Here is a 144,179-nt window from a genome sequence, read left to right as displayed (position 1 = left end):
TCATCTCTGAACTCTTTGATCGTCTCCAAGGTGCCCACATCTTTACCAAATTGGACTTAAGAGGTGCCTATAATCTCATCCGCATCAGAGAGGGGGATGAATGGAAAACGGCATTTAACACTAGAGATGGACACTTTGAGTATCTGGTCATGCCCTTTGGCCTGTGCAACGCCCCTGCTGTCTTCCAAGACTTTGTTAATGAAATTTTTCGTGATCTCTTATATTCCTGTGTTGTTGTATATCTGGACGATATCCTGATTTTTTCTGCCAACTTAGAAGAACACCGCCAGCATGTCCGCATGGTTCTTCAGAGACTTCGTGACAATCAACTTTATGCCAAAATGGAGAAATGTCAGTTTGAATGTCAATCTCTTCCTTTCCTAGGATACTTGGTCTCTGGCCAGGGACTACAAATGGATCCAGACAAACTCTCTGCCGTCTTAGATTGGCCACGCCCCTCCGGACTCCGTGCTATCCAACGTTTTTTGGGGTTCGCCAATTATTACAGACAATTTATTCCACATTTTTCCACCATTGTGGCTCCTATTGTGGCTTTAACCAAAAAGAATGCCAAACCTAAATCATGGCCTCCTCAAGCGGAAGACGCCTTTAAACAGCTCAAGTCTGCCTTTTCTTCGGCTCCCGTGCTCTCCAGACCTGACCCATCTAAACCCTTCCTATTGGAGGTTGATGCCTCCTCTGTAGGAGCTGGAGCGGTCCTTCTACAAAAAAATTCTTCCGGGCATGCTGTTACTTGTGGTTTTTTTTCTAGGACCTTCTCTCCGGCTGAGAGGAACTACTCCATCGGGGACCGAGAGCTTCTAGCCATTAAACTAGCACTTGAGGAATGGAGGCATCTGTTGGAGGGATCAAGATTTCCCGTTATTATTTACACCGATCACAAGAACCTCTCCTATCTCCAGTCTGCCCAACGGCTGAATCCTCGCCAGGCCAGGTGGTCTCTGTTCTTTGCCCGATTTAATTTTGAAATTCACTTTCGGCCTGCCGATAAGAACATTAGGGCCGATGCTCTCTCTCGTTCCTCGGATGCCTCGGAAGTAGAGCTCTCTCCGCAACACATCATTCCCCCTGACTGCCTGATCTCCACTTCTCCAGCCTCCATCAGGCAAACTCCTCCAGGGAAGACCTTCGTTTCTCCACGCCAACGCCTCGGAATCCTCAAATGGGGTCACTCCTCCCATCTCGCAGGTCATGCGGGCATCAAAAAATCCTTGCAACTCATCTCTCGTTTCTATTGGTGGCCGACTCTGGAGACGGATGTTGTGGATTTTGTACGTGCCTGCACTGTCTGTGCCTGGGATAAGACTCCTCGCCAGAAGCCCGCTGGTCTTCTTCATCCTCTGCCTGTCCCCGAACAGCCTTGGTCTCTGATTGGTATGGACTTTATTACAGACTTACCCCCATCCCGTGGCAACACTGTTGTTTGGGTGGTCGTTGATCGATTCTCCAAGATGGCACATTTCATCCCTCTTCCTGGTCTTCCTTCGGCGCCTCAGTTGGCAAAACAATTTTTTGTACACATTTTTCGTCTTCACGGGTTGCCCACGCAGATCGTCTCGGATAGAGGCGTCCAATTCGTGTCAAAATTCTGGAGGGCTCTCTGTTAACAACTCAAGATTAAATTAAACTTTTCCTCTGCATATCACCCTCAATCCAATGGGCAAGTGTAAAGAATTAACCAGGTCCTGGGTGATTATTTATGCCATTTTGTTTCCTCCCGCCAGGATGACTGGGCAGATCTTCTACCATGGGCCGAATTCTCGTATAACTTCAGAGTCTCTGAATCTTCCTCCAAATCCCCATTTTTTGTGGTGTACGGCCGTCACCCTCTTCCCCCCCTCCCTACTCCCTTGCCTTCTGGTTTGCCCGCTGTAGATGAAGTGACTCGTGATCTTTCCACCATATGGAAAGAGACCCAAAATTCTCTTTTACAGGCTTCATCTCGCATGAAAAAGTTTGCCGATAAGAAAAGAAGAGCTTCCCCCATTTTTGCTCCCGGAGACAAGGTATGGCTCTCCGCTAAATATGTCCGCTTTCGTGTCCCCAGTTACAAACTGGGTCCACGCTATCTTGGTCCTTTCAAAGTCTTGTGCCAAATTAATCCTGTCTCTTACAAACTTCTTCTTCCTCCTTCTCTCCGTATTCCTAATGCCTTTCATGTCTCTCTTCTTAAACCACTCATCATCAACCGTTTCTCTCCCAAGTTAGTTTCTCCCACTCCTGTCTCCGGTTCTTCTGACGTCTTCTCAGTGAAAGAGATACTGGCCTCCAAGACGGTCAGAGGAAAAAGGTTCTTTTTGGTGGATTGGGAGGGCTGTGGACCTGAAGAGAGATCCTGGGAACCTGAGGACAACATCCTAGACAAAAGTCTGCTCCTCAGGTTCCCAGGCTCTAAGAAGAGGGGGAGACCCAAGGGGGGGGGGGGGTACTGTTACGCTGAGCGCTCCGGGTCCCCGCTCCTCCCCGGAGCGCTCGCTTCACTCTCGCTACCGCAGCGCTCCGGGCAGCTCCACTGACCCGGTGCGCTGCGATACCGTCTCCAGCCGGGATGCGATTCGCGATGCGGGTGGCGCCCGCTCGCGATGCGCATCCCGGCTCCCGTACCTGACTCGCTCTCCGTCTGTCCTGTCCCGGCGCGCGCGGCCCCGCTCCCTAGGGCGCGCGCGCGCCGGGTCTCTGCGATTTAAAGGGCCACTGCGCCGCTGATTGGCGCAGTGGTTCCAATTAGTGTGTTCACCTGTGCACTCCCTATTTATACCTCACTTCCCCTTCACTCCCTCGCCGGATCTTGTTGCCATTGTGCCAGTGAAAGCGTTTCTTTGTGTGTTCCTAGCCTGTGTTCCAGACCTCCTGCCGTTGCCCCTGACTACGATCCTTGCTGCCTGCCCCGACCTTCAGCTACGTCCGACCTTGCTTCTGTCTACTCCCTTGTACCGCGCCTATCTTCAGCAGCCAGAGAGGTTGAGCCGTTGCTAGTGGATACGACCTGGTCACTACCGCCGCAGCAAGACCATCCCGCTTTGCGGCGGGCTCTGGTGAAAACCAGTAGTGACTTAGAACCGGTCCACTAGCACGGTCCACGCCAATCCCTCTCTGGCACAGAGGATCCACCTCCTGCCAGCCGGCATCGTGACAGCTACAAGCCTACACATGCCTCTCATATAACAGCCAGTCACCTCCCCCTCCCCCCTGCTCTGTGTTCTCCCTGCCCCTCACCACACGTTATCTTATACATTGTATCATCTCACTGCACTCCCTGCTCTGTGCCCCCCCTGACATTCATCTTAATCACTGCCTCTGTAATTGCTCCCTCAGCCCCTGGTTCTCAGCATTGACTTTTTAGTGCAGAGAGACACAGGAGAGAGAGAGAGAGAGACAGGCTGCCGTCCCTTCCCTGTACTTAGTCTGTATGCACATTGCAGAGCAGTGTTTCCCAACCAGGGTGCCTCCAGCTGTTGCAAAACTACAACTCCCAGCATGTCTGGACAGCTGTTGGCTGTCTGGGCATGCTGGGAGTTGTAGTTTTGCAACAGCTGGAGGTGCCCTGGTTGGGAAACACTGCTGCAGAGGGAGAGCAGCATACAGGAAGACTGGCAGAAGCAGAGTCCCAGCCAAGCTTCATGTGACATCATACCTGCTGGGACCCGCCTCCTTCCACCCCTCAGAAAGACAGTGTTCGTGAGCTAATGAAGAGGGATAAAAAAAGGTATTTCCACAGCGTTTTAAACCTCAATAAACACAGGGATAGGCTTAGTTAGAGAAGGGGACAGATGGGAAGGGGGATCAGGGAAAGTTTAGATGATGACAGGTACTCTTTAAGACTTTAACAGGAACAAAATAGTACACCATTTAGATGTGCGTATGTGGTATGTGTTACGCCGAGCGCTCCGGGACCCCGCTCCTCCCCGGAGCGCTCGCCACATCCTCGCTACTGCAGCGCCCCGGTCAGATCCACTGACCGGGTGCGCTGCGATACCGCCTCCAGCCGGGATGCGATTCGCGATGCGGGTGGTGCCCGCTCGCGATGCGCACCCCGGCTCCCGTACCTGACTCGCTCTCCGTCGGTCCTGTCCCGGCGCGCGCGGCCCCGCTCCCTAGGGCGCGCGCGCCGGGTCTCTGCGATTTAAAGGGCCACTGCGCCACTTATTGGCGCAGTTGTTCTAATTAGTGTGTTCACCTGTGCTCTCCCTATGTATACCTCACTTCCCCTGCACTCCCTGGCCGGATCTTGTTGCCATTGTGCCAGTGAAAGCGTTTCCTTGTGTGTTCCTAGCCTGTGTTCCAGACCTCCTGCCGTTGCCCCTGACTACGATCCTTGCTGCCTGCCCCGACCTTCTGCTACGTCCGACCTTGCTCTTGTCTACTCCCTTGTACCGCGCCTATCTTCAGCAGTCAGAGAGGTTGAGCCGTTGCTAGTGGATACGACCTGGTTACTACCGCCGCTGCAAGACCATCCCGCTTTGCGGCGGGCTCTGGTGAATACCAGTAGTAACTTAGAACCGGTCCACTAGCACGGTCCACGCCAATCCCTCTCTGGCACAGAGGATCCACCTCCTGCCAGCCGAATCGTGACAGTAGATCCGGCCATGGATCCCGCTGAAGTTCCACTGCCAGTTGTCGCCGACCTCACCACGGTGGTCGCCCAGCAGTCGCAACAGATAGCGCAACAAGGCCACCAGCTGTCTCAACTGACCGTGATGCTACAGCAGCTACTACCACAGCTTCAACAATCATCTCCTCCACCTGCTCCTGCACCTCCTCCGCAGCGAGTGGCCGCTTCCGGCCTACGACTATCCTTGCCGGATAAATTTGATGGGGACTCTAAGTTTTGCCGTGGCTTTCTTTCACAATGTTCCCTGCACTTGGAGATGATGTCGGACCAGTTTCCTACTGAAAGGTCTAAGGTGGCTTTCGTAGTCAGCCTTCTGTCTGGGAAAGCTCTGTCATGGGCCACACCGCTCTGGGACCGCAATGACCCCGTCACTGCCTCTGTACACTCCTTCTTCTCGGAAATTCGAAGTGTCTTTGAGGAACCTGCCTGAGCCTCTTCTGCTGAGACTGCCCTGCTGAACCTGGTCCAGGGTAATTCTTCCGTTGGCGAGTACGCCATACAATTCCGTACTCTTGCTTCCGAATTATCCTGGAATAATGAGGCCCTCTGCGCGACCTTTAAAAAAGGCCTATCCAGCAACATTAAAGATGTTCTGGCCGCACGAGAAATTCCTGCTAACCTGCATGAACTCATTCATCTAGCCACTCGCATTGACATGCGTTTTTCCGAAAGGCGTCAGGAGCTCCGCCAGGATATGGACTTTGTTCGCACGAGGCGTTTTTTCTCCCCGGCTCCTCTCTCCTCTGGTCCTCTGCAATCCGTTCCTGTGCCTTCCGCCGTGGAGGCTATGCAAGTTGACCGGTCTCGCTTGACACCTCAAGAGAGGACACAACGCCGCATGGAGAATCTTTGCCTGTACTGTGCCGGTACCGAACACTTCCTGAAGGATTGTCCTATCCGTCCTCCCCGCCTGGAAAGACGTACGCTGACTCCGCACAAAGGTGAGACAGTTCTTGATGTCAACTCTGCTTCTCCACGCCTTACTGTGCCTGTGCGGATATCTGCCTCTACCTTCTCCTTCTCTACCATGGCCTTCTTGGATTCCGGATCTGCAGGAAATTTTATTTTGGCCTCTCTCATCAACAGGTTCAACATCCCGGTGACCAGTCTCGCCAGACCCCTCTACATCAATTGTGTTAACAATGAAAGATTGGACTGTACCGTACGTTACCGCACGGAGCCCCTCCTAATGTGCATCGGACCTCATCACTAAAAAATTGAGTTTTTGGTCCTCTCCAATTGCACTTCCGAAATTCTCCTTGGAATACCGTGGCTTCAACGCCATTCCCCAACCCTTGATTGGTCCACAGGAGAGATCAAGAGCTGGGGTACTTCTTGTTTCAAGGACTGTCTTAAACCGGTTCCCAGTACTCCCTGCCGTGACCCTGTGGTTCCCCCTGTAACCGGTCTCCCTAAGGCTTATATGGACTATGCTGACGTATTTTGCAAAAAACAAGCTGAGACTTTACCTCCTCACAGGCCTTATGACTGTCCTATTGACCTCCTCCCGGGTCTACTCCACCCCGGGGCAGAATTTATCCTCTGTCCGCCCCAGAGACTCTTGCTATGTCTGAATACATCCAGGAAAATTTAAAAAAGGGGTTTATCCGCAAATCCTCCTCTCCTGCCGGAGCTGGATTTTTCTTTGTGTCCAAAAAAGATCGCTCCCTACGTCCTTGCATTGATTACCGCGGACTTAATAAAATCACGGTAAAGAACCGCTACCCCCTACCTCTTATCTCAGAACTCTTTGATCGCCTTCAAGGTGCCCACATCTTTACCAAACTGGACTTAAGAGGTGCTTATAATCTCATCCGCATCAGGGAGGGGGACGAATGGAAAACTGCATTTAACACTAGAGATGGACACTTTGAGTATCTGGTCATGCCCTTTGGCCTGTGCAACGCCCCTGCCGTCTTCCAAGACTTTGTTAATGAAATTTTTCGTGATCTCTTATATTCCTGTGTTGTTGTGTATCTGGACGATATTCTGATTTTTTCTGCCAACTTAGAGGAACACCGCCAGCATGTCCGCATGGTTCTTCAGAGACTTCGAGACAATCAACTTTATGCCAAAATGGAGAAATGTCTGTTTGAATGTCAATCTCTTCCTTTCCTAGGATACTTGGTTTCTGGCCAGGGACTACAAATGGACCCAGATAAACTCTCTGCCGTCTTAGATTGGCCACGCCCCTCCGGACTCCGTGCTATCCAACGTTTTTTGGGGTTCGCCAATTATTACAGACAATTTATTCCTAATTTTTCCACTATTGTGGCTCCTATCGTGGCTTTAACCAAGAAGAATGCCAATCCTAAGTCCTGGTCTCCTCAAGCGGAAGACGCATTTAAACGGCTCAAGTCTGCCTTTTCTTCTGCTCCCGTGCTCTCCAGACCTGACCCATCTAAACCCTTCCTATTGGAGGTTGATGCCTCCTCAGTGGGAGCTGGAGCGGTCCATCTACAAAAAAATTCTTCCGGGCATGCTGTTACTTGTGGTTTTTTTCTAGGACCTTCTCTCCGGCGGAGAGGAACTACTCCATCGGGGATCGAGAACTACTGGCCATTAAATTGGCACTTGAGGAATGGAGGCATCTGCTGGAGGGATCAAAATTTGCAGTTATCATTTACACCGACCACAAGAATCTCTCCTATCTCCAGTCTGCCCAACGGCTGAATCCTCGCCAGGCCAGGTGGTCTTTGTTCTTTGCCCGTTTTAACTTTGAAATTCATTTTCGCCCTGCCGACAAGAACATTAGGGCCGATGCTCTCTCTCGTTCCTCGGATGCTTTGGAAGTAGAGGTCTCTCCGCAACACATCATTCCTCCTGACTGTCTGATCTCCACTTCTCCAGCCTCCATCAGGCAAACTCCTCCAGGGAAGACCTTCGTTTCTCCACGCCAACGTCTCGGGATTCTCAAATGGGGTCACTCCTCCCACCTCGCTGGCCATGCGGGCATCAAAAAGTCTTTGCAACTCATCTCTCGCTTCTATTGGTGGCCGACTCTGGAGACGGATGTTGTTGATTTTGTGCGGGCCTGTACTGTCTGTGCCCGGGATAAGACTCCTCGCCAGAAGCCTGCTGGTCTCCTTCATCCTCTGCCTGTCCCCGAACAGCCTTGGTCTCTGATTGGTATGGACTTTATTACAGACTTACCCCCATCCCGTGGCAACACTGTTGTTTTTTTTTTTTGCAATATATTTTTATTCAACATTTTCAGAATAACACAAAAACATATCAGAAATATCACGATCCCCATCTGGGAAAATAACGGACCGCGATCCAACATACAATACAATAACTGTCTTAAAAATGACAAATACTGAGGTGCTGTAGTGAAGTGATGCAGGATTCCCTCTCTCCCCAAGGATTCAATAAGCTTAATCCTTACAGTCTAAACTGAATCAGGAAGCTGTAATGCCCCCAGCGTCCCTTTCAATGATTCCGTAAGGTACCATGTGGTGTGTCTAAAAGGATATACAATGTCGGCTACCTCCCGGGGATTATAGTGTGTAACAATGAACGGTGTCCACTTTTCGAAGAAACGTGCCGTGCCAGAGTTGCAATGGCGTTCAGCATCCAATCTGTCTACCCCTAAAAAGAACTTCAATTGAGTTATCAATAATTGCAGGTCCGGTACCCGGTCCTCCAACCACCGGAGAAACAAGCATCGGAGAGCAACCAGCAAGACCACATGTATTATTTTAGGGATCCTCTGGATCCCCGTCCGATCCTCCTCCGGAGGACGAAGCTGGTGAAATATAAGGGTCTGAACCTTAAAAGGAAGACTTACCCGCCAGTGGTCTCTGATGTAGGAGCAGATCGAGCGCCAGTAGCCAGCCGAGTGAGCACAGTCCCAGATCCCGTGAAAAAGATTTGTCATAGGTGTAAGACATTTGGGGCAGTGTGTTATACGCTCAGGGAAACAAGGCGACGGTGGGATATTAAAGCCGTACAAGGCTGCGTGGGAAACTTTAAAATAGGTCTCCCTCCATCGTTCATTGATAACCTGTTTACAAACCGCTTCCCATCCCGTAAGTATAGTCTCATGAATGTCTGGGTCCCCAGTCCATCTCTCCCATGTGGTAAACAGGCGTTTTGGGTCGAATTTTAAAAGTCTCCCCCGTAAAGCTAGGTATAATTGGGAAATGGAAGTCTTCCTCGGACCATCCCCTACTATGTCATCAAAAGAGTGGACAGGGGCTTCCACTGTCAGGTTCCTAAGTCGGGTCGAACAAAAGGAGTATAATTGATTTGCATAGATCAATTGAGTTTGGGGTAAAGAGAATTTTGTTACCATCTCTGCAGGTGAAAGCCATGACCTTCGATCCTCGTCCCACAAATCACTAGCCCTCAAAACCCCCTCCCTCTCCCAAAGAGCAAGCCAGGTAGATGAAGTCCCTTGAGAGAATTCAGGGTGTCCTCTGAGTGGCATTCGCTTGGACAACAAGTGCGATAGGCCAAAAGTCTTACGGAGTTCCTTCCATGTAATAATGGTATCCCTAAGGACCTGCGAGCTCTTGACCTGCGGGGGTAGCTTAGTGTAGGAAGTATGTAGTAGGGCTGTCAATGACCACGGTGCCGCCAGCTCTCGCTCAATCAATAGGTTAGAGAAGTATGATGAATCATGCAACCAATCCATCACATTGCGGAACAAGCATACCAAGTTGTAACCCCTCACATTGGGAAGGTTGACCCCCCCTTCCATCCTACACAGCATCAACTTTTTAAGCGCAATTCTGGGTCTCTTCCCATGCCATATGAATTTAGTGAATGCTGCGTTGAGTGTCCTGACATCTACGTGCTTCAGCAATATTGGGAGTGTCTGCAGAGGGTAAAGTAGCCTGGGAAAACTTATCATCTTCACCAGATGACAACGTCCCATAAAGGACAGCGGAAGGTCTTTCCACCGTGCCAACTCGTCCACTATCTTCTTAATCACCGTTGGGGTACTGGTGTTGTGTAGGTAGGTACACTGTCTATGTCTTCCAGCCTGTGCTCTGTGAGTGGGGAAGTTCTCTGGGAATGCTTATCCACTGTGCTTTAATTGCACATCTTTACTTTCCTTTCCCCTTTCTCCTGACCACTCGCTGGAGGCTATATATGCAGTGACCTTCTTTTCTAGGTTAGGTTTGCTTTGTGGTGCAATTCTTTATAGGACTGTGATGTATAACTTATAATTATTGTTATACTGGTGGCTCTACTGTATAGTTAAGAATAACTATGTCATATTTTGCACCTCTGTAGCCATACTAACCAATAATATATTACCTGCCTTATCAACTCCTTTTTTGTCTGGCTATACTGTCCCTTTTAATTGCTTTTACTAAATGATGTTCTCAATAAAGTTTTCTATTTGTGTATAAAATTGGTGTTCCAGTGTGTATATAGGATTTATTTTTAGTCATCAACACACTCGACTTTAAATATACTGGTATTATTTTGCCCTTTCTTTGGATTTACTATTGATTTCCTGTATCTTTACAGAAGGTTTGTCCATCATGGACTTTCGGGCTAAGGAAGCTTCTTGGTTGGAGCAGGCTAATCTTTTATTCTCTGGGACAGCGATAGCCAGTAATGATCCGGATCAGTGCAATATTAGAGAACTGAAACAATCTCTAAGGAATCTATCACACCGACAGATGAAGACCTGGTGGAACCGGGCCTCTTTGGAGAACTATCTACATAAACATCTAATACCTCGAGGATTACGAGTACAGATTTTTCCCTCTTTTGGCCTTGACCAAGAAGTCTATGTTAAGAAGTGGGAAGAGGCATGCAATACTTGCTCCAGGACACTCATGATGATCATCATGGAACATAATACACAGGTACTCATGGAGCTAGGTATACAAATTGAGAAGACAGAGACAGATATTGCTGCCATCCTGCCAAATAATGACTACCCATCATTCAAGCAAGACTTGGAGGAATCCCAAACTATCTGGGAAAAACAAATTAAGGCTACAAAATCAAAAAAATTCTTAAGAGACTCTAATGATTTCTCTAATAACAAGGTGTATAAGTGGAAACGGGGCCCAGTGGAGAGACGACAAAGATCACCTTCAGTCTCATCATCCGTTTCCACAGGAGTGGAATCTGTGGCGTCATCCAGGTCCTCTGCGAGAAATGCACAATATGACGGGAGACGACGCAACTACCGCAACAAAGCAAACACAAGAAATGAAAGGCAGGAGAGAGTCAACACCAGGAGCAACGACACTAACCGTAAGGTAATTAACCTGTCTAAACATACCTTAACTCCCGAACAGGAACAGGTCCTAAGCTTAGGTTTAACTTTCTCACCAGCTGCCTCTTTTGATTGCTTCACAGCGGTAAAAGATCTACAATTATTCGCACGGAAATTAATTTTTAAGAAACTGTTTCATCCCTCCCCTATACAAGCACCTTTATCTTCAGCTCAGGCACCAGCATCTCCCAATACGACTGCAGAAACTGAGGCACTACAAGCTCTTCAAGATCTCCTAGAAGAACAGGATACATCAAATACGGGTAAGTTCCCTAAACATGTTCTTACGTCTTCCACTAATTTCCCTCAACTGACAATATGCCCTAGTGTGGATATTTTTGTCAGGCTGGTAACCGCTGAGCTTGAAAAAATTCCCAACAACCGTAAAGGCGACAATCTGACACCCGCACAAAGAAGGGCATTAATGGAGCTGGGTCAAATGGACGACATTGTAATCAAACCCTCGGACAAAGGGGGCAATGTCGTCCTATGGCCTAGATCCATGTATGAACGTGAGGCACAGAGGCAGCTGAGAGATTCTCTTTGTTATAAACGCCTGACATTTAATCCCATGCAAAAATTTACAGAGGAATTGTCGAATATATTGAGTTATGCATTTGAGAGCAACCTCATTACGAAAAAACAACTAGAGAGCTTACTGCCAGAGAACCCTACCACTGCGACATTATATCTTTTACCCAAAATACACAAGCAGTTGGAAAATCCACCTGGGCGTCCAATTGTCTCTGGCAATAATTCTCTTTGTGAACCCATTTGCAGATATGTGGACCACTTTCTAAAACCCCTTGTTGAGTCTCTACCATCTCATGTCAAGGATACCACAGATATCCTAAAAAGAATGGACGATGTTCAATTGGACAACGAAACCCTTCTGGTCACCTGTGATGTGGAAGCTCTGTATACATCAATCAGACACACGGATGGATTGGCGGCAACCCAATTTTACCTAATGATGTCGGATTTAGACCCAGAACTGAGTGAGTTCATTTTACAACTTCTTCAGTTCGCATTAATGCATAACTTCTTTTTGTTCAAGGATGTGGTCTTCCTACAGCTCCAGGGAACGGCGATGGGGGCGGCCTGTGCGCCCTCATACGCCAACCTTTTCCTGGGGCTGTGGGAGAGGACCATATTCATGACTGAACCCGCCCCTCATATTGAAAAAGTTCTACAGTGGGGCCGCTATATAGATGACATTCTCTTTGTCTGGCAGGGCACGGCAGAAGAGTTGTCCACGTTTATGACATATCTGAATACTAATGAACTAAACATAAAATTGACCTATAAATGGGGGAGGTCGAAAATGGAGTTCCTGGATGTATTGTTTGATGTTGACCAAGATGGTTATATCTCAACAGATGTGTATCGCAAAAAAACCTCTACCAATACTCTTCTTCACGCTTCCTCTTCTCACCCCCATGCACTTGTCTCCAATATCCCGACAGGTCAGTTCCTGCGAATCCGACGGATTTGTTCCACGGATGAACACTTTGAAAAACAGGCTAATGATCTATCTCTACGCTTTCAGGAACGGGGATATCAAGAAAGGGATATCACCAGAGGCTATGCACGAGCTAAGGATACACCACGAGGCAATCTGCTTACCCAGTCCAAAAGGAAAAAGGGAAATGACCAGGTAAGATACATATCTACTTACAACACCAGGTGGCGTCAATTACAAAGAGCCCTATGTAAACACTGGTCAATCTTACAAATGGACCCGATACTGTCTCAATATATATCACATAAGCCTTCAATCACTTACCGGAGATCAAGGAGCCTCAGAGATATGCTGGTCCACAGCCATCATAGAGGACAACCAGTGCGGCGATTGTTTGGGTCAAAAGGACCAAAATGGGGCTGCAAACCCTGTGGGGGGTGTGTAGCCTGTCCAAATGTAGAAACCACTAATGAATTTTGGAATTCGAGTACAGACAAGAGATATGTGATTACACACCCTATTACTTGTATTACCACAGGAGTGATCTACTACGCCACCTGTCCTTGTAACATGATTTATGTTGGACTTACCTGCAGAGAATTCCGTCGGAGAATACGGGAACATGTCCTAGGAATTGAAGCAGCCAAGGAGGAAATAGATCTACAGAAGCTAAAAACCATACCCCGCCACTTTCGTCAGTACCATGATTGCAACAGCACCCTCTTCAAGGTGAGAGGCATTGATAGAGTGGTACCTGGACCGAGGGGGGGGAATTGGAGAAAGACTTTGGCACAGAAGGAAACTATGTGGATCTATAAATTGAGAACCACTACTCCTTTTGGCCTCAATGAATATAACAGTTTTGCCCCATATCTGTGATTTTTTGTGATAGTATAATCTTCTACTATCCTTTTTATCAACACTAGTTATTGCTATCTGATCCTCTTTTAGTTTTGTGGTCCTAATTATTTTTAAAAATTTTAAGAATTTTCCCTACCTTTTTTAATTTTTTCTAATTTTTTCTGGTTTCTTTTTCCTTTTCATTATATATACATATACATTTTTTTCACATTTTATAGGGTTTCAAAATTGGTCCCGTATCCAAAAGAGTCTGGAAATTTGAAGAGAGCATTGATGACCATCAGCAGCAAAGCACTTGTCACTTTATTGAGTAGAGCCACCAGTAATCGGGTACTATAGGAATTATTGTTATACATAGTATTGTTGAATAAAATTATTGATATATATTCCTCTGTCTTTGGAGGTGTTGATTAACAGTCGTTTTGTCTGATACACTTCGACATATATACATACAGCCACTAATTATCTAATTTTTATACATAATAAATGTTTATATTGTTCATACACCTTTAGTACACGATAGGCTATGGGGTACATCACTTCTCCCATTTAACACCACTAACACCTAAGTTCGCACATATACTATTTGTATTTACTATATAAACTACTTTTATATATGTCAATCATTCACTATACACCTTAATAAATCACATATCTTCACTTATACACACTTATCACTTAAACCCCCTTTTTTTCGCTTCTATTAGCGAAGAATTCAGTCAGCAACATAGCAACATTAGGTTCATTATCTTGTATGTGTCACCTTTTTTGCACTGTTTTTTTCACTTTTTTCACATTTTCCTTTGCATGTCTCACTTATATTCACTTGCACTTTTGTGGCACTTTTCACTATTTTATTATAATTAATGAAAAACATGAAAAGTATATTTTTTTTTTTTCAAAAAATATTTTTCCCCTGCAATGGGGATTGAACCCCCTATGGGGTTGGTGTGTGTACATGCCTGACCGCTGCACTGCCTCCACTCTATGAGCAGCCTTGATATATCTTGTAGTCTGACACATGCATACATACACGGTGCGCTCCCTCCCGAGCTTTGTCCTCTGTATTTTCTCATTCTCTTTTTCTCTATTTTTTGTTTTTAATGGCGCCTCTCTTCTCCATCTTCCACTACCTGATTATTTCAGGCACGATATGCCTTGATATCCGCTCGTGTCTTTTCGGATCCTAATACCTTTATTCTTGGTGCGCACCGCGCATGCGCGGGTTATTCCCTCTGTCTCGCGGGATGACGATGGTGGACGCACCTTGTCATCGCGCACGCGCGATGCGCACCAAGATGGCGCCAGATACCGGGACCATGTCACCGATCCAGGTGAACTATATTGTAATTATTTACCTATAGATCCCTATTGGCTGGTATGTTGTATATATACCCCCACAAACTAGACTAGGTCATACTCCCTGAGGAAGCCAAACGGCGAAACGACGTTGGGGTACTGGTGTTGTGTAGGTAGGTACACTGTCTATGTCTTCCAGCCTGTGCTCTGTGAGTGGGGAAGTTCTCTGGGAATGCTTATCCACTGTGCTTTAATTGCACATCTTTACTTTCCTTTCCCCTTTCTCCTGACCACTCGCTGGAGGCTATATATGCAGTGACCTTCTTTTCTAGGTTAGGTTTGCTTTGTGGTGCAATTCTTTATAGGACTGTGATGTATAACTTATAATTATTGTTATACTGGTGGCTCTACTGTATAGTTAAGAATAACTATGTCATATTTTGCACCTCTGTAGCCATACTAACCAATAATATATTACCTGCCTTATCAACTCCTTTTTTGTCTGGCTATACGGTCCCTTTTAATTGCTTTTACTAAATGATGTTCTCAATAAAGTTTTCTATTTGTGTATAAAATTGGTGTTCCAGTGTGTATATAGGATTTATTTTTAGTCATCAACACACTCGACTTTAAATATACTGGTATTATTTTGCCCTTTCTTTGGATTTACATCTCTCCCATGTGGTAAACAGGCGTTTTGGGTCGAATTTTAAAAGTCTCCCCCGTAAAGCTAGGTATAATTGGGAAATGGAAGTCTTCCTCGGACCATCCCCTACTATGTCATCAAAAGAGTGGACAGGGGCTTCCACTGTCAGGTTCCTAAGTCGGGTCGAACAAAAGGAGTATAATTGATTTGCATAGATCAATTGAGTTTGGGGTAAAGAGAATTTTGTTACCATCTCTGCAGGTGAAAGCCATGACCTTCGATCCTCGTCCCACAAATCACTAGCCCTCAAAACCCCCTCCCTCTCCCAAAGAGCAAGCCAGGTAGATGAAGTCCCTTGAGAGAATTCAGGGTGTCCTCTGAGTGGCATTCGCTTGGACAACAAGTGCGATAGGCCAAAAGTCTTACGGAGTTCCTTCCATGTAATAATGGTATCCCTAAGGACCTGCGAGCTCTTGACCTGCGGGGGTAGCTTAGTGTAGGAAGTATGTAGTAGGGCTGTCAATGACCACGGTGCCGCCAGCTCTCGCTCAATCAATAGGTTAGAGAAGTATGATGAATCATGCAACCAATCCATCACATTGCGGAACAAGCATACCAAGTTGTAACCCCTCACATTGGGAAGGTTGACCCCCCCTTCCATCCTACACAGCATCAACTTTTTAAGCGCAATTCTGGGTCTCTTCCCATGCCATATGAATTTAGTGAATGCTGCGTTGAGTGTCCTGACATCTACGTGCTTCAGCAATATTGGGAGTGTCTGCAGAGGGTAAAGTAGCCTGGGAAAACTTATCATCTTCACCAGATGACAACGTCCCATAAAGGACAGCGGAAGGTCTTTCCACCGTGCCAACTCGTCCACTATCTTCTTAATCACCGGGGTAAAATTCAACGCATATAGTGTATCCGCGGTTCTCCCTATCCTAATCCCCAGGTAGAGAATGGAAGAAGTGCTATAAGTGATCCCTAAATCCCCAGCCATCCGCTCCCAGTGAGGCGGGCCCTTCCCCAAAGGAAGGAGCACACTTTTGGATGCGTTCACTTTATAGCCCATGAAACCTTCCACCCCGGCTAGAAAAGACAATACCTTGGGAACATCCCGCCCTGGGTCATCCAAGAACATTAGGACATCATCTGCAAACAAGGATATTTTGAGTTCTCTGGAACCCACCGCTATACCCTTGTACGTGTCCGAAGCGAGCAAAAAGCGCGCCAAGGGTTCAATTGCTAAATCAAACAAAAGGGGCGATAGAGGACACCCCTGTCGTGTCCCTCTATGCAGTTGGATATATGGAGACAAAAAGCCCGGGGCATACACCCTGGCTGCCAGGCCAGAATAGAGGTTTTCCAGGAAACCACTGAACCTCCCTGTGATACCAAAGCGTTCTAGAACCAAATGCAACCAATCCCACCGGACATTATCGAACGCTTTTTCCGCATCTAGAGCGAGCAGTGCAGGGTGGGGCATAACCGCAGGCCTTCTGCCTACACTATCCATGACCGCTAGAACCTTCCGTATGTTCGTGACAGCTGAACGCGTTTTTACAAAACCCACTTGATGATCCCCTATCAACTCGGGCAACAGTATCGCTAACCGGTCCGCTAATATTTTGGTAAGTAATTTAACATCCTGATTAATAAGTGATATTGGACGATAGGAGCCAGGATCTAGCGGATCCTTGCCCGGCTTGGGGAGAACCTTAATGAAGGCTAGTTTTGCTCCCGCCGACAAGTTTCCACCAGACAGGACACCATTAAAGTAAGCCGTCAGGGCAGGAGTGACCTGATCAACTAGGGGTTTATAAAATTCCCCCGGATAACCGTCCGGTCCCGGGGCCTTCCCATTGGCTAGAGATCTGATAGCCCCCCTAACCTCTTCTACTGTGATGGCTATGTTCAGCTCTCGTCGTTGGTCCTCAGACAACTTTGGGAGACTCACTTTGTCCAAAAAGTCCCGGCCCTCTGTACCTGCGTCAGGTGGAGCGGAGTACAAGTCCGCATAGTAAGCACCCAATAGAGCACTTACAGCCTTCGGGTCTCTACTAATTTGGCCCTGGGTGTCCTTCAGAGCAAGCACATGCGCAGATGAATGTGGACCCTTCGCTAGTCTAGCCAGCAAGCGACCTGCCTTGTTTCCCTGTTTAAACAGCTGGAGATCGTAATGTGAGCGATAAATTCGCTCCCTCCTGTCTAACCATAGTTCATAGTCGGCACGTGCTGTCTGCCACGCCAGTTTATTGGGGGGGGTCGAGGAAGATACAAACTTGGAATATGCTGCGGCTAAGCGAGAACTGGCGGCCGCATGTCCCTCTTGCGACTTACGCTTTAACGTGGAATGATAGGCCATTATTTTACCTCTCAGGACTACCTTGGCTGTCTCCCAGAAAAGGGCAGGGTCCCCTTCATGTTGGGCATTGTCAGTTTGAAATTCCAGCCACCACCCCCGAAGAAGATCTTGAAAAGACTCATCCTTCGCTAAATAAGAAGGGAAGCGCCACAAAAAGTCAGTCCCCTTCGGGTGTGATTGCTGAAACTCCAACACTACAGGGGAGTGGTCAGAAATGATCAGGTCAGAGATGTCCGTTACAGTCACCCTAGGGCAAAGGGAAGGACTAATCATGAGGTAATCAATTCGGGACCAGGAATTGTGTGTGTGGGAGTAGTGCGTATACTCACGACCATCGGGATGAAAATGTCTCCAGGCATCCACCAAGCCTGTACTGGACAGAAACGGTTGCAGGACCCTGTCACTCTGTCGGATGGCCACTGGCGTCGATGTCGCCCCTCTCCTGTCCACCAGAGGATCCACCACCGAGTTCAGGTCACCTCCAACCACTACCTGCAGACCTGCTGAACTAGTTAACTCATCTGTTAGGGAACGAAAGAAAGAGGCGTTATCTCCATTCGGTGCATATACATTATAAATAGCATAAGATTGCTCGCCATGTATTAAGGAAATATGGGAAAGACGTCCCGCATCATCATGTGTATGGGAGATCAAATGGTGTTGGAATGCCTTGTGTATCAGAATCAATACACCCGCCTTTCGGTCCACCGCCGGGGAACCATACACACTACCCACCCACAACTTCCTCATTCTAGGGAAATCGGTTGCGGTCAGATGTGTCTCCTGCAAAAGAACCACATCCGGCCTCAAGCGCTTGAGATATCGAAGGATGGACATTCTCTTCTGAGGTGATCTTAGACCCTTCACATTCCACGAAACAATTCTACACATCGTGAATACATTGAGGAAGGGTAACAGTAATGCACAGGGAGACGTAGGGACACAACACAAAAACCCACCCAAGGGAAACTCCCAGGACTATGGGCAGACAGGGGAAGAGCAGGGATCGCCAGCGCAAGCTATCGAAGTACCTCAGCACATGACAAGAGCTCGCAGAAGGGGAGCGCCACAGTAATCCTGAACCTTTCAACTTAGAGTGTGCCCCTGCCTGCGCAGCTCGTAAGAAAAAAACATTTAAATTATAAAAAAAAACATGAAAAAACCATATCTGTAACTCCAACAGTGAGGGAAGCCCTGTGTGGAAAAATGGCAACCCCCTGACTGGATGTGGACTTCACTTTTTTCAGACATGAGAGGAGACAGGAACACCCCTCCCCACACCCACCCGTACACATGACCCCGCCCCACTCCCGAGACATACCCATTAACGATATACATAGAGCCGCCATAGTCCAATCTGTAATAATGGAACAGTCCCCTCAAAATATTATGGCCAATAACTCAAAATCTCAAGTCCCAAGAGTCAAGCACGGGGGATAAGGATGAACAATACCCGTTATACAGTGCAGTCCTATATTCTCAGCCGTGGTAGAAATGAGAGTAGCTTCTATGATGTCATCCTGGATCAGCTGCTCTGCAAGACCGCATGTCCGTGTACTTTATCGGAAGCTGGGGGAAAAGAAAGAAAAAAGAGAGGGGGGGTGCGTGGAAACAATAGCTGTAAGACCGGGATTCAGTCCGGTGACGAGGATCTGCTACTACGGCTTCTGCTCCTCCGTTTTGGAGACTTCTTTCTCTTCCTTCCCTCTGCAGGTGATCGGTCCCTCCCCTCCTTACGACGGGCGGGTCTCTGTGCCAGGGGACCTTGATCTCTTGAGGGGTCCTGGTGGGCAGGTGAATGTCTTGGGTGTCTCTGGTGGTCCGCTAGCACATCTCGCAGTTCCGCCTTGGCTGCTGACGGAGTCTGGTAGGAGCGAAAAGATCCATCCGGCATGTGCACTTTTAATGTGGCTGGGTATTGCAGTTGAAAGCGGCGTTTGGCATTGTATAAGGCAGTGCAAACATTGCTGAAAGCTTTCCTTCTCTTCGCTACATCAGCCGAAAAATCTTCAAATATCAGCATCTTCTTGTTACGGAATGTCAGAGGTGTTGTGCGCTTTCGAAACGCTCTCAGGATGCTAACCTTGTCGTTGTAGTCGAGCAGTTTAAATATTACTTGACGCGGACGGCTATCTACACCCGCCTTGGAAGCAACATTACGGTCAGGCAATTTGCCTATACGGTGTGCCCTCTCCACCCTGCATTTGTGTGGCAGACCCAGCGCCTTAGGTAGATCACTCTCGCAAAAATCTTGAAGGTCCGCAGGAAGGAGCAACTCAGTAACGCCTACCAAACGCAGATTGCTGCGCTGTGAACGGTTCTCTAAATCTTCCAGCTTTCCGCTAACATAGCATAAATCTGTGTCCATTTGGCGCAATTTAGTAGCCAGGCCGCTGTTCTCATCCTCAAGCGCAACAATTCTATGCTCCATCTCGCCAATGCGGCCCTCCTGAGCGCCCAAATCCGTGCGTATCTGCGTTAGGGTGTCACGTATGGTATTTTCTAAAGTTCTCTGTATCGTGGGGGTGATGAGAGAAACTAGCGCTGCGGCCAGTGCCTGTAGATCAGGGTGGGCCGGTAAACCCCCCACAGAGGGTCCTGCGGCCATGGCATCTGAGAGCTGGACCCCCAGACCAGGGGACTCTGCAAGTTGAGAGAACAGGAGTTGGCTACCAGTCACTTCCATTGCAGCAGAAATAGAGGCGCCGTTTGTGGTCTCGTGCTGAGGGGTAGGGGGGCGGGGGGGCCCAGAGGGCGCAGGAGATGCGTGCAATCCAGAGACTGCCGGGCCCTGAGGTCCCTTGTGGACAAATTTATCCATGACTTGGCTGTTATGTCCGTTATGTAGTCACTCCCTAAAGCCAGTGTGGTAATGCCCCGTTGCAATAGCAGCTCAGCAGGGGAAAGGGAAGAATAGTCAGTGGTGGCTCAGAGGGGCCAAGATGGCGCTGAGTGGCGCTGTGTAGGTAACCAGCTGAGTGCACCCGATGAGGGCCCCCTCTACCCGCCCCGGGGCTTGTCCTGACTGCGGGCACCAGTTTTTGTGCTCACCGGGTTTTCCGCAGTCTTCTTCAGGCCGCCCAGCTGTAATCCCGGTCCTCTCTCCGGCGCCCACTATCGCATTCAGCTTCCGGAACTCCGAGATCGCTGCGCTGTCCGGTAAAGCACGGGGAGTGAGATCTCCGCTGCTGGCTGGTCTCCGGAGCCCTCACGGGGGAGCAGGTCCGTGCAGGGATCGCGAGCGGGGCAAAGTCGCCCGGTACTGTGCCGTTCTGGGGTGTGGGGTACAGGAGCTCCGTCCCTCCGCTCCTCACATGGCCGCGCCGGAACCGGAAGTCGCAACACTGTTGTTTGGGTGGTCGTTGATCGATTTTCCAAGATGGCACATTTTATTCCTCTTCCTGGTCTTCCTTCAGCGCCTCAGTTGGAAAAACAATTTTTTGTACACATTTTTCGTCTTCACGGTTTGCCCACGCAGATCGTCTCGGATAGAGGCGTCCAATTCGTGTCAAAATTCTGGAGGGCTCTCTGTAAACAACTCAAGATTAAATTAAACTTCTCTTCTGCTTATCATCCTCAATCCAATGGGCAAGTAGAAAGAATTAACCAGGTCCTGGGTGACTATTTACGGCATTTTGTTTCCTCCCGCCAGGATGACTGGGCAGATCTTCTACCATGGGCCGAATTCTCGTACAACTTCAGAGTCTCTGAATCTTCTTCTAAATCCCCATTTTTCGTGGTGTACGGCCGTCACCCTCTTCCCCCTCCCTACTCCCTTGCCCTCTGGTTTGCCCGCTGTGGATGAAGTGACTCGTGATCTCTTTTACAGGCTTCATCTCGCATGAAAAAGTTTGCCGATAAGAAAAGAAGAGCTCCCCCCATTTTTTCTCCCGGAGACAAGGTATGGCTCTCCGCTAAATATGTCCGCTTCCGTGTCCCCAGCTACAAACTGGGACCACGCTATCTTGGTCCTTTCAAAATCTTGTGCCAAATTAATCCTGTCTCTTACAAACTTCTTCTTCCTCCTTCTCTTCGTATTCCTAATGCCTTTCATGTCTCTCTTCTTAAACCACTCATCATCAACCGTTTCTCTCCCAAACTTGTTTCTCCCACTCCTGTTTCCGGTTCCTCTGACATCTTCTCCGTAAAGGAGATACTGGCCTCCAAGACGGTCAGAGGGAAAAAATTTTTTTTGGTTGATTGGGAGGGCTGTGGTCCTGAAGAGAGATCCTGGGAACCTGAGGACAACATCCTAGACAAAAGTCTGGTCCTCAGGTTCTCAGGCTCCAAGAAGAGGGGGAGACCCAAGGGGGGGGGGGTACTGTTACGCCGAGCGCTCCGGGTCACCGCTCCTCCCCGGAGCGCTCGCCACATCCTCGCTACTGCAGCGCCCCGGTCAGATCCACTGACCGGGTGCGCTGCGATACCGCCTCCAGCCGGGATGCGATTCGCGATGCGGGTGGCGCCCGCTCGCGATGCGCACCCCGGCTCCCGTACCTGACTCGCTCTCCGTCGGTCCTGTCCCTGCGCGCGCGGCCCCGCTCCCTACGGCGCGCGCGCGCCGGGTCTCTGCGATTTAAAGGGCCACTGCGCCACTTATTGGCGCAGTTTTTCTAATTAGTGTGTTCACCTGTGCACTCCCTATGTATACCTCACTTCCCCTGCACTCCCTGGCCGGATCTTGTTGCCATTGTGCCAGTGAAAGCGTTTCCTTGTGTGTTTCTAGCCTGTGTTCCAGACCTCCTGCCGTTGCCCCTGACTACGATCCTTGCTGCCTGCCCCGACCTTCTGCTACGTCCGACCTTGCTCTTGTCTACTCCCTTGTACCGCGCCTATCTTCAGCAGTCAGAGAGGTTGAGCCGTTGCTAGTGGATACGACCTGGTTACTACCGCCGCTGCAAGACCATCCCGCTTTGCGGCGGGCTCTGGTGAATACCAGTAGTAACTTAGAACCGGTCCACTAGCACGGTCCACGCCAATCCCTCTCTGGCACAGAGGATCCACCTCCTGCCAGCCGAATCGTGACAGTATGCACTTATGGGGGGAGGACAATGTGCTCCAGTACGCTTAAAAAAGCATTTGTGTACAACACCAGCCAGTGTGTACTTTTGCCTGGCCTTTCACAGTATCTAGGCCCTTTAAAGGGGTACTCCGTAGGAAAACTTTTTTTTTTTTTTTTTAAATCAACTGGTGCCAGAAAGTTAAACAGATTTGTAAATTATGAAGAAAGCAGGTAGATGTCAGCGATTAAGAAACTTCACCTTTATTGGAACCACGTAAAATCCTCGACATGGAGAGAATTCAGTAAGACAAACATTTAAAATTCCAGGAGTCAGCGCCAAGCATGACGCGTTTCAGGTCATGTGACCTTTCATCAGATGCATGGTGGGAAGCAGAAGGGTGGGGGAATAAATCCCAGTCTCCTAATGGAACAGGTGAGTAAGATTTCTATCCTACGACCCAGGGATTAACCCTATCCATTCCAAAAATAGAGACACCCATCTGCTATACATAACAGGTACAAAATCATAAATCATTAAACACCTATAACCATAGTTACAAAATAAGTGCAAACAATATATATGAAACCTGTATATTTTTTAGGGAGAAAAAGGTTTCCAAAACACTAATAATTATAAATAATAATACAATAGATAATAATATATATATATATAGCATCAATGGCAGCCTAAAAATAGTTAGTAGTGAAGAATGACGTCCGATTTTAAATTTAACCCATGTGGTTGAAATGTGCGCAAAGAGTAAATCTAAAAGATTTCCCTATTGCATAATGATCTGATGCGGTTTCCACCTCTGTCATGTGAACAAACTATCTCAATACCTGAGAAAGAAAAATGGGCTACATTACCATCGTGAACATTTTTAAAATGTTTGGAGACATTTGATGCGTTAGTGTAAGAACTGCTGCCAATGGCTCTAAGATGTTCCTGGATGCCTTTTTTTCAAAGTTCTTTTAGTGCTGCCGATATAGGATACATTGCAGCTATTACAATCTATTTTGTATATTACATGAGTAGATTCGCAATTGATAAATTGTTTAATCGGCACAGAATTCAAATCAGGAATTGAAATCGTAGAAGTCTTGGCAGCATGTGCACACACGACGCATCTAGGTAAACCGCATTTGAAAAACCCATTTAGTTTAATCCATGAACGAGAACCGGCAGTGGAGGCAAGTGGCAAGGCACTCGGAGATAAAAGATTACCTAGATTAGGGGCCCGTCTACTCGAAAAATTTATACCATTTTTTAAATATTTATTAAGGATGGTGTCCTGACATAAGATAGGTAAAAATTTATTGATAATAGATTTAATACTATTAAATTCTAGACTGTAAGTAGTAGTAAAGGTAGGCTTCGATACCGTATTCGAAAATGTTTGATTAGGTCTCGGTATAAGGAGGCTATCTTTAGATTTTTGTAAAACTTTCCATTTGGCTCTGTTCAGACACCAGGGCTGGTAACCTCTCTGACCCAAACGATAAAAGATATTATCCGATTCTATTTGAAAAGATTCATCTGTGGAGCAATTTCTGCGAGCACGAGTCAGTTCACCCACCGGGACGGCTAAAACCGTATGTTTTGGGTGACATGACTCTGCGCGCAGAATGGTGTTACCTGCAGTCGATTTTCTGTATGTGGAAGTGTGAACGCGTCCCTGTCTGCTGTCAAGTAAAATGTCCAGAAATGGAGTGACGGATCTGTGCCAGGTTGATGTAAAAAACAAATTATGAGGATTATTATTAACATAATCAACAAAACAGAAAGCACTGTGTTCGGAGGACGACCAAATTATATGCATGGATGTAGATCTTTATTGTATGCTTAATAAGCGTATCTTAAATGATGAGGTCAAATATACACCTATTACATATAATCCCACCACTTTGTTTTCTTCCAAATTGGAATCGTTACTTAGATATGGTTTATCTTTAGGGGTACTATCACAAAAAGAATTTGATTACATATGGGTTTCTAATCCCATTACACCAATATTTCATTCTTTACCGAATGTTTATATGTAATAGGTGTATATTTGACCTCATCATTTAAGATACGCTTATTAAGCATACAATAAAGATCTACATCCATGCATATAATTTGGTCGTCCTCCGAACACAGTGCTTTCTGTTTTGTTGATTATGTTAATAATAATCCTCATAATTTGTTTTTTACATCAACCTGGCACAGATCCGTCACTCCATTTCTGGACATTTTACTTGACAGCAGACAGGGACGCGTTCACACTTCCACATACAGAAAATCGACTGCAGGTAACACCATTCTGCGCGCAGAGTCATGTCACCCAAAACATACGGTTTTAGCCGTCCCGGTGGGTGAACTGACTCGTGCTCGCAGAAATTGCTCCACAGATGAATCTTTTCAAATAGAATCAAATAATATCTTTTATCATTTGGGTCAGAGAGGTTACCAGCCCTGGTGTCTGAACAGAGCCAAACGGAAAGTTTTACAAAAATCTAGAGATAGCCTCCTTATACCGAGACCTAATCAAACATTTTCGAATATGGTATCGAAGCCTACCTTTACTACTACTTACAGTCTAGAATTTAATAGTATTAACCCCTTAAGGACACATGACGTACTGGAACGTCATGTGTCCACTCCCGATCTATAACGCGGGGCCACGGCGTGGCCCCGCGTCATAGCGGGTCGGGCCCGGCCTCTAACAACGGCCGGGACCCGTGGCTAATAGCGCGCGGCATTGATCGCTGTGCCGCGCGCTATTAACCCTTTAGACGCGGCGTTCAAAGTTGAACGCCGCGTCTAAAGTGAAACCGAAAGCATCCCGGCTAGCTCAGTGGGCTGTTCGGGATAGCCGCGGTGAAATCGCGGCATCCCGAACAGCTGACAGGACAGCGGGAGGGCCCCTACCTGCCTCCTCGCTGTCCGATCGCCGAATGACTGCTCAGTGCCTGAGATCCAGGCATGAGCAGTCATGCGGCAGAATCGTTGATCACTGGTTTCTTATGAGAAACCAGTGATCAACATAGAAGATCAGTGTGTGCAGTGTTATAGGTCCCTATGGGACCTATAACACTGCAAAAAAAAAGTGAAAAAAAAAAGTGAATAAACATCATTTAACTCCTCCCCTATTAAAAGTTTGAATCACCCCCCTTTTCCAATAAAAAAAAAAACACAGTGTAAATAAAAATAAAAATAAACATATGTGGTATCACCGCGTGCGGAAATGTCCGAATTATAAAAATATATCATTAATTAAACCGCTCGGTCAATGGCGTGCGCGCAAAAAAATTCCAAAGTCCAAAATAGTGCATTTTTGGTCACTTTTTATATCATTTAAAAATGAATAAAAAGTGATCAATAAGTCCTATCAATGCAAAAATGGTACCGTTAAAAACTTCAGATCACGGCGCAAAAAATGAGCCCTCATACCGCCCCATACACGGAAAAATAAAAAAGTTATAGGGGTCAGAAAATGACAATTTTAAACGTATTAATTTTCCTGCATGTAGTTATGATTTTTTCCAGAAGTCCGACAAAATCAAACCTATATAAGTAGGGTATCATTTTAATCGTATGGACCTACAGAATACATATCAGGTGTCATTTTTACCGAAAAATGTACTACGTAGAAACGGAAGCCCCCAAAAGTTACAAAACAGCGTTTTTTTTTTCAATTTTGTCGCACAATGATTTTTTTTCCCGCTTCACCATAGATTTTTGGGCAAAATGACTGACGTCATTACAAAGTAGAATTGGTGGCGCAAAAAATAAGCCATCATATGGATTTTTAGGTGTAAATTTGAAAGAGTTATGATTTTTTAAAGGCAAGGAGCAAAAAACGAAAATGCAAAAACGGAAAAACCTCCGGTCCTTAAGGGGTTAAATCTATTATCAATACATTTTTACCTATCTTATGTCAGGACACCATCCTTAATAAATATTTAAAAAATGGTATAAATTTTTCGAGTAGACGGGCCCCTAATCTAGGTAATCTTTTATCTCCAAGTGCTTTGCCACTTGCCTCCACTGCCGGTTCTCGTTCATGGATTAAACTAAATGGGTTTTTCAAATGCGGTTTACCTAGATGCGTCGTGTGTGCACATGCTGCCAAGACTTCTACGATTTCAATTCCTGATTCAAATTCTGTGCCGATTAAACAATTTATCAATTGCGAATCTACTTATGTAATATACAAAATAGATTGTAATAGCTGCAATGTATCCTATATCGGCAGCACTAAAAGAACTTTGAAAAAAGGCATCCAGGAACATCTTAGAGCCATTGGCAGCAGTTCTTACACTAACGCATCAAATGTCTCCAAACATTTTAAAAATGTTCACGATGGTAATGTAGCCCATTTTTCTTTCTCAGGTATTGAGATAGTTTGTTCACATGACAGAGGTGGAAACCGCATCAAATCATTACGCAATAGGGAAATCTTTTGGATTTACTCTTTGCACACATTTCAACCACATGGGTTAAATTTAAAATCGGACGTCATTCTTCACTACTAACTATTTTTAGGTTGCCATTGATGCTTTATATATATTATTATCTATTGTATTATTATTTATAATTATTAGTGTTTTGGCAACCTTTTTCCTCTAAATATACACTTTGTTTCTCCCTAAAAAATATACAGGTTTCATATATATTGTTTGCACTTATTTTGTAACTATGGTTATAGGTGTTTAATGATTTATGATTTTGTACCTGTTATGTATAGCAGATGGGTGTCTCTATTTTTGGAACGGATAGGGTTAATCCCTGGGACGTAGGATAGAAATCTTACTTACCTGTTCCATTAGGAGACTGGGATTTATTCCCCCACCCTTCTGCTTCCCACCATGCATCTGATGAAAGGTCACATGACCTGAAACGCGTCATGCTTGGCGCTGACTCCTGGAATTTTAAATGTTTGTCTTACTGAATTCTCTCCATGTCGATGATTTTACGTGGTTCCAATAAAGGTGAAGTTTCTTAATCGCTGGAATCTACCAGCTTTCTTCATATCCTTGGAGGATTATATTGCCGTGCGGTGGCCGGGTGAGCTGACTATCTTTCTACTTTGCTCTACAGATTTGTAAATTACTTCTATTAAAAAATCTTAATCCTTCCAATACTTATTAGCTGCTGAATACTACAGAGGAAATTATTTTATTTTTGGAACACAGAGCTCTCTGCTGACATCTCTGTCCATTTTAGGAACTGTCCAGAGCACCATATGTTTGCTATGGGGATTTTCTCCTACTTTGGACAGTTCTAATAATGGACAGAGATGTCATCAGAGAGCACTGTGCTCGTGATGTCAGCAAAGAGCTCTGTGTTCCAAAAAAAAAAAAAGAATTTCCTCTGTAGTATTCAGCAGCTATTAAGTACTGGAATTAAGTCCTGTGTAACGCCTATGCAGCATATTTCACTCCACTGTGCAACAGGAAATACTCTGCATATTCTCGGCTGAGCATACAAACAGGGATACCCGGTGGCAGCCGTGTGTGTTCAGTGAGGTTCGGAGTCAGGGTCACGTGTCACAGTCACACTGGCACACGGTCCTGCCTCCAAACCTCACTGAACACACAAGGTTGCCGCTGGGTAGCTTTGTGTTTAACGGAGAAAACGCAGTGTATTTCCTGCTGTGTAGCAGATTTTGCACAGCGTGAAATATGCTGCATAAGAGCTACCTGGGACCATACCCTTAAACAGAAAAAAGGGTACTGCCTGGAGTGTCTGGATGGATTCTGTTAGTAGCCAACACTTGTAATAATGCAGTAGCATAATTATCAAATAATTTATCTAACATAGGAAAAGTAGGACACATAGGCAAAGAGTCATTCAAAGATGTCAAAGCATATGTTTATTTAGCTGAAAAATAGCAAAAGGGGCAAAACACATCTTCTAAAAAAAAGTCCATCTACTAACAATATATATATATATTTATATATTTACTGAAATGTTCATATACATTAATGATTAAATATTCTTGACAACAGTTCATGTGCATTGAAAGGATAGGTGAGAATGATAATGAGAATCTTCTGGATTACATATAGCGTATATGTGAGCAGCAGATAGGCATCACCAGTTGTTGGCTTATACGTATGTTTGCTATCTATGTACAGCACTGATAATTCCAACAAACACTAAGGCACTCAAAACATCTTCATTACATATATAGCAGTGATCAACATTTAGGCCCAGATTTACAAGGCAAAAATCCTCTTATATGCTAATGGTTTTGCATTGCTACATGAACTAGTTTTATTCAATTTCCAAATTCTATCAGAGCAAAGTTCCATGCTAAAGTATTTCAACTAAGCTTCCCTTTTAGTGATACGATTACATAAATTGCCACAGAAATCTTGGTAAACGTTGGTATATTTTAATTGTAAAAAGAAAATTTGAAGAGCAAATCCATTCACTTCACAAGTACTGGTTTCCAGTACAGACATTAAAGGGGTACTCCGCCCCTAGACATCTTATCCCCTATCTAAAGGATAAAGGATAAGATGTCTGATCGCGGGGGTCCTGCCACTGGGGACCCCCGCAAACTCAGCTGCGGCACCCCGAAGATCTGGTGCAAGGAGCGAACTTCGCTCCGTGCCGGATGACTGGTGATGCAGGGTGGAGGCTCGTGACATCATGGCCACTCCTCCTCAATGCAAGTCTATGGGAGGGGGCATGACGTCCGTCACGCCAACTCCCTTAGACATGCATTGAGGGGGCTCGGTCATGATGAGCGCTGCACTCGATGCTCTAAATTACCGCCGGGTGCAGCAGGGATCAGACATCTTATCCCCTAACCTTTGGATTGGGGATAATATCTGTCTAGGGGCAGAGTACCCCTTTAATGGCATAGTTGATAGGATATACCATCTATACCATAAGTGTGTGACTGGAAGGAGTTTATGGCTGTGACCTCCACTGATCACTAGAACAAAACCGAAGAAACACATGGAAAGTGACATGTCAGTCTGGAAGCCCCACCTGAATTTTCTGAAAGCAGAATGGTTAACTATTTGCTCCCACTGATCAGACTATTATGGCATATCTTGGATGTATGTACTGAGAAGCCTCCTTTTATATGTGATTTTTTTTTATTTATATTTTTTTATCGCTCCCATCATGGATTACAGATTTAAAAGCCTGGGAAGTTCTGTGCTCAATATCGCCTCTCAGAGTAATGGAATTTATATGATTGGTCAGGAGCATATGGGAAGGGAAGTCACACTGCTCTGAGCATATTTCTGGTTCAAAAAAGGTGACCCATGCATAGGAGCATCTGAACCAACACAGAAAGGAGAATTTCCCCTTTCTAAACAGAGTTGAGTTTAGTCAAAATAATTAATACAAAAGTACTAACATTTGACATAATAATAATGGACTCTTGAATATGAAGGGGTTTTGTCATAATGACAACTTATCATCTATCTATAGTGCTGACCCCACTGATCTCTAGATATAGGTGAAGTACAAGGCTGTGCGTTTTTCTCCCCGGCTTGCCGTTTGATCCAACTAATTCCAGGAGATCGGCTCCATAGACTTTTAATGACTAATAACATGGCGTCCGAAATGCGTCATTCGTGCTTTTAATATCTTCTACTTTTCATCTCTATTTTGTATGCTGAAGAAATAAAGAAATAAACTATTTAAGGACTACTATCTTGAAAGCTGGATCTCCTTTCGTGATTTTGTTTCTGGCGTCCTTCAGCTGTCCGAGCACCGAGGTGGGGCGTACCATTACACATATGTGGTTAGCTGAACATTTCCCTCTCTGCTATAATGGAGCCCTTCTCCTGCAATTAGTCGGATTGATGACTAACATTGAGAATGATGCGCACAGCCGCACACTTTATTACCTGGCTATATCTTTAAAAAAATGTATTTAAAATGTTATTTAAATGACAGTAACGCTTCAAATAACAAATGCAAAAATTACAAATCCTACAACTCAAAAGTTATAACCAATATTTTCTTTTGTTTAAGCACAAATGTTATAAAAGCCAAGAAATGTATGCTTATTTGTGAAGTGAACATAGATATTCTGCATTCTCTTTACAATTACACAAAAAAGCAGCAGTTCATTTGGTTGCAAATATCTATTGTAATGAATTCTTAGAGACCATGTAGTGTGATATGATGGATTCCAGTATTTGCATTAGCAGCACATTGCTTTCAATATATATAATAGGATATGGTCACAATTCAATATCAACCAAATACAGAAACCTGAAATTACAATCAGATCAGTGCACCAATATTATAGCTCTCATATCCTTTTATTGCTATCCAGCATGACAAGGCAAAACAATGGCAAATAGCAACAAGAACATTTGATATATGTTGGATTTAAATTGGTTAAAATAAGTATTTCAGAACTATAATAGGTCAGGTCATATGTATAAATGTGAAACTCATATACCGGGTATACTGCAATATATATGTATACTCATATACAGGGTATACATATATATTGCAGTATAACAATACATGCCTTTTAGAGAATAAATGTGAAATTGCTCATCCAAAAACAGCAAAATCTGTCGGATGCTCAGTGCTTACAAAGTTGAGTAGAGTGCAATGTCAGAATATAGTAAAAGTACTCGGTAAAAATCAGCCTTTCTGAATGAGCATGCTCTTTTATACAACAAACAAATTAGGGAATTATGTTATGTTAGGAGAGTCGATGCACAAATAATCAGAACAGCTTGAGTCTGGCAAAGAGCCCAGACAGATTTATATGTCATTATATCAGACTAAATGTGTGACAGCCAGAATGTCTTCTAAGTCCTTAGAAATATCCGTCTGAATGTTATTGTACCTAGTCATCTCTATTGGCAATTTTCAAGGGCCAGAAATTCTACCTATGAGACAAAACACCACCTGGTATATAGTCTATGAGAACTGTGAGTTCATCTTTATCTCAAACAGCTTTAGATTTTTTTTGTTTTTGTTTTCAGCACTGGACTTTTTCTTTATTTGTTACAAAGATTCCATTTCATATTCACTGGTAAATGAGATATACATGTTAGAAACTTATTGATTGCAATGGATAAGCACTTACAAAATGTAAATTTCCAGATATTGCTGAAGGATACCTCTGTTGTTGGGGTGAATGGTTACTATAACACTTTTAGGTTTCTTTCACACGGTCATTAGTTGCTGTGCTCCGCTAAAGGGACCTCCATCGGTCAGTCCATCGGAAGGATGGGAGTTGAGCAGAAAACAAAAATAGTGCAGGTAAGATTTATTTTCACCATTTAACTCATGTAAAATACTGGCCACCCGACGGATCCCATTGACTTAATTAGGATCTGTGGGGTGGCCAGTATTTTACTGGAGTTAAGCGGAGAAAAAAAAATCATACATGGTGGTGTCAGTTGTGCTCGATCCATTCATGGTCCTTTTGTCACAAAAAAAAACAGACCCCAAATGGGTTGGAGCAGAACAGCCGTGCAAACTCAGCCTAAATGATGACAATTTTTAAATTGTTTTGTTTAAAATATTTTTTTTATTTTTAATAGTATTTAAAGGGGTACTCAGTTGCTCAGTGTTTGGACCAAACTGTTCCGAACGCTGGTGCTGGTGCGGGAGCTCGTGATGTCATAGCACCACCCCCTCATGACATCACACCCCGCCCCCTCAATGCAAGTCTATGGGAGGGGGCATGCCAGCTGTAACGCCCCCTCCCATAGACTTGCATTGAGGAGGCGGGGTGTGACCTCATGAGGGGGTGGGGCTATGACGTCACAAGCTCCCGGCCCAGCTCCAGCGTTCGGAAGAGTTTGTTCCAAACGGTGAGCAGCGGAGTACCCCCTTAACTGATGAGACTAGACCTTAGTGACCTTTCTCAAAAATCAGGTCTACACCTAGAGTTTACACTCAACATTACACTTTCATTAAATAAAAGAATCAGTGAAGATAAGGATTAACTCACAAAAAACACCATATATAATTAATTTTATCATATTATAATATGTATCCAAATATGAATCTTGGGGTACTACTGTTTGATCAGAAATTTAACCTCAATAGATAGCGTCCCCATGCTATTAGCCCCATCTATTTGCCAGCATGGAGGACTTCTCAGAAAAGGGATGTCTCTTACTCTAGAACACCCATCCATGTTCTACTATGGTCATCTATTCAATCTGAATGATTGAGATTTAATGCTATGTTTTAGGGACTGCTACTGGGAAAATGTATAGCCAGCCACAACTTCTGCTGGCAATATCAGCTGTTCTGAACTCGGCTCCATGGCAGTCAGTTGATAGATTGGGGCAGCTACAATATAAAAATGGGTTGTTGAGACAAACCTTTAAAAAAAACAAAAAAACACATTGCTAACAAGCAATTACTAACTAATCTGAAGCATTAGAACAATTTATGAAGGTAAGGTTCTGATTATTATTATGTATAAAATGTAATGGCTTTTCCCTTTCTTACATGGCTTTACCCTTTCTATCAATACATTTATTGCTTTAATAGTTGTGTATCATTCTCTACCACCGAAGGACACATAAAAACATAAAGGTCAACATGTTCCAAGATTCCCTTAACAACCAAAAAATCCTGTCAAATTCTTGCAGAAGTCCTGAGTTTAATTTATGTGTAGGTAGGAGCATTGTGAAAGTAAGTGACCTTTAAAAATGTGTCACGTCAAGGGCTACTACTTAAAAATAAAGTCTATGGAATAGCAGTGCACACAAAGCACAAAAACGGCTGTAATTCCTATTTTGAAATTAAGGCAGTTTTTTTTAAACAATGTTTGCGCTGAATGGCTGGTTTTTCAAAGACCTTAATTGAGCACATTATTACATTAAAATACGACTGTTTTAATAATGTATTTTTATGCTATGTGAACCCAGCCCTAGAGATTTTGTACTACTTGGACTTCTAAATGTACCCAGAATGTATAAGATTCAGTTTCTCCCCTTAAGAGAACAAGATCATTTTTTTTATCTGTCCTGCTAAATAATTGGTCAGACCTCCATTGATCAGATACTTATCAACTCACTTGTGGATAGGTTATAATTTATAATCTTGAGAAAACATTTTTTTTAAATATTTTTATTGAGATTGAAACTTAAATCCCTGGCATAGATTTAAAGGCTGTGGACACCTCTGAAATATTTTTCTGTAAGTCTTTATTAAACATGTTGCTTAGTTTAGCTTCTAAAATTTGCTACCTGGGCCCTATTTTTTCACTACACTTGTACAGACCTTATATGTTTTCCTCTCCTGCAGCTGGCCTTGTATCATTGCTGCCCTTAAAGATTCCCTTCTCTATCCTGAGTCCTCTCCTGTCTTCCTTCCTTCCTGTATCTGAACTGTTGTGTAACTCCTCTCCTCCAACTGCTATCTCTAACATTCAGAGAGCAGAGATTTGGTCTGATATATTTATCTTATGCTTTCTTAGAAGCTAAATGGTAGGACATGTCTAATGAAGTTGCTTCATTTTGTGCCCAGGAAAAAAACAATAATAAAAAAAATTGAGGCAAAGATGTCTCTTTCCTTTAGCAGAAAAATGCTAAAATTCTGGCTGTTCAGGCTTAACAATGGTGAGTTTTGGATCTTATTACATATTGTGGTTATGTATTGTCCAACTGGGCCATAGGTCCAAAGGTTTTATACTGTGAAGTGGTTATCCTATGCCTTGGAAATTTGTATATAGACAGGGTTTTTCTATTCACTAAAACTATAGTTACCTTCTTGAAGGAAGGCGGAGATTAATGCCAGCCTAGCCACTCTTCAGTAGGAAGTCCCAGATAAGTTCTGCAGAGTGAGTTGTAAAGAAAAGTATGTGTCTATGGGAAAGACAGTCTGTAAGGAGAAGCACTACAATGACCTCACAGCCTTGGACTAGCCACAGGCTTCCAGCTTAGCCTAGCATCCCTGCAGCTTACATATTGCAAATTAATATTGTGAAGATCTGAATCCTACACATGAGAATTGCAGTGCGATTTGGAAGCCATGGGGCAAAAAAGTATTTGGTCAGCCACCAATTGTGCGAGTTCTCCCACTTAAAAAGATGAAAGGCGTGTCATTTTCATCATAGGTATACCTCAACTATGAGAGACATAATGAGAAAAAAAAAACATAAAATCACATTGTCTGATTTTTTAAGAATTTATTTGCAAATTATGGTGGAAAATAAGTATTTAGTGAATAACAAAAGTTAATCTCAACACTTTGTTATATAGCCTTTGTTGGCAATGACAGAGGTCAAACGTTTTCTGTAGGTCTTCACAAGGTTTTCACACACTGCTGGTATTTTGGCCCATTCCTCCATGGAGATCTCCTCTAGAGCAGTGGTGTTTTGGGGCTGTCACTGGGCAACACTGACTTTCAACTTCCTCCAAAGGTTTTCTATGGTGTTGAGATCGGAAGACTGGCTAGGCCACTCCAGGACCTTGAAATGCTTCTTACGAAGCCACTCCTTTGTTCCCCGGGCGGTGTGTTTGGAAGCATTGTCATGCTGAAAGACCCAGCCACGTTTCATCTTCAATGCCCTTGCTGATGGAAGGATGTTTTCATTCATAATCTCACGATACATGGCCCCATTCATTCTTTCCTTTTCACGGATCAATCGTCCTGATCCCTTAACAGAAAAACAGCCCCAAAGCATGATATTTCCAACCACATGTTTCACAGGTATGATGTTCTTTGGATGCAACTCAGCATTCTTTCTCCTCCAAACACGATGAGTTGAGTTTTTACCAAAAAGTTCTACTTTGGTTTCATCTGACCATATGACATTCTCCCAATCCTTTTCTGGATCATCCAAATGCTCTCTAGCAAACTTCAGATGGGCCCGGGCATGTACAGGCTTAAAGGAAATCTGTCACCAGTGTCACCTGCACTAACTTGTCAGTACCGACAGGTAGTGCAGATGACACTGATGACAATGGTACTCACCTTGTCCCGGTCTGTGGCGGGGATCTCCTGTAATTTTCTCCGGTATCTTCGCTCCGGGTACCGGCTTGGGGCATGGGTAGAGCTTAATGATGTAACTGCTGCTGCCCGGGACCCTGCAAAAAGCAGCAGCGGCTTGGGGCATGGGCAGAGCTTAGTGACATCACTGTTGCTGCTCTCTGCTGGGTCCTGGGAACAGTAGAGATTACATCATTAAGCTCTGCCCTTCCCCAAGCCGTACTGGAGAAGCCGTACTGAAGAAGATTACAGGAGATCCCCACCACGGACCGGGACAGGGTGAGTACCGTTGTCATCAGTGTCACCTGCACTACCTGTCGGTACTGACAGGTTAGTGCAGGTGACACAGGTGACAGATTTCCTTTAAGCAGGGGGACACGTCCTGGCACTGCATGATTTGAGTCCCTGGCGGCGTAGTGTGTTACTGATGGTAGCCTTCGTTACTTTGGTCCCAGCTCTCTGCAGGTCATTCACTAGGTCCCCCCATGTGGTTCTGGGATTTTTGCTCACTGTACTTGTGATCATTTTGACACCACAAGGAGAGGTCTTGCATGGAGCCCTAGATCGATGGAGATTTTCTGTGGTCTTGTATGTCTTGTATTTTCTAATAATTGCTTCCACAGTTTATTTCTTCACACCAAGCTGCTTGCCTACTGCAGATTCAGTCTTTCCAGCCTGGTGCAGGTCTACAATTTTGTTTCTGGTGTCCTTCAACAGCTCTTTGGTCTTGGCCATAGTGGCGTTTGGAGTGTGACTGTTTGAGTTTGTGGACAGGTGTCTTTTATACTGATAAGTTCAAACAGGTGCCATTAGTACAGGCAACAAGGGGAGGACAGAGGAGACTCTTAAAAGAAGAAGTTACAGGTCTGTGAGAGCCAGAAATCTTGCTTGTTTGTTGGTGACTAAATACTTATTTTCCACCATAATTTGCAAATAAATTCTTTAAAAATCAGACAATGTAATTTTATGTATTTTTTTTCTCATTATGTCTCTCATAGTTGAGGTATACCTATGATGAAAATTTCAGGCCTCTCTCATCTTTTTAAGTGGGAGAACCTGTACAATTGGTGGCTGACTAAATACTTTTTCCCTCCACTGTAAGTTTGTGCACCCCTCATCGTGGAAAAAGCCAAGCAGTTTCCTACCTGCATTTGAGAAAATCTTAATACTGAAGGCTAGAGAAAGAGACATCTAGAAAAAGGAACAGAGTAGGGAAACCTTCTCCAGCCACAGTAAAGCCTCTTAAAGAAGACATGTTTTTCACTTCACCAAATAAGGAGTTGCTCTTTTCTCTGGCTAGTCATTTGCAACCAACATAATCTAGGAAACATACTCACACATGGAGAGTGCCCCTGGGAACAATCACAATTCCAAGTGCAACACTCTCATAACTGTACCAGCCCAATGAGTATGGGAGGTTTGGTGAAACAACCTCAGCCACCAAATGCCTATCCATCCAGACATTGCCAATGGGCCTACACCTGGGTCTCCAAATATATTTTGAATATAATGGGGTACTCCACTGGAAAACATTTTTTTTAAATCCACTGGTGCCAGAAAGTTAAACAGATTTGTAAATTACTTCTATTTAAAGATCTTAATCCTTTTAGAACGTATAAGCTGCTATATGCTCCACAGGAAGTTCTTTTCTTTTTTAATTTACTTTCTGCCTGGCCACAGTGCTCTCTGCTGAGACACTTCTGTCCATTTTAGGAACTGTCCAGAGTAGGAGAAAATCCCCATAGCAAACCTCTCTTGCTCTGGACAGTTCCTGACATGGACAGAGGTGTCAGCAGAGAGCACTGTGGTCAAACAGAAAAAAAAAAAAAAAAAAGAACTTTCTCTGTAGTATACAGCAGCTGACAAGTAGTGGAATGATTAAAGGGGTTATCCAAAATAAGGTGATTTTAGTACGTACCTGGCAGGCAGTGATGGATATGCTTAGGAAGGCTTCCATTTTCCTCTCTCCCACACATCAGCCACCCCACCCATTGAAACATAAATGAGCTGAATCCATTCAAATCAGTGTGGTTTTCAATCAGGGTGCCTACAGATGTTGCAGATTGATCTCACGCCCACCAAGCGATTGCTCCACCCATTGAAGCAGACAGGCTCCCTGTCATTAGCTGACTAGTGAGGTCTGGTCTCGGCCACATTGCAACCTGGAAAAAATCTGAGACAGCAGTCATTTTGTATGCTGTTAAAAATAAATAGTGGAGTGAAAATCACATAAGAATTGTGAGAGAACCGTCACACATGGGTACAGACACTATATTATGAACTACACTAACTTTACAGCCCCTGTAGCATAGTCAAATAAAAAGAAATTCCTGGAATACCCCTTTAAGATTTTTTAATAGAAGTAATTTACAAATCTGTTTAACTTTCTGGCACCAGTTGATTTAAAAGAACATGTTTTCCAGTGGAGTACCCCTTTAATAATAAGCTCTTCATAATAGTGGCAGCATAGAGACCAGACATGTACCCTATAACTCTGTGGCAATGCAGGAGATCTGGAGCTCTGTTTGAGTAAAAATCACATTTTTCACATTATAAAACCAAATTTTGACAGCAGGAGGGAACAGTTTGGATCTTATTCAGAGACCTTAATAACTAGCTGTATTGTTGTAACAGTCAACCTACAAAGTTACAGTTTCTTTTAAATAATGGTCAGAGGGAAGAACGCAGTTTAACAGTGTGAGCTCGATAGAAGTTGTGTATTTAGAAAGATAGAAGAACTTGGTGGCCTAAGCAACATAAAAAAAAAAACATATACCCTATCTGTAATTGTACTAAACTAGGCCCCATGTGTGGATCATGACTGCCTATTTTAAAATATGAACAAAGCATACTCCCAACATTTTCATATCATTAGTTGACATTGAAAGACCCTTGTTGCTTCTGTCCTCCATCCAAATTTGGTAGTCTTCCAATGATGACTCCAATGGAAGGATCATGGTCATGTGTATTACGTGACTAGGTTATCTTTAGTAATACAGATCTGTATTGCAAAACAGGTACATTTTCCATGTCCTGCTTGTGACCGACCACACAATGCTTCTACTTGAGGATAGGGACCTTCTTACAAGCCTTTGCAAAATGAGATTTTAAATTCTTCTTTGATTTATATATATGCAAATTTCAAAGCTATAAAAATCATATATTCACAAAGTAGCTCTGAATATAATAGCTTAATGTTCCCACACTGCCCGGAGATAAACCAGCGAATGAGAACATCTCTTTAAAAACTAGTTAGAGGCTTTGTCTTATCATGTGCATGTTGAGCATTTCCTCTTAGATTTTCATGAGTAAGGTAAAAGGCCTGGAAGAAAATTTAATGAAGATTGAAATGCAAAGATGGAACAAGGAAAATTATCATTTTATAAAGATTAGATGAACGGATATCATTGCATACTGATGAATAAGTAAAGTGTCTTCATGTCTAGCCATCAATGACATCATTGCGTAATTATAAGCCTAGTAATACTGTCTATATGGCATAAAGCTTGGTAGGGAATATTACTTCAGATTGTTGTGATGTAATTCTTACTTTGGTATGTATTACAAAAATTAATCGATGTAAATCAGATGTTGAGAAACCAGCTCATTCTTGTTTCATTGTGCAAACCGGAGTGTTTTAATATACAGTTTTGAGCAATGTAAAAATAAATAGAACATTTTTTTTTCTTGTTGTAGAAAAATCATACTGCAGTTCATTCTCCGGATTCCTGAATTCCTTGAGCACATGTTACGATTTTGTAGTGATCTCTGTTCTAAGAAAAATTTGAAATTTTCACATTAAATCCCTTAAATGGAAAATAACATTCAGTATTTATATTTATGTTCACATTATCCTGAACCAGGGACCAATGAAACCTCTGACTCCTATGGAAGATGGCAAGGCCAAGCAGCAAAGAGACCTACTGAACGTTAGTCCTAAAATTATGCAAATACTGTTTCGGGGAAAGTAGAAACATCTTTCTGGAGCAATGTTTGGTCTTTCTTTTATTTTTAAGAGGTCAATAATTTGTAGGATTCATGAACTCTTCTTTGGAGAATTAATGTTACTGTTTGCGTTATGTGTTATAATTCCCCAATACCTTTAAAACTAAAATTAATTTTATAAAAATAGTTCTAGAATTGTAACAAAAATGTAAAAAAAACTATTAAAAGAAGAACAGAAAGAGAAAAAAGCAGCCAGACACAGAACAATAGCAAAAAGAGAATGTTCCTTTAAATCCAAAATCTCAGTGGACATATATGTCACTAAAAGTACCTGCCTTTTCTCCCTTTCAGACAGCCTATGGCCTACTAGGTTCTGATAAATATCCTTTCATGGGATTTTAAAATATGTGTACTGCTTCATTCTGAATCTGAGTCTTGTCGGGCCAATATTCGCCTTTTTCCTTTCTCACTTTTTGGAAGTTTTGCTTTTACAACAGGAATAGGAGGTGATGTGTCCTCATTATCGGAGGAGAGTTTTTCTGACCATTGAGGACCGACTGACAGACCACCACCCGCAGGGCCTGAAGCACTTTTATCAAAGTGGGATTTTGTGTCCGATCTCTGCCTTGGGGGCTGCAGGAACCTCTTAGGGTATAAAAATAAAGCTGGGTCTGGCATAGCTTCCAAGTCATCATAGTTGGTCATTTGCTCTCTCTGACAATAGTCTCTTGACATAGCTATACCCAAGGAACAGTCAGGCCTCCAGACACTGTGGTTCTTATGTGCTCTCCGTCTCACTCTTACTTCATGTTGAGGTTGCTTGACTCCAACGATGTCCAAAGACCTTGAAGTTGTCTGGCAGTTGTTTTGCAAGCTTTGTGGCTTTTGCTTGGAGGCATGCAACTGGAAAGATAAATAAGCTGCAGCTTCAGTTTGTTTATGGAGCTCTGTGTTTAATATGGTCACTCTGTGACTTCTTCTCTTCAGCTCCTCCAGGAACCGTCTTTCTTTATCCCGTAGCTTAGATCTCAAGGCTGCAACTCGATTCTCTCGGAGATAGAGATCCTTTTTTAACTGGAGATTCAGCTGTTCCTTTTCAGTATACCTAGCTTCCAGAATTCGGCACTTTTCCTCCATTTCAAACTCAAGCTGATCTGTAAAAGGATAGAAATGTGTTAGCAGTGCATGAACTATAATGTTTTGGATACTATTTGATTACATATATGTCAATGGATTTTGGAGAAATTGTGGCATATTGCACGATGATGCAGCAAAAAAAACTAAATGCATGTTTGCACTGTTTCCATCAGGGACTATGAACTACACACCCTACAATGGACTCAGTTGCATTAGACAGTATACATATAATTAGTTAATCACATTGTTTTATCCCAATCTCAAGGGTGAAAAGGTATATTAGTCCACACTATAAGCTCTATCTATAAAATAAAATGTAACATTATGTGAAATACAGTAAAACCTTTTACGAGCTGTCAGCTCAAATTAGTTCAATATTAGAGAATGTTGGTAAAGGGGATAATAAAGTCAACATCTACAGCACACAAATAAGCACAAAAAAACATTCACCCCTTGCAGAGGTACTAAGGGCACAGTGATGTACATGTACGATCATCATGTCTCCCGACACAATGATCAGAACAGGCTGGGACCTCCATGAATAATGGCAGATATTAGTGATCACGCTGATGTCTACATTACCCGTTCAGATGCCATGATAAATACTGATTCCAACATCTACATTATCTGACCACCCGCAGCGTGATTGCAGAGGTTCGAGAAGTCTAGATGGCAATGTCTCCTTACCTCCTTGGTGCCGCTTTTCCTGGATCCATATGTATGGTCTGCCTTCTGGCAGACTGTACTAATGGTTTGCATGTATCACTGATCAGTGTTATGCCAACAGCACATAAAAAGGGACCAAAAAGCTACATATTATATATATATATATATATATATATATATATATATGCAAAAGTAGTATCAATAAAAATTACAGACCATACAGACTCATATATGGAAAAATAAGAAAGTTATATGGGGTTAGAAGAGGACAATATTAAACATTTTTAACAAAATAAGTTTGGCTTTTTTCAAGCAGTACAAAAATGGGTATTTGTTTCAATCAGAATAAAGAGAACATGTCATTTATCAAAAAATGCACTACGTAAAAACCAAACCCTCCTAAATTGAAGTTTTCTTTTCAATTTTAAGTCACGAATAATAACTTTTTCGTTGCATCATACATTTTATGGTAAAATGAAAGGTGTCCTTTGTTGCATAAAAAAACAAGCTCTCATTTGCTTCTGTGGATGGAAAAAAAGTGTCAGAGTTCTTAAAAGATAAGGAGGAAAAAACTAAAATCTAAATTGGCTGAGTCTTTAATGGGTAAAGAGCCAAATACTCCTTAATCTTGTGTCAAATAAAGGTCTCAGCTTGGTAATTCCTTACATTACTTCTCCCTAGCATTGCTCCCCATCTAATTCCTAGTCCCCAGCAAGGCTATATATGTCATTATTGGTTCCCAACCTGGCTCATCATCTCATTACTAGTTCACAGAAGGGCATCTCTAACTCATTCCTAGTCCAGAGCTTGGCTTCCTATTTCAATCTTGGTCCTAGCATGGCTCCATTCTTATCTCTGCTCCCAAGCATGGCTCCCCATCTCATTTATACTTCGCAGAATGGCATCCCATCTTGTTCCAGGTTCCCAACATGGCTCCCCATTTCATTCCTGGTCCTATGCATGGCTTTCTTTCTTACTCCTGGTCTAAAGCATGGCTACCCATCTCATTCTGGATGCCCTGCATGACTCTTCATCTCAGTCCTGGTTGCCAACATGACTCTTCATCTCAATCCTGGTTTCCAGCATGGCAGTCCATCTCAATCCTGGTCCCCAGCATGGCTACCTACCTCAGTTTTAGTCATTAATAAAGCTCCCCATATCAGTCTTGTTGCCCAGCATAGCTCCCAATATCATTCCTGGTTACCAGCATGGCTCCTCATCTCTTTCTTGGTCCTTAACATGGCTCATACCCCCATTGCAGCAAGATGTGTAGTGCACTGTCCCCATCTCTGGCAACCTCCATTGCATGTACAATAAAAGGGGTTCCCACTTAAAATCTGGTCTTTGATCAGATAAGAGGGTGGTATGATTATAGAGGGACAGCTTCCATATACTAATATTAAAGGAAACACGCAGGAAAAAAAACTGTCTAGATGGGAGATTTCTAAAAAGTTATTAAAATTATGGCATTTTTTAGACTGCAGGATGTTGTTTAAAAAACATTGGACCTCACTAGTGTAATCTTCTGACAAGTATCTAGGTGTTTCTTTGAAAAGATTTTCAATTGACCCTATGTGAGTGGGTGGAGATTATCTACTATGATGTCTCCCATATACTGTGCAAACTAAGAAGAGGAGATCCTGATCTCTTTTCAACACACCCTCAGAAGAAGCAACAGCAGAATACTGGGGTGAGATGAAGCAGTTACTAAATGCTTTCACCAAAGTCTTTGACCTTTCTCTAAAGACTTTAAAGGAGAACTCCGGAATAGGAAAATTATTGTCCATACTGACGGCAGTAAAAAAATTAACAGTTAAATACCTTCCTTAGCTCCCTCGGAGGTGCCGGGGAGGAAAACATCACACTGCCGCTCAGTCTATCGCCGGCCAAGTCGGGACTTCGCTGCGGCCGGTGATTGGCTGAATGCAGTATGACTCGCTGACCACCGGCAACCAGGAAAAGGAGCGGGGCGGAGGCCGGAGCCGATTACCGGAGGCACCTCCGGGGGGAGCGAAGGAAGGTATGTACCTGTTTATTTTTTTTACTGCCGGCAGTATGGACAATAATTTTCCTATTCCGGAGTTCTCCTTTCATTTACAGCACTTTTCAGTAAGCTGGTGATGCACCTGGTAGTGAACTTTAGACATTTTTCCAGTGAATAATAAATCTAGGAAGGGAAGAGCAGGAAAATAGTCTGATAAAAGAGAAAGAGGCATTTTTTTCCCTATTGATTTATACCATTTAAATACAGTTTTAAGTCTGTATCATGAAGGTAAATAATTGTACCTTGATGTTTTTATATTGTTATGCTATAGCTTAGTTATGAAAGCTACCTACAGTAAATGGCTGAAATCAAGCCACTTAAGTTGTTATGCATCCTCCATCCTAATGCAGAGCGGCTTCACCGGGCCATCCGATACCTCCACCCAAGGCAACACAACATAACAATTCTATTTGAGTCACAGATGCAGATTTGAAAATGTTAAAAGAAGACACCTTTAAGAAACCTGCTAAAACAAGACTTAATTAGTATGACTTATTAATGATCTGATGTTATACCCAGGAGTCATGCTGGAGGTGTACAGCACAGGGTTTGTAAGAAGCTTGTGTTCTCATGCCATAAGGTGTTCCGAGTCTGTCTGGGAAAGGAGGAGATAAAATATGTAAAGGATAAAATGTCCTACAACCTGTAATTACAAAAGATTTTCCATATACTGGATTTTTTAATAGCAGAAAGCTATTAAGAAAGATATAGTCGTATCGTGTACAAAAGTACAAACGCTGTCTGGTACTTGGTTCCAGGAGTTAGGTATATCCTTTAAGAAGACATTTATTGCTTCTATTTTCATATAAAGCAAGCCACTTATACAACTATGATGCCAGTAATCCCGGTACATCATCACTAGTGTGCATGCCAACTGCATTCTGTTTTAATAATATGATTTATTGCCCCTTGGTTATAAAGAGAGGAAGCACAATAATCATAGGCAGCCATTATAACTCTCTATTGGGTTGTCACATGCCTTCTTCCTATACTAGAGCACTGCTTACCTAATCAGCTGACCATACCTTACCCAGCCCTCCCTCCTCCTGAAGTTTCAGACTGTCAGAAGTACACGGACATCAGAGTACAGGGGTAAAAGCTAAAGTTTGACAAGTTCCTGCACATCTCCGAAGGAGGAGGCCATTGTCAGTCATGGGGCGGCTAAAGAAGCTGAAGTTTCATCTCTCTCCAGCAACAAGCCCCTGGACTGTGGAGCCTTCTGCAGGTAGTACATGTCATAAAGTCGTTCCACCTTATACATATGTAGTGTCCCTGCACCAATGGTCTTGCTACTATCCTTCAGAAGTTGTCATGTGGTTGAAAAGAAAAATGTTTTGTTATATTGCATAAATGTTTATGGGGCACTGGAAGTTCACTCTGCAGGTATTCAGAGTGAAAAGGGTTAATGTTTGTCTTCATGTAACAAGGAATGATGCTTTGTTCATGTGGTTGTGGGAGAAGTCCCTAGACCAGCCTCCCTCAGGAGAAGGGTTGTGCCCAAACCAGTTAGTGCCCAGCCCTACTCTTGCTGGGTAGTCCAGTCAGTCAGTAAAGTGTGCATATTTCCTAGCTTCTACTCTAGCTAGACACACATACACCTATACCACATGTGTTATTGCTAGGTGAAATTCTCTCTATAATTAAGTCACTGTCCCTGTTCCTGTCCACGCTGTGAGGATATAGTTCTTCATATCAAAGAATTCGTTTTCTTCATCTTCAAAAGAGAGAATACAGCTAAACAAGGGTCTCTCTGCAATACATTAATCTCTTTATTGGCATTTGGTCAGAGTTAGTGCTGCTTGATTGTCACCTCATGAAAGTTTCCCTGCCCACAGGGTAGTGTGTCACCAGAGTAAAGAAACGCTACATATTGAACTACAGTAACCTGTGAATATATGTTACGGTGAGCGCTCCGGTCTGGTGCTCTGAACGTGAGCGCTCACCTCCACGCTCTCCGGGCCAGGCCACAATTCGCATGGCAGGACGCGTCCGCATGAGAATTGCAACCCGCTTCTCACCTGCCTCCGCTCTGTCCCCTGGTTCCTGGCGCGTGCATCCCCACCTCCTAGGGCGCGCGTGTTGGCTTCTTTAAATTTAAAGGGCCAGTGCACCACTGATTGGTGCCTGGTCCTTCTGCCAGGTTATATAAGTAAGCTCTGCCCCTTCCTCCCTGCCAGATCTTCAGTGCCCATTGCCTGAGATTAAGCATACTTTTGTCTGTTTGCCTTGCCCGTATTCTAGACTCTTCCGCTATGTTTTTGACTACGCACCTTTGCTGCCTGCCAAGACCTTCTGCTAAGTCCGACTAGGCCTTTGCATTATCCTTCTGTACCTCGCCTGCCCAGCTACTAGTGTGGTGGAGTCATATCGGGGGTAGCGACCTGGGTGTCGCCTGCCACAGTAAGCCCATAATTATTTTATGTTCAACAAAAGTTTTTTCTCCAGATTACGGGGGCTTTGATGGGGGAAAAGTTCTCCCCCTCTCTCGCCAACATCTATATGTTTTGGTGGGAGAGGGGGACCATCTTCTCCCCGTCTAATCCATTTTTGTCATCTATCGTCTGGTATGGTTGCTACATAGATAACCTCCTCATCATTTGGGGGTCCGATGTGGTGACCATACCAGACTTCAATGAGTATTTGAACAGAAATTCACATAACCTGAAATTCACAGTAACTCATGAAAACCAATGTGTAAATTTCTTGGATATACATTTGGTGGGTGACGGGCTGAGGCAGTGTGTGATTACTACTACACATAGAAAAAGTACTGCCGTTAATTCTACTCTACATGAATCGTCCTGCCACCCACCACATGTGATCAGAAATTTGCCTGTGGGCGAGACGATAAGAAATTGTTCTTCATTGCTCGGAGAAATTGTTCTACAGATGTAGACTTCGAGCGGGAGGCGGGGGAAATTGAGTCCAGACTTCTCGCCCGGGGTTACAATACACACGACATTAAGCGGGGAAGGGGTATAGCCTCTAATAAAACACGGGACACTCTCATCTCACCCAAACTAGACAAAAGAAATAAACCGGAATCATCAGGGATAGACTTACCGATTACGTTCTCTACAAGATACAGTCACGAGTTCAAAAAGATATGCAGTATTATTCACAAGTACATGCCGGTCATCACCAGTGATCCGGCTTTCCAGGGGGTATTCTCGTCGGGTTATAAATGCATTTCCAGGAGGGCCCCTACAGTAGGGCAAGTAATTTCACCTAGCTTATTTGTAGAACAGAACACCCAGTCGCACCCAACATGGTTGCGACATAGTGGATCATTGTAAATGTATCTGTTGTGGTTATATGCACAGTACAAAATATAGAAAGAACTCCAGCTCAGGTGCAGATCAAATAAGTGTAGCTTTATTTCACATCACGCCAGAAGCAACAGCTAACAGGTCGGAAGTGACGCGTTTCGGCCAGGTGCTGGACTTGGTCCATGGTCTCCATGCCGAATGGCCTCAATAAAAGAATGGACATCATTTTACATTATTGAATATTTCTTATCTGTATATTTAGTACAATATATTTTTCCCCTCTCTTTTCCTGTATTTATTCAAGTTCCGAGGGTCTGTGTTCTTCTAGGTCATTATTATTCAACACACATATTATTATACTGATCTAGTAAACATGCCCCTTCCTCACAATGTTCATACTTGCATTTCTTTTATGTATATGCATGACTACTACACTTTCTGGGGCCAAGCACAATTTTATCATGTTGATTCAAATAAATATATTTTTATACTATGGACATATGTTCACCTATGCGTATACATGATCTGTTCTTGTCCCCAATGAGTTTTGTCTGAAATACAAGGAAATTCTTTCTTCCTTATTTTGAATGTGAGTAATGAATTGTTTTTATGAATACAATATGTTTACAAGGATAACTGCAGCTAATGTTTTTTACTACTAGTAATTTTTCTGCTACCTTGTATTTTATTCTATGTCTCCAGTCCTGTGCTCACCCCCTCTGCACAGGTGAGCTGTGCTGAAACTCTTGATCACAGCACACCTGTCCAGACTTATGGGGGAGGAGTCTCTTCTCTTGGTCATGACCCGTGATTGGTCGGACCATGAGAGGTGCTCTGCATATTAAGGTTGCATATACCTTGTACCTGTGTATGACTAAGGCCCAACTCCAGGGCCAAAACGTGTCACCTGTACCGTTGTCACCTATGTGCTGAAGTACCGTAATAAAGCATCCCGTTGCCATTTACCTGCGCTGGACATCCTTGTGTTCTTGAATATGGCAACTTGATGTATTGTAAAGTATATGATAAAAATATTAAAACATCTACATATTGAGGGAGATTTATCAATATATGTGTAGAAGAAGAGTGGTGCAGTTGCCCATAGCAACCAATCAGATTTCTTCTTTCATTTTTAAAAAGCTGTCTATAAAATGAAAGAAGCAATCTGATTGGTTGCTATAGGCAACTTCTCTATTCTTCCTCTACACAGGTTCTGATAAATCTCCCCCATTGCCCTCATCTACAAACACTTGTTTAGAGAAGTTATTTAACCCTTAGAGTACATGAGACATACATGCATGTCTCTGTGCCCTAGTACTTAGTTCACAGCGGCGTACATGTAAGTTGCGGGGTCCCACCAAGCTCCCGACACAGTGATTGGAATCGGCTAGCTGCTGATCACATCATCTGAAGTATCTGCGAGGCTTAGGGGCAGCATTATTGCGGGGGGCTAATTAGAAAAGAGATCCTCCGGAGCTCTGCTCACCTGTTCCTGGCCTTCTCGAGCAATCTTCTCCCCTGGTCTGCCTTCTAGCAGACCAGAGAAATAGATTGCAGATAACACTAATCAGTGCTATGTCTATGCATACCACTGATCAGTATTGTTACGCCGAGCGCTCCGGGTCCCCGCTCCTCCCCGGAGCGCTCGCTACACTCTCTCCGCTGCAGCGCTCCGGTCAGATCCACTGACCCGGGGCGCTGCGATTCTGCTTCCAGCCGGGATGCGATTCGCGATGCGGGTAGCGCCCGCTCGCGATGCGCACCCCGGCTCCCGTACCTGACTTGCTCTCCCTCGGTCCTGTCCCGGCGCGCGCGGCCCCGCTCCCTAGGGCGCGCGCGCGCCGGGTCTTTGCGATTTAAAGGGCCACTGCGCCGCTGATTGGCGCAGTGATTCCAATTAGTGTCTTCACCTGTGCACTTCCCTATATCACCTCACTTCCCCTGCACTTCCCTGCCGGATCTTGTTGCCATTGTGCCAGTGAAAGCGTTCCTTGTATGTTCCTAGCCTGTGTTCCAGACCTCCTGCCGTTGCCCCTGACTACGATCCTTGCTGCCTGCCCCGACCTTCTGCTACGTCCGACCTTGCTTCTGTCTACTCCCTTGTACCGCGCCTATCTTCAGCAGCCAGAGAGGTTGAGCCGTTGCTAGTGGATACGACCTGGTCACTACCGCCGCAGCAAGACCATCCCGCTTTGCGGCGGGCTCTGGTGAAAACCAGTAGTGACTTAGAACCGATCCACTAGCACGGTCCACGCCAATCCCTCTCTGGCACAGAGGATCCACTACCCGCCAGCCGGCATCGTGACAGTAGATCCGGCCATGGATCCCGCTGAAGTTCCTCTGCCAGTTGTCGCTGACCTCACCACGGTGGTCGCCCAGCAGTCACAACAGATAGCGCAACAAGGCCAACAGCTGTCTCAACTGACCGTTATGCTACAACAGTTACTACCACAGCTTCAGCAGTCATCTCCTCCGCCAGCTCCTGCACCTCCTCCGCAGCGAGTGGCCGCTCCTGGGCTACGCCTATCCTTGCCGGATAAATTTGATGGGGACTCTAAGTTTTGCCGTGGCTTTCTTTCCCAATGTTCCCTGCATCTGGAGATGATGTCGGACCTGTTTCCCACTGAAAGGTCTAAGGTGGCTTTCGTAGTCAGCCTTCTGTCCGGAAAAGCCCTGTCATGGGCCACACCGCTCTGGGACCGCAATGACCCCGTCACTGCCTCTGTACACTCCTTCTTCTCGGAAATCCGAAGTGTCTTTGAGGAACCTGCCCGAGCCTCTTCTGCTGAGACTGCCCTGTTGAACCTGGTCCAGGGTAATTCTTCCGTTGGCGAGTATGCCGTACAATTCCGTACTCTTGCTTCAGAATTGTCCTGGAATAATGAGGCCCTCTGCGCGACCTTTAAAAAAGGCCTATCCAGCAACATTAAAGATGTTCTGGCCGCACGAGAAATTCCTGCTAATCTACATGAACTTATTCACCTAGCCACTCGCATTGACATGCGTTTTTCCGAAAGGCGTCAGGAGCTCCGCCAAGATATGGACTCTGTTCGCACGAGGCGTTTCTTCTCCTCGGCTCCTCTCTCCTCTGGTCCCCTGCAATCTGTTCCTGTGCCTCCCGCCGTGGAGGCTATGCAGGTCGACCGGTCTCGCCTGACACCTCAAGAGAGGACACGACGCCACATGGAGAACCTCTGCCTGTACTGTGCTAGTACCGAACACTTCCTGAGGGATTGTCCTATCCGTCCTCCCCGCCTGGAAAGACGTACGCTGACTCCGCACAAAGGCGAGACAGTCCTTGATGTCTACTCTGCTTCTCCACGTCTTACTGTGCCTGTGCGGATGTCTGCCTCTGCCTTCTCCTTCTCTACCGTGCCCTTCTTGGACTCTGGATCTGCAGGAAATTTTATTTTGGCCTCTCTCGTCAACAGGTTCAACATCCCAGTGACCAGTCTCGCCAGACCCCTTTACATCAATTGTGTAAACAATGAAAGATTGGACTGTACCATACGCTTCCGCACGGAGCCCCTTCTAATGAGCATCGGATCTCATCACGAGAGGATTGAACTTTTGGTCCTCCCCAATTGCACCTCGGAAATTCTCCTTGGACTTCCCTGGCTTCAACTTCATTCCCCAACCCTGGATTGGTCCACTGGGGAGATCAAGAGTTGGGGGCCCTCTTGTTCCAAGGACTGTCTAAGACCGGTTCCCAGTAACCCTTGCCGTGACTCTGTGGTTCCCTCAGTAACCGGTCTCCCTAAGGCCTATATGGACTTCGCGGATGTTTTCTGCAAAAAACAAGCTGAGACTCTACCTCCTCACAGGCCTTATGATTGCCCTATCGACCTCCTCCCGGGTACTACTCCACCCCGGGGCAGAATTTATCCTCTCTCTGCCCCAGAGACTCTTGCCATGTCTGAGTATGTCCAGGAAAATTTAAAAAAGGGCTTTATCCGTAAATCCTCCTCTCCTGCCGGAGCTGGATTTTTCTTTGTGTCCAAAAAAGATGGCTCCCTACGTCCTTGCATTGACTACCACGGTCTTAATAAAATCACGGTTAAGAACCGCTACCCCCTACCCCTCATCTCTGAACTCTTTGATCGCCTCCAAGGTGCCCACATCTTTACTAAATTGGACTTAAGAGGCGCCTATAACCTCATCCGCATCAGAGAGGGGGATGAGTGGAAAACGGCGTTTAACACCAGAGATGGACACTTTGAGTATCTGGTCATGCCCTTTGGCCTGTGCAACGCCCCTGCTGTCTTCCAAGACTTTGTCAATGAAATTTTTCGTGATCTGCTATACTCCTGTGTTGTTGTATATCTGGACGATATCCTAATTTTTTCTGCCAATCTAGAAGAACACCGCCAGCATGTCCGTATGGTTCTTCAGAGACTTCGTGACAATCAACTCTATGCCAAAATTGAGAAATGTCTGTTTGAATGCCAATCTCTTCCTTTTCTAGGATATTTGGTCTCTGGCCAGGGACTACAAATGGATCCAGACAAACTCTCTGCCGTCTTAGATTGGCCACGCCCCTCCGGACTCCGTGCTATCCAACGCTTTTTGGGGTTCGCCAATTATTACAGGCAATTTATTCCACATTTTTCTACCGTTGTGGCTCCTATCGTGGCTTTAACCAAAAAAAATGCCGATCCCAAGTCGTGGCCTCCTCAAGCGGAAGACGCCTTTAAACGACTCAAGTCTGCCTTTTCTTCGGCTCCCGTGCTCTCCAGACCTGACCCTTCCAAACCCTTCCTATTGGAGGTTGATGCCTCCTCAGTGGGAGCTGGAGCTGTTCTTTTACAAAAAAATTCTTCCGGGCATGCTGTCACTTGTGGTTTTTTTTCTAGGACCTTCTCTCCGGCGGAGAGGAACTACTCCATCGGGGATCGAGAGCTTCTAGCCATTAAATTAGCACTTGAGGAATGGAGGCATCTGCTGGAGGGATCAAGATTTCCAGTTATTATTTACACCGACCACAAGAACCTCTCCTACCTCCAGTCTGCCCAACGGCTGAATCCTCGCCAGGCCCGGTGGTCTCTGTTCTTTGCCCGATTTAATTTTGAGATTCACTTTCGTCCTGCCGATAAGAACATTAGGGCCGATGCTCTCTCTCGTTCCTCGGATGCCTCAGAAGTTGAACTCTCTCCGCAACACATCATTCCACCTGACTGCCTGATCTCCACTTCTCCAGCCTCCATCAGGCAAACTCCTCCAGGAAAGACCTTTGTTTCTCCACGCCAACGCCTCGGAATCCTCAAATGGGGTCACTCCTCCCATCTCGCTGGTCATGTGGGCATCAAGAAATCTGTGCAACTCATCTCCCGCTTCTATTGGTGGCCGACTCTGGAGACGGATGTTGTGGACTTTGTGCGAGCCTGCACTATCTGTGCCCGAGATAAGACTCCTCGCCAGAAGCCCGCTGGTTTTCTTCATCCCCTGCCTGTCCCCGAACAGCCTTGGTCTCTGATTGGTATGGATTTTATTACTGATTTACCCCCTTCCCGTGGCAACACTGTTATTTGGGTGGTCGTTGATCGATTCTCCAAAATGGCACATTTCATCCCTCTTCCTGGTCTTCCTTCAGCGCCTCAGTTGGCTAAACAATTTTTTGTACACATTTTTCGTCTTCACGGATTGCCTACGCAGATCGTCTCGGATAGAGGCGTCCAATTCGTGTCTAAATTCTGGAGGGCTCTCTGTAAACAACTCAAGATTAAATTAAATTTTTCTTCTGCATATCATCCCCAGTCCAATGGACAAGTAGAAAGAATTAACCAAGTCTTGGGTGATTATTTGCGACATTTTGTTTCCTCCCGCCAGGATGACTGGGCAGATCTCCTTCCATGGGCCGAATTCTCGTATAACTTCAGAGTCTCTGAATCTTCCTCCAAATCCCCATTTTTCGTGGTGTACGGCCGTCACCCTCTTCCCCCCCTCCCTACCCCCTTGCCCTCTGGTCTGCCCGCTGTGGATGAAATTTCTCGTGACCTTTCCATTATATGGAGAGAGACCCAAAAATCTCTCCTACAGGCTTCATCACGCATGAAGAGGTTCGCGGATAAGAAAAGAAGAGCTCCTCCCGTTTTTTCCCCTGGAGACAAGGTATGGCTCTCCGCTAAATATGTCCGCTTCCGTGTCCCTAGCTACAAGTTGGGACCACGCTATCTTGGTCCTTTCAAAATTTTGTGTCAAATTAATCCTGTCTCTTACAAACTTCTTCTTCCTCCTTCTCTTCGTATCCCTAATGCCTTTCACGTCTCTCTTCTTAAACCACTCATCCTCAACCGTTTTTCTCCCAAATCTGTTCCTCCCACTCCTGTTTCCGGCTCCTCGGACATCTTCTCTGTCAAAGAGATCTTAGCCTCTAAAAAGGTCAGAGGGAAAACTTTTTTTCTAGTGGACTGGGAGGGTTGTGGTCCTGAAGAGAGATCCTGGGAACCTGAGGACAACATCCTAGATAAAAGTCTGCTCCTCAGGTTCTCAGGCCCTAAAAAGAGGGGGAGACCCAAGGGGGGGGGTACTGTTACGCCGAGCGCTCCGGGTCCCCGCTCCTCCCCGGAGCGCTCGCTACACTCTCTCCGCTGCAGCGCTCCGGTCAGATCCACTGACCCGGGGCGCTGCGATTCTGCTTCCAGCCGGGATGCGATTCGCGATGCGGGTAGCGCCCGCTCGCGATGCGCACCCCGGCTCCCGTACCTGACTCGCTCTCCCTCGGTCCTGTCCCGGCGCGCGCGGCCCCGCTCCCTAGGGCGCGCGCGCGCCGGGTCTTTGCGATTTAAAGGGCCACTGCGCCGCTGATTGGCGCAGTGATTCCAATTAGTGTCTTCACCTGTGCACTTCCCTATATCACCTCACTTCCCCTGCACTTCCCTGCCGGATCTTGTTGCCATTGTGCCAGTGAAAGCGTTCCTTGTATGTTCCTAGCCTGTGTTCCAGACCTCCTGCCGTTGCCCCTGACTACGATCCTTGCTGCCTGCCCCGACCTTCTGCTACGTCCGACCTTGCTTCTGTCTACTCCCTTGTACCGCGCCTATCTTCAGCAGCCAGAGAGGTTGAGCCGTTGCTAGTGGATACGACCTGGTCACTACCGCCGCAGCAAGACCATCCCGCTTTGCGGCGGGCTCTGGTGAAAACCAGTAGTGACTTAGAACCGATCCACTAGCACGGTCCACGCCAATCCCTCTCTGGCACAGAGGATCCACTACCCGCCAGCCGGCATCGTGACAAGTATTAGTAATCAAAAGATTGCTATCAACAGTTCCCTATGGTACTTAAAAAAACATTTAAAAAAAGTACAAATGTTTTTTTAAATAAATGTGAATAAGTCCCTTCTGTATAAAAAAATAAATGACTCTTTTCCCATTTTACAAATAAAAAAACCTAAAACCATAAAGAAAATAAACATATTTGGTACCGCCAAGTGTTAAAATGTCCTAAATATTAAAATAAAACGTAAACCCCCAGGACACAGACAATTTCATTTTTGCATTTTTGTTTTTTCCTCCTCGCCTTCTATGAACTACAACTCTTTTTTTATTTCCATCCACAGACCCATATAAGGGCTTGTACTTTATAATTGCTTCATTAATTTTATCATAAAATGTACGGTGAAATAACAAAATATTATTTGTGAGGGGGAATTGAAAAGAAAATCACAATTGTGCAATTTTTGAAGGGTTTTCACCAGGTACACAGTTAAACTGCCATGTTTTCTTTATTCTGTGGGTCAATATGATTAAAACGATACCCATGTTTACATGCTTTACTATTATTATACTGGTTTTAAAAAAATCTATCTTTTTCAACATAATGTTTTAGTATGTTTAAAAATGCCCTTGCTATATGAGGGCTATTTTTCGGCATAATCTCTACTTTTTATTGGTACCACTTTTGCCTATATGCAACTTTTTAAATCACTTTTTCTTAATTTTTCGGGGGATGTGATGTGACAAAAAAACTGCAGTTTTGGGAAAAAAATTTTTTACGTTATACGACACTTACCGTGTGGGACAATTAACATTATATTTGAATTGTTCAGACATTTATGCGTGTAGCGATACCAAATATGTTTTTTTTAACCCTTTTTTTTATTGGAAAAGTATTGATCATGGCATCTGAAAGGTTAATGGTGGACATCATCGCTGATATCTGCTATTATCCATGAGGTCCTGGCTGCACAACTAGGTGCATGTTCCACAATCACCGCATCGCCCAACACAGTGATCAGAACCGGACGGCTGCTGTTATCAGCAGTGGAGACATCGACGTACATGTGCGTCACGTGTTCTCTAGGGGTTAATATTCCCATACGGCGAACAGTGTAAATGTAAATAAATACCAAAGTCTAAAATGTATAATTTTTGGTTACATGACATTCCCCAAAAAATGCAATAAAAAATGACCACATGTGCCATATATGCAAAAGTGGTTCACACAAAGTTATAGGGGGTCAGCAGAGGACAATTTTAAATAATACGTTTTCCGTTGAGCCATAAATTTTATGGTAAAATGAAAGGTGTCATTACAATGTACAATTTGTTGCGCAAAAAAAAAAACGATAAAAAAAACAAGACCTAATATGTGTCTTTAGTTGCATTAAGGAAAAAAATGAAAGTGCAAATATGAATAGTGGCTGTGTCCTCAAGGCCAAAATGGGCTGTGTCCTTAAGGGGTTAAATCATCATTATTTATCATATTAAAACAAATGTTTTACAGGATAAATGACAATATTTTAATAATACATTATATGATACTGTTGTTTTTAAGCTACATAGGAACGTGTGAATAATGAACCATGCTGTTACGCCGAGCGCTCCGGGTTCCCGCTCCTCCCCGGAGCGCTCGCTTCTCCCCCTCCGCTGCAGCGCTCCGGTCACGTCCTCTGACCCGGGGCGCTGCGATCCTGCTGCCAGCCGGGATGCGATTCGCGATGCGGGTAGCGCCCGCTCGCGATGCGCACCCCGGCTCCCCTACCTGACTCGCTCCCCGTCTGTTCTGTCCCGGCGCGCGCGGCCCCGCTCCCTAGGGCGCGCGCGCGCCGGGTCTCTGCGATTTAAAGGGCCACTGCGCCGCTGATTGGCGCAGTGGTTCCAATTAGGGTTATCACCTGTGCACTTCCCTATATTACCTCACTTCCCTTGCACTCCCTTGCCGGATCTTGTTGCCTTAGTGCCAGTGAAAGCGTTCCTTGTGTGTCCCTTGCCAGTGTTTCCAGACCTTCTGCCGTTGCCCCTGACTACGATCCTTGCTGCCTGCCCCGACCTTCTGCTACGTCCGACCTTGCTTCTGCCTACTCCCTTGTACCGCGCCTATCTTCAGCAGCCAGAGAGGTGAGCCGTTGCTAGTGGATACGACCTGGTCACTACCGCCGCAGCAAGACCATCCCGCTTTGCGGCGGGCTCTGGTGAAAACCAGTAGTGGCTTAGAACCGGTCCACTAGCACGGTCCACGCCAATCCCTCTCTGGCACAGAGGGTCCACTACCTGCCAGCCGGCATCGTGACAGTAGATCCGGCCATGGATCCCGCTGAAGTTCCTCTGCCAGTTGTCGCTGACCTCACCACGGTGGTCGCCCAGCAGTCACAACAGATTGCGCAACAAGGCCAACAGCTGTCTCAACTGACCGTTATGCTACAACAGTTGCTACCACAGCTTCAGCAGTCATCTCCTCCGCCAGCTCCTGCACCTCCTCCGCAGCGAGTGGCCGCTCCTGGGATACGCTTATCCTTGCCGGATAAATTTGATGGGGACTCTAAGTTTTGCCGTGGCTTCCTTTCCCAGTGTTCCCTGCATCTGGAGATGATGTCGGACCTGTTTCCCACTGAAAGGTCTAAGGTGGCTTTCGTAGTCAGTCTTCTGTCCGGAAAAGCCCTGTCATGGGCCACACCGCTCTGGGACCGCAATGACCCCGTCACTGCCTCTGTACACTCCTTCTTCTCGGAAATCCGAAGTGTCTTTGAGGAACCTGCCCGAGCCTCTTCTGCTGAGACTGCCCTGTTGAACCTGGTCCAGGGTAATTCTTCCGTTGGCGAGTATGCCGTACAATTCCGTACACTTGCTTCAGAATTGTCCTGGAATAATGAGGCCCTCTGCGCGACCTTCAAAAAAGGCCTATCCAGCAACATTAAAGATGTTCTGGCCGCACGAGAAATTCCTGCTAATCTACATGAACTTATTCACCTAGCCACTCGCATTGACATGCGTTTTTCTGAAAGGCGTCAGGAACTCCGTCAAGATATGGACTCTGTTCGCACGAGGCGTTTCGTCTCCTCGGCTCCTCTCTCCTCTGGTACCCTGCAATCTGTTCCTGTGCCTCCCGCCGTGGAGGCTATGCAGGTCGACCGGTCTCGCCTGACACCTCAAGAGAGGACACGACGCCGTATGGAGAACCTCTGCCTGTACTGTGCTAGTACCGAACACTTCCTGAGGGATTGTCCTATCCGTCCTCCCCGCCTGGAAAGACGTACGCTGACTCCGCACAAAGGTGAGACAGTCCTTGATGTCTACTCTGCTTCTCCACGTCTTACTGTGCCTGTGCGGATGTCTGCCTCTGCCTTCTCCTTCTCTACAGTGGCCTTCTTGGACTCTGGATCTGCAGGAAATTTTATTTTGGCCTCTCTCGTCAACAGGTTCAACATCCCAGTGACCAGTCTCGCCAGACCCCTCTACATCAATTGTGTAAATAATGAAAGATTGGACTGTGCCATACGTTTCCGCACGGAGCCCCTTCTTATGAGCATCGGATCTCATCATGAGAGGATTGAACTTTTGGTCCTCCCCAATTGCACCTCGGAGATTCTCCTTGGACTTCCCTGGCTTCAACTTCATTCCCCAACCCTGGATTGGTCCACTGGGGAGATCAAGAGTTGGGGGTCCTCTTGTTCTAAGAACTGTCTAAAACCGGTTCCCAATAACCCTTGCCGTAACTCTGTGGTTCCTCCAGTAACCGGTCTCCCTAAGGCCTATATGGACTTCGCGGATGTTTTCTGCAAAAAACAAGCTGAGACTCTACCTCCTCACAGGTCTTATGATTGCCCTATCGACCTCCTCCCGGGTACTACTCCACCCCGGGGCAGAATTTATCCTCTCTCTGCCCCAGAGACTCTTGCCATGTCCGAATACGTCCAGGAGAATCTAAAAAAGGGCTTTATCCGTAAATCCTCCTCTCCTGCCGGAGCCGGATTTTTCTTTGTGTCCAAAAAAGATGGCTCCCTACGTCCTTGCATTGACTACCGCGGTCTTAATAAAATCACGGTTAAGAACCGCTACCCCTTACCCCTCATCTCTGAACTCTTTGATCGCCTCCAAGGTGCCCACATCTTCACTAAATTGGACTTAAGAGGCGCCTATAACCTCATCCGCATCAGAGAGGGGGACGAGTGGAAAACGGCATTTAACACCAGAGATGGACACTTTGAGTATCTGGTCATGCCCTTTGGACTGTGCAATGCCCCTGCCGTCTTCCAAGACTTTGTCAATGAAATTTTTCGTGATCTGTTATACTCCTGTGTTGTGGTATATCTGGACGATATCCTAATTTTTTCTGCCAATCTAGAAGAACACCGCCAGCATGTCCGTATGGTTCTTCAGAGACTTCGTGACAACCAACTCTATGCCAAAATTGAGAAATGTCTGTTTGAATGCCAATCTCTTCCTTTTCTAGGATATTTGGTCTCTGGCCAGGGACTACAGATGGATCCCGACAAACTCTCTGCCGTCTTAAATTGGCCACGCCCCTCCGGACTCCGTGCTATCCAACGCTTTTTGGGGTTCGCCAATTATTACAGGCAATTTATTCCACATTTTTCTACCATTGTGGCTCCTATCGTGGCTTTAACCAAGAAAAATGCTGATCCCAAGTCTTGGCCTCCTCAAGCAGAGGACTCCTTTAAACGACTCAAGTCTGCCTTTTCTTCGGCTCCCGTGCTCTCCAGACCTGACCCTTCCAAACCCTTCCTATTGGAGGTTGATGCCTCCTCAGTAGGAGCTGGAGCTGTTCTTCTACAAAAAAATTCTTCCGGGCATGCTGTCACTTGTGGTTTTTTCTCTAGGACCTTCTCTCCAGCGGAGAGGAACTACTCCATCGGGGATCGAGAGCTTCTAGCCATTAAATTAGCACTTGAGGAATGGAGGCACCTGCTGGAGGGATCAAGATTTCCTGTTATTATCTACACCGACCACAAGAACCTCTCCTACCTCCAGTCGGCCCAACGGCTGAATCCTCGCCAGGCCCGGTGGTCTCTGTTCTTTGCCCGATTTAATTTTGAGATTCACTTTCGTCCCGCCGATAAGAACATTAGGGCCGATGCTCTCTCTCGTTCCTCGGATGCCTCAGAAGTTGATCTCCCTCCGCAACACATCATTCCACCTGACTGCCTGATCTCCACTTCTCCTGCCTCCATCAGGCAGACTCCTCCAGGAAAGACCTTTGTTTCTCCACGCCAACGCCTCGGAATCCTCAAATGGGGCCACTCCTCCCATCTCGCAGGTCATGCGGGCATCAAGAAATCTGTGCAACTCATCTCCCGCTTCTATTGGTGGCCGACTCTGGAGACGGATGTTGGGGACTTTGTGCGAGCCTGCACTATCTGTGCCCGGGATAAGACTCCTCGCCAGAAGCCCGCTGGTTTTCTTCATCCTCTGCCTGTCCCCGAACAGCCTTGGTCTCTGATTGGTATGGATTTTATTACGGATTTACCCCCTTCCCGTGGCAACACCGTTATTTGGGTGGTCGTTGATCGATTCTCCAAAATGGCACATTTCATCCCTCTTCCTGGTCTTCCTTCTGCGCCTCAGTTGGCTAAACAATTTTTTGTACACATTTTTCGTCTTCACGGGTTGCCTACGCAGATTGTTTCGGATAGAGGGGTCCAATTCGTGTCTAAATTCTGGAGAGCTCTCTGTAAACAACTCAAGATTAAATTAAATTTTTCCTCTGCATATCATCCCCAGTCCAATGGACAAGTAGAAAGAATTAACCAGATCCTGGGTGATTATTTGCGACATTTTGTTTCCTCCCGCCAGGATGACTGGGCAGATCTCCTTCCATGGGCCGAATTCTCGTATAACTTCAGGGTCTCTGAATCTTCCTCCAAATCCCCATTTTTCGTGGTGTACGGCCGTCACCCTCTTCCCCCCCTCCCTACCCCCTTGCCCTCTGGTCTGCCCGCTGTGGATGAAATTTCTCGTGACCTTTCCATTATATGGAGAGAGACCCAAAATTCTCTCTTACAGGCTTCTTCACGCATGAAGAGATTCGCAGATAAGAAAAGAAGAGCTCCCCCCGTTTTTTCCCCTGGAGACAAGGTATGGCTCTCCGCTAAATATGTCCGCTTCCGTGTCCCTAGCTACAAGTTGGGACCACGCTATCTTGGTCCTTTCAAAATTTTGTGTCAAATTAATCCTGTCTCTTATAAACTTCTTCTTCCTCCTTCTCTTCGTATCCCTAATGCCTTTCACGTCTCTCTTCTCAAACCACTCATCCTCAACCGTTTTTCTCCCAAATCTGTTCCTCCCACTCCTGTTTCCGGCTCCTCGGACGTCTTCTCGGTCAAGGAGATTTTGGCTGCCAAAAAGGTCAGAGGGAAAAATTTTTTTTTAGTAGACTGGGAGGGTTGTGGTCCTGAAGAGAGATCCTGGGAACCTGAGGACAACATCCTTGACAAAAGTCTGCTCCTCAGGTTCTCGGGCTCCAAGAAGAGGGGGAGACCCAAGGGGGGGGGTACTGTTACGCCGAGCGCTCCGGGTTCCCGCTCCTCCCCGGAGCGCTCGCTTCTCCCCCTCCGCTGCAGCGCTCCGGTCACGTCCTCTGACCCGGGGCGCTGCGATCCTGCTGCCAGCCGGGATGCGATTCGCGATGCGGGTAGCGCCCGCTCGCGATGCGCACCCCGGCTCCCCTACCTGACTCGCTCCCCGTCTGTTCTGTCCCGGCGCGCGCGGCCCCGCTCCCTAGGGCGCGCGCGCGCCGGGTCTCTGCGATTTAAAGGGCCACTGCGCCGCTGATTGGCGCAGTGGTTCCAATTAGGGTTATCACCTGTGCACTTCCCTATATTACCTCACTTCCCTTGCACTCCCTTGCCGGATCTTGTTGCCTTAGTGCCAGTGAAAGCGTTCCTTGTGTGTCCCTTGCCAGTGTTTCCAGACCTTCTGCCGTTGCCCCTGACTACGATCCTTGCTGCCTGCCCCGACCTTCTGCTACGTCCGACCTTGCTTCTGCCTACTCCCTTGTACCGCGCCTATCTTCAGCAGCCAGAGAGGTGAGCCGTTGCTAGTGGATACGACCTGGTCACTACCGCCGCAGCAAGACCATCCCGCTTTGCGGCGGGCTCTGGTGAAAACCAGTAGTGGCTTAGAACCGGTCCACTAGCACGGTCCACGCCAATCCCTCTCTGGCACAGAGGGTCCACTACCTGCCAGCCGGCATCGTGACACATGCATCTTTTTCTGTGTATCTTCAGACTGTTCAGCAGGAGTTCATTTGTTCCCATGCTGCATCTTCTCCTACAGGTGACACAACACTAAGTGGCAGCAAAGTACAATACATTACAGGACCTCCTAGTCAGCAGACCAAGTCACCTGGTGTACAAACAGAACACTCTCACGTATCATAAAGATCTTAACCTATACATGTTGAGTATTCAAATGTACCACCACGTGTCAGATACTTAAGACAAATTAATAGAGAACTTTATTATCATAAATTTATTTATAGTGTTGCTAAAGGCCATAAGACAGTAACACCTGACCATACAGCATATGTTCTATCAGGGCACATAGACGTCTTGGAGGAAGTTTCCCTGCTCAGGACCTCCCATGAGCCAGAAGGGAGGGAAGCTGCTCACAGTAGCATGAACATTCACGCCCCCTCCCATAAACTTGCACTGAGGGGGCGAATTGTGATGTCACACGGGGGTGGAGTCATGACGTCCTCCAGCCCCATGGTAGTCATGCTGCATACTTGGAGCCTCCAGCGCCGCGGACAGCTCGCAAAGGTGGGTGCTGAATGACAGATTGCGGGGGTCCCCAGCGGTGGGACCGCCGCGATCAGACATCTTATAGGGGATAGGGGATAAGATGTATTAGGGCCGGAGTACCCCTTTATGAAGCACTCTTTATTGCCCTTGCCTAGATTCTCCAGACCAATCTCAGACTATTATTGCCAAGACAAAAGGGGGACTCATCACAGAAAAGAATAGACCTCCATTCCCGACTCGACTGCAGTCTTGCTCTGCACCATGATAACCTTTGAGATCGATGGCCTGTGACCTGTAGCTGAATGTGTGGCTATTGCCTATTGTCATGTAAGCGCCTTTTGATGTTTTTTGTAGATACTTTTTGAGTACATAGGCTTTGGTATGTGATGTTCAGCTTCACTGACAGTACAGAATGGATCACTGTGCGCCATTCTTGTCTGATAATCTGTCCATGCAGAGGTTTGCCTCTGTGCACCTCATGCTGTCATTCCAGTTTGTCCTTGGTCTCCCAACCTCTGGGACACACAACATTGAACAGTGCTAACATCTTGGCTTCTGTGCGTTGCAATCTGCTGGAGTTATAAACCAAGATCTCTGAGTTTAAAGATTCTGTCCCTTTCAATAAGTGACACATCAATGAACAGGAGGCATCACCCAGCCATACTGAACTGACTTGATCTGATTTCTGACACTTTATGTGGCTAAAAAAATTTGCCTTTTTTTCCCCCTTTAATTAGACTTTTATATTACTGAAGCTGGGTGCAGATCTTAGCAATACCTGATACTTCCTAGATTTGCATAACCTTATTGCTTGTCCTTCTTGGTGTTGCACTTTTAATGTTGAGGAGTATATCTGACTAGTCATGGTATTCCCCCTAAGGCTCTTTTCAAAACATATTTTTGCGGTGTCGGGTGGGGGTATACACTGGGGGACTCCATGAAGGGTACCTGTCACGATGCCGGCTGGCAGGTAGTGGATCCTCTGTGCCAGAGAGGGATTGGCGTGGACCGTGCTAGTGGATCGGTTCTAAGTCACTACTGGTTTTCACCAGAGCCCGCCGCAAAGCGGGATGGTCTTGCTGCGGCGGTAGTGACCAGGTCGTATCCACTAGCAACGGCTCAACCTCTCTGACTGCTGAAGATAGGCGCGGTACAAGGGAGTAGACAGAAGCAAGGTCGGACGTAGCAGAAGGTCGGGGCAGGCAGCAAGGATCGTAGTCGGGGGCAACGGCAGGAGGTCTGGAACACAGGCTAGGAACACACAAGGAAACGCTTTCACTGGCACAATGGCAACAAGATCCGGCGAGGGAGTGAAGGGGAAGTGAGGTATAAATAGGGAGTGCACAGGTGAACACACTAATTGGAACCACTGCGCCAATCAGCGGCGCAGTGGCCCTTTAAATCGCAGAGACCCGGCGCGCGTGCGCCCTAGGGAGCGGGGCCGCGCGCGCCGGGACAGGACAGACGGAGAGCGAGTCAGGTACGGGAGCCGGGATGCGCATCGCAAGCGGGCGCTACCCGCATCGCGAATCGCATCCCGGCTGGAGACGGTATCGCAGCGCACCGGGTCAGTGGAGCTGCCCGGAGCGCTGTGGTAGCGAGAGAGAAGCGAGCGCTCCGGGGAGGAGCGGGGACCCGGAGCGCTCGGCGTAACAGTACCCCCCCCCCTTGGGTCTCCCCCTCTTCTTAGAGCCTGAGAACCTGAGGAGCAGACTTTTGTCTAGGATGTTGTCCTCAGGTTCCCAGGATCTCTCTTCAGGTCCACAGCCCTCCCAATCCACCAAAAAGAACCTTTTTCCTCTGACCGTCTTGGAGGCCAGTATCTCTTTCACTGAGAAGACGTCAGAAGAACCGGAGACAGGAGTGGGAGAAACTAATTTGGGAGAGAAACGGTTGATGATGAGTGGTTTAAGAAGAGAGACATGAAAGGCATTAGGAATACGGAGAGAAGGAGGAAGAAGAAGTTTGTAAGAGACAGGATTAATTTGGCACAAGACTTTGAAAGGACCAAGATAGCGTGGACCCAGTTTGTAACTGGGGACACGAAAGCGGACATATTTAGCGGAGAGCCATACCTTGTCTCCGGGAGCAAAAATGGGGGGAGCTCTTCTTTTCTTATCGGCAAACTTTTTCATGCGAGATGAAGCCTGTAAAAGAGAATCTTGGGTCTCTTTCCATACGGTGGAAAGATCACGAGTCACTTCATCTACAGCGGGCAAACCAGAGGGCAAGGGAGTAGGGAGGGGGGGAAGAGGGTGACGGCCGTACACCACGAAAAATGGGGATTTGGAGGAAGATTCAGAGACTCTAAAGTTATACGAGAATTCGGCCCATGGTAGAAGATCTGCCCAATCATCCTGGCGGGAGGAAACAAAATGTCGTAAATAATCACCCAAGACCTGGTTAATTCTTTCTACTTGTCCATTGGATTGAGGATGATATGCAGAAGAAAAGTTTAATTTAATCTTGAGTTGTTTACAGAGAGCCCTCCAGAATTTTGACACGAATTGGACGCCTCTATCCGAGACTATCTGTGTGGGCAACCCGTGAAGACGAAAAATGTGTACAAAAAATTGTTTAGCCAACTGAGGCGCTGAAGGAAGACCAGGAAGAGGGATGAAATGTGCCATCTTGGAGAATCGATCAACGACCACCCAAACAACAGTGTTGCCACGGGATGGGGGTAGGTCTGTAATAAAATCCATACCAATCAGAGACCAAGGCTGTTCGGGGACAGGCAGAGGATGAAGAAAACCAGCGGGCTTCTGGCGAGGAGTCTTATCCCGGGCACAGACAGTGCAGGCTCGCACAAAGTCCACGACATCCGTCTCCAGAGTCGGCCACCAATAGAAGCGAGAGATGAGTTGCACAGATTTCTTGATGCCTGCATGACCTGCGAGATGGGAGGAGTGACCCCATTTGAGGATTCCGAGGCGTTGGCGTGGAGAGACGAAGGTCTTTCCTGGAGGAGTTTGCCTGATGGAGGCTGGAGAAGTAGAGTAGACATCAAGGACTGTCTCACCTTTGTGCGGAGTCAGCGTACGTCTTTCCAGGCGGGGAGGACGGATAGGACAATCCTTCAGGAAGTGTTCGGTACTGGCACAGTACAGGCAGAGATTCTCCATGCGGCGTCGTGTCCTCTCTTGAGGTGTCAGGCGAGACCGGTCGACCTGCATAGCCTCCACGGCGGGAGGCACAGGAACGGATTGCAGGGGACCAGAGGAGAGAGGAGCCGGGGAGAAAAAACGCCTTGTGCGAACAAAGTCCATATCCTGGCGGAGCTCCTGACGCCTTTCGGAAAAACGCATGTCAATGCGAGTGGCAAGATGGATGAGTTCATGTAGGTTAGCAGGGATTTCTCGTGCGGCCAGAACATCTTTAATGTTGCTGGATAGGCCTTTTTTAAAGGTCGCGCAGAGGGCCTCATTATTCCAGGATAATTCTGAAGCAAGAGTACGGAATTGTACGGCGTACTCGCCAACGGAAGAATTACCCTGGACCAGGTTCAACAGGGCAGTCTCAGCAGAAGAGGCTCGGGCAGGTTCCTCAAAGACACTTCGAATTTCCGAGAAGAAGGAGTGTATAGAGGCAGTGACGGGGTCATTGCGGTCCCAGAGCGGTGTGGCCCATGACAGAGCTTTTCCAGACAGAAGGCTGACTACGAAAGCCACCTTAGACCTTTCAGTAGGAAACTGGTCCGACATCATCTCCAAGTGCAGGGAACATTGGGAAAGAAAGCCACGGCAGAATTTAGAGTCCCCATCAAATTTATCCGGCAAGGATAGTCGTAGACCAGAAGCGGCCACTCGCTGCGGAGGAGGTGCAGGAGCTGGCGGAGGAGATGATTGCTGAAGCTGTGGTAGTAGCTGCTGTAGCATCACGGTCAGTTGAGACAGCTGTTGGCCTTGTTGCGCTATCTGTTGTGACTGCTGGGCGACCACCGTGGTGAGGTCGGCGACAACTGGCAGAGGAACTTCAGCGGGATCCATGGCCGGATCTACTGTCACGATGCCGGCTGGCAGGTAGTGGATCCTCTGTGCCAGAGAGGGATTGGCGTGGACCGTGCTAGTGGATCGGTTCTAAGTCACTACTGGTTTTCACCAGAGCCCGCCGCAAAGCGGGATGGTCTTGCTGCGGCGGTAGTGACCAGGTCGTATCCACTAGCAACGGCTCAACCTCTCTGACTGCTGAAGATAGGCGCGGTACAAGGGAGTAGACAGAAGCAAGGTCGGACGTAGCAGAAGGTCGGGGCAGGCAGCAAGGATCGTAGTCGGGGGCAACGGCAGGAGGTCTGGAACACAGGCTAGGAACACACAAGGAAACGCTTTCACTGGCACAATGGCAACAAGATCCGGCGAGGGAGTGAAGGGGAAGTGAGGTATAAATAGGGAGTGCACAGGTGAACACACTAATTGGAACCACTGCGCCAATCAGCGGCGCAGTGGCCCTTTAAATCGCAGAGACCCGGCGCGCGCGCGCCCTAGGGAGCGGGGCCGCGCGCGCCGGGACAGGACAGACGGAGAGCGAGTCAGGTACGGGAGCCGGGATGCGCATCGCGAGCGGGCGCTACCCGCATCGCGAATCGCATCCCGGCTGGAGACGGTATCGCAGCGCACCGGGTCAGTGGAGCTGCCCGGAGCGCTGTGGTAGCGAGAGAGAAGCGAGCGCTCCGGGGAGGAGCGGGGACCCGGAGCGCTCGGCGTAACAGTACCACTGCCATATAGCTATGATAGATATTATTATTTGTGGAAACCTAAATAGAAACTGTTTAAAACAGAGACAAAAAAAATTTTCTGCCTTCCGACTGGTGATTGGGGTCCATGAACATGTCTGTAGATGGCTGTGTAAAAGGGGCTCTTCTGTTATAGTCTGGTGCACCTTCTTTTCCCTAGCTTCTCTCATTACTTTTATTGCATCTTTTTTGATTTACTGGAAGTAGGCCCGCCAGCTGGATTTAAATATTCATAAGCATTGGTCACGTGACCGCTCAGTAGGCACCCGGTGAATTGGGTTATAGTGCGGGTGAATGGGTGACCGTTTTCCTTTCAGAGATTTGTGGCTGATTCAGAGCACAGAAGGATTTGTGCAGATAAAGGCACATTGAGGAAGATTTCTGCCAGATCCATGCATCGGATCAAGGGAGCAGCTGCTTAAATACCATTACATAGCAGCAAACAGATATTTGAAGCTGCTGGTGCCTCTGAAGTCCCATGGACATCAGGTGTAGAGTCTTGCAACTATGCATAAACCTTCTATTCGGCCACCACCAACCAATGCTAACAAGCAGAAACGGCTGCATTGGGCAGAAAAATACATGAAGACTTGTTTTCAAACATGAGTGCCGTGCAACCCTGGATGGTCCAGATGGATGAAGTAGCGAATGGTTGGAGGACGGCTACCCTGTTCCAACAAGGCTGCGACGTCAGCAAGGCGGTGGTGGAGTCATGTTTTGGGATGAAATCATCGGAAGAGAGCTGGTCCCCGAAGGTGTAAAGATGACCTCTGCAAAGTATGTGGAGTTTCTGACTGACCACTTTCTTCCCTGGTATAGACGGAAGAACTATGCTTTTCATAATAAAATCAACTTCATGCATGACAATGCACCATCTTATGCTGCAAAGAATACCTCTGCATCAATGGCTGCTATGGGGATAAAAGGAGAGAAAGTCATGGTGTGGCCTCCATACTCCCCTGACCTCAATCCTATTGAGAACCTTTGAAACATCCTCAAGCATATGATATATGAGGGTGGGAGGCAGTTTTCATCCAAACAGCAGCTCTGGGAGGCTATTCTGACATCTTGCAAACAAATTCAAGCAGAAACTGTCCACAAACTCACAAGTTCAATTGACGCAAGACTTGTGAAGCTGCTATCAGATAAGGGGTCATGTGTTAAAATGTAATGTGACCTGTTAAAATGTTTAAAAAGTTAAAATGTTGTTAAAAGTTTGATTGAAATAGCTTTTGATTTCAGTAAATATGCTGCACACAACACAACAAATGACAATTTTCAGTTATTTTCAACCTACATTCAGTTATTTTCAACCTATACTTAATAGAGCTAATCCCACAGGGCTAATTTTTGCCTTTATAGGCCCCCAAACTGGGACAATAAATACTAATGATATACTGGACAGTTCTATTAGGTGTGCAAAACAGCATATCTAGCAAAGTGCTCAGTACTCAGGTCACAGAGCATGTCTAGAAAACTCAACCACAGAAGTTAATAAGTCAAGTATATTATTTCCAGTTAGCTGCTGTAAATAATATTTCCAAATGCTGTTAAGAAGGCAATATGGCTGCCTTCATAGTAATGTACAAAAAATAAAAAACAATAAAAAAAAACAATAAAAACAGATTAGAAAAAGGAAGATATCTCAGTATCTGACTTTTATAAGTAACAAATGTGCCTTAAAGCATTAGTCACTTAGTACTCATTTTTAACGATAGTTGATACTATTGTTCATTGTTGCTGATCCTATTTTAAGAATATATGTCTAGATATATCTGCTATATAAATTTAAAGAGAATTTGTCACAAGACAATGACTATGGATAAGAACATCAGTTGCTCTTTTAGGGATCAATTGATGTTTAAACTTTGTATACTACAATAAGACATTTTTTGGTCCATTCTTATTTGAGCTGGAACTTCATTCAGTCACCAGAAAATAACCTATTGTTTAATTCAAGTTTTTATATTAGCTATATTTTTAAGAATATTTGAGGATGTTCTTTTTTTTTATTTTCCATTTATACTATGTTATATTTTAAAATAACCCTGACATCTTGAAATTTCTATTCTGGCCACTAGGCCTAAAACTAAACTGAGACTTTCTGTTCTCTACAGTTCACTTTTCAGCAGTATCTTCCATATCATCACAAACAGGATTACAGTGAAAGGTGACACCAGTACATTGATAACAGAGGTACACATAATAGCTGTTGCTCACAGGTCAGCCTCCCCCTCCCTGGCTGCAAGCCTAGGTTTTTAGACATTTTGTATTTTTTTTTGTATTTCTATTCTACATAATGTGCACTGTAAATCCCCAACAAATCAAAGCTAAAATGTACACATTCTCTGCTTTGGATATCTGTGCTAGTATATGTACTGGACACACTGCTGTATACCTGCTGCATGCAGCCATAATGCAATGTGAACAGCCCTTTATTGCTACATTTTGGCTAAAGTCACACTGACTGTTCTTGTCAGCAATGTCCTACATGTAGAAATACGACTCAGGGAAAATATGTAATTAACAATACTTTTGCTGTCTTCTATCTTTTCAATTTTAATATGCAGGAGACAGTGTCCCAGTCATTCATTTTTATAGCTAGGTATGCAGACAATGCAGAGAGGACGGTGCACAGTGATTCAGAGAATCAGTCATGAGGCTGCAGCATCTGGTGAAATAATATCCCCTAATGAATTATTTATTGGGGGTTCCTTCCTTAGCTTCCCTAGAAAACAAGGGCCTACAGTGATTTTTAAACTGGCAGAAAAATGCTGGGCCCTGGCACTTTGCAATGCTTAGAAATACCAGCCATGTATTAACCAGTTCCATCAGCTCATAAAATCATGTATGTAACAGAGTAATTACTATTTATTTTTTGCAATAAAATAAAGCCAGGACTAAACCATAGTTAAATAATAATGATATTCTGAGCAGCATGATCTCTCTGTTCAGCAATCTGGAAAGAGAAGAGTAAAGATAAATATTCCATGGAGACGTGATCACAGCAAAATCACAGTTACTACAACTATCAAGTGAGCTCAGTATTTCCCTAAGAGGAAAGATGTAGGTTGCACAGTAACCTGCAATTTTGACATGACTGTTACATAACTGAAGGTTAAAGGGGTACTCTGCCCCCAGACATCTAATCCCCTATCCAAAGGGGGTTATTAGGCTAAGTTTCCACTTGTTTTTTTCCCCCTGTGTTTTTCTGTGTGAAAAAAACCAGGGCTGTGGAGTCGGAGTCGGACTAAATTTTGGGTACCTGGAGTCGGAGTCAGCAAACAATGCACCGACTCTGACTCCTACTAAATTTGGATTGGAATAAAAAAAAAAAAAAAAAAAAGCAAGTTTAAATGTCCCAATTCACAAAATGTTATAAGTAATGACTTCTCTACTGTAAGAATAAAGACCAATGCATGCAGTGCCTCACATAGCCGCAAAGCGAACACGTTAAGTGACCCTGAAGAAGCATGCTTTTCATGTGCTTCACTATATGGCACAAATGCACAATTAGGAGCGGCAATACTTATACTTTCCATAGTGTTGTGTTCTGCTGTTACAGGGAACCCATGGGTAACCTAGCCTCTCACTGATAAGGGATTAAGTAAATATGTTTTTTGCAGGACTAGAGACACTTGTATAAGTGAAGGGAATGGAGGGTCAATAGTTCAAGACTGAAACTGTAAGCCATTGGAAAAACTGCTGCTTTCAGATAAGGCTATAAAAACTTGTAAACTCTGATTGTTAGCTTAAAGGGGTACTCCGCCCCAAGACATCTTATCCCCTATCCAAAGGATAGGGGATAAGATGTCAGATCGCCAGGGTCTCACTGCTGGGGACCCCCGGGATCGCCGCTGCAGCACCGCGCTATCATTACTGCACAGAGCGAGTTCGCTCTGCGTGTAATGACAGGCAATACAGGGGCCCGAGCATCGTTTCGTCATGGCTCCGCCCCTCATGATGCCACAGCCCGCCCCCTCAACACAAGTCTATGGGAGGGGGCGTGGCGGTAGTCAAGCCTTCTGCCATAGACTTGCATTAAGGGGGCAGACCGTGATGTCACGAGGGGCGAAGCCATGGCGTCACGCTGCTCAATCCCCTGTATCGCCCGTCATTACGCATAGAGCGGGACTGCAGCGATCTGACATCTTATCCCCTATCCTTTGGATAGGGGATAAGATGTCTAGCAGCGGAGTACCCCTTTAAACTTTAAACATGACTATGTGATTCTACTAGGGAAATTATGTTTTATAATAAATGCCCCTTCCTGGATCCTCCCACTGCCCTATCTTCAGCAGCAGATCAGCACACAAAAAGGAGAAGGCAGCAGCTTCTGCCCAACTACCTCTCTCTGCGAGAAGAGAAGAACTTGGTGGAACAGCTTCTTGGATTCAACTGTAAGTGTTTATAAATACATTCACATATTTATACAGAGGAGTCAGGGTCGGAAGTACAAAAACTGTGGAGTCGGAGTCGGAACATTTATCTACCGACTCCACAGCCGTGAAAAAAATGCCAGAAAAATGCCATTGCAATTTCTTGCGTCTGACGTTTTTTCTGGCATTTTTGCATTTGATTGGAAATTGCATTTTTGGCCCCTTTAGCATCTTTTTCAAAATTTGTTGGGTACAAAAAAAAAATTTATAGACAAAAAAAGAAAAGATGCAGTAGTGATGGAAAAAAAGTTATTTAATGAAATTTATATTTTTATAACAAAATTTTTATTAATTTTTAAACAGGGATCAATTTATGTGTGCGGGCAGGGCACAAAAAAAAGTAGCGGACAATAATGAAAATGTAGTGTGTGTGTTTTTCACTTTTTTTCTTTATTTTTAAGGTAGTACTACTACTCCCAGCATGGAACACACTGTTCCATGATGGGAGTAGTAGTTCCTGTACTAATAGATTGCTCCGGGTGTCACTCCTGACACCCAATGCGATCGTCCATAATATAGCAGAGATGCGGAGCAGCTCTATACAGCACCTGCATCTCTGCACTATACTCCAGGCAGCCAGTGATGTTAAAAGAACATCACTCATTAATATTTTCCACCCAGAGTGGGGATTGACCGGATGGTGGCAGCCAATCCCCACTCTCAGCAGGAAATATGAATGATTAGTGGCCGGTCGGAGTACAGAGCAGAAATTTGAGCTCAGGAAAAAGCCGCTCCGCATCTCAGGGATGAAGGATGATCGCAGCGGGTGTCAGGAGTGACACCTGCTGTGATCTGTCCTTAACTGCAGGTACTACACACTCTGCTCCATGCTGGGAGTTGTAGTACCTGCATTAATAGACAGATTGCAGTGAGTGTCACTCCTGACACCCGCTGTGATCCTCCTGTATAATGTATAGATACAGCTGGCCGTTCGTCTATGGTCACCTGCACAGATGTTTATATACACCTATTCATATTTCCCACAGAGAGTTGTGATTGGCTGGAACCATCTGGCCAATTACAGCTCTCTGCGGAAAATATGAATAGGTGTATATATATGGCAGTGCAGGGGACCATAGAAGAGCGGCTGGCCACATCTATACATTATACAGGAGGATCGCAACGGCGTCAGAAGTGACATGGGCGATCTGTCAATTTGTACAGGTACTACTACTCCCATCATGGAACAGTGTGTTCCCTGCTGGGAGTAGTAGTACTACCTAAAAAGTTAAACACACACATACACTACATTTTTATTATTGTTGGCTACATTTTTAGTTCCCTGCCCGCCCACATTAATTGATCCCTGTTTAAAAATGAATTAAACTTTTGTTCATCACTACTGTATCTTTAATATTTTTTTTTCATAGTACCCTACGAAATTTTGTTAAAAAACATCTCCATCACTTTTTTGGATTGCTAAAGTCCAAAAAAAAGAATAAAAACCAGCTACAAAAATGCCAAAGTTAAAAACCCACATGTCGTTTTTCTTGGCGTTTTTTTATTCCCATAGACCTCTATGGTAGAAAAACGCCACAATTTCATGGGAAAAAATACCATAGGCTTAACATGCTGCGAGTCTGCAAAACCACCAAGGAGCTGAAAAACGCCAAAAAAGAGTGAAAAAACGCCAAAAGGTTAAAAAAAAAGCCAAACTTAAAAACGCAAAGTGGAAAAACAATTTATTGATTTTTCCTTGATTTACAGCTAACATCTGGCCGCAGCATTTACTGGCCGAAATTTTTTGGCGTTTTTCTTGGGGTCCCCCCCCCCCAAAAAAAAAAACAAGTAGAAACTTAGCCTTATAGGGTTTTTTCTATGTAATTGTTCCCTGAGCATTTTTTGGTGCACACTGTTTTATATAAAGCCCTGCCACTTCTGTTAAACCATAACCCTTTTCCGGTACCATTCCCCCATTTTATGATCACTGTGAAAAATATCTAAAAACTCTTTTAAATGTGGCACAAATCATGTATGCCATGCCGTGAGCGCATGGTCCCGTTACCTGCTGCTGCCGGCGGGGCTGGGACTCACATCGCGCATGCGAGCCCCAGTCCGTCACTCACCTGGTGCTTCTCCTGCCCCAGCCTCTGTCTCACTGCTCCAGCGCACGTGCCCCCGTCCCCTAGGGCGCACGTGCCGGAGCTTTAAGATTTAAAGGGCCAGTACGCTCATTAGTGTGATTCACCTGTAGCTCATTTATATATTCCTCCACTTTCCTCACTCCCCTGCTGGATCTTTGTTGCCTTGTGCCTTAGAGAAAGCGTTCCTGTTTCTGCCTTGCAGTGTATCTGATCCTTCGCATTGTGACCCGACCTTGCTTCTCTGCCGCCTGCCTATTGACCTCCTGCTATGTCCTGACTACACAACCGTGCCGCCTGCCCTGACCTTCTGCTATCCAGACTATGAGCTGCCTTATCCCTTCTGTGCCTCGCATTTCCTCAGCCGCCTGTGTGGTCGAACTGTGCCAGGGGACCTGGGTGCCGCCTGCCGCAGCAAGTCCATCCCACTTTGCGGTGGGCTCTGGTGAAAACCAGCGGCACCTTAGACTCCCCTTCCTGGTACGGTCCAAGTCATCTGCCACACAGGTCCAGCGGATCCACATCCACCAGAGTTCCTGTCTTCTGAAACGTGAGTGTTACAATAATAATGATAATGGGCATATCTTTGGGGGAAAAAAAGATACAAAAACTTCATCATGAAGCCCCAATAAGTAAATAAAAATTGCTGCAGCTTATTATGGCTTTTTTCAAGCTGAATGTCTGAAGGAGGCCTAAATGAAAATGCTTTTGGTAAAGTTATACGAAAAGCATTTTCATTTAGTCCTCCTTCAGACATTATGGGGGAGGTTTATCAAAACCTGTATAAAGGAAAAATCGTGCAGTTGCCCATAGCAACTAATCAGATCGCTTCTTTCATTTTTAAAGAGGCCTATGAAAAATTAAAGAAGCGATCTGATTGGCTGCTAAAGGCAACTGCACCACTTTTCCTCTGCACAGGATTTGATAAATCTTCCCCATAGTGTAATCATTAATATATCTTATATGTGACAGGACCTTAATGTAGAGAATATTGCCATATTTATATACAAGCTATAATTCATTGGTTCACTTTATACAAGATACGTTCTGAATGTTTTCTTTTGTAGTACTGGTGATATTCCTATTACACAGCTATAGTTCCCTTATAAAAGACAATGAAGGCTGATATTCTGAACATTGTAACATTCATGTAACATTGTACAGAGCAGACTCTATTGTCTTATATAAGGGTATTATGGTGCTAAAAAAGAAAATCTATCCATCGGTCAAATTACATCAAAGCAAATTTTCACAGGTTTGCTCATCTCTACAGACAACTATTTGCAGAGAAAAAGTGAAAGCATGCAAACATTTAGAAAGTAGGCTAAACAACTGATGTTAAAGGGGTACTCCCCTGGCCAGAGTTCGGAACTTAATGTTCTGAATGCTGTTTTCGCACTGCGGGGGTCAGCCACACCCCTTGTGATATCATGGTCATGCCCCCTCAATGCAAGTCTATGGGAGGGGGCGTGATGGTCGTCACACCCCCTGCCATAGACTTGCATTGAGGGTGCGTGCCTGTGATGTCACGAGGGGGCATGGTCGACTCCTGCAGCCTGAAAACAGCATTCAGAACATTAAAGGGGAACTCTGGTGGAAACAAGTAGAAAAAAAATGTTTTCAAATCAACTGGTGCCCGAAAGTTAAACAGATTTGTAAATGACTTCTATTAAAAAAATCTTAATCCTTCCAGTACTTATTAGCTGCTGTATAAAACAGAGAAATTTGTAAATGTATTTTCTGTTTGACAGCAGTGCTCTCTGCTGACACCTCTGTCTGTGTCAGGAACTGTACAGAGTAGAATAATATCCCCATAGAAAACCTCTCCTGCTCTAGACATTTCCTGACACAGACAGAGATGTCAGTAGAGAGCACTGTTAGACAGAAAAGAACTTCACACATTTCTCTGTAGTGTACAGCAGCTGATAAGTACTAGAATGGGTACGATTTTTTAATAGAAGTAACTTACAAATCCGTTTAACTTTCTTGCACCAGTTGATTTGAAAATATTTTTTTTCCACCGGAGTTCCCCTTTAAGTTCCAAACTCTGGCCAGTGGAGTACCCCTTTAAATCGGTTACAGCCAATGGTCACTCTGTAAGTATGTTGCAGTATGCGCCAGAATACCTTTTTGCTGGTATGTCGAAGTATACCGAGGTTGTAAACTCCAGAATGTGAAGTGAATGGGGCCTAACTCCTAACATTCAGTACCTTCTGTGTTTGATGTAGAACATGCATGAAAAGTGAGTACGAGAGATCTGCATACCTTGCTGAAAGCTTTCCACTTGTTTATCTTCAAGCTTCTGAGTTAGTTCTAATGAAGACATAAAACAATATTAGAACAGTCAGCAAAAAATTTTAACTATTTTTTTTTTTTTTAAAACAACTTGGTTAATTCTGGGTTATGCTTTGACATGCAATACTTTGATGTGAGGTTGCACAATGCAACTTTATTTCCTTCCCAAATTTATTTTTTTAAGGCTAAGAACACCTTTGAAATCCATTATTCCTGCTTTTTATTTATTATAGTGCAAACTATTTTTACCTCTGTAGGTCTATTTTTTTTAAATGTTGCTTCCATTTGCTTCTACAGCTTCTGCAGCATCCTGTTGCTATCTCTAACAATGAGAGAGCAGAAGGTCCGCCTGATGGGTTCATCTTATCAGCTAAATGGAAGGCAGATTTTACTAAAAAAAACTATTTAGAAAGTTGCCTTATTTTGCATTAAAGGGGTACTCCGGCGCTAAGACATCTTATCCCCTATCAAAAGGATAGGGGATAAGAGGCCTGATCGCGAGGGTCCTGCCGCTGGGGACCCCCGTGATCTTTCACGCAGCACCCCGTTACCATCAGCCCCCGGAGCGTGTTCTCTCCGGGTCTGATGACTGCCGATCACGGGCCGGAGTATTGTGACGTCACAGCTCCGCCCCCTCAATGCAAGCCTATGGGAGGAGGCGTGACAGCTGTCACGCCCCCTCCCATAGCCTTGCATTGAGGGGGTGGAGCAAGACTGCACACAGGGACAGAGCCGTGACATCACAATACTCCGGCCCCGTGATCAACAGTCATCAGACCCGGAGAGAACACGCTCCAGGGGCTGATGGTAACGGGGTGCTGCGTGAAAGATCACGAGGGTCCCCAGCGGCGGGACCCTCGTGATCAGGCATCTTATCCCCTATCCTTTGGATAGGGGATAAGATCTCTTAGCGCCGGAGAACCCCTTTAAGGAAACAGATCAACAATAAAAACATTTGTGAAAAGTTGTCTTTTAATTATCATCATCTGTATTAGCTGTTATCCTGTTCCATAATATTTTATGTAAAGTGCTGATCTTTAAAATTGATATTTTTACTCTACGATAGATACACTAAACAACACCTAGGCCCTTATGTATCAATGATTATGCTTTTTTTCTTTGGTGCATTTGTAAGGCAAAAATGTATGCATTCTTAGTTACGTGTTATGCATTAATGGGGGACAAAAAGAAATCGATCCACCCCACACATATAAGGCAAGTAAATGTATTTAAGACAAAACTTTGCATCATGGGCATGAAACTGAAAAGTTAATAAAACTTGGAATACCCCTTTAACTATCTGTCTCAATAAAAATAACATTTCACTACATCACAACGGATTTCAAATTCTGTCCGTCTTTGGCGCTATGTCCGGCATAGTGGCTACGTCCGAGCGGTCCTAGTGCCTACTGAATAAGAGACAAAGCAGATAGAATCTCCTATGGAGACTCTATAGTGAGAATGCACCCTTATGTTGAATTCTATAACTTAAAGTGCACCAAATTTAACAGAGTCATTTGCTGCCAAACATTTCCATAAAATGCTACAAAAACTAAATAAATATATAATGCCAAGTTATATGTATAAAATCTTTATCCTATAAATAGAGGTGAAAATATAGTCAATCAATAAGATATTGTAATTCCATTTTTCTTTCTTTCTCAGGACGCCTCCTGGGAATATAATTTCAAGGAAGACAGATTTCATATTGACAAAATTCCCTCAGTACAGCAGAATGCTGGCAATTTAACATATTGCTCGGCTGAGACATTAGTCACGTCCAGCTGGAAGGGGTGAAAGATTTCATGTGGTTATTTCAGGCAATTGGTTTCATGATAGAGACTTTAGCCTGAATTCCTTGATTCGGCAGGATAGTTTATAAGTAACTGAGTCTATGCTGAAGGCATGAACGTATCGTAATGTGATTAATGCGTTATCATATGCTGTGCTTCCAAATTCTTAGTGAAAAAATTAGGAAGCTTATGGCAGTTAAAGGGGTACTCTGGCCCTAATACATCTTATCCCCTATCCAAAGCATAGGTGATAAGATGTCTGATCTCGTGGGTCCCACCGCTGGGGACCCCTGCAGTCGTCTGTCATTAAAGGGTAGCTCCCACCATCATGGTTTTTTTTTTGTGTCCCTGCCTATTGCCCTTCTATCCCTAACACCCTCCCTGCCTTTATTTTTTTTCTTACTATTTTAAAAATGGCATTTAGTCTGCCTGGTAGTGTGCTCACTACCAGGCAGACTTCCCCAGCAGGCACCACGTCACTGATGCCTGCTGGGGGGGCCAACTTCCGCCCTTAGTTCTCCTAACAGGGTGCCTTTAGCTGTTTCACCACTACAACTCCCAGCATGCCCTAACATCTATTGGCTGTCAGGGCATGTTGGGAGTTGTAGTGGTAAAACAACTGGAGGCACCCAGGACAGGAGCTTCATGGGGGAAGGAGTGAGCCGGGAGCCGATGCGGGAGGGACGGGTGCGGGGGAGCCTCTTCCTGCCACTCGGTGAGTAACACCCAAACACCCTCCGCGCCCCCCGTACCTTGCAGCAGTGCCCCCCATCCCCCCGTACCTTGCAGCAGCGTCCCCGCCCCCGTACCATACAGCAGCGCCCCCCGCCCCCCGTACCTTGCAGCAGCACCCCCCCGCGCCCCCCGTACCTTGCAGGAGCAGCCCCCCCCCGCACCTTGCAGCAGGGCCGTCGGCGAGTGCGGGAAGCCCTGCTGGAATCAGTCGGAATTTTGCTGTGACGTCACTCCGCACTGCATGCGGCCACTAGGAGGGCGCCCCCTAGTTGCCGAATTTCAAATTGCTTTTAAAATGTTTTAAAAGCATTTTTATATAATAAAAGTATATTAGAGATATGTTGTAGTACTTAAGTACTACAACGTATCAAAAAGAATTTTTCATGACAGTGCCCATTTAAGCACCCACCTTTGCAAGCTCTCTGCACTGCTTGAGGCTCCAAGTGTGCAGCGTGACGACCACGGGCCGGAGTATCGTGACGTCACAACTCCGCCCTGTGTGACATCACACCCCGCCCCCTCAATGCAAGTCAATGGGAGGCGGCGTGCCAGCCCCTCCCATAGACTTTGTGGACTATTGGCTATGGACAAAGGCGTAACTTGTAGCTTTTTGGCCCAGTGTGCCAATTATAATACTGGTCTCTTATGGGGCAGATGTGCTTTGGGCCCTATTTAGGCACCAGGGCCCTGGTGCGACTGCTACCTCGGCACCAGCTACCAGGTATGCTCCTGGCTATAAACAGATGTGAATATTGAAGATGATTGCTGAAGTCCCAACTCCAGGTGTTCATTGTCTATTCAACCACTGGACTGCCTCCTTCCAGATTGCTGCCCCCTCCCCCCATTGCTGTGTTCTTGATTAGCTAAGCATATATTGTTGTTTATATCTTGCTTTTTTGCATTTGTCTTTGGCATTGTCACTTAAAGGGGTACTCCGCCCCTAGACATCTTATCCCCTATTCAAAGGATAGGGTATAAGATGTCTTATCGCGGGGACCCCTGCAATCTCAGCTGCGGCAACCCAGACATTCGGTGCATGGAGCGAAGTTCGCTCTGTGCCGGATGACTGGCGATGCAGGGCGGAGGCTCGTAACATCACCGTCACGCCCCCTCCATAGACTTGCATTGAGAGAGCGTGGCCGTGACATCACAAGCGGGCACAGCGTGACGTCACGAGCCTCCGCCCTGGATCGCCAGTCATCCGGCACGGAGTGAAGTTCACTCCATGCACCGGATACTTTGCCTACATAAAAATTAGACTGTCAGCATTTTTTATTATAATTGACAAACTATGCCAACAAATAACTAATGTAAGGCCTTGGCATGTTGAGAGTAATGTATATTAAGATATTAGATATATTAGATATCCAGAGCATAACAAAAAAGAACTTTTACTAAACTGAAATAATATAATTGAGCTATACACAAGATAATTTATTTAAACCCATTTCGCAGGGATGTCTCCACTCCCCAGTAAAATCTACACTCTCTTGTGTCTTCATGCAAGGATGAATGATCCTCATGAGATGTGTTTCCTAGAAGTACTCGCTGTCGTCTGATTTTCGCCTTCCACTAGGTTACTCTCCTGATGTCTTCTTTTGTATAAACATCTGATGATGCAATTTATAGTCTAATGTTTCTTTTTTTTTTGACATGTGAAAGGTAGTAGGATAACAGATGTCCATAATGGATTTATACCCCTGTTCCATTGTTTTTGTGTTTTCTCCTATGTAAACAGTTTTTTTTGTATCATTACACTATTAGAAATGTTTTAAGTATTTGGTATGTTGTGAAATATCAGTGGTGCTTTTTTCCCCAGAAGGTAACAGCTCCAGTATGAAGGGGGGGGGGGGGGGGGGGTTGACTGATGATACCCTCACATGATCTTTGTAACAGGGCCCCTGCTCTAAGTGAGCAGCACGTTACGTCTACTGGTAGATGGCACCCATTCCATTCATGGGAGCACCAGAGATGCCTGCATGCTGTACTCGGGTCTTAACGGCGCTCCCATAGAAATGAATGAAGCATGTGCTGTATTAAGAACATGCTCCTCACTGAGAGTCAGGTTCTGTTACGGAGACAGCGGTACGATCAGCTACTTCTCCCCTATCCTTTGCATAGGAGATAAGTTAGTTTTGGCTGGAGTCCTTCTTTAAGCCAGCGGAGATCGAATAGTAATTCTCAATGTATGGTAGCTCTCTTAGCAAGGATATAATACAATAATCAATAAAAATGCCAAAGCAATGAAAATGAGCTGTTACATACACATACATGTGAGACTGGAACAGCCAAGAACCGGCACAAGGGCAAAAGTGACTGATGTCATATGATTGAGGAGATTATGGTTCGTGCTTAGGGATGCAGGTTATAAGATTTACAGTGACTGTCCTGTGGCTCTCACTGTCCTGTGGCTCTCACTGTCCTGTGGCTCTCACTAATTCAGTTTCCTGTGAAGAAGTCAGCTATTCTGTTAATGTATCAGAATTGTGCAGAATGTGAAAAGTACAAAGCAAATTACCTACAATAAAAGAATTATACCACTATATTACATCCAGGGGCGGGCACCATCAACAGAGGACCTCTTCATTGCTAACTGCTAATTTAATTACTAGTTGTGACGTCTATATGTGATACCGGTCAGAAGCCCCAACTTTGATGTCATGTTAGCTGACATCTATTTTACCTTACCTGGAAAACACAGTTTAAATTAGGATGTCACAGCAGCATACCATAAAATCTGCAGTAGCTGATTTGACTAAAGCAATTGTGATGTCACAGCCTCTACATGACGTTTGGAATGTCATAACTGATTTTCCTGAAACTTACTTGTGATGTCACAGTTCATTTCCTGACTGAAACCTACTTGTACTTATCAGCTGCTATATGCTCCACAGGAAGTTCTTTTCTTTTTGAATTTCCTTTCTGTCTGACCACAGTGCTCTCTGCAGACACCTCTGTCCATTTTAGGAATTGTCAAGAGCAGGTTAGGTTTGCTATGGGGATTTGGACAGTTCCTAAAATGGACAGAGGTGTCAGCAGAGAGCACTGTGGTCATACAGAAAGGAAATTCAAAAAGAAAAGAACTTCCTGTGGAACATACAGCAGCTGACAAGTACTGGAACGGTTACAAATTTTTAATATAAGTAATTTACAAATCTAAAGTAGTGATTAGATGAGAAAGGAGAGGGCACACAAAAGGCCACTTCACCTCGATTATAAAGCAGCAGGGTATCGGCAACCTAATAAGTCGTCTCCTGCAGGGTGCACATACAAAGATTGAAGTATCAAGAATAAACACAAAAGAAGACACGTAAGTGCACTCACCGCTCAGCTCGGTGGAGAAATCCGATATACAGGGAGCTGGATCACAGCATCAGCGCAGGTGTAGTGGCGCTCAGAGGCTACGCCGGCAGTTTCACACGTGAATGCGTGCTTCTTCCGCGCATACCGGATTTCTCCACCGAACTGTCTCCGCTGAGCGGTGAGTGCACGTACGTGTCTTCTTTTGTGTTTAATTTACAAATCTGTTTAACTTTCTGGCACCAGTTGATAAAAAAAAAAATAATGATTTCCAGTGGAACACCCCTTTAAAACCTGTTTTGTGATGTTACATCAACTCATACTGCTCCCCCAGTATAAATGCACAACCGCATTTGGGGTTGAGCACCTCCAGCCATTTGAGACCACGTTTTTTTGTTGTTTGTTTAAATTTTATACTTGGAGGTGTGTAAACTCCAAAATTAATGCGCCTTGAATACCTTCAAGGCAGCATTAAGGTAGCACCTGTGAGGCTAGGCACCCATATTAGCCAACTCAGGTGGGGCTTGCAACTTGCCTCCCTCCTCGCATTGTATGTGTGCTCAGTCACGCTGGAGGGTATCTGGGAGGAAGTTGTGAGTCGACCGAATGCTGCCGTAATTGCCCACTGGCCCCTGTTTTGCTTATCAAGCACAGGTAGGATTAGCGTTAGGTCTCGCACCATCTTGAGAAACCTTGGCGTGCGGGCTCTGGTGTGTCCTTCATATAAGGATACACTGGCGAATGTCTCAATTTTAACATCAGTGTTGAGGGATAGCCAATGTCATTGTATACATCTACCACAGTAGTGCACCCATATTCCTGTATTGTATCAACTCATCTGACTCACCTGTACAAGTGCCTTACATATGCTACTTAATTTCCAGATTCTAATGTAATAACAGTGGGGTGCTAACTATAGAGCTTTCTAGAATATCCTTCAGCACTGTACCAATCTACCAGTGACTGTAAGACAGAAATTGTCCTTCCCAAAAATCTCCCCTTGCAGTGACTGTGTGTCCCCAAAACTGTAAGGCACAGTTTTTTTCATGTAGTCAGAGGCATAGTGATCCCGAATGCTGGGGGCATGACTAGGCACGTAAGGAGGAAGGGAGCCTTGTCTGGATATTTGGTTACACATCCAGAACTCCAGGGTGAGTGTACTTTTCATCCGTGTCTATCACTATATGCTAATCCCATTTTATTCTGTTGATTTAGCACAGTTCTGTTACAAACTTGACTCCTTTTTCCACTCCTGTTTTTTTCTTTTTCATTTGTTTTCTTGAGCATTTAATATTTTAGAAGCATTTTGCTTGAATTTTTAAGCCTCTTTTTCTATGTGACATCTATGTTTTCTATGATATCCTTTATAGTACAGTCATGGCCGTAAATGTTGGTACCCCTGAAAATTTTCAAGAAAATGAAGTATTTCTCACAGAAAAGGATTGCAGTAACATGTGTTTTGCTATACACATGTTAATTCCCTTTGTGTGTATTGGACCTAAGCCAAAAAGGGAGGAAAAAAAACAAAGCAAATTGGAAAATGGTCTGGACAAAATTGTTGGCACACATTTGAAAATTGTGGAAACATAAGATTGTTTTAAGCATGTGATACTCCTTTAAACTCACCTGGGGCATGTAACAGGTGTGGGCAATATAAAAATCCCACCTGAGAGCTGATAAAAAGGAGAGAAGTTCACTTAGTCTTTGCATTGTGTGTCTGTGTGTGCCACACTAAGCATGGACAACAGAAAGAGGTGAAAAGAACTGTCTGTGGACTTAAGAACCAAAATTGTGGAACAATATTAACAATCTCAAGGTTACAAGTCCATCTCCAGAGATCTAGATTTGCCTTTGTCCACAGTGTGCAACATTATCAAGAAGTTTGCAACCCATGGCACTGTAGCTAATCTCCCTGGGCGTAGACAGAAGAGAAAAATTGATGGAAGGTGTCAAAGCAGGATAGTCCGGATGGTGTATAAGCAGCCCCAAACAAGTTCCAAAAGATATTTAAGCTGTCCTGCAGGCTCAGGGAGCATCAGTGTCAGCGCGAACTATCGTCGTCATTTAAATGAAATAAAACGCTATGGCAGGAGACCCAGGAGGACCCCACTGCTGACACAGAGACATAAAAAATGAAGACTACATTTTTCCGAAATGAACTTGAGTAAGCAAAAATCCTTCTGGGAAAACGTCTTGTTGACAGTTGAGACCAAGAAAAAGCTTTTTGGTAAAGCACATCATTCTACTGTTTACCGAAAGTGGAATGAGGCCTACAAAGAAAAGAACACCGTACCCACAGTGAAATATGGTGGAGGTTCAATGATGTTTTGGGGTTGTTTTGCTGCCTCTGGCACGGAGTGCCTTGAATGTGTGCAAGGCATCATGAAATCTGAGGATTACCAATGGATTTTGGGTCACACTGTACAGCCCAGTGACAGAAAGCTGGGTTTGCGTCTGAGATCTTGGGTCTTCCAGCAGGACAATGACTCCAAACATACGTCAAAAAGCACCCAGAAATGGACGGCAAAAAAGCGCTGGAAAGTTCTGAAGTGGCCAGCAATGAGTCCAGATCTAAATCCCATTGAACACCTGTGGAGAGATCTTAAAATTGCTGTTGGGAAAAGGCGTCCTTCCAATAAGAGAGGCCTGGAGCAGTTTGCAAAGGAAGAGTTGTCCAACATTCCGGCTGAGAGGTGTAAGAAGCTTATTGATGGTTATAGGAAGCGACTGATTTCAGTTATTTTTTCCAAAGGGTGTGCAACCAAATATTAACTTAAGGGTGCCAATAATTTTGTCCAGACAATTTTTTACGTTTGGTGTGACATCATGTCCAATTTACTTTTTTTTCCTCCCTTTTTTGCTTTAGTTCCAATACACACAAAGGGAATAAACGTGTATATCAAAACATGTGTTACTCCAATCCTTCTGTGAGAAATTCTTCATTTTCCTGAAAAATTTCAGGGGTGCCAACATTTACGGCCATGACTGTACGTTAATACTTGCACCTAATTTACACACAGCTGATTGGGAACAACCAACATCATTTGTTACACTCTGTGGTGAAATTCCATCTTAAAAGGAGTTTAATCCTTCCCATTAACACTTCTCGGGCCATGGTTTTTTCAAATTCCCAAGTTCACCAGCACAATAAGATCTGTAAGTATTCTCCCTTCAAACTAGAGACTAGTTTGCATTTTTACACTTGTTGCAGTATTTATTTTAAAAATGCAAGTTACAAGGTAATTCCATAATTCCTTCCACAAAATTAAGCGATTTTAAATGGATTGATCAGCCATTTCCCCACTTAAAGGGGTACTCCGGTGGAAAACATTATTTTTTTTTTCAAATCAACTAACTCCAGAAAGTTAAACAGACTTGTAAATTATTTCTAATAAAAAATCTTAATCCTTCCAGTACTTATCAGCTGCTGTATACTACGAAGGAAGTTGAGTTGATCTTTTCTGTCTGGCCACAATGCTCTCTGCTGACACCTTTGTCTGTGTCAGGAACTGTCCAGAGCAGGAGAGGTTTTCTATGGGGATTTGCTCCTGCTCTGGACAGTTTCTGACATGGATAGAAGTGTCAGCAGAGTGCACTGTGGTCAGACTGAAAAGAACTACATAACTACCTCTGGAGCATTCAGGAGCTGATAAGTTCTGGAAGAATTAAGATTTTTTAATAGAATTTATTAATCTACTTATGTGTCAACAAGCTATTGGGAGCTTGCATAATATTTCTTGTGCATGAAAATTGCACAATGTTGCCACTTTGTGCTCCACATAAGAAAACTATGTTACAGATATTTGATCAGTAAACCATAGATAAATGGCAGATCCCTTGCAAAGGTTAAACTAAACTACAAGAGAACACAGCGTGTATAGAGATCATAATAATGTTTTATTTGTACACACAGTTAAAATGACTGATGTCATATGATTGAGGAGATTATGGTTCGTGCTCAGGGATGCAGGTTATAAGATTTACAGTGACTGTCCTGTGGCTCTCACTGTCCTGTGGCTCTCACTGTCCTGTGGCTCTCACTGTCCTGTGGCTCTCACTAATTCAGTTTCCTGTGAAGAAGTCAGCTATTCTGTTAATGTATCAGAATTGTGCAGAATGTGAAAAGTACAAAGCAAATTACCTACAATAAAATAATTATACCACTATATTACATCCAGGGACGGGCACCATCAACAGAGGACCTCTTCATTTCTAAATGCTAATTTAATGACTAGTTGTGATGTCTATGTGTGATACCGGTCAGAAGCCCCAACTTTGATGTCATGTTAGCCGACATCTATTTTACCTGACTATAACAGCAGCTTACCTGGAAAACACAGTTTAAATTAGGATGTCACAGCAGCATACCATAAAATCTGCAGTAGCTGATTTGACTAAAGCAATTGTGATGTCACAGCCTCTACATGACATTTGGAATAACCGATTTTCCTGAAACTTACTTGTGATGTCACAGTTCATTTCCTGACTGAAACCTACTTGTACTTATCAGCTGCTATATGCTCCACAGGAAGTTCTTTTCTTTTTGAATTTCCTTTCTGTCTGACCACAGTGCTCTCTGCAGACACCTCTGTCCATTTTAGGAATTGTCAAGAGCAGGTTAGGTTTGCTATGGGGATTTGGACAGTTCCTAAAATGGACAAAGGTGTCAGCAGAGAGCACTGTGGTCATACAGAAAGGACATTCAAAAAGAAAACCATAGATAAATGGCAGATCCCTTGCAAAGGTTAAACTAAACTACAAGAGAACACAGCGTGTATAGAGATCATAATAATGTTTTATTTGTACACACAGTTAAAATCATGCAAAAAATACACACAAATAAGCTCCCTGCAAAGAGGGGCACAATGAGACAAATGCCAGCATAAAACTGAAGAAGAGTGAGGGCTCCCGTATAATGTCAAAAGTGAAAATTGTAAGCAAGTCAATGCAAGTGCAACCCAGTGAACTGGGAACTTGGATAACAGTACTGGGCAATAAAGTGCTATTAATGAAAAAGTGCAGAAGTAATAATTACCAAGTGGTAGAAATAACTGACCCGAAAGAAGCCATCTGTTGGCGAAACGTTGGGCAGTGACGACTCACATTCAGTTATCTCTACCACTTGGTAATTATTACTTCTGCACTTTTAGATATATGATCAGCCATAGAATAAGAGTTTTTCAAGCACGTGGTACAAAACAATAATGTCTCTCTTTGCTGCTTAATCATTTATATAAAGCAAGTAATTCATAATGGCTACTTCACAGGAAAATCAATGGTCCCCACAAAGTGCACAGTGCAGGGAAACATGACCCTCATTTCTGCAGCTTTTAACTGTTTGATCTCATTCCAGCAATAGTCAGTGAAAAAGAAACGAATATACAGCAAATCAGCATTTCTATTGACAATTTGTCGCATTTTCCAAGTTCTAAAGGTTAAGCTCCTATTGCAGACCTATGTATCTCCGTGGTTATAGACTAGCCCTGTGTAGACTGATCCTACGGTCATAGTTTTTGTTTCCATCTGTCCCATATTTGCCGAATGTTATGTTAGCAAGATGTGGGGGAAGGTATGGAAGTTATGGAAAGTTCACAGCATCAAAAGGTAAAGGTTATACAGTGAGGTCAAGACACAGCTGTAATATACACGGTAACATTACACTAAGGGGATAATTAGGTCACAGTATTATCATAGTAGTGCGAAAATGTGAAAAGTGGTGTCATGGCATTGAGATAATTCACACAGTGATGTTACAGTACTAGAATAATTTTCTTTGTGAAGGGAGAGGAGCTGGATAATGAGCACAATGATGTCATAGTTTGGAGATGATCCACACAGTGACATCATAGTACATCAAGGATAACTACACTGTGATGTTAGAGGTGAAGAATGAAAAAAAATAATATTGTCACACAATAAAGATAATTCACGTGCATACATATGTCACCTTTCAAGCAGTGACACATCAACACAGGAAAATCACACGATGACATTGTAGGGGTACTCCGGTTGAAAACATTATCTTTTTTAAATTTCTTCCAAATCAACTGATTCCAGAAAGTTAAACATATTTGTAAATTACTTCTATAAAAAAATTCTTAATCCTTCCAGTACTTATCAGCTGCTGTATACTACAGAGAAAGTTGATTTGTTCTTTTCTGTCTGACCACAGTGCTCTCTGCTGACACCTCTGTGCACATCAGGAACTGTCCAGAATGGAAACAAATTCCCATAGCAAACCTCTCCTGCTCCGGACAGTTCCTGAGATGGACAGGGGTGTTAGCAGAGCACTGTGGTCAGGCAGAAAAGAACAACACAACTTTGTCTGGAGCATACAGCAGCTGATCAGTACTGGAAGGATTTTTTAATATAAGTAAATTACAAATCTGTTCAACTTTCTGGAGCCAGTTGATTTGAAAAAAAAAAAAGTGTTTTCCAACGGAGTACCCCTTTAAAGTACTGGTATAATACACACAAGTCATGTGTTGCTGATGCATATAATATTGTCACCACTTATTTTTACAGCCAGAGAAATGACGGAAGCACTCACCGCATCTTTCGTGCATGGTTCATCTTTATTGCAACGTTAGTCTGACGAAGTAGGCATCCTACAAAACAGCTGTCACACCTATCATGGGACTGTCGCGGTGTCCGCATCTGCTGTCGAAAGGAAGCCGTGACCTGCACTTTATCATTTTATGATGCTGTTCCAATAAAGATGAAATATGCACAAAAGCAGCGGTGAGTGCTACCTGTCATTTCTCTGGTTGAATATTTGGATTGAAGCGCCTTGTGCAGTACTGGACTGAGCATCTCTGCTTTCAGCTGTGGCCCCGATAGCATAACCTGATTAACATGTTTGTATGAGAAGGTGGATATAGGAGATACTGCTGCAGTGTCCGACAGGTCTTTTTTTTATTCTGACTTTTATTTATTTTTCCTGACATAACCCCACATCATCCATAGTCCTCCCTAGCATATCCATAGGAGACTCGCATATATGTCAAGACCGGGGACCCTCTGGCTTGGTAGTGGCCATTGGACAGTAAGACAGCCAAACAGGCTGTTATACATAGTTTACGGAACTTCCATATTAATAGGAATAACAGAAACAACTTAGTACTGTGAGCTATGCTGTTTCCATAACTCCTATTAAAGGGGTACTCCCCTGCCTCAGCGTTCAGAACATTTTGTTCTAAACGCTGAGTGCGGGCGTTGGGGCTCGTGATGTTACGCCCCCTCAATGCAAGTCTATGTGAGGGGGTGTGGCAGCCGTCACCCCCCTCCCATAGAATGCATTGAGGGGGCCTGACGTCATGAGAGGCGTGGCAGTGACGTCATGAGCCCCGATGCCCGCACTCAGCATTCGGAACAAAATGTATCGAACAAGGCAGTGGAGTACCTCTTTAAGGTAAATGAGATTTACATAAATAATGTAACACAGCCTGTTCTTCTGCTTTCGATTTCCTGATCACCTTCAGTGGCTGAATGGTAGTGTTGAGCGGCATAGGCCATATTCGAATTCGCGAATATTCGCGAATATATGGACGAATATTTGTCATATATTCGCGAATATTCGCATATTCGTTATATCCTCGTTTTATTTTCGCGTATGCAAAAATACGCGCATGCGAAAATTAGCATATGTGGAAATTCGCATATGCGAAAATTAGCATATACTAATTTTCGTATATGCGAATTTTCGCACGCCAGTCTCACACAGTAGTATTACAGCCTTCTTTACACCACACAAGCTGGAAGCAGAGAGGGATGATCACTGTGATGTGTACTGTGAAGAAAAAAAAAAAAAAAAAAAAAACGAATATTCGTAATTACGAATATATAGCGCTATATTCGCGAAATTCGCGAATTCGCGAATATGCGATATTCGCGAATAATATTCGAATTGCGAATATTCGCGAGCAACACTACTGAATGGGGCCAAGGTACCACAATTATCTCGAGATCGAACAACCCTCAGCCATCACTGGTGGATATGACATACATTTGCCATATAGCAATACCCCTTTAAGGCACTGATAATGTCTATCAATAGTTATGCACCTATTTGTATTTACATTTGCCTTGTATGTGCACAACTACACTTGTGACCTTCCCCTTGACAAAATTGTGCAGAACCATATGAAATTAAGGATTATTTTTCACGCACAGAAAAATGTTTTTCCCTCAAGAATACCCCTTTTATATTAGTTGAACTGTTTAATTTTGTAAAGGTGTTGTTCTGGAAATTTTAGTTTTTTGTATATGACGGAGGGCAGTGTCAGTGTAAAAATATAAAAGAAGTTATTTGAAAGAAGAGATCGCAGACGGCACTCACGGAAACAGCAAGAAGTTTTATTCGGGATCGCTGGTCCACGCAACAACAACGACAGGTAAGTCCAATTAACCCTTCCCCCTTAAATACATACACCAGGTAATACAAAAATAGAAAGCTAGACGTTACAGGGTTAAAAGCACAACTATGGTGTGTGGTATAGAGAAACTAGCATTAGTATTTACTAATTAGCTATAACAGCGCCTAAAACTGTGTAGCACTAATGGAGGTAATGCATAGTATTTAAAACGCTAGGTGTGAACATAGATCCTATGCTAACAACATCCACCTGCACTATGGAAATACATTAAAATCCTCCCGTAGGTTTAGTCCTAGTGGTCCTATGGCGTCTGTAAGTATAATCATTTCAGATTCTTTTCGTAACAATAATTTGTGTCTATCTCCACCAAATTTTAAGGGTGCAACTGTTTTTAATCCTAGGAATTTTAAATCTTCAATTTTGTTATTGTGTTTATACTTCATATGTTCTATTACTTTTGGGCAGCCTTTTCCAGTAGTGAGTGAACGAAAGTGTTCCCTAATTCTTTTATGCAAGGGTCTTATGGTCTTCCCAATATAGTAAAAACCGCATGTACACACTAATGCATAAACAATATAGGTAGATTTACATGTCACAAAATCATGGATATCAATATTCTGTGACCCTAAATGTATGCTTTTCGTTTGTATCATGTGAGAACATAAATTGCACTGTCCACATTTAAAACATCCTTGTGGTTTAGATTTTTCTATCCAATTTTTGGACGTATCATCTTGTAATCTACCTCGTACAATATGATCTCTAATATTCTTAGTTCTGCGAAAAGAAATTAATGGTTTATTCAACTGTGTTTTACTTAAGATATCATCCTGCTGGAGAATATGCCAATTTTTATGTATCGCTGACCTAATTTTATGTTCCATAGGGCTGTACATGAAGGAAAACGTAAAATTTTTTGTTTGATTTTCTATATCTAATTTGGCAAGGTCATTATCATGTTTTTTATGTTTTTTATGCAACAATTGACTGCGAGGTATTTTCCTGACCTTAAATAGTGCCTCACTCAGGATAGATGTAGGGTAGCCCCTCTCTTTGAGTCTGTCCCATAATTGTTTAGCCTGTATTTCAAATGTTTCCGTAGTGGTATTTATCCGTTTCAATCGGACAAATTGTCCGAAAGGAAGGGATTTTTTGACATGTTGAGAATGAAAGCTGTCATATCTAAGTAAGGAATTAGTAGCTGTAATTTTTCTAAATCCCTCAATCTCCAAGTGATCATTTTTAGCAACAAGTCTAGTGTCAAGAAATTCTATATTATTAATGCCCACCACACTAGTAAAATGCATATTGTAATTATTGTCATTCATGTAGGCGACAAACTGGTAAAACTGGGCCGTACTACCCGACCAAATAACCAGCACGTCGTCAACATATCTAACATAGAGGGCCAGATATTCAAGGAAAGGATTATTAGAAGAGAAGACCTTATCTTCCTCTAGGACCCCCAAAAAAATATTTGCGAAAGTAGGTGCCACGGGGGTCCCCATCGCAGTCCCAGATCGCTGGTTAAACCAGCGATTATTGAACTGGAAAGCATTATGGGATAATACAAACTGTAACATCTCACAAATGTAATTAATGTAAACAGGGCTATGATTTTCCGTTTGGTCTAGTCGACGTCGGACAGCCTCCACACCCGCACCCTGAGGGATGCGGGTGTAGAGGCTCTCCACGTCGATACTAGCCAAAACAAAGTGCTCCTGCCACCCAAAATTTTCCAAAATTTGCAGTAAATGTTGAGTATCTTTTAAATAAGCTGGTATAGTAAGTAATAATGGGCGCAGGACCCAATCTAGGTATTGGGACAGGGGCTCGGTAACTGAGCCCCTGCCCGCAACAATAGGCCGACCTGGCGGTAATTGTGCATTTTTGTGAATTTTGGGTGTCCAGTACCAGTATGGCTTTTTTGGGTGAGTAATAAAAAGTTTGTTAGCAAATCTCTCCGAAAAAATATTATTTTCCACTCCCCTCCTAAGTAGTGATCTAGCACTCTCCTGGTAATGTGTGGTGGGGTCTTTTAATAATGCTGTATAAGTATTTTGATCACTTAACTGACGATTTGCCTCTTGTAGGTAATAATCTTTGGTCAAAAGTACAACATTACCTCCCTTATCCGCAGGCTTCACTACAATTTCTGTGTTTTCAGATAACCATTTTAAAGCACCCCTTTCTCCCACCGTGAGATTCGGGGTAGATTTAGGGTAAATTAGTGCTTTGACGTCTTGAATGACGTTTTCCATAAAATTCTGGATATTAGAGCCTGCGGGCAAGGGCGGATTAAATGTGGATGGAACACCTCCTAAAAAAGGTCTGTAAGTTGTAACTTTATCTGGATCGTGAATAGTTTCATCATCTGCAATTTCCATTAGTAACGATACAACATCTCTATCTTGTTCTGACCAGGATGGGTTAACCATAAAGCCCAACGGGCTAATAGATGTTGGAACTTCCCCTTCTAACTGTATAGACTCTTTACCAGGGGTATAACCACTAAGGAAAAACCTATGTAAGTTAATTTTCCTAATAGATTTATACAAATCTATAGTGAAATCCGTGAAATTAAATTCGTTATTAATACAGTAGTTTAACCCCTTCCTTAGCAAGGATAGACAATCTTCAGAAAGAACATGCTGTGTCAAATTAATAATGTTGGACTGACCTGTAGGATCTGGAGAGGCAAGATCACCTATTGTTGCCAGGTGACTTGCTTTCTCTTCATCCCACCTCTTTTTGAAAATCTTTTTGCACCTGCCCCGCCGTATCCTCCTCTTGCGGGTAGGTGCAGTTGTTGGTCCCCCAAAACCACAAGGCTAGAGGGGTCTTTAGGTAGGGTGGTATCACCAGTCCCACTAGAGTCGGACCCTGAATCTGTAGTCCAGTAATCCTGAGGTGGTCTCCGCAGTCGTCTTTTTCTTCTCATCTTATTGAGATTCCAATCGAAGACATGACCTCCGTCATAGTCCTGTTTGTCTCTCAGATATTTATTCTTTTTACGTTCCTTAATATCAGCCTGGATCGGTAATATCTTTTTTTCCACCTTCTTTTCGAATGCTTCATATTGCTCTTTGTTCACACGGGTTTTCAACTCTAATTTAGCTTTAAGCAGTTGTCCAGTAATATGGGCATATTCTTTTTCTGTCCGTTTCAACATCAATTTGGTAAGTTTTAAACTGTGTTCTTGATGTAGTAATGCCCATTCATCCGTAAATTCATTATCATCTTGGAATTGAGACAACTCTTTAAAAACTCGTAATCCACGTGGAACACGGCTACTCTCACAATAGGACTGTAGCGAATTAACTGTCCAAAACAATTTCACTTCTTTTTCAGAAAGAGTCATGACTTTAAATTCTAAGGATTTGGTACCTAGTACCTGCAGTTCATCCTTTAAGTTACATTGTGCAAAAAATTCAGTTGCGTCTTCTCTACCAGCCAGTAAAGTCCCGGGACCAATGTGCAGTGTGCTATCCAGTGCAGCACTCGCCTCTGAGGCTGCTTGTTCCATAGACTCCATAATCTGTGAGTGGGATACACCTGCGACGTGCTCAGACTAGGATATTCAACACAATACTATCGAACACATGGAGAAGGATTAATGTCGGCACTGCCGCACTCACGATTCTGCCGGAGTATACTGGATCACTGCACCTTCAGGTCCACTTCGTGCTGTTTCCGTGAGTGCCGTCTGCGATCTCTTCTTTCAAGTTTCCTACGCTTATGCTTATGGCGGACTGAGCACCGGATCTGTGGCATTTGGACCTGAAGGTGCAGTGATCCAGTATACTCCGGCAGAATCGTAAGTGCGGCAGTGCCGACATTATTCCTTCTCCATGTGTTCGATAGTATTGTGTTGAATATCCTAGTCTGAGCACGTCGCAGGTGTATCCCACTCACAGATTATGGAGTCTATGGAACAAGCAGCCTCAGAGGCGAGTGCTGCACTGGATAGCACACTGCACATTGGTCCCGGGACTTTACTGGCTGGTAGAGAAGACGCAACTGAATTTTTTGCACAATGTAACTTAAAGGATGAACTGCAGGTACTAGGTACCAAATCCTTAGAATTTAAAGTCATGACTCTTTCTGAAAAAGAAGTGAAATTGTTTTGGACAGTTAATTCGCTACAGTCCTATTGTGAGAGTAGCCGTGTTCCACGTGGATTACGAGTTTTTAAAGAGTTGTCTCAATTCCAAGATGATAATGAATTTACGGATGAATGGGCATTACTACATCAAGAACACAGTTTAAAACTTACCAAATTGATGTTGAAACGGACAGAAAAAGAATATGCCCATATTACTGGACAACTGCTTAAAGCTAAATTAGAGTTGAAAACCCGTGTGAACAAAGAGCAATATGAAGCATTCGAAAAGAAGGTGGAAAAAAAGATATTACCGATCCAGGCTGATATTAAGGAACGTAAAAAGAATAAATATCTGAGAAACAAACAGGACTATGACGGAGGTCATGTCTTCGATTGGAATCTCAATAAGATGAGAAGAAAAAGACGACTGCGGAGACCACCTCAGGATTACTGGACTACAGATTCAGGGTCCGACTCTAGTGGGACTGGTGATACCACCCTACCTAAAGACCCCTCTAGCCTTGTGGTTTTGGGGGACCAACAACTGCACCTACCCGCAAGAGGAGGATACGGCGGGGCAGGTGCAAAAAGATTTTCAAAAAGAGGTGGGATGAAGAGAAAGCAAGTCACCTGGCAACAATAGGTGATCTTGCCTCTCCAGATCCTACAGGTCAGTCCAACATTATTAATTTGACACAGCATGTTCTTTCTGAAGATTGTCTATCCTTGCTAAGGAAGGGGTTAAACTACTGTATTAATAACGAATTTAATTTCACGGATTTCACTATAGATTTGTATAAATCTATTAGGAAAATTAACTTACATAGGTTTTTCCTTAGTGGTTATACCCCTGGTAAAGAGTCTATACAGTTAGAAGGGGAAGTTCCAACATCTATTAGCCCGTTGGGCTTTATGGTTAACCCATCCTGGTCAGAACAAGATAGAGATGTTGTATCGTTACTAATGGAAATTGCAGATGATGGAACTATTCACGATCCAGATAAAGTTACAACTTACAGACCTTTTTTAGGAGGTGTTCCATCCACATTTAATCCGCCCTTGCCCGCAGGCTCTAATATCCAGAATTTTATGGAAAACGTCATTCAAGACGTCAAAGCACTAATTTACCCTAAATCTACCCCGAATCTCACGGTGGGAGAAAGGGGTGCTTTAAAATGGTTATCTGAAAACACAGAAATTGTAGTGAAGCCTGCGGATAAGGGAGGTAATGTTGTACTTTTGACCAAAGATTATTACCTACAAGAGGCAAATCGTCAGTTAAGTGATCAAAATACTTATACAGCATTATTAAAAGACCCCACCACACATTACCAGGAGAGTGCTAGATCACTACTTAGGAGGGGAGTGGAAAATAATATTTTTTCGGAGAGATTTGCTAACAAACTTTTTATTACTCACCCAAAAAAGCCATACTGGTACTGGACACCCAAAATTCACAAAAATGCACAATTACCGCCAGGTCGGCCTATTGTTGCGGGCAGGGGCTCAGTTACCGAGCCCCTGTCCCAATACCTAGATTGGGTCCTGCGCCCATTATTACTTACTATACCAGCTTATTTAAAAGATACTCAACATTTACTGCAAATTTTGGAAAATTTTGGGTGGCAGGAGCACTTTGTTTTGGCTAGTATCGACGTGGAGAGCCTCTACACCCGCATCCCTCAGGGTGCGGGTGTGGAGGCTGTCCGACGTCGACTAGACCAAACGGAAAATCATAGCCCTGTTTACATTAATTACATTTGTGAGATGTTACAGTTTGTATTATCCCATAATGCTTTCCAGTTCAATAATCGCTGGTTTAACCAGCGATCTGGGACTGCGATGGGGACCCCCGTGGCACCTACTTTCGCAAATATTTTTTTGGGGGTCCTAGAGGAAGATAAGGTCTTCTCTTCTAATAATCCTTTCCTTGAATATCTGGCCCTCTATGTTAGATATGTTGACGACGTGCTGGTTATTTGGTCGGGTAGTACGGCCCAGTTTTACCAGTTTGTCGCCTACATGAATGACAATAATTACAATATGCATTTTACTAGTGTGGTGGGCATTAATAATATAGAATTTCTTGACACTAGACTTGTTGCTAAAAATGATCACTTGGAGATTGAGGGATTTAGAAAAATTACAGCTACTAATTCCTTACTTAGATATGACAGCTTTCATTCTCAACATGTCAAAAAATCCCTTCCTTTCGGACAATTTGTCCGATTGAAACGGATAAATACCACTACGGAAACATTTGAAATACAGGCTAAACAATTATGGGACAGACTCAAAGAGAGGGGCTACCCTACATCTATCCTGAGTGAGGCACTATTTAAGGTCAGGAAAATACCTCGCAGTCAATTGTTGCATAAAAAACATAAAAAACATGATAATGACCTTGCCAAATTAGATATAGAAAATCAAACAAAAAATTTTACGTTTTCCTTCATGTACAGCCCTATGGAACATAAAATTAGGTCAGCGATACATAAAAATTGGCATATTCTCCAGCAGGATGATATCTTAAGTAAAACACAGTTGAATAAACCATTAATTTCTTTTCGCAGAACTAAGAATATTAGAGATCATATTGTACGAGGTAGATTACAAGATGATACGTCCAAAAATTGGATAGAAAAATCTAAACCACAAGGATGTTTTAAATGTGGACAGTGCAATTTATGTTCTCACATGATACAAACGAAAAGCATACATTTAGGGTCACAGAATATTGATATCCATGATTTTGTGACATGTAAATCTACCTATATTGTTTATGCATTAGTGTGTACATGCGGTTTTTACTATATTGGGAAGACCATAAGACCCTTGCATAAAAGAATTAGGGAACACTTTCGTTCACTCACTACTGGAAAAGGCTGCCCAAAAGTAATAGAACATATGAAGTATAAACACAATAACAAAATTGAAGATTTAAAATTCCTAGGATTAAAAACAGTTGCACCCTTAAAATTTGGTGGAGATAGACACAAATTATTGTTACGAAAAGAATCTGAAATGATTATACTTACAGACGCCATAGGACCACTAGGACTAAACCTACGGGAGGATTTTAATGTATTTCCATAGTGCAGGTGGATGTTGTTAGCATAGGATCTATGTTCACACCTAGCGTTTTAAATACTATGCATTACCTCCGTTAGTGCTACACAGTTTTAGGCGCTGTTATAGCTAATTAGTAAATACTAATGCTAGTTTCTCTATACCACACACCATAGTTGTGCTTTTAACCCTGTAACGTCTAGCTTTCTATTTTTGTATTACCTGGTGTATGTATTTAAGGGGGAAGGGTTAATTGGACTTACCTGTCGTTGTTGTTGCGTGGACCAGCGATCCCGAATAAAACTTCTTGCTGTTTCCGTGAGTGCCGTCTGCGATCTCTTCTTTCAAGTTTCCTACGCTTATGCTTATGGCGGACTGAGCACCGGATCTGTGGCATTTGGACCTGAAGGTGCAGTGATCCAGTATACTCCGGCAGAATCGTGAGTGCGGCAGTGCCGACATTATTCCTTCTCCATGTGTTCGATAAAAGAAGTTATACTCACCTATCCCGATCCCCCACAGCTGCTGCTCTAGGTCCCCACTTGTCACTGCATTTCTTTAGTCCAAGTGATAAGTCATCCTTGCAAGGACTGCCCACTCAGCCCGTAACTGAGGCAAGACACCGCTGAGGCCAGTGATTGGCTGCGTGGGGGAGTTCAAGGAGGAGAGGATGCATCACATAAAACAGGTAGAAGCGGTGACAAGCAGGGACCCAAACCTTTGGCGCATCAGCTGTGTGGGATAAGGTTAGGTGAGTATCACTTTGCTTTTACAAACCACTCCCAGCCATCTATAAAACATGTTTTATCCCTGAACAACTGCTCTAAGGAGTATCATGGATTCTAAAATCCATAAAATAACATCAACCTCTCAATTTTATTTTGTGCTTGCAACAAAAGCCTTTGCAGAAAATTAGGTCTTTTATATTTAAATACCTTCTATTTCCTGTTGCTTTGATGTGCCAAATTATAATAAGCTTTATTCGACAGATCATTCTCTTTTCTGGGTCTTTGCTGTGCTAAAATGTAGCACACTCAGAGCAGATCTACATAGCCCTGCATTTCTTATTACCTGTGGGTAAACAATTGCTTGCAACTAAAAGAAAGATAGACTGAAATAGATGCAAGTTAAAAATACATAGGCCCTCATTTTCTAATCTAAAACCCACTAGTTTTTGTCAGGCCTTGGTGCATAATGTCTGAGACATGTCTTAGACAGTGTGCACCAGAAAAATCCAACTAACCCGATATTGCATTGTGAAAAGCCAAAAAAGGGGCATGGTATGTCAAAAAGGGTGTGTGGTCAGCCCAAAAAGGGGCATGGTTTCACAACCAGACCTATTTAATAGTGAATCCACAGAAAATCCTGTGAATAAATGGCTGGAAATTTCCACCTAGAAAAAGCTGGTCAGAAAATGTTCCCGACTTGTAAATCAGTGATCCCTATAGTAAATAGAGAGGAATCCTACAAGTCTGAAACAACATATCACACTAGTAAAAACCCTACACTCTTAGTAAATGAGACCCAGTTTGTCTCCAAGCATTTGGCTGTTTAAACAATTAAAGGGGTACTCCACCTTTAGACATCTTATCCCCTATCCAAAGGATCGTGACGTCACAACTCCACCCCCGTGTGATGTCACACACGCCCCCTCAATGCAAGTCTATGGGAGGAGGCATGGCAGCTGTCACGCCCCCTCCCATAGACTTGCATTGAGGGGGCGGGTGTGACTTCACACGGGGGCGGAGTCATTACATCACAATCTTCCGTCCTCGTGGTCGGGATGGTATTAGCCTGAGGGCCTCCAGTGGTTCCGGAAGCTGTTACAGGTGGGTGCTGCATGGTAGAATGCAGGGGTCCCCAGCGGCAGGACCCCTGTGATCAGACATCTTATCCCCTATCCTTTGGATGTCTAGGGGTGGAGTACCCCTTTAAGGCTATGTTTACAAGGCAGAATTTCCATACAGAATCCGCAAGAAAAATTCAGCTTGGGAATTCTGTTACATGAAGTTAAAGGATAAATCCCATGGAGATATATTTACCGCCATTATGCCTGGACTGCCAGAACACTAAGCAACAAACGAGACTCGCCTGCCGCCACTCTTTCGGTGTCCCGGTATAGCCGCTGTAGATCTTCGCTGCAGTCTTCTTCCTGGTTTACATTGTCAACGTGTCATACTGTGGGCTCAGCTAATTGTTCAAGCTTTTTTAAGCCCAGGATTGCCATGGGAACCTTTAGCACCCACCATCAGACTCATGGAGTTCCAAAGGACAACAGAAGAAGCCCCCTCCCTTTGTCTGTCAAATAACTTAGATGCTTTGGGCGCCTCTGACCACTGCATCTAGAGGATAAACTGCAGATAATGGGCTCATCTGGGTGAAGCAGAGTCTTGGTTTTGTATTACAGCCCAGAGCCCTACGTGGGGTAACAACTTGCAAGGGAGAAGTGGGGGTCGGCACTACTGACTCCAACACGGGGTAGTAGATCCTAAGGAGGTACAGGTGTGTGTCTACGGCAAAGTCCACTAATAGCGGTGCTCATTCCAAAAAGTAAGCAAATGCAAATAATCCCACGCAGGAATAAATAGATGGCATTTCGCAATGTGGATGAAGTAAAGGATTTATTCATGTACGTGAGACAGTACAGGGGCAATGGTGTAGGGGGAGGGAGCAGACAGGTTGGAACAACGTCCGTTTCGCGACTACCTGCCCCTTCTACTGGTTCCTACCAGTACCAGTAGAAGCGGCAGGTAGCCGCAAAATGGATGTTTTTCCAACCTGTCTGCTCCCTCCCCCTACACCGTTGCCGCTGTCCTGTCTCACGTACGTGAATAAATCCTTTACTTCATCCACGTTGCGAAGTGCAATCCATTTCTTCCTGCATGGGATTACCTACTCGGGGTAAGTTGTATTGACCTTGGACAAATATCTCAAGCAGAGCTCATGCCAAACTGTTAAGGGGTTAATTTACTACAAAGATAAATCTTATTGGTTTCTATGGTAACAATTAAACGTAGTAAATCCGTTTTAAACTTGTTTGATGTTTCATGCAGTGAGCCAAGCTATATATTTTGTCAGCTGAAATACTTACTGCCAAAATGACCTGTCCTTGGAGAGAAAGCTGCCCAGATAAAGAGATGTCATGCTAGATCATTTTCTGTATGTCCTCTATTTAGTAATACATTCTCAAAATATACTGTATAGCACAACTATTACTGCATACATGTATAAGTAAGAAAGCTGCATACACACATATATAACTATATATAACTATACACACACACACATATATACACACATATATAACTCAACGTGTGTATTTGTGTGTGATATGTGTGCATGTTCCAGCATCACTACCAAATTGCTTAAAGGGGTACTCTGCCGGAAAACATCTTATCCCCTATCCAAAGGACCCCCGTGATCTCTGCTGCAGCACCCCAGTCATCCAGTGCACGGAGCGAACTCTGCTCCATGCCGTATGACTGGCATCTATGACCGCCACGCCCGCTCCATTCATGTCTATGAGAGGAGGCATGATGGCTACGTACTAGTCGTCACGCCCCCTCCCATAGACATAATTGAAAGGGGCATGGCGTGACATCACGAACACTAAAGCTGGAAGCTTCTGTGTAGTTGCAGACTGCCGGCAGGAAGGTGCAGAGAATAGTGTAGGTGACGTAATATTAAGATGTGATATGAGGACAGGATATAACACTAAGTTGCATGATAGGAAGTCAGAATATGAGAACAAGATATGAAGATAGGATATGAGGTCGGGATATGAGGTTAGGATAGAAGGGTGAGATATGATGTCAGTGTACAAGGACATTATATCAGGTCAGGACAAGAGGATGGGATATGAGGTCAGGATATTAAGACGAGATATGAGGTCAGGATATGAGGACAAGAGCATCATTGAAGACCGGAAAAAGCCGGGAACTCTGATAGTATAATAGAGTAGTACAGCTGATGTCACTGGACTTTAATAAACAAAACATTTGTTTGCTGCATTTTTTGCAATTAGAACTAATAACTAGAATTGAGCACATCTTTAAAGGGGTACTCCTGTGGCCAATGTGTTTTTTCAGTTTCTACTTACCCTTGCAGGTAAGTTTTCTTGTTATCTCTGGTCTTGTGCTTTCTCTTTGTCTTTCTTTTCCTTTCTTTGCACAAGTGTGTCCATGTAGTGTAGCATCTAATTCCGCTTTGCCTTTGTTTTAGAAACTACAGCTCCCAGCATGCCTTGTAGCCGGTCTCCTCTTTCAGTGACCTGACCAATTTATTTTGCGTTGCCGTCCAGCCCTGTTTGTGGGCGGCTTTTTCTTCTTTCCCCTTTAGCACTCCCTTTTCCCGCCCTGCTCATTAGTATACTCATCCCACCCTCACTGTCAGTTTCTTGCCCCACAGTCCCCACATCAGGGAATGAATGAATTGCCAGCCGCAGCGCGCTGTCCCCACATCAGGGAACTAGTCACATGTGACACGCGGGCGCTGCTCTGCTCTGCTTCCTGACCCCCCCGCAAAGGTTAAATGTGAGCCGCAGCAGCGCTGTACATTCTCCCCACGTCGGGGAATGAATGAATTGTGAGCGCGGGCGCAGGGCTTCTGATCAGCTTCCGTTCTCTGATCAGAAGCCCTGCACCCGTGCTCACAAATCATTATTCCCCGACGTGGGGAGAATGTACAGCGCTGCTGTGGCTCACAGTTAAAGGACATCTGTACTAATGAATGTGACATATTCCTGTGCCCGGGCTGCAAAAATAAACAAAGTAAACGTTGACTCACCTTCCTACGTTCCCCCGTTGCTACGGTAACGGCTTCACGGTCCATTGCTGCGATCCTCATGCTGTCACAGAGCCGTCAGCGTATCACCGGCCGCAGCGATGTCCTGCCTCTGCCAGTGATAGGCTGAGCGCACTGTCATGTAAGGAGCTGGCCGGCTTCGATTGGGGGGGGACGTCAGGAAGCAGAGCAGCGCCTGCATGTCACATATGACTAGTTCCCTGACAGCGCGCTGTGGCTGGCAATTCATTCATTCCCTGATATGGGGACTGCCGTAGGGGGAATCATGATAGCGCTGCGGCTGACATGTTACTAATTCCCCCGCCATGGGGACCGTGCGCCTGCGGGGGTGAACAAACATTGCCGCAGTTGTGGAAAACAGTCAAAAGCAATCAGAAAAACTACTGAACTTCCTTCACAGAAAAGAGGTTAGTAAAAAACAGATACGCTGTGGACAGATGTATAACATGTGAATTACAAAAGTGCTAAACTCACTACAAGCACGCTAGATAACCATAAAACTGTGGTACCGGAGTACCCCTTTAAGACTCCCTATGGGCTAAAGCTATCCATGTAAGTCACTGTAAAGGTCACATTGCAAATGACAATTGCGAGGGGTTTTACAGTACTAAGGTACTCATGACCTATCCTTAAAGGACATCTGTAGTGTAAAATAACTTATCCCCTATCTGAAGAATAGTTGATAAGTTATAGATCATGAGGGGTCTGGGTGCTGGGATCCCCAAGATCTCCTGTATGGGGCCCTGACATTCTGCTGGAAAGGGGCGGCCGACAAGCCCCTCGCATGGAGGGAGCGTTTCAGCCGCCGCATCGCGCAGGGACAAAATGCTCCCTTCCTGCAGAATGCCAGCGCCCGAACCCCCCCGCGATCTATAACTTATGCCCGATCCTTCAAATTAGTTATTTTACACTACAGATGTCCTTTGAGGCAGACCAATGCCCAATACAAATGCTGATCAAGTAGATCCGCGCCTGTTTAATGAGCCTCGTACACTGGATCGTTCATGGGGCCCTTCACTTGCATCATTATTGGCCACACATCACCTGTTTACATAGGGTAATAATTAGCACATTCGGTCAAAATTTGTCTTTAGAATAGGCTATCAATATTACATTTCTGTAGATTTACAATCTGGCATTGGCAGTGTCTGGTACTGCTGCTCACTTCTATAACAAAGAATAGAATTGTGCTGCAAAACTACACATAGACCAAATAAACAGTGGTATGACTGGTAAACAGTGAAGAGGACGCAGCACTCTTATTTTTTGTCATCAAATGGTTGTATGCCAAAAGTGAGACTTCATTAATGTCATATTAATGGCTTATCTAAAGGATGGCTGTGAATATTAAAGTCACTTTAACACTCGTGGCAGGCATAACCTATGTCATCTGCATTTTCATCTATTAAATCCCTTGAAAGTTTACAATGTCTGATGATTTAAATATGTTTAGTCCTGCCATCTATGCCAGTCACTAGCATTTATTTATCATACAATGCCCTTATGATTCTATTTTAAAGTTGTGCAACTAGGCTGGGTTCAGACATAGCAAGTGAATTTTTAACCTTGACCCAAACCCCCCTGTAAAGGTACCATATAGTGAAGATGGCATATCAAAACAGTTTCTGGTAGTATGGGCAAGGTTTTCTATGCTTCACACTGCAGTAAAGCAGAGGTCAGTCCATATAGAATCAAGAATCCCTTGTATTCAAGACAAAACATCATGGGCCTTACATTCCATTCAGCAAGTACGCCCTGACAAAATTTCCACCGGAGAGCCCACCAAACCAGCACCTCCATATGCTAAATTCCCAGGCCTTGAATCTAACTACCACATTCTGTATCCCACCAGAAAAGGGGGTGCAAAACCAGTAGCATTGAGAATTGGGGCCCAGAGGGCTTAAACATTCTTTAATGCTCCTCTCTATTGATACACAACTATTTCAGACTAAGACCAGCATTAACCTAGGCCTTATTTTCCAAAAGAGATGGGGGAAGAGTATCCTTCCAATTTGCAGGCCAGATAAAGTAGTATAAGGACAGAAAGCTGGTGGCTCTCTCTTACAGATAGGTGTGAAGTATGTCCCAATGTACAAGACAAGGGGTCCAATGTCAGTCCACAAGGATACACAGAGGTACTAAAGGTTACCACCCCATTCCAATTACCTGTAAACTGGAAAAATTCCACATTCATGGATCAGACCTTCTCCCTCTAACACTTCACAAATTCATCCTTTGTTCTGTACTCCATTTTTTTTTTATAACAGTAAGGATAGCCTATAAACTCTTTGCACTAATAGAGTTGTGAGAGGAGCCCGAACTATGTAGGATTTTTAATGAATGTCATAATACATATATGAATTTAAGAAAAATGCTAGTACAAATATGATCATCTTTTTATTGTATTCAAATATTACTTTTTAATCCAGTTTCCAGGAACATATAAGCCTTTTTCCTATTCTATTATGTTTCCACAATGCAACTCAGGAAATTGAATTATTTAGGACTTGGATTGTGAGAATAATTCTTACATTAGTCAAGTGAAATCTTTCACTCTCCGCAGTGAACCTTAAACCCTCTATGTACCGTATTTGGAGATTGAACACACATTTGTATGGCTGAAAGGTAAGCAGTAACTGGATGTATCCTCGAAAAAAGCAGCAAAAAGACCTCTGTAATGTAAATGAGGAAAACCAGTGAATTCTGAGAGCAATCCAGTTGCCGAGATTACATGTGGGAATGTGGATAAAAAATAGGAGGCGTAAATACTATTTTGTACAGATACTGTACATAGAACATAGGGACTGGCATGGCGGAATGTTTCAGAACATACAAAGGTTTAGGGTTTAGGAACACTATTATTTTTTTTAAATTTATATGGCCTGTGACAGTTACTGGTAGAATAGCCCATACTGGGTTGGACTAGGTCAAGTGTAATATTCCCTTAACCCCTTAAATTAAGGACTCAGCGTTTTTCCGTTTTTGCATTTTCATTTTTTCCTCATCACCTTCTAAAAATCATAACGCTTTCAATTTTGCACCTAAAAATCCATACATTGGCTTATTTTTTTCGCCACCAATTCTACTTTGCAGTGACATTAGTAATTTTACCAAAAAAATCCACAGTGAAACGGAAAAAAAATCTTTGTGCGACAAAATTGAAGAAAAAATTTCATTTTGTAAATTTTGGGGGCTTCCGTTTCTACGCAGTGCATTTTTCGGTAAAAATAACACCTTATTTTTATTCTGTAGATCCATACGGTTAAAATGATACCCTACTTATATAGGTTGGATATTGTCGTACTTCGGAAAAAAATCATAACTACATGCAGGAAAATTTATATGTTAAAAATTCTCATCTTCTAACCCCTATAACTTTTTTATTTTTCCGCATATGGGCCGGTATGAGGACGCTTTTTTTTGCGTCGTGTTCTGAAGTTTTTATCGGTACCATTTTTGTATTGATCGGACTTTTTGATAGCTTTTTATTCCTTTTTTCATGATATAAAAAGTGACCAAAAATACACTATTTTGGACTTTGGAATTTTTTTGCGTGCACGCCATTGACCGTGCAATTTAATTAACGATATATTGTTATAGTTCGGACATTTTCACATGCGGCGATACCACATATGTTTATTTTTATTTACACAGTTTTTTTTTTATGGGAAAAGGGGGGTGATTCGAACTTTTAATAGGGAAGGGGTTAAATGACCTTTGTTAACTTTTTCCCCCCCCTTTTTTTTTGCAGTGTTATAGGTCCCATAGGGAGCTATAGCACTGCACACACTGATCTCCTATGCTGATCCCTGCAAAGCCATAGCTTTGCAGGGATCAGTCAGATAGGGGCTCGATTGCTCAAGCCTGTAGCTCAGGCTTGGATAAATCATTCCCCGATCGGACACTGCGAAGAGAGGTAAGCAGACCTCCGCCTGCGTCCTAGCTGATCTGAACATCGCGATTTTATCGCAATGTCCCGATCAGCCCGACTGAGCTGCCGGGAAGCGTTTACTTTCGTTTTCAGATGCGGCAGTCAACTTTGATCGCCGCGTCTGAAGGGTTAACAGCGCGCGGAACAACGATCGATGCAGCACGCTGTTAGCCCAGGGTCCCGGCTATCGTTAGCAGCTGGGACTAACCCGGTGTGATGCGGGGTCACGGCGTGACCCCGTTTTTCACACCGGGCTTAGGGCGTACAGGTACGCCCTAAGTCCTTAAGAGGTTAATGACACAGGACATAAATGTACGTCCTGATGTGTTGGTACTTAATGCACCAGGACGAACATTTACATCCTGTGCATGACTGCGAGCATCGGAGCGAAGCTCGGTCATAGGCGGCAGTTCCCAGCTGCTGATAGCAGCCAGGGACCCGCCGGTAATGGCCGACATCTGCGATCGCGCAGATGTCTGCCATTAAAGCCTCAGATGCCTTGATCAATACAGATCACTGCATCTGCAGGAGTGCGGTCAGAAAAATGCATGATCAGATCACCCGCAGCGCTGCCGCGAAGATCCGATCATCTGTAATGGCGGACGGAGGTCACATCACCTGCCTCCACCCGTCTCCCGGCATCTTCCACTCTGGTCTGAGATCAAGCAGACCAGAGCAGAAGATAGCCGATAACACTGGTCAGTGCTATGCCCTATGCATAGCACTGAACAGTATTAGCAATCAAATGATTGCTATAAATAGTCCCCTATGGGGACTATTAAAGTGTAAAAATAAAAGTAAAAAAATAGAAGTAAATTTTTTTTTCCATAAACATATTTGGTATTGCCGCGTGCGTAAATATCTTGACTATTAAATATAATGTTAATTATCCCATATGGTGAATGGCGTGAATGTAAAAAAAAAATAAAAAAAGGTAAAAATTGCTGCTTTTTTACAACATTTTATTCCCAAAAAATGTTATAAAAAATTTTAAGTTTTATACCGCAACTTATACGAAAAAATGAAAAAGTTATAGGACAGCAAAATAGAGTGATTTTAAACGCACTAATTTGGTCAAAAAGTTTGCAACTTTTTAAAAGTGGTACAATAACAGAAAAGTATGTAATCATCGGTATTATTTTAATCGTACTGACACACAGAATATGGAAAACATGTCTATTTTACTGTAAAGTGTACAGCATGAAAACGAAACCTTCCAAAATTAGCTAAATTGCGGTTTTCTTATCAATTTCCCCACACAAATAGTATTTTTCTGGTTGCGCCATAAATTTTATGGTAAAATGAGTGATGTCATTACAGAGGACAACTGGTCACGCAAAACACAGGCCCTCATATTAGTCTGTGGGAAAATTTAAAAGAGTTATGATTTTTAGAAGGCAAGGAGAAAAAAACAAAAACGTAAAAATAAAATTGTCATTAAGGCCCCAATGGGCTGAGTCCTTAAGGCCCAAATGGGCTTAGTCCTTAAGGGGTTAAAGAGTACCTGTCAAGAAATAAAACTTTTAATATAGTGTTCCTTGTGTAATTAGCAGACACTTTCCGATTTATTTGCTTTTAAAATTATTAACATAACTATGTTGGAAATGTAATAGAAAAACAGCTATTAGGTGGCTCTGTTCTGTTCCCGGCCACAATTAATACAATGAGTTTGGTCTCATCCCGGCCTAGCAGGAGCCCAAACTCAGGAAGTGCTTCTCTGCACTGAGATTGATTGACAGCTGCACAGAGCCTCACTCAAAGCTGCAAAGAGCCTCACTGAAAGATACATAGACTGAAAGCTGCTGCACAGAGCTTGAGGTCTTCTATTCATCACGGCGGAAGTGGTCCCCCAGCAGGCTTCGTTGATGTCATGCCTTCTGGGAACTTTCTCATGCTGGGAGATTGCACTATGTGAGCAAGGTATGATACACATCTTTTTAAGGTTCTGAATTTCTTTTTTAGGGGGGTGTTAGAAAAAGTTACGAAACATAGCCTGAGTTAGTTTAGGCAAGTTTATTTGGTGACAGATACTTTTTAAGATACAAAGGAAAAACAATATGGTACATAAAATATACAACTGAAGAAATAATACTGATGTACCATAATTGCAGACTATGTGGCTGCTATGGAGCCTTTGCAGAGAGGAGGCTCTGTCTTGTTTGTTCTCATTCCTTTTTCTATTGGTAAGAAATTGCACAGAACTACTCTCTTTAAAGGGGTACTCCGGTGGAATTTTTTTTTTTAACGAACTGGTGCCAGTTCTGGTGAACAGATTTGTAAATTACTTCTATTAAAAAATCTTTATCCTTCATGTACTTATTAGCAGCTGTATGCCACAGAGTAAATTCTTTGCTTTCTGAATTTCTTTTTTGTCCTGTTCACAGTGCTCTCTGCTGACACCTCTGTCGGTGTCAGGAACTGTCCAGAGTAGCAAAGGTTTGCTATGCAGATTTTCTCCTGCTCTGGACAGTTCCTGATACGGGCATCAGGTGTCAGCAGAGAGCACTGTGGACAATACAAAAAAAGATAAAAGAAAAAAATTTCCTCTGTAGCATACAGCTGCTAAAAAGTACTAGAAGGATAAAGATTTTTTAATAGAAGTAATTTACAAATCTGTTTAACTTTCTGGCACCAGTTGATTTAAAATTTTTTTTTTTTTCCACTGGAGTACTCCTTTAACCCCTTAACGACGCAGGACGTATATTTACGTCCTGCGCGGGCTCCCGCGATATGAAGCGGGATCGCGCCGCGATCCCGCATCATATCGCGTCGGTCCCGGCGCTCATCAACGGCCGGGACCCGCGGCTAATACCACACATCGCCGATCGCGGCGATGTGCGGTATTAACCCTTTAGAAGCGGCGGTCAAAGCTGACCGCCGCTTCTAAAGTGAAAGTGACCCGGCTGCTCAGTCGGGCTGTTCGGGACCACCGCGGTGAAATCGCGGCATCCCGAACAGCTGACAGGACACCGGGAGGGCCCCTACCTGCCTCCTCGGTGTCCGATCGGCGAATGACTGCTCCGTGCCTGAGATCCAGGCAGGAGCAGTCAAGCGCCGATAACACTGATCACAGGCGTGTTAATACACGCCTGTGATCTGTGTAAAAGATCAGTGTGTGCAGTGTTATAGGTCCCTATGAGACCTATAACACTGCAAAAAAAAATGTAAAAAAAAAGTGTTAATAAAGGTCATTTAACCCCTTCCCTAATAAAAGTTTGATTCACCCCCCTTTTCCCATAAAAAAATAAAACAGTGTAAAAATAAATAAAAAATAAACATATGTGGTATCGCCGTGTGCGTAAATGTCCGAACTATAAAAATATATCATTAATTAAACCGCACGTTCAATGACGTACGCGCAAAAAAATTCAAAAGTCAAAAAAGCGCATTTTTGGTCACTTTTTATACCATTAAAAAATGAATAAAAAGTGATCAAAAAGTCTGATCAAAACAAAAATCATACCGATAAAAACTTCAGATTTTTTTTTCCGGTCCGCCGTGTATTTTTGGGTAAAATGACTAATGTCACTGCAAACTAGAATTGGCGACGCAAAATATAAGCCATAATATGGATTTTTAGGTGGAAAATTGAAAGGGTTATGATTTTTAAAAGGTAAGGAGGAAAAAACGAAAGTGCAAAAACGGAAAAACCCTGAGTCCTTAAGGGGTTAAGGAACTGCACTGTCAGCAAATTAATGGAGGGAGATATTAACCAATCGGTCACGAAAAGCAAAGGAGAAAAAAACATCAGACCTTTCTGTTCTTGCTGGCAAAATGAGATGACACAATAAAAGGTCCATTTCAATATTTTTATGGGGCCCACTTTTTTCTATTAATGCCACCAATACTGGTAATAATTTATTTCTATATAAGGGTAAAAATGTCTACTGGTTTAAATCAAATAATGTCCTGTATTGTGTAATGGCATAATTTGCATACATAAAACTGAGTACAAGCTCCTTTTTGTCACAAAGAACCCTGCCCCCACATTTCAGTAAAACGATTTACAGAACAGAAGTCTATGGTAGGAACTCTAGGGGATTTGCACATGGCAGCTGTGCCTTGGCTGAACAGCCGTGTTCTCAGGTGGTAAATGGGAGGCAAATGCATCTTGTGTGACTTCTAATTTACAGAACACGAATCTCATTGATCTCTTATTACACTTTCTGACAAATAGGCTATCAATCCAGTTTATGAAGCTGTTCTTTTGTCATAGATGAACTACAAGGATAAAAAAAAAAAACATATGACAACAAATGTAATTTACTCTAAATCAGTGGCGGGCTATCCGCAGGGTGGGGTCACATATGATCTGATGGTCCTCTATATGTGACTACTAGCTCCTATCTGCCATCTGGGTATTATTGCGTGTGGGCACCATGAATACTGGGGGAAATAAATAAAATCTGTGAAAACAAAATCTTTCATATATGAAGTTCTGGTAAAAGGAAATCTGAGCTGCGATTGTTTGTTATGGGAAGAGCCAGACAGTTTTTGTTTTTACTGTCTTTTGTTTATTTATTCACCCCACAATCCAAACAGTTTTTCCCATTATACACATTTAGGGTGCATGATATATAGTGCATTCATAAAGTTTTCACACCCTTTCACTTTTTCCACATTTAGATTTTTAGAAACTTTGCTAAATACATAAAAGAGAAAAAACTAAAATACGGCCTTAACATAAGTATCCTAGCCCTTTATTCAGTACCTCGGGAACCACTTTTGGCAGCAATTACATCCTCATGTCTTCTTGGGATGCCACAAGGTTTGAACACCAGGAGTTGGAAGCCATTTTCAAGTCTCTGAAGAGATGTTTGATTGGGTACAAGTCAGGGCTCTGTCTTGGCCATTCACAGGGTTGTCCCTAAGTCACTCCTGTGTTGTCTTGGCTGTGTGCTTAGGGTCATTGTCTTGTTGGACAGTAAACCTTCTGCTCAGTCTGAGGTCCAGAGAACTCTGGATCAAGTTTTCATTAATAATATCTCTGTTCTTTGCTTTATTTATTTCCCTCAACCCTGACCAGTCTCCTTGTCCCAGCCGCTGGAAAAACATAGCCACAGCATGACCCTTTCATCACCATGCTTCACTGTAGGGATGGTATTGGGCAACTGTTTTTTTTTTTTTTTTCAAGCATGAGGCTTAGGATTGATGCCAAGATCTTTAATATTGGCTTTCTCAGACCAGAAAAATCTTGTTTTTTTACAGTCTTTAGGAGTTTTCATGCGTCTTTTTCTGAGGAGGGGCTTCATTTTGGACATTCTGCTATAAAGCCCAGATTGGGGGAATGCAGTGGTAATGGTTGACCATCTTGAAGTTTCTCATCTCTGCACACAGCATCTTTGCACTTCAGCCAAAGGGACTACTGGGTTCTTGGTCACCTCTGTTAGCAAGACCCGATTACTTAGTTTGGTAGGTTGGCCAGCTCTAAAAAGAGTCCTTCTTCCATTTAAGAATTATGGTGCTCTTGAAAAAAAGCACTGAAGAGACAAAAAAGAGAAAAGGAGGAGCGTGATCCTAGTGAATTACCATTGTGGATGCAGGCATAAGTAGTAATGAGATTGCGCTCACCAGAGTTGGTTATGCTCAGAGCATAACATCTATAGCAGCCTGTCAGTAGCGGGTCAGCAGCCTTGGAGTGCCCTATCATCCAGGGAAGTCGGCAATGAATAGTGGTACTGTGCTCTTGAAAACTTTGTCCAGATCTGAAGCTCCACACAATCCTGTCCTTTTTTTATTTGTCTATGCGACAGGGGCTGTAAAGTTAGTGTAGTTCATAATATATTGTCTGTACCTGTGTGTGATGGTTTTCTCACAATTCTTATGTGATTTTCACCCCAATATTTTTAACAGCATACAAAATGACGGTTGTCTCAGATTTTTCCCAGGTTGCAATGTGGCCAAGACCTGACTCACTAGTCAGCTGCTGACAGGGAGCCTGTCTGCTTCAATGCGTGGAGGGATCACTTGGTGGGAGATAGATCAATCTGCAACTAATGCAACAGCTGTAGGCACCCTGATTGAAAACCACAGGTCTTTTGAATGGATGCAGCTCATTTATGTTTCAATGGGTGGGGTGGCTGATGTGTGGGAGGGAGGAAATGGAATTCTGGGATTTGTAGGCAAAAGAAGAAAACTCAACAGGAAATACCAGTTCACAAAAAGCTAGCCACAGTGTTATGGTAATCTCACCACATAGCCATTTAGCCCCAAGACAAGCGCAGATCCTTCCTAAGCATGTCCATTACTGTCTGCCAGGTACATACTAAAATCACCTTATGGTTAATAACCCCTTTAAAGGAAAGCTGTCACATATTTTCTCCCACACTATCCACAGGTATTGGTGGATAGTGTGGGAGAGGCTGATTAAAACGAGCCCTACCTTTGTCTGATCCGCACCGCCGTTCGCCCGCAATTGTAGTTTTAATCTCTGTGTATATCCTGCTGTAACTGGCAAAGGCGGGGCTTCTGCGGGCTAATGGACACTGATGTCAGCGCCACTCATGAATATTCATCCCTCCCTCTGGTTAGGAGCGGCGAAGAGAGGGAGAACAGGAGGGATGAATATTCATGAGCGGCGCTGACGTCAGTGTCCGTTAGCCCGCAGAAGCCCCGCCTTTGCCAGTTACAGCCGGATATACACAGAGATTAAAACTACAATTGCGGGTGACCGGCGGCGTGGATCAGACCAAGGTAGGGCTCGTTTTAATCAGCGTCTCCCGCACTATCCACCAATACCTGTGGATAGTGCAGGAGAAAATATGTGACAGTTTTCCTTTAACACAGGTGGCTTTGATCAAAAGAAATGGGAGGCCCCTGAGCTAAATTTCGAAATAGATTCTTCATTTTTATTTTAGCACAAGGCTGCAACATGACAAATGTAAAAAAGGTGAAAGGGTCTATAAACTTTCTGAATGCATTGTATGTCAAATTAATGGGTGGCTGAAAACCAGTATTGATAACCGCAACATGATTTTGATGTAACCCTTTTGCAACAGAGCAGTGGACAACATACTGTATATGCCTTTCATTATAGTGAAAAGAATATATGAATAAACATACTTAAAAATGTGGCATCCTGCTCCAACTTGATGTCTTTAAGATTCTTATTGGCAGTTTCCGTTTTAGCCATCCACACAGGTGACGGGTGACAACTAATATTGAGTATTTACACCAGTTCTGCCAAAGCATACAAAAGAATCCAATTTCCTAGTAGCCGCTGAAGCTAGTGCTTGTATACACGAAACTCCAAAAATATAATATATGACCCAAAAGCAAACACAGAGTTAAAATGACAGTGCCATGTATTCCTACTGTTCTAGGTTGGTGTTATGTTGGGGCACTAATCATATGATATATAGAATTAGAACCTGACAACTGTCTTGAGCTCTCTTTAGTGCGCCACCTAATGGCAGAACTCACAGTAACCATAGCTCTGTCACACAAGTATGTCAGTATAAAAATAGCTATAAATATGTATAATAAAGCAGTGTTACATTCCTCTGCTCCCTCTCATACTGTTTTGCATAAGTCTTTTTCACAGTAAATATGACATTTTAATTATAAAGCACATCAGAATAAGTCTTTGCCAGATAAGAGAGGCGTTCAGATGTGCATGGCATTATGGGAGGACATAAAAAGAAACATAATTTATATGGTGAGATAAGTACATTTGTAATAAAAAAAAAATGTGGAGTACATGGGGTTGCTTTCTATGAGGGATTCACAGAATGGAAAAATATTCTCAAAATAATAAGTCACCAGGATGACCCTTTAAAAAAAAACAAAAAACAAAAAACAAGCTAGGTCGCTGTCAGACCTTCAGATGAGGTTGCCTACAATTCAATTAATGGAGTACTCCACTGGAAAACATTTTCTTTTAACTGTTGACAGAAAGTTAAACAGATTTGTAAATAAATTACTTCTATTAAAAAAATCTTAATCATTCCAGAAAGTTCTTTTCTTTTTGAATTTCCTTTCTGTCTGACCACAGTGCTCTCTGCTGACACCTCTGTCCATGTCAGGGACTGTCCAGAGCAGGATAGGTTTGCTATGGGGATTTGCTTTTACTCTCAAATCAATAGGGCTTGAATTTCAGCTGAATTCTGTGTTTAGATATAAAATTCTGCCTTGTGACCATACCCTCACTGAGGACCTACATGGCCCTTTAAACTAGATTTGTTGATGTGACTGGTTGGTCTCGTTTCTTGTTCAGGTGCTCTAAGATACCCTGAAATGATGGAAGCTCTCTCCTAACAACAAGCGCTTAAGAGTATGGATAATACATAAATAATAACTCCTTCAATCGTTTCCTGTTCTTAAAGAGGAACTACAGTCAGTGGCGTACTAAGGGGGAGGCGGGGGAGGGGTGGGGCGGCCGGCCCCAGGTTCCGCTCACAAGGATGGTGCCAGGGGCGGACCGGGGGGGTGGGGGGGGGGTGGTAACTGAATATACCTATGGGAAGGGGGGGTGTAACTACATATACCTATGGGAAAGAGGGGGGGATGTAACTGCATATACCATTGGGAAAGGGGGGGGGGGGTGGAACTGCATATACCTATGGGAAGGGGGGGGGGGTGGAACTGCATATACCTATGGGAAAGGGGGGATGTAACTGCATATACCTATGGGAAAGAGGGGGGTGTAACTGCATATACCTATGGGAAAGAGGGGGGTGTAACTGCATATACCTATGGGAAAGAGAGGGGGGGTGTAACTGCATATACCTATGGGAATGAGGGGGGGGGGTAGTAACTGCATATACCTATGGGAAAGAGGGGGGGGTGTAGCTCTGCTTATACATATGGGAAAGAGGGTGGTGTACCTGCTTATACCTATGGGAAAGAGGGGAAGGTAACTCTGCCTATACCAATGGGGAAGAAGGGGGGGGGGAATCTGTCTATACCTATGGGAAAAAAAGGGTTTAACTCTGCCTATACCTATGGGAAACGGGGGAGGTTTTTTTTTTTTTATCTCCTCCTATACCTATGGGGAAAGGGGGTGGGGGGACTCTGCTGCCTATACCTAAGGAGAAAGGGGGGTTAACTCTGTTCCTATACCTATTGGGAAGGGGGTTTAACTCTGCTGCCTATACCTACAGGGAAGGGGGGATACCTAACTTTATACCTGGATGCCTAACTACTTACCTACATACCCAGCTACCTAACTATGTACATACTTGGCCTTCATACATGGCTGCCTAACTACCTAGCTAGCCCCCTACCTACTTAACTTGTTACCTACCCTCATATCTGGCTTCCTGATCTACCTACCTAGTTACCTATTTACCTGGCTACCTACCTACCTGCCCGTTTTCTGTGCAGGACACCAAGGAGGGCATTATTATAGTTTGTGGGCCTATAGATGGAAAGATTGTGTAGAGGAGGGGAGGGCACATGGTTTTTCCTGCAGATGTTAAGAGATCCACATGGCGGTCTTATCCGGACAGAGAAGAAAAGGAAAGAGGACGCCGCTGATCAAAAAATACGTAATTGTGAGTCCCAAAATTTTACTGTAATCACTTATATGGTGTACACATCCTGTGTACAGCTGATATCTACCGCCATATGGTTCTGTATATAATCACTGATACAGATCCTTTATAGTATACTGGTCTGTGTATAGTGGTTTTATTCAGTACAGTATGGCGGTATTATCCAGTTATTGTGTGGTGGTATATATTTACTCCTTGTATACCAGTATTATTAGTTATGGAAATTTACCTATTTTAAAGTGTTTCTTATATATATATAAATTTTAGTTTATTGTGTGTGGGATTTAGGTGGAATAGGGGCATGGTAGAAGAGTGACGAGCTGCAGAGCCTAGTAGGGGCCCTTGCTTTTTTTTGGTCCGTGGGCCCCAAGTGTTGTCAATCCGCTCCTGGGAGGGGGTGTAATTAACCCCTTAAGGACTCAGGGTTTTTCCGTTTTTGCACTTTCCTTTTTTCCTCCTTACCTTTTAAAAATCATAACCCTTTCAATTTTCCACCTAAAAATCCATATTATGGCTTATTTTTTGCGTCACCAATTCTACTTTGCAGTGACATTAGTCATTTTACCCAAAAATGCACGGCGAAACGGAAAAAAAATCATTGTGCGACAAAATCGAAGAAAAAATGCCATTTTGTAACTTTTGGGGGCTTCTGTTTCTACGCAGTGCATATTTTGGTAAAAAATGACACCTTATCATTATTCTGTACATCCATATGGTTAAAATGATACCCTACTTATATAGGTTTGATTTTGTCGTACATCTGGAAAAAATCATAACTACATGCAGGAAAATTTATACGTTTAAAAATGAAATCTTCTGACCCCTATAACTTTTTTATTTTTCCACGTACAGGGCTGTATGAGGACTCATTTTTGCACCGTGATCTGAAGTTTTTATCGGTATGATTTTTGTTTTGATCGGACTTTTTGATCACTTTTTATTTATTTTTTAATGGTATAAAAAGTGACCAAAAATACGCTTTTTTGGACTTTGGAATTTTTTTGCGCGTACGCCATTGACTGTGCGGTTTAATTAATGATATATTTTTATAGTTCGGACATTTACGCACGCGGCGATACCACATATGTTTATTTATTTATATTTTTACACTTTTTTATTTTTTTTTATGGGAAAAGGGGGTGATTCAAACTTTTATTAGGGAAGAGGTTAAATGACCTTTCTTAACACTTTTTTAAAACTTTTTTTTGCAGTGTTATAGGTCCCATAGGGACCTATAACACTGGACACACTGCTCTCTCATGCTGATCACTGGTGTGTATTAACACGCCTGTGATCAGTGTTATCGGCGCGTGACTGCTCCTGCCTGGGTCTCAGGCACGGAGCAGTCATTCGTCGATCGGACACCGAGGAGGCAGGTAAGGGCCCTCCCGGTGTCCTGTAAGCTGTTCGGAATGCCGCGATTTCACCGCGGCGGTCCCGAACAGCCCGACTGACTAGCCGGGATAGTTTCACTTTCACTTTAGAAGCGGCGGTCAGCTTTGACCGCCGCTTCTAAAGGGTTAATACCGCACATTGCCGCGCTTGGCAATGTGTGATATTAGCCGCGGGTCCCGTCCGTTGATGAGCGCCGGGACCGATGCGATGTGATGCGGGGTCGCAGCGCGACCCCGCTTCATATCGCGGGAGCCGGCGCAGGACATAAATATACGTCCTGCGTCGTTAAGGGGTTAAAGGGGTATTGCAGGCCAAAACTTTTTTTTAGATATCAACTGGCTCCGGAAAGTTAAACAGATTTTTATATTACTTCTATTAAAAAATCTTAATCCTTCCAATAGTTATTAGCTTCTGAAGTTGAGTTGTTGTTTTCTGTTTAACTGCTCAATGATGATGTCATGTCCCGGGATCTGTGCAGTTCCTATGGGGATAATTTCCCATCATGCACAGCTCCCGGGACGTGACATCATCATTGAGCAGTTAGACAGAAAACTTCAGAAGCTAATAACTATTGGAAGGATTAAGATTTTTTAATAGAAGTAATTTACAAATCTGGTTAACTTTCTGGAGCCAGTTGATATAGGGGGGGGGGGGGGGAATGGGGGTTTAATTAAGGGGGGGTGCGGGTGTGGGGGTGCCAAACAAAGGGTCCGCCCCGGGTGCCAAATGCTCTAGGTACGTCCCTGACTACAGTATCTTGTAGCTTATAAGCATTGCATCCTGTGATAATAACCATGCACTAACATGGGGCTGGCCATTTTAGGATTGGTCCACACCATATGTCAATCAGCTTTACAATGCATTGTGGGTATCACATGTCCCATGAACCTCCAAAGGTCCTTTTTACCTACCATAGAGACGAAAATATCGTCACGTGACCCGCAGGTCCTGCGACGCTAGCGCAAGGTAAGTACACTTTTTATATACATTTATTTACTTTTACCTGGATAATATATTAACTATTTAAGGGGTGACTAGGGGAGGACAAGACCTGAGGACCCAATGGTTCCTAGGAACTCTGACTTTGGGGACCCCTACCAAGGTACGTTATGTAATACGGTACCAGGTCTCCACACTAGTTTGAATGGGGGCAGGCTCTTCTTTGCAGATTTTTAGCAGCAGAATTTCCACTGTGGAAAATCCGCTGCAGACCCTATTGACTTTAGTGGGGTTTGCCGAGGATTTTGTGTGTTAAAAATTCCACTGCCGATAATCTGTCATGCCCCTATTCAAACTAGCAGCAGGAAATATGCTTCAATCGAGCAATAGATTTTGCCAGTGTGAAAGAGCCCTTATTCTGTTTATTTAAACCAAAGCAGTTTCCTTTATTTAGCGTTACCCTTGCTCTAGCCACCCACATTTTTGATGTCCCTGCTCTGGTGCAGTTTCCTTTTATGAGCTGGATGAGGTATGAGAGGTATTGGGTGTGTGGTACTGCTGCAAGTGACATCACAGTTTAATAGTGTTAGTGAAAATCAAACAGCATTGGACACAGCGTAACAGATCCAGCAGGCATCATAACATTAACAGTTGTCACTAGTTGCATCACATATTTAATGCCATGATCACTCACAAAAGAAAGTGACTCTCCTTTTGTTGCAAAACGAAAACTCCCAGCTTTACAAAACAACACTGCTCAAAAAAATAAAGGGAACACTAAGATAACACATCCTAGATCTGAATGAATGAACTAATCGTATGAAATACTTTCGTCTTTACATAGTTGAATGTGCTGACAACAAAATCACACAAAAATTATCAATGGAAATCAAATTTATCCACCCATGGAGGTCTGGATATGGAGTCACACTCAAAATCACAGTGGAAAACCACAATACAGGCTGATCCAACTTTTATGTAATGTTCTTAAAACAAGTAAAAATGAGGCTCAGTAGTGTGTGTGGCCTCCACATGCCCGTATGACCTCCCTACAACACATGGGCATGCTCCGGATGAGGTGGTGGATGGTCTCCTGAGGGATGTCCTCCCAGACCTGGACTAAAGCATCCGCCAACTCCTGGACAGTCTGTGGTGCAATGTGGCATTGGTGGATGGAGCGAGACATGATGTCCCAGATATGCTCAGTCGAATTCAGGTCTGGGAATGGGCGGGCCAGTCCATAGCATCAATGCCTTCCTCTTGCAAGAACTGCTGACACACTCCAGCCCTATGAGGTCTAGCATTGTCATGTATTAGGAGGAACCCTGGGCCAACCGCACCAGCATATGGTCTCACAAGGGGTCTGAGGAGCTCATCTCGGTACCTAATAGCAGTCAGGCTACCTCTGGCAAGCACATGGAGGGCTATGCGGCCCCCAAAAGAAATGCCACCCCACACCATTACTGACCCACCGCCAAACCGGTCATGCTGGACAATGTTGCAAGCAGCAGAATGTTCTCTACAGTGTCTCCAGACTCTGTCACACCTGTCACATGTGCTCAGTGTGAACCTGCTTTCATCTGTGAAGAGCAGAGGGTGCCAGTGGTGAATTTGCCAATTTTGGTGTTTTCTGGCAAATGCCAAATGTCCTGCACGGTGTTGGGCTGTAAGCACAACCCCCACCTAAGGACATCGGGCCCTCATACCACCCTCACGGAGTCTGTTTCTGACCCTTTGAGTCGACACATGCACTTTTGGGCACATGCACATTTCCAGGGCTCTGGCAGTGCTCCTCCTGCTCCTCCTTGCACAAAGGTAGAGGTAGCGGTCCTGCTGCTGGGTTGTTGCCCTTCTACGGCCTCCTCCACATCTCCTGATGTACTGGCCTGTCTCTTGGTAGCGCCTCTATGCTCTGGAAACTACGCTGACAGACACAGCAAACCTTCTTGCCACAGCTCGCACTGATGTGCCATCCTGGATGAGCTGCACTACCTGAGCCACTTGTGTGGGTTGTAGACTCCACCTCATGCTACCACGAGAATGAAAACACTGCCAGCATTCAAAAGTGACCATAACATCAGCCAGGAAGCATAGGAACTGAGAAGTGGTCTGTGGTCACCACCTGCAGAACCACTCCTTTATTGGGGGTGTCTTGCTAATTGCCTATAATTTCCACCTGCTGTCTGTTCCATTTGCACAGCAGCATGTGAAATTGATTGTCAATCAGTGTTGCTTCCTGAGTGGACAGTGTGATTTCACAGAAGTGTGATTGACTTGGAGTTACATTGGGTTGTTTAAGTGTTCCCTTAATTTTTTTGAGCAGTGTATAAATCCTATCATGCCCCAGCAGCCACTGGAAGCAAGGTAGCCACAGATTGGAGACCACTGATATAAGGGTTAAGTATGAACTAATATTATATACAAAATCTGCACCAACTTACCTGTACATCGTTTCTGCAAGCGGAAAACCTCCAGGTTAAGATTGTGCAACATTTCTAGCTGTTCCTTTTTTAGGAAGGCAATGTTGCGTTCCACACTTTGGATTTGCTGTTCCAAAGACTGAGTCTCCATTACGAGAGTCGACTCCTGTGAGGGGGTAAGACATAAAGGGTGATAGATGCCTTAGTCAAATAACCAATATAATACGCAGAAGATTACAGAAGATTACTACCACATTTCAATTTAACAACCTTTCCTGAAATAAACCTGTCCATTGTGCTGCAAAAAACTTACCAAACTGAAACCCTGAGGCTAAGTTTACACTTGTTTTTTTTCTGGCAGTTTTTTTGGAAAAACTACCACTGCAGTTTTTGAGCCAAAGCCAGAAGTATCTTCAAAATGAATAGGACATATAACGGAAGGACTTACACTGTGGAAGAATCTATTGAACTATATGAAAGAGTTTCTAAATTGTGTTCTAGGCCATAGAGAGCAATTGCAAATAATTAGGATGCCTTGTCATTACATCACTTTTGTCTTTTCCTCTGTTGTATATTGCATTCATAACCACCATGGTCTGGAATCAGGAAGGTTCTTATAGTGTGTATGTCTGGTCTGTACACTGGAATACATCACACGTATGCATAGATGGCTGTGACCTGTATGTATCACAGATAGTGAGGTTCTTTTCACATTAATAAAACTGGGCTTATTTAGTTTGATAAAAAGACAGGGGCAACCTAATAACTATGTATACATACAGTGAAACCTATTTAAGCTGACCACCTAAATTTGCCCAAAAATGTGGTGTTTTGTGGGGATGGTCCTCTCAAAGAAAAAAGTATAGAGAATGCTGCTTTAAATGTCTAATGAAGTCATGGGTGTCTTGTGTGTCGAATTGCAGGTATGCCCTTATGTTCCTTGTCCCCAGCATCATCACCCATCTAATGCACTGTGCCCAGCAAGGCTATCTATCTCATTCCTGATTTCCAGCCTGGCACATTATCTCTTTCCTAATCCCCAGCATGGCTCCCCTTCTCATTCTAAGTCCACAGCATGGCTACCCATCTTATTTTTAGTCTACAGCATGGTTTCCAATCTCATTCCTTGTCAACAAAAGGGGTTTCCATCTTATTCCTGTTAACATATACATGTTTTTTTCTTAACTTTTGGTGTGAAGCATGGTTCCTCATCTCAGTCCTGGTCCCTAACATCTAAAAACAGCAAGGGAATAGAGAGGGCGCTACCTAGCGCATTACCACTAAAAACAAGGGTGAACAGAGATAATTACAATGCTCACCCAGAATGTTACACTCGCCAAGTGTAACAATGGAAAAGGGCTTGTGTGTGAGTATGCCGGCAGCCGGTCCACCTTCGAACAGAAGCACAAAGAAACAAGGAGCCTCCAAGGAGGTGGCGGACATCAAGAAGCGCTGGACACACTTGGAGGGTAAAATCCACTTTAATCACCCATCATGCAACGCGTTTCACAGATTATCTGCTTCATCATGCCTGATGAAGCAGATAATCTGTGAAACGCGTTGCATGATGGGTGATTAAAGTGGATTTTACCCTCCAAGTGTGTCCAGCGCCTCTTGATGTCCGCCACCTCCTTGGAGGCTCCTTGTTTCTTTGTGCATCTGGTCCCTAACATGGCACTCTTCCATACCTATACCTTAGTATGGACCACAGCATAGCTCCTAAGCTCAGTATTGGTCCCCAGTACAACTCCCCATCTCATTTCTGGTCCTCAGCATGGCTGTCCATCTCTGGTTTGGTCCTTAGCATTGCTTCCTATATTATTCTTGGTCCTCAGCATGGCCTATCCCCGTACAAAACATTTACACCCTTCATTGCATCCTTCATATCTCCTAACCGGTTATCCAGAAGCACACCCTTATAGCTATTTACAAGTTTCATCCTCCTTCTTGCTCAAGTTTTTTGTGGCGGTGCAGTGCAGATTTTCTGCCAGATGAATTAGAGTACATGCAACTTCAATGTGTGGTTTTAACAAAGGGCTTCCCACTAAAAAAGTTGCTCCAAAAAGTGGTCTTTGGTTGAATAAATGGTCTGATTATAGAGAGAGGCATCTTCCATAGACTACAATGGGAGCAAAACTGTCTCTGGAAAAAAAGTGGTCTAGATGGTATTGGGTTTTCTTTGGTGTCTATTCTAGATGAGTTTTTGCAGTGGTAATCGAATTATAAAAAAAAAATATATATTAAATTATATTTTAAAATTATAAAATTATAAAATAAAACAATATAAAAACACTCCAAACAAAACCAACTATTTTGTAATGTTCCCACAAGCTAAGAAATGCCTTAAACTACATGACCAGCCTCCCACTCCTCATAAACACTGCCCAAGCAATTGTGGTGTGAAGTAAAGCCATTTTGAGGTAAGCGGTCCATGCAACACATTTATCAAATGCTGTATGACATTTTGAGAAATTTGTCGCACGGACATAAAAAAGACCGCAACACGTGAGCTAAATACCTACAAACAATAGACCATTCTGAATAAATGTTCCCCTATATTCTGGCATAGATTTATTGAAAAGCGTACATAACTTCCTTCAATGTATACAACGTTGTGAAGAGCCAAAAACTATTTCAGAATCTAGAGGAAACCCAGAGGATGTTACCTTGGTTGAGTCTAGGTCTATAGAGTTCATCATACATTATATAGTGACAAGTACAACCATGTGTCATTATACCTGCTGTTTGGACAACAAAAGGCAGTCATTTTCTGCTAAAGGGGTACTCCACCCCTAGACATCTTATCCCCTATCCAAAGGATAGTAGATAAGATATCTGATTGCGGGGGTCCCGCTGCCGGGGACCCCCGCAATATAGCATCCGGCACCCACCTGTTACTGCACCGGAAGCACTGGAGGGTCTGGCTCCCGACCACGGGAACGGAAGATTGTGCAGTCACAGCCGTCACGCCCCTCCCATAGACTTGCATTGAGGGGGCGGGGCGTGATGTCACACAGGGGCGGAGTTGTGACGTTGCAAACTTCCGATCCCGTGGTCGGGAGTCAGACCCTCCAGTTCTTCCGGTGCAGTAACAGGTGGGTGCCGGATGCTATATTGCAAGGGTCCCCAGTGGCGGGACCCGCGCGATCAGACATCTTATCCCCTATCCTTTAGATAGGGGATAAGATGTCTAGGGGTGGAGTACCCCTTTAATGCTACTAAACTATGGGACTCAGACCCTGTGTTTGTAGTTACAGCCGGAGCTCCTGTTCCACCATTTACATACACACAGCTTAGCTTAATAAGTAATTATTTATAAAGCAATACTGTACTTTCATATAAGACGCTCCCAGCTGGCTGCGGTTTAATGTGACATTTATAGCTCACTTCTGTACCATGCATTTTTAGGAGACGGAGGCTTTAATTCTACAGTACAAATATATACAGGCCCAAAACCAACACGTTTAGTAACTGAATTACACATAGGATCCCAAGCAAAATCTTGATGTAGCCTTCAGATGCCCAAACGACATCTTATAATACTGAATTATCCTAAAACAAAGGAATTGTAGGTTAACTGTGTATGAAAGTATTTTAATCTTTAATATGCGTGAGACACATTATTTTCGTTTGAACCTGTTTCTTTACGGCAGTGTTTTTTTACATACAATTTGTCTCTAAGGCTGCATTCACACCTCGTTTTTTACATACGAGTGCCAGATCCGGCTGGGGGAGGGGAAAACCGGGCGCTCCCGTACCCCAGCCGGATAAGCCCGTGACTCCATTTACTTTAACCCCTTAAGGACCAAACCGATTTTCACCTTAAAGGGTACCTCTCATCAAAAAAACTTTTGATATATTATAGATTAATGTATGCAGAGTAACTTTACAATTGCATGTTATTAAAAAATATGCTTCTTTCTATTTAATTTTCCACTTTGAAGAAATTACCACTAGGGGTCTCCCTACCAGTCCTGGCAGCAAGCATTTCAGACTCATGCTGGAGTCCTAAACACTACGAGCTGCCAGTCTGCTTTGTTCACAAAGGAGAACACTCAGAGCTGCCAGCCTGCTTTGTTCACAGCCTGTTTGGCTGTGAACAAAGCAGGCTGGCAGCTCTGAGTGTTTAGGACTCCAGCATGAGTCAGAAATGCTTGCTGACAAGACTGATCGGGAAAAATACAATAGAAAAAAGCATATTTTTTATTAACATGCTATTGGAAAGTTATTCAACATTCATTAATCTAAAATATATCAAAAGTTTATTTGATGAGAAGTACCCTTTAAGGACCAGAGCGTTTTTTGCACATCTGACCACTGTCACTTTAAGCATTAATAACTCTGGGATGCTTTTACTTATGAATTTGATTCCGAGAAGGTTTTTTCGTGACATATTCTACTTTAACATAGCAGTAAAATTTCGATGATACTTGCATCATTTCTTGGTGAAAAATTCCAAAATTTCATGAAAAATTGGAAAATTTTGCAATTTTTGAACTTTGAAACTTTCTGCTTGTAAGGAACATAGACATACCAAGTAAATTATATATTGATTCACATATACAATATGTCTACTTTATGTTTGCATCATAAAGTTGACATATTTTTACTTTTGGAAAACATCAGAGGGCTTCAAAGTATAGCAGCAAATTTCTAATTTTTCACCAAATTTTCCAAATCTGAATTTTTCAGGGACCAGTTCAGTTTTGAAGTGGATTTGAAGGGCCTTCTTATTAGAAATGCCACACAAATGACCCCATTATGAAAACTGCACCCCTCAACATATTCAAAATGACATTCAGAAACTGTGTTAACCCTTTAGGTGTTTCACAGGAATAGCAGGAAAGTGAAGGAGAAAATTCAAAATCTGCATTTTTTTACACTGGCATGTTCTTGTAGACCCAGTTTTTGAATTTTTATAAGGGGTAAAAGGAGAGAAAGCCCCCCAAAATTTGTAACCCAATTTCTCTCGAGTAAGGAAATACCTCATATGTGTATGTCAAGTGTTCGGCGGGCGCAGTAGAGTGCTCAGAAGGGAAGGAGCGACAATGGGATTTTGGAGAGTGAATTTTTCTGAAATGGTTTTTGGGGGGCATGTCGCATTTAGGAAGCCCCTATGGTGCCAGAACAGCAAAAAAAAATCCATGTGACATACCATTATGGAAACTAAACCCCTCAAGGCACGTAACAAGGGGTCCAGTGAGCCTTAACACCCCAGAGGTGTTTGACGACTTTTCGTTAAAGTCGGATGTGTAAATAAAAAAATTTTCCACTAAAATGTTGGTTTTCCCCCAAATTTTACATTTTTACAAGGGGTAATAGGAGAAAAATCCCCCCAAAATTTGTTAGACAATTTCTCCTGAGTACGAAAATACCTCATATGTGGCCCTAAACTGTTGCCTTGAAATACGACAGGGCTCCGAAGTGAGAGAGCACCATGCACATTTGAAGACTGAATTACACTTGCCTCCGATACCAAAAATACCCTATGGCAGTGTTTCCCAAACAGGGTGCCTCCAGCTGTTGCAAAACTTCCAGCATGCCTGGAATGTCAATCGCTGTCCGGCAATACTGGGAGTTGTCTTGTAACAGCTGGAGGCTCCGTTTTGGAAACAGTGTCATCCGAGAAATTATTTTTTTTTATTTGGGGGGAGGTGACTGTGTAGGGATATATGTGTATGTAGCGTTTTATTTTTTATTTTGTGTAATGTAGTATAGTGTAGTGTTTTTAGGGTACACTCACACGGCCGGGGTCTACAGCGAGCTTCCTGCTGGGAGTTTGAGCTGTGGCGGAAAACTTGCTGCATCTCAAACTTGTAGCAAGAAGCTAACTGTAGACCCCGCCCGTGTGAATGTACCCTGGGGGGGGGGGGGGGGGGGGGGCAAACCTCCAGCTGTTGCAAGACTAGCACTACCAGCATGCCCTTTGGCTATCCGTGCATGCTGGGGGTTGAAGTTACAGCTGGAGGCACACTGGTTGCAAAACACAGAGTTTGTTACTTAACTCAGTGTTTCACAACCAGTGTGCCTCCAGCTGTTGCAAAGCTACAACTCCCTGCATGTACGGTCTATCAGTGCATGCTGGAAGTTGTAGTTTGCAACAGCTGGAGGTACACTGGTTGTGAAACACTGTGTTAGGTAACAAACTTCGCCACCAGTGTGCCTTCAGCTGTTGCAAAAACTACAACTCTCAGCATGCAGTGACAACTGAGGGCATGCTGGGACTTGTAGTTATGCAACAGCTGGAGGCATAGTACTAACACTCCCAGCATTCCCTTTGGCTGTCTGTGCATGCTGGGGGTTGTAGTTATGCAACAGCTGGAGGAAGACTGGTTGCAAAACACTGAGTTTGTTACTTAACTCAGTGTTTCCCAAAAAGGGTGTCTCTAGCTGTTTCAAAACTGCAACTCCCAGCATGCCCAGACCGCCAAAAGACATGTTGGGAGTTAGTTTTGCAACATCTGGAGGGTCCCAGTTTGGAGACCACTGTTCAGTGGTTTCCAAGCTGTAGCCCTCCAGATGTTGCAAAACTTCAACTCCAAGCATGCCCAGACTGTCAAGGCATGCTGGGAGTTGTAGTTCTGCAACATCTGAAAGGCCAGATGTTACAGAACTACAACTTCCAGCATGCCTGAACTGTCTGGGCATGCTGGGAGTTGTAGTTTTGCAACATCTGGAAGGGCTACAGTTTGGACACCACTGAACAGTGGTCTCCAAACTGTGGTCCTCCAGATGTTGCAAAACTACAACTCCCAGCATGCCCAGACAGCCTTTGGCTGTCTGGGCTTGGTGGGAGTTGTAGTTTGGCAACTCCTGGAACGCAGCAGTGAAGATCACTTACGGCTGATCTTTACTGCTGCGTCCGCCGCTGCCTCCGTCGGTCCCGTGCTGCCTGTCCTAATCCTGCCGCCAGTCCCGCTGCGATCATCGGTCCGGGTATGAGGTGAGATTTCCGAACCGTCCACCATCTTCCCCCCCCTCTGCGCCCAGATTCAGGGGCGGGCAGAGCGGGGATTTCACCTTTAACCTCCCGCCCCCCTCCTGCCCTTGGTCGCTGGCCCTAACGACCAATGGCAGGGGTTTAGGAGCAAGGTGGCAGCTGCCACCTCGCTCCTAACCCTTCAGGATGATCGGAGCGGTCTCTGACCGCTCCGAAAATCCCTATTTTCCGGGCGATCGGGTCAACAGAGACCCGATCAGCCCGGAACCCCGCAAGTCCTTGTCATTAGTCAGTCACTGACTGACTGACTAATGACAACGATCAGCAGCAGGGGACCAGTCTGATTGGTCCCCAGCTGCATAGTGTCATAGTATCATCGGACGTTTCTATCACCATGCCAACGGACATGGTGGTAGAAAATGTATTGGACGTGTATACACGTCCATTTGCGGGAAGGGGTTAATGAGCCGATCGGAGTCAAACGGTGACTCGGGTCGGCTCAGTTTTGACCCGTATCCAGTTTTGGACCGGATCTAAAACCGTAGTATACTATGGTTTTAGGTCCAGTCAGGAAACCGCATGCGGGTCAAAACTGAGCCGACCGGAGTCACCGTTTGACTCCGGTCAGCTCATTAAAGTAAATGGAGTCACGGGCTGATCAGGCAGGGGTACGGGAGCACCCGGTTTTCCCCTCCCCCAGCCGGATCCAACACCCATATGTAAAAAACGAGATATGAATGCAACCTAACTCCAATTCCCAGGATTTGGCTGTCCAGGCATGCTGGGAGTTGTAGTTTTGCAACAGCTGGAGACACACTGTTTGGAAAACACTGCCTTAGGGTATGTTAACACGTGTAAGCAATTTCTGGCATCAAAAATATCCACTTGAATGCTTACTTTCAGAAACAGTGCCACACCTGTCCGCAGGTTGCAAGTCAGCTCCATTGAAGTGAATGAGGCTAGGCTGCAATACCATACACATCCTGTGGACAGGTGTGGTGCTGTTTCAGGAAGAAAGCAGGCAAGTATTTGTAATCTTGGATAACCCCTTTAAGCCACTGAAGATGAACTGCAGAATATCTGCAAGTAATCTGTGGGGTGTGAATACACCCCCGCTGCTTGACAAGTTACCTATGTTTTTTTAAATTTATTTTTATTAGCCAAAGTCATAAGTGGATCTAACGATAGAAGTATAAGGCCTTCCTAGAGATTTCCCGTCCTTTTTGAATGTACTCCTGGCTTTGTCTCAACACAGAGAAGTCTCCTCAGCCATTATGAACAAAGGCGTCTTAAAGTAATATCATAAACCTCAAATTCATATTTGCAATGACTTTTATGCAGTTCCCCTTCGCTAATGTTTTCTATATATATAAGCAGCATGTTGCCCAAATATCATAATTGAAATATATTACATTGTTCATGAATAAATAATGCAATAGCAAACAGAAGAAAATAAGAATAAATAAAAATGATATAATATACTGATAATATATTGATGCACAAAATGTATATATGTTTACAGGATCACTGATATGACCCGTCCTTTGTGATCTGCTACCATATTTTTCTTTACCCCTTACTGACTTCAGCAGGTAATCATTTTTTACTTGGAATAGTAATTTTACTAGATGGAATGATGATTATGTTATTCTTGGTATATAAGAGATTATAGGCTTTTACATAGAGATACATTGAATGGGGAATTCCCATCTGAGATGTCTATGGCATATCCACATAATATGGCATTAACAGAGGCGTAACCTGTAGCTTTTAGACCCTGATGCTAAATCTACAAATGGGCCCAATGTGCCAATTATACTGGTCTCCTATGGGCTAGATGTGCTTTGGGACCCGGTGCGACTGCTACCTCTGCACCTCTATAGCTATGCCCCTGGGCATTAAAGTGTTACTGCCATTGAAATTTAGACATGTCGATCAGACTTGCCAAATGTTTCGATGTTATAAGTCGTAAAAGCGGGTGATGTTGCGCTCCATCCCCAGGCCGGCTAAGAGATCCAAATATTTCTCTGCATAAAAGTCTAGTCTCTTGGCTGGCTGGGCAGGACAATGCCACCCACTTCCCAGACTAATAACTCACCATCACGCAGGTATCGGGAGTGAGACCCTGTGTTATTAACAACTTTTGACATGTTCAAAGTTGTGTTTAATCAGTACAAGTCTCACCTCTGAGTCCTGCATCCATTTTGAGATCGAGCACCCCCAGCCTGGTCCTGTCTGCTTGTAATGCCTGGAGGCGGTTGAATATAGCCAAGCTGGTTATTTTACACAGTTTGCATAACACCCATAGGTGTTAAACAGTGTAGCACCACAAGCCAGAGGTGGGAACCACATTTATCAGACACTTATGGATATCCCAATACCCTTTTAAAGGAGTAGTCTCATGGAAAAAAAAGTATCCCCTATCCGCTGGATAGGATATAAGTTTTAGATTGCGGGGGTCCGAGCGCTGTGGATCTCCTGTACAGACCCTCTGAAAAGACCCCCTCCATATATCTTTTTAGGATATAGAAAACCCCCGCGATCTAAACCTTATACATTTTTTTTCCCTAAAGGACTACTACTCCTTTAAAGGCTATGTACACCTAAGCAGCCATTGCACCAAAAATAAAAAACTAAGCAAGTTTGCAATAGGTTTTAGCTAAAAATCTTATGCCATTTTGTTTCTACAGCTCCTATGCAAACCTATGCTTCTCTGTGGTAGATGACTCTCATTGTGATCGTATAAAACAGCCACTGTCATTTATAGACACACACAGATCATTCCATCAAGTAGAATACATTATTATTATCTGGTTGAAAAGACATGACATATCTATTTGCCCTAAAATCTGCTAGTTTGGCGTCCTGGATGAGGAGAAATGCTCACACCACGATAAAATCTTCCTACTGGAGACATTCTTTATACATTTTTTATGGGACAAGAAGCTGTCGCATTGCTATGGATAGGTGAATGACCCATCAATAGTGTTGCTCGCGAATGTTCGCAATGCAAATTTTATTCGCGAATATCGCATATTCGCAAATTCACGAATATTCTCAAATATAGCACTATATATTCGCAATTACGAATATTCGTTTTTATTTTTTTCACAGTACACATCACAGTGATCATCCCTCTCTGCTTCCAGCTTGTGTGGTGTAAAGAAGGCTCTAATACTACTGTGTGAGACTCGTGTGCGAATTTGCATATGCTAATTTTCAAATATGCGAATTTTCGCATAGCCAAATTTTTGTATATGCTAATTTTCACATATGCTAATTTTTACATATGCGAATTTACGCATATGCGAAAGTTAAAACACGAATATGCGAATTTAGCGAATATATGACGAATATTGGTCCATATATTCACGAAATATCGCAAATTCGAATATGGCCTATGCTGCTCAACACTACCCACCAAGAGTGTTTCATTGGAAAAAAATGGTCAATACTGTGATACTGTGATCTCCCGACTTCAGGTTCTTTCCTAAGTGCTGGCTACGGGTGCCCTCAATAGTTCCTGGTTGTTTCCATTTGACACCCTTTCACCCCTCAATACCAGCTGCAGCCCCTCTTTCCTTACCCTCCCCCTCCCCTCTTTTTTCCTAAATACATGATGTTTTGTATGAGACTTAAAGAGACATGTGAGCCCTTCATCAGTCCTTTCCTTAATTTTTGTTGTGCTGTTGTATGATTTACTAAATTTTTTTGTTTATTGCTGATTTTGTATAACATTGTTGTATGATAATCTACAATCTCATAAACCTATATTTTGTTAATAGACCTGTGTTATTCTTCAAAAAAACAAGTTTATAAAAACAGTAAGGATGCTCCTTCGGTTTTTCTTTTGATCCATATGAAGGTCCTTTAGCTAAACCGAGGATGCTGAAATGGGAACAAGGGGCAGAGGATTGAAGAAATTTTTCAACTACAAGATCTGCATAGGCTTCAGAGTAAAAGTGTAGCCTAATCTCCTACATGCACCCTTCATAATGGAAAATGTGTATATTGTTCTGGTGTATTTTTCTATATGCTAAAGGCCACAAAAGGAGAATTAAAGGTCAAAATAAATCCTATTTTGTGACATCATGTGTCTCTGCTTTCTTATTCTCCTATATTTATGGTGACAGTATCAGGGATCGATACAGTAACAGTAAACTGATAACATACAGTAAGTGACTCTCTAAAGCCAGGCAGCAGTTATTATTAGACTTTGCTGGGTTGTGACCACATATAGATTGCTTAGTTAAGAAGTACTTTCAGTACTGCAGTATTAGGTGGATCGCCATCATTTTCAGATGCTCATGTAAGCATGCAAATGTATTCCTGTGCATAATTCTGACTCAACAATATGGAACAAAGATCTATTTCTGGAAATGCAGCAGACAAGGCTTCTTTCAGGAAGTCACTTAATGATACTCTTGCTGCCATTAAATTTCATTCCAGCTCAAGAGAAAATCAATAGAATGCTGTCCATTCAAGCAGAAAAAGGGCAATGTTGACTGATTGGCGATTGTTACACGAACACATAGCATAATCTACAATTAATAGTGGGAAAAAAACGGAAAATATCAAACATTAGTACATGAGGATAACAAATATTTACTATTGTTATGACAATATTTGCACGTGCCTTTTCTACTTACATGCTATGTGGCCATGAATGTATCATGGTACAATAATCATATAAGGTTAGGTTGACAATGTATTTTACCCCTATATTTTGTGGGTACATTGTGAAATTCCCTGATGAACACACTAAATATCTCAACGGGGATCCATTGGTTAAAAGAATGGGTTGATGTAGATGCTTAATGGTGACATCCGTTACCCGATTGCTATAATGGTATAAATGGAAACGACATGGAAAGGCTTACAATATAATCTGTCAAATGGATGCCACTGTCATGTAACTATTTAACATATCCGTCACCCCACTCCTTCACCCCACTCTTTTGGTCTGTGTCTAAATTTAATATTGGTGTCATCACAGTCACTGTTGAATGTATATGTGAGGAGTATATTTGTAAATGCTCAGTTTGATGGAGCATGCATGTGTTCTAAATCGGTTAAGAAGAGTAAGCCATTGCTAGACACCTCCTTCAGGGCCTTATTCCCCCTGAGAACAAAATAAATGGGCATGTTGAAATCCAACTCCATGGCATGTGTGGAGAGCTGGGAGACCCCCATACACATTAGGTGGATGGCCTGTTCCACTAAAGAGGAGGAGCTGTGTAGACCGATGTATAGTTTTACGGGAATGGTATCAGTATAGAATGTAATTTATTCATTTAAAGCTCTGCTCATTCTGGGCTTAAGAATCAAGTGGGTGGACTTATCAGTGATCGACAGCCTTCTTGTATATATGTATGACAAAGATAGCTGTCAATCACCCCTTAGAACCACCCACTGGATTCCTAAGCTCAGGATAAGCAGGGATTTAAGACAATATCTGACACGGTTACTGAATCTTTTCTCAGAGACTATATCTCAATCGGTTCAGGTCCTCCTATTCTATAAGATGATGTTGGCAGATCAGATTGTAAGTTCCCTTTGATCTATTGTGTATGGCTAACTTAAGATCTTCTTTGGCTAAGCTTCCAGTAGATGTCAAGGATACTTTATATTAACCTCTTCCAGGTTGACAACAGTTCACATCTTGCATCCCAGTGCCTCTAACCTACAATTGATCAAACACCAGTGGACCCCTAACTTGGTCCAAACCACAACTCCGTAGTAAAGGGGGTGGATGGGACATTTCATATCTGCCTTGGGCAACGCCTTCTTAATAAAAGAGATTCCCCTTTAGGAGTTCTGCAACAACAAAATATAGATGTACTAAATATTAGCTCTCCAGCTTCCAGGCCAAGGTGGATGAAGAATAGGACAAGACTTTGATGTTGATTCCAATCTATGTTGTCATTTTTTTGGCTCCTGTACCGTGTTACGCAGAGCTACATTACAAAGTGCGTCACATAGCTATTATCTCTGGAAATATAGAGAGAGATCACAGGATGAGGGGACAAAATAGATTCTCAGCTTAGGCAACATTACGAAAGACATCACTTTCTTCTCACCTCAAACATTATATTTAATGGGCCTCAGTCTATTACAAGATGAAACAAAGAGACGATCAGTTACTATCAAAGCAATGTTACGCGTAGACCAGCTGGACTTTAAAGAACGGAGGCTTTCAGAAAAAGTCTAATGCACTACAGTCATGTTTAATTCATATAGTGATGGAAACTGGAAGGGCTTTCTAAAAGATTAAAATACACGTTCTACTTTCTACGTGATAATCAGTCAGTATTTGTAAAACAAACTTTACGACAGCAGGAATAATAAGAATTTTTCTTTAGTTATCCAATATAGATACAAATTCTAAGTAACTGACAAAATAAAAATCCTTCTTAAGATTCTCGGAGTTCTGGGAATCCTGTCTGTACTAATGACCCCTATTGGCAAGGTTAGCATTAATAAGAAATAAAATGCCAAAAAGGGACAACTAGTTAGTGAGTAACTCTCATTACTGAATGGAAAGGGATGAGAAAAGACATAACGCAACACAATATGGTCACTAACCCTTGGATACGTCGCAGTATCCTTGATTTCAGCACCATGGACGTATCATCACATGATCCATAACTGGGAACTTTAAAAAAGTGATTCTCCTGCGAAAACGCAGTTAATGTAACTAGCAACACATTAGACCCTGCAGCATGAGCCTGAAATTGGAGGCGATACCTGATGCCCACCCCCTCCAATTATCTAGATGAACTGCTGGATCACATTGAGCACGTTTCCTCCTCACTTTCCCGGAATGAATTGTTTACATGCAAAGAGCACAGCCATCTTACCTGCAGACAAGGAGAATGTTAGGAGGGGTTTGCTGCAGCTTCACCTCATGAGGGCTACATAAGGGATGGAAAATTATCTACAGGCAAGGACGGGGTTGATGCACTAGAAGTTCACTGTGGTGGAGGGGAAGGGTAAATCCAACGTAAACATTCCATAGCAGAACACTTGCCTCCCATTCTCAGTCCTTGGTGTCGGTGCTATGGGACTGGGTATCTTCCTTTGCGATATGCTGCAGGCCTCCCTCTATGTACCAAGGCATCAGGCCAGGAGGCTGGGCACAGGATAAGGCGTAAACAGAACAACGTGACAGGAGCTGGTGAGCTCAGCCTGGGTCTCTCCTCTCGAAAAACTGAAAGGGGGAGGGAGAGGCAGCCTCAGCAGCATGATGAAATCATCACCACCACCTCCCTAGGGATCTGCTCTCAGTGCACTTAGGATGCTATATCTACCAATGATGCCCTTTTCCCTGCAGAAGAGAAGCAAGGGCTGTCGTGCAGAACATTCCCAAATTTAGCAGGTTGCTTATATATATATATATATATATATATATATATATATATATATATATATATATAGTGAAATCTGCACAAATGGTGCTGCCTATTAGTGCATATATTTATGTAATTAAATTGTTTTAAACAGTATTAATGCTTGCATGTGTTGTTTCCAGCTTATGCTCCTAAGTAAGGCGCAGCATTTGTGACATGTTTGTCATGCTCCATGGAATCGCATGAATGCATTCGTGCTCCATGATGACAGCCTTGCTCTGAGCAACACCGACAACCTCACTAAGCAACCAATAGTTCTCCCCAATGCCAATTTCTTCTGTGTGCTAGATCATGGATTTCCCAATCAGGGTGCCTCCGACTGTTGCAAAACTACAATTCCCAGCAGAAGGCTGTCCGGGCGAGCTGTAGTTTTGCAACAGCCGGAGGCACCCTGGATGGGAAACACTGTGCTAGAGGATGAACTTTGGGGGAGATCTATCAAAACCTGTCCAGAGGAAAAGTTGCTGAGTTGCCCATAGCAACCAATCAGATTGCTTTTTTTTTTTTTTTTTTTTCATTTTTGAAAAGGCCTCTGAAAAATGAAAGAAGCGATCTGATTGGTTGCTATATGGGCAGCTCAGCAACTTTTCCTCCAGACAGGTTTTGATAGATCTCCCCCAAAGTTCATCCTCTAGCACAGTGTTTCCCATCCAGCTGTTGCAAAACGAAAAAAAAAAATAAAAAAAAATCTGATTGGTTGCTATGGGCAACTCAGCAACTTTTCCTCTGGACAGGAAAACAACTAGAGGCACCCTGGATGGGAAACACTGTGCTAGAAATGAACTTTGGGAGAGATTTATCAAAACCTGTCAAGAGGACGAGTTGCTGAGTTGCCCATATAGCAACCAATCAGATCGCTTCTTTCATTTTTCAGAGGCCTTTTCAAAAATGAAAAAAAAAAAAAAAAAAGCAATCTGATTGGTTGCTATGGGCAACTCAGCAACTTTTCCTCTGGACAGGTTTTGATAAATCTCCCCCTTTATGTTTATAAATTAGGATCATTTATAATAAGCTTTAGTGACACCACTGAATTTTATTAGACACAAAAAGCATACAAACATTTAAAAACCACTTAAAACTGTACATACAGAATGAAGGATGAAATACAGTGCTACAATACTCACCCCCATGGAAAGGTATAACCAAACAACAATGGTCCCAATGGTTATTATGATATATAATAAACCATCAGCTGCCTATAAGTGAGCAACCAATGCATGAAGTGACCACTGCCAAGAACTAATGTGCAACCTGGCTGAAAGTACACTAAAACGACCTAACCACAGCCACAAAGCAGTTAAGTGCAAGCCTGTCCCCATTTGAACTCGCAGCGTGTTTCTCGCAAATGTGAACAAATCCGCCCATGTGAACAAGCCCTTAGCCACGGCATATTTTCCTATCCGTTTAAGTCAACGGATAGCAAAATTATCTGCAAAAAAATATGCAGGAAAATACGGCACTTGTAACCCTTACCTGGAGTCAGTTCATACATGTATATTTTCTGCTTCACATCTGCTGCAGATTTGCTTCAATGGGTAGCGAAATGGGTTGACTTTAATGGGTAGCAAAATCTGCCACAGCAAATCTGAAGCAGAAAATATGCATGTGTGAACCCTGAAGGTAGGTTCACATGTGCCGTATTTTGGTGCATATTTTTTGCAGATGATTTGCTGCCCATTGGGTAGAAAAATAAACAACAGCAAAAAGGCAGCAAAATATGCAGCATAATACGGCATGGGCGACACTACTCTTAGGGTGTATTCTCATGTACAGTATCCTGTGCCTATTTGCTACAGATTTCATGCTGCAGTGTTCAGTGTAACTAATTGACTGAACACATCTTCAAATCCTGCACATCAAATATGCGCAGGATACTGTACGTGTTAATAGACCCTAAATGTTGTTAAATTGCACCTTAATATTCTACCGGTTATGGCAGTTGGTACCAAGGAGTTAAAAGGGTACTCTGGCAAAAAGTGTTCTTTTTCTGGCTGCCGTGCTGCATTTCCTGGCGCTGGGGATCAGCACATCACATTGCAGCTCATCCAATCACTGGCTAAAGTGGGACACCGCTTGGTCGGTATTTGGCTGAAAATCTCTCATGACGACTCCAGCAGCAGGAGGTTAACTTTAGCGGTGAAAAGGCTGGGATTGGTGTGAGACATTACCACTCAACCAATTCACTGACCGCAGTGGTGTACTACCTCAGTGGCAATGTAATGTATTGACCCACAGCACTGCAATAACAGAAGCCATGGGGGGGGGGGGGGGCGAGGAAGGTAAGTACAGGTTTATGTTGTTTACTATCTTAAAATTCTTCTAGCATAAAAGGTGGGGCTATTATAACACTTTGCTTTCACCTGAATGATTTATTTGTATTGACTTTCAGGGGACCCCTGGGGTCCAACCATCCACTCTAGCCACCCATGACATTTGGGAAGTCCCTGCTCCTGAAAGAACGGGGCAAAAGTGTACCAGTGGACTCTGCCTTTCTACCATTACTGCCCCTGGGGTCTCTACATTAATTCTAAATGTAGGGAGATGGTAAAGCTAGGGAGTATTTTATACATTGACTGCTAATGCAAACAATACTTTTGCAGTGAAGATTAATGGGGTACACTGCCCCTAGACATCTTATCCCCTATCCAAATGATAAGATGTCCGATCGTGAAGGGTCCCACCACTGCACCCCCTGTCTTCTGCTTCGCTCTGTGTGATGCAGGGGCGGGAGGCTTGTGACATCACGGCCCCACCCCCTCGTGATGTCATGCCTCGCCCCCTCAATGCAAGCCCATGGGAGGGGGCATGACATTTCATAGAGTGGAACCTGAGCTGAGTTTCTTTCCAGCAGTACACATACCTAGACTTCTGTGCTTTGTAAAAAAATTATATGTTGCTGAGGCCTTAAAGAAAATAGAAAAAAAAAACATATACTTACCTACCCCAAGTCCATCTGCGATCCATTCAGATCCTGGTTGGCTCTTTTTTTAGTTCTTTGAGTGCCTGTCTTCTTTACGCTTTCAAGAAGAGCACTTGGAGCAGTATCTGCCCAATCAGCCAATCAATGATAGAGACGAGACTCTGCTGTGGCCAGTGATTGGCTGAGATGGCAAGTCCTGCACTGAGGGCAGGTTATGGAAGCAGGAAGAAAACAGTAGCTCAGGGAAATGGAAAGAGCCAGAGAGGAGCTGCGGAGGATGAGCAGGGGACTCAGGGAAGGTAAGCATAGTTTTTTTTTCTATTTTCTTTAAAGGACAACTGCAGCACAATATACACTTATCCCCTATCTACAAGATAGGGGATAAGTGTTTGATCGCGGGGGGTCCGACCGCTGGGACCCCCCTCGATCTCCCTAACGGGGCACCGCCATTAGCGCTCATAGTGAGCACTGAAGGCGCGTAGCGTCGACCTAGAGGTCGACGGTGACGCCCCGTCTCCTCCCTGTCCCAATACAGTTCTATGGGGGAGACGGGGAGGCAGGAACACTGCCTCCCCGCCTCTCCCATAGAGATGCATGGAGGAGGCGTGCCGGCCGCAACGTCATGCTGCGGCTGGCACGCCCCCTGCACGGGAGAGCCATGGCACACCCGCGGCCCCGTACAGGAGATCACAGGGGGTCCCAGCGGTCGGACCCCCCGCGATCAAACACTTATCCCCTATCCTGTGGATAGGGGATAAGTGTTAATTACGCTGCAGATGTCCTTTAAGGCTCCAGAAACATCTTTTTTTTTTTTTTCAAAAACACTGAATTACTTCTATAAGTAATTTACAGATACAGATCACATAGACTCTGTCCTCGGTGCACAGAGCTCCGCTTGTCCTCAGTGCACAGAGCCCCGCTTGTCCTCGGTGTACAGAGCCCCACTTGTCCTGGGTGCACAGAGCCCCGCTTGTCCTCGGTGTACAGAGCCCCGCTTGTCCTCGGTGTACAGAGCCCCGCTTGTCCTCGGTGTACAGAGCCCCGCTTGTCCTCGGTGTACAGAGTCCTGCTTGTCCTCGGTGTGCAGAGCCCTGCCTTTCCTCGGTGTACAGAGCCCTGCCAAAGAAGTGCCCTGATCTCTCTGCCGGCTTTCTCAGTGGACATCTGCATGGACTCAAAAACAGGCCAGCCTGGCCAGGTGGGTGGATGGCTTATGAATTGTACAGTTGTATGTCTCTTCTACCTGCATTTCACCGCTCCCTTCATGATGGCACAGTCTGACATATAAGTTGTGTATGTGAAATATAACTTATATCTTTGACTGTGCCGTCACGAAGGGGGCAGTGAAAGGCAGATAGAAGATGGAGTAGGCTTCCCAGCAGCACAGAGTATTTCTGTCAGGAACTGTAGTGAGGCAGACAGTCTGCTTCACTACAGTTCCCTTCAGAAATACTCTGTGCTGCTGTGCTATTTCTGTAATAAATCAGCCTCACCCAAGCAGGGGGCAAAAAAGGTAAAGTGTGTGGCTTATGAATGGACTAGTTGCTATTTTCTACCTGCCTTTCACTGCTCACTAAATGATGGCACAGTCAGATATGAGATATATATGACTGTGCCATCATGTAGTGAGCAATAAAAGGCAGGTACTCTGGTGGAAAACTTTTTTTTTTTTAATCAACTGGTGCCAGAAAGTTAAACAGATTTGTAAATTACTTCTATTAAAAAAATCTTAATCCTTCCAGTACTTATTAGCGGCTGTATACTACAGAGGAAATTCTTTTCTCTTTGGATTTCTTTTCTGTCACGACCACAGTGCTCTCTGCTGACACCAGAGCAGGAGAAATTCCCCATAACAAACATAGGCTGCTCTGGACATTTCATAAATTGGACAGAGGTGTCAGCAAAGAGAACTGTGGACAGCTGCTATTAAGTACTGGAAGGATTAAGAATTTTTAATAGAAGTAATTTACAAATCTGTTTAACTTTCTGGCACCAGTTGATTAAAAAAAAAAAAAAGTTTTCTACCAGAGTACCCCTTTAAGGTGAGTGGAGGCTGGAGCGAAGTTGGACTGGGTATCACAGACAGAGATCCCAAGTTGGCATAAAAAGGAGGAGGATAGTTCAGTGTTTTTAAGTGCTTGGTGTAGTTAAGGTGATTGGCATTGCCATCCCTCAAAGTACATCATAGCCTCAAGCGCACTGCACCCCCTATTCCTTTCTATGTCAAATATTCATATGCATACTGGGTGGGAATACGGACAGGGCAGAGGTGGGGCCAGGGGTGGAGTCTTGCTGGGGGCCCTTGCTTTATTTGGTCCAGGGGCCCTGAGTGGTGTCAGTCCGCCCCTGGAAGTAAGGATTAATAATATAATAGATCCTGTCACTAGGAATATTAAGGCATGGCAGCAATTAAAAATGAATTTAACTCGTCTGGTAAAACATGGTTTGAATATTTGCAGGTTAAGCATGCATGTAACTCTACAAGAGGACAATACATTTTCAGTATAAAGTCGACTGATGATATAATCAAAAGGTTGGTTAATGGTCAAATTGGGGGGAAAAAAAATGTTGACCGTCTATGAAAATTTAACCACTAGGAAAGACGATATGGTAAAGTTACCTTACTCTCTTTTACATATAACCCCATATTTTATATTATATATATATATATATATATATATATATATATATATATATATGTGTATATATATATTAGTAGGGAACAGCTCACATGGTGGGGTCAGCAATGACAGTATTCACACAGACAGTAGGTTTCAAATGTCCAAGAGGATGTTTATTTAAATTAATTTTAGGCACAAAGCATAGTGCATTTAACCCGATAACGACCATGGACGAGTATAGACGTCCAGGTTGGCGGCCGTTCCCGCACCTGGACGTCTATACTCGTCCATTCTTCTCGTGGGTGCTGCCCAGTGCACCCACGAGATCGCGGCAGGGACTCGGCTGTATCACACAGCCGGGACCCTGCTGCACTGCCAGGACCGAAGTAAACTTCGGTCCCAGCAGTTTTAACCCTTACAGCCGTGGTCGGAAGTGACCGCGGGCTGTAGGTGTTATGACAGAGGGAGGGAGCTCCCTCTGTCTCCTCTGCAGCACCCCGCATCGCGATCGCGGGGTGCTGCGTGTAATACGCGGCTGTCCGGGACCTGCCGCACTGCCGGGAGTGAAGTTCACTTCACTCCCGACAGTTTAACCCTTACAGCCGCAGTCAAAAGTGACCGCGCGCTGTAAGGAGTTATGACAGAGGGAGGGGGCTCCCTCTGTCTCCTCTGCAGCACCCCACAGCGCGATCGCGGGGTGCTGTGTGTGGCCGCACTGCCGGGAGTGAAGTTCACTTCACTCCCGACAGTTTAACCCTTACAGCCGCGGTCAGAAGTGACCGCGCGCTGTAAGGAGTTCTGACAGAGGGAGGGGGCTCCCTCTGTCTCTCCTGCAGCACCCCGGAGCATCGCGGGGTGCTACTGCATACCTGGGCAGCCGGGGTTCCTACAAAGACCCCCAGGTCTGCCCTGGGTATTGCCTGCTAGTGAAATATGCTGCCTGCTAGTGAAAACTGGCAGGCAGCATATAACTGCAATGCTTTGGAATACTAAGTATTCCAAAGCATTAAAAAGTGTAAAAATAAATAAATAAATAAACAAAATAAAAGTGTAAAAATAAATAAAAATGTAATAAAAGTGTAAAATATATATTAAAAATACATTTATTAAATGAATCTAATTAAAAAAAAAGCATAATGTGTAGGATCCCATTGGCGGACATCCGCAGCATGTAATATGCTGCGGATGTCCGCCACGTGATCCTACACATTATGCAGCAGTCACGGTAATGAGCTCGCTGCTGCGGCTGGGTAGCTTTGTGCGTCCACTCATAGCGGCAGATTTTCCGCCAGCAGTTATGAGCGGACACACTGAGCTACCCAGCCGCAGCAGTAATGGATATATTCGCCATGAGCGGGTGCTTATTCCTACAACATGGCGGATATATCCATCAGGAGCCTTAACTGTCACAGACAGATGCGTTATACTGCCAGCCGACCAAGGACCAATCAGAGAGGTCCCTGGTCCAGCCAACAACTTGTAGGGGTGCGGTATATAAATGGGGTCACTTGTGGGGGTGGGGGTACTGTTCTATGGTGTTAAAATACTCACTGTACCCCCTAGCGAATACCTTGAGGGGTCTAGTTTTTAAAATGGGGTCATTTGGAGGGGTGTTCCTATGTTCTACTACCTTTTAATTTCTGCAAACCTTGCATAGCACATAAAAAAAGATGTACTTTTCAAATTTTCTAAATTTCAAGTTAAATTGTTAGGCTTCTAACTAATTTAAAATGTTAATTAAAAACTAAAAAATGACGTCAAAATAAAGTAGACATCTGAAAGTATAAGTTTCATAAACTATTTGGTCAGTATGTATAAATATATGCAACCAATTAGTGTTAAAATAGCAAAAAATCGTAATTTTTTGTAAAAATGTCATGATTTTTTGCATTGTAAAAAAAAAACTACAAATGATATCGGCTTACTTTTACTATGTACATGAAGGACAACTTGTGACAAAAAAACAATGTCAGAATTATCGTGATTGGCAAAACGTTACCAGAGTTATTCTCTAATAAAGACAGACATCCCCGATTTGAAAAAACAGGCCTGGTCTTTCAGGGGCGTACAGGTTTATTTGCATTGGTCCTTAAGGGGTTAACCCCTTCCCGCAGAATGTCATATATAAACGCCGGGTTGTGCAGTGCGTTCGCGCATCCCGGCGTTTATAAATGACATTCAGTTAACCCGGCGATGCGCAGCATCGCACGGGTTAACTGGCAGAAGTCCCGCTGTTTCCAGCAGGGGACAACTTCTGCTTCACCCCCCAGGACCATCCATTGATGGTCCTGGTCAGCGATCACTGTGATTGGTCCCTGTGGACCAATCACAGTGATCTGGGGTGAAAGTTCACATCCCCCGCACTGCCCGCCCCTGGAAGTCGGGCAGAACGGGGGACGAAGGCTGCGGGGGCTCGCGGGGACCTGCGGCACACGGGGGGAACACGTGGGGACCGGCGGACTTACCTGGAGCAGCGGCGGGACCGAGGAGCAGCGGCAGGACCGGCCACGTGGAGGAGCAGCGACGGGACCGGCAGGTAAGTATGTAGTCCTCAGAGGCAGCAGTGAAGATCTTCACTGCTGCTTCTAGGAGTCTGAAAACTACAACTCCCAGCATGCCTAGACAGCCTTTGGCTGTCTGGGCATGCTGGGAGTTGTAGTTTTGCAACATCTGGAGGGCCCCAGTTTGGAGACCATTGTATAATGGTCTCCAATCTGTGCTCTTCCAGCTGTTGCAAAACTACAACTCCCCGTATGCACTGACTGTCCAGGCATGCTGGGAGTTTTAGTTCAGCAACATCTGGCCCTTCAGATGTTGCCGAACTACAACTCCCAGCATGCCCTTCAGCTGTCTGGGCATGCTGGGAGTTGTAGTTTTGGCACAACTGGAGACACACTGGTTGGGAAACATTGTCTGTTTCTAACTCAGTGTTTCCTAACCTGTGTGCCTCCAGCTGTTGCAAAACTATGACTCCCAGCATGCACTAACAGACCATGCATGCTGGGAGTTGTGGTTTTGCAACAGCTGGTGCAACCCCCACCACCCCCGTGAATGTACAGGGTACATTCACATGGGCGAGGCTTTTACAGTGGGTTTCTCGCATCTTGAGATGCAGCAAATTTTGCGCTGGGAAACTCGCTGTAATCCCCCGCCCATGTGATTGTACCCTAAAAACACTACACTACACTAACACAAAATAAAATAAAAAGTTAAAAACACTACATATACACATACCCCTACACAGCCCCCCTCCCCCAATAAGAACGTCCGGTACACCACTGTTTCCAAAGCAGAGCCTCCAGCTGTTGAAAAACAACAACTCCCAGTATTGCCGGACAGCCGTTGACTGTCCACGCATGCTGGGAGTTTTGCAACAGCTGGAGGCACCCTGTTTGGGAATCACTGGCGTAGAATACCCCTATGTCCACCCCTATGCAAATCCCTAATTTAGGCCTCAAATGCACATGGCGCTCTCACTTTGGAGCCCTGTCGTATTTCAAGGCAACAGTTTAGGGCCACATATGGGGTATCGCCGTACTCGGGAGAAATTGTGTTACAAGGTTTGGGGGGGCTTTTTCTTCTTTAACCCTTCATGAAAAGGAAATGTTGGGGTCTACACCAGAATGTTAGTGTAAATTTTTTTTATTTTTTACACTAACATGCTGATGTTGCCCTATACTTTACATTTTCACAAGAGGTAAAAGGGAAAAAAGCCCCCCAAAAATTGTAACGCAATTTCTCCCGACTACAGAGATACCCCATATGTGAGCGCAAAGTGCTCTGGGGGCGCACAACAAGGCCCAGAAGGGAGAGTGCACCATGTACATTTGAGGTGATTTGCACAGGGGTGGCTGATTGTTACAGCAGTTTTGACAAACGCAAAAAAAAACTAAACCCCACATGTGACCCCATTTCGGAAACGACACCCCTCACGGAATGTAATGAGGGGTGCAGTGAGAATTTACCCCCCACAGGTGTATGACGGATCTTTGGAACAGTGGTCCGTGAAAATGAAAACTTGTACAGCCCACTGTTCCAAAGATCTGTCAGACACCAGTGGGGGGCAAATGCTCACTGTACCCCTTGTTACGTTCCTCAAGGGGTCTAGTTTCCAAAATGGTATGCCATGTGGGTATTTTTTGCTGTCCTGGCACCATAGGGGCTTCCTAAATGCGACATGCTCCCCGAGCAAAATTTGCTCTCAAAAAGCCAAATATGACTCCTTCTCTTCTGAGCATTGTAGTTCGCCCATAGTGCACTTCAGGTCAACTTATGGGGTACCTCAATACTCAGAAGAGATGGGGTTACAAATTTTGGTGGGTATTTTCTGCTATTAACCCTTGCAAAAAGGTGAAATTAGGGGGGAAACACACATTTTAGTGGAAATTTTATTTTATTTTTTTACATATGCAAAAGTCGTGAAACACCTGTGGGGTAATAAGGCTCACTTTATTCCTTATTACATTCCTCAAGGGGTCTAGTTTCCAAAATGGTATGCCATGTGAGTTTTTTTTGCTGTTCTGGCACCATAGGGGCTTCCTAAATGTGACATGCCCCCCGAGCAAAATTTGCTCTCAAAAAGCCAAATATGACTCCTTCTCTTCTGAGCATTGTAGTTCGCCCATAGTGCACTTCAGGTCAACTTATGGGGTACCTCCATACTCAGAAGAGAAGGGGTTACAAATATTGGGGGGTATTTCCTGCTATTAACCCTTGGAAAAATGTGAAATTTGGGGGGAAACACACATTTTAGTGAAAAAAAATATTTTTTTTTACATATGCAAAAGTCGTGAAACACCTGTGGGGTATTAAGGCTCACTTTATTCCTTGTTATGTTCCTCAAGGGGTCTAGTTTCCAAAATGGTATGCCATGTGAGGGTTTTTTGCTGTTCTGGC

The 144,179-nt window shown here is 44.1% G+C and overlaps 2 protein-coding genes across 4 annotated transcripts; one reads left to right on the top strand and one right to left on the bottom strand.

Annotated features, from left to right (window-relative positions):
- Nucleotides 1-11,030: 11,030 nt before the first annotated feature.
- On the top strand, nt 11,031-14,076 carry LOC130357979 (uncharacterized). 2 transcript variants are annotated; one of them, XM_056560773.1, is made up of 5 exons: nt 11,031-11,143; nt 11,661-11,878; nt 12,115-12,537; nt 12,939-13,071; nt 13,422-14,076. In XM_056560773.1, the coding sequence occupies exons 3-5, from the start codon at nt 12,218-12,220 to the stop codon at nt 13,515-13,517; spliced, it is 549 nt and encodes a 182-aa protein (XP_056416748.1). In that variant the 5' UTR covers nt 11,031-11,143; nt 11,661-11,878; nt 12,115-12,217; the 3' UTR covers nt 13,518-14,076. The 2 variants fall into 2 exon arrangements, with proteins under 2 accessions (XP_056416748.1, XP_056416747.1); XM_056560772.1 differs by lacking the exons at nt 11,031-11,143; nt 11,661-11,878; nt 13,422-14,076 and having other exon boundaries at nt 11,954-12,537; nt 12,939-12,992.
- A 22,414-nt stretch (nt 14,077-36,490) lies between these two features.
- Nucleotides 36,491-133,638, bottom strand: CCDC92B (coiled-coil domain containing 92B). 2 transcript variants are annotated; one of them, XM_056558450.1, is made up of 4 exons: nt 133,194-133,638; nt 119,415-119,559; nt 75,005-75,052; nt 36,491-40,548 (listed from the first exon to the last, which is right to left on the bottom strand). In XM_056558450.1, exons 2-4 carry the CDS (start codon nt 119,542-119,544, stop codon nt 39,812-39,814), a joined length of 915 nt encoding a protein of 304 aa, XP_056414425.1. In that variant the 5' UTR covers nt 119,545-119,559; nt 133,194-133,638; the 3' UTR covers nt 36,491-39,811. The 2 variants fall into 2 exon arrangements, with proteins under 2 accessions (XP_056414425.1, XP_056414426.1); XM_056558451.1 differs by lacking the exon at nt 133,194-133,638 and adding an exon at nt 132,919-133,063.
- Between the last annotated feature and the right edge of the window lie 10,541 nt (nt 133,639-144,179).

Source organism: Hyla sarda, chromosome 2 (genome assembly GCF_029499605.1).
Source record: "Hyla sarda isolate aHylSar1 chromosome 2, aHylSar1.hap1, whole genome shotgun sequence".
Lineage (NCBI taxonomy): Eukaryota > Metazoa > Chordata > Amphibia > Anura > Hylidae > Hyla > Hyla sarda.
Note: the sequence above shows the minus strand (reverse complement) of the source record. Positions and strands in the feature narration are given on the sequence as shown.

Bases quoted from the DNA above. Each gene is read 5' to 3' on its own strand.
- LOC130357979 (XM_056560772.1), top strand. From the start codon at position 11,971: ATGGGGGCGGCCTGTGCGCCCTCATACGCCAACCTTTTCCTGGGGCTG. The intron at 12,538-12,938 runs GTAAGATACATA...ACTTACCTGCAG, and splicing joins GGAAAAAGGGAAATGACCAG to AGAATTCCGTCGGAGAATAC.
- CCDC92B (XM_056558450.1), bottom strand. From the start codon at position 119,544: ATGGAGACTCAGTCTTTGGAACAGCAAATCCAAAGTGTGGAACGCAAC. The intron at 75,053-119,414 runs GTAAGTTGGTGC...TGTCTTCATTAG, and splicing joins CTTGCAGAAACGATGTACAG to AACTAACTCAGAAGCTTGAA. The intron at 40,549-75,004 runs GTATGCAGATCT...ATCCTTTTACAG, and splicing joins AGTGGAAAGCTTTCAGCAAG to ATCAGCTTGAGTTTGAAATG.